Here is a 144,179-nt window from a genome sequence, read left to right as displayed (position 1 = left end):
GCAAAATGGGATTTATTGTCGTCCCAATGTACCATTCACTTGACCGAAGTTTGAAAACTTTTGGAATTATTGTGAATTGAATGTCTAGACTGACTGGAGTATATATATTATAACCGTTTACTAATAATTTTGGTTGTTATTAGCGCCCAGAAAGCGGGTAACGACTGTTAAAAGTGTAGCTGATTTACGCGGAAACAACACAAGTGCTTAAAACGATATGTTCTTCGATATATTGAAATGGATAAAATATTTTCCCATAATTTCCGTGTAAATGAAATGAAAAAACAATTTGTTTCAATTATCAGCGTCTAATTCGTTCACGTATGACTCCACGGGGGTTGCTATAATACCAACCACCAACGAGTTAGATAGATCAGTTGTATAATAGTTTATTTACTGTAATAAATTACAATTTTACTCATCTAAGTATTAAAACTTTAAAAAATTTATATTATTATCTATTAAAAACTCTTTGAAGTCTCATGTGCTAAAAGTTAAAAAGGGCTGAAAGACATACTGGCCGATATAAGCAGTAACTATATGCTTGCAGTTGTATAAAATCTTTAAAAATCGGGGCTGACATTGACAAAATCATTTTAAATCGAATGCCAATAAGAACTGAAAAGGGAAATCGCAGCACGGCACACATACGAACTTGCTCGGGCGTTGTGCCCAAATCCGCGCAAGAAAGTTGCCAAATTCACCAGCAAGGGAGTGTCCGGGGTGCGGCGAGGCTTGCAGGGGGGAGGGGGGCACTAATTAACTCATCGGGCGCGCCGCACTCCATTACGGCCAGTTTATTGTGACAATTATTCGTTTCACCCCGCGAAACCCCGCGACACCAGGCGGCACCCTCGCCACCCGGCCGCACCTTTACACCAAACTCGAATCGCTCCTACACTTCGATTTCACAAAACTATTTGTAACCTACGGGCTTATAGTTCCTTTATGGGGACCGGGGACGGAGTCGTTATGTTTCTCAATCGATGTGCTGCGCTTTTGTTTTTCCAAACGCAAAGATATACGAATAACGACGTAGGTATAAGAAGAAGACATAGGTAAGCGACCTCTTACACGTTCAGGTCAATAAAAAATAGTGAGATGGTAATTATTTTTCGCTCTCATATACAATCATATAATATAATCTCATATATCTCGATCTGGTGTGTTTGAAAAAGAGTTATGATATGTGACTACTCTATCTAGGTATATTTTTGATCGCCTCTAATTTAGTAGCTTGTTTGTCACTTTTGTTTGTCACACCAATTAAGGAACTCTTCTGAATAAATTATCTTCCACTCGCTAAAACACAAAGCCAAGCTTCCAAACATCAAGTATTTTTGATGAAGAATTCTAAAAATACGCGCAAGGATGTGATGTGCCAGGCGTTGAACTTATCGATGTTTGTGGCCGCAATTATCGACAATTTGCTCGTGATTAGCGCCTCGCGATCCGGATACAACACTACACAACACAACACGTGCGTACCGCTGTGGAGATACAGTTATGTCATGTCCAAAATTGATTATCATTTAGTTAAATTGTTTTACTAATCATGTATATTATTTATCTTAATTATTTACAAGTTATAACACCCTCTTTTAACGTACACCCACGGTATTCTACCTTGTTTCGTATAGAAAAATACTTCGAAACATTAACCAGCGCTAGTTTCTTTTTTAATTTCCTCTTATGTTAAATCATCGTATTTTATGAGTCTGATGTTTTGTTGACTTTTCCATGACCCGGCATCAATTTGAGATAATGGTTTGATATATTAACTTTTATTGTTATTTTTATATATAATTACTTTTAACATACTTATTTGTCTCGTTAAATTTATCCTCTTCATTATTTATCATTATTTACAAACATTTATTAGATCTTCATGATTTACATAGAACGGTCATAATCTAAGAAAGAAGGAAGACTAAAAACCAAAATATAAATCAGTTGGAAAGGATCTTTTGCAGGATGCTAAGCTAGTTTTTCAGCTTATCCAATGAATTTACTTCAAGATAATGTTTTACTGTAGTGTAGTTAAGAAGTGAGAGCTTTCCGAATCATTAAAAAAAATCTACATTTATGTAGAGTTCATCTACACATAATTAATTGGTCAATTTATTAGTAGTCCATAATAATATTATGCATGATGTATAAATGCATCGATCATTGATTATAAAGTCAACTGTAAGTAAAATATAGACAGAGTGTTTGTTCAAACTCTACGAAGGAAATCTTGTGTGCCTTATAGATAATTGTAGAGTTTCAAACGCCAAATACATATAGTGAATTGAAGTTAAAATTTGCGATTCATTCATAAAATGTCTAACCTAACACATTAAAGTTCCGAATTCCCTCTCCACGTGGCGCGAGGCGCGAGGCGCGAGCACTGTATGTGTAAAGTGACATGTTTGTCGCTAGTGTACCACATGCTATCGCTATAAATACCACGATGTGCACTTAACCGCTAATACAATACGACTCAAATATAACTCTAGCAAATTAAAATAGGACTCCGTTTCGATTGGAACTCTAAGTGTTTTCGAGTCTTCGACCTCGGCAGGGTTATCGCGCGACCTCTTATCAGACGCACACACGCACACGGGCGTGGTACAGGCGAACAATAGGGCTATCAGCCCGCCTCGACCAGAACCGTATTGTGAGAAATACGCAGGAAAACGTGGAATGGTCAATATATCACTCGTTAAACACTCAACTTTAATGTTTATTTTCAATAATGTTCAATCTGACTGTATCTATGTGTTTATAATTTCTATTGCACCTTTCATGAATAAGTATTGTTATGTATAGTCTTTCAATATATACATATCTAAATAATATTCATAAATATACTTTATTTTATCACGTAGCAGCCCTGAAGCAATGTGTGCACACTTGTATCCGCATTGTCACAAGTATGGATCGCTGGAACTACAAAAATTCAGTTATTGCTTTTGTTTTATAATTACATCGCATGGAATAATGTACTGCATTTATGTCCATTCATGTGACATTTCAAATGGCAAAGATTCTTCGAAATTATATCTATCATTAATAATATAATAATATCTTGCATTTAGTAATTAAAATCTATTTTCAAGTATTAATAACAATTGAACATAAAATCATCAAAGATATGTTTATTTATATGTGATAGGAAAACTACACAATCTCGTCTAAATAGAATTGTAGGTATATAAATTAGTAAGTACCTTATTTCAGTATAGACAATCAAAGGTTTACTTTGGGAATAATAGTTACTTCTTTTCACGAATATGAAAAAAAGTATAAAACTGATGAAATGAAATCAATTGAAAACCGGCTTATTGCAGAATAATCCATAATATAATCACATTATTAACAGTGAATATAAACATGCATGTTTTGTAAAGTCAATCACGAGGGGACAGCATTGCAGCGCCTTGTGATAACAAATTATAGCCGATGGGTTGTGATAAGAGATGACCCGGTAAGTCCGGGTCGCTGTGATTTGCGTAATTCATCACATGACTCCTACTTTGTTGTGCAATAACAGCCCTTCTTGGTATCATTGAGTAAAGTCCATTTTCCTAACCCCTGAAACATTAAATATTTTGATTGTTACAGTTTTAAGTATGTGTGGTGAAATATCTTGTCAAAATTTTTGTGATATTTTATAATACTAGCAGATTACGTGTCTAAACTTTTATGTGAAAAAAGGTTACGGTATATTATAAGAGCAAAACACAAAATACAATGGTTGAAATTATTAAACTAGCTTAATTACAATAGTTTGCTGTAGAGCAGTTTTTTGGATAAGTTTGAGTGTTTGTGACACAAAATATTAAAATACAACAAATATTTTCTTCTCGCTCTCAATCCTAGAGACACACAGATAACAGCTAAAGGAATACGGAGGAAAAGTACAAGTTATGAATCAGAAACGATTTATTAATTAATTAAATCAATATCAATAAAGTTGATGGTACATTCTAAATAAACTCGTTTTACACGCGAATATGACATTCTTAAGATATACTATCTATATATTATCTATAATACAATCTTAATATAAAATCAACGGAATATGAAATGCAAAAGAAATGAACACACAAAATATTAGGATTTCGTATCAGAGCGGTCGAACGGTGACGGTGAACGGCCGAGACTCAGATTAACTTGCAAATTAGGTGCCGCTACGAAAATCATAAAAAAGAAAGCCATAGCAATAATCGTCAATCAGATGCGAGCTCTGGGAATGGGGATAGATCGCTGGTTCCGTATTAAATATGCATTAGCCCAAAACATGGCTATAAAACACAATATATTGCCCGTGTATCAGTTTTCCTCACGATGCATTCTAAAGAAAATTTGTAATGAAATCATTTTGAAATTAAAATGTTTATAATGTCAAAGTCTTAGAACTTAATTGCTGTTGCAACGGTTCAGAGAACTTCCGTAAAGATTTTCTGTAACTTGGCTTAAACTCATAGGACAAGATGGTTCAATTTTTATTTTTAATTAGACAACAACAGGAAGTTTCCAATATTTCAAACAATGAGAGTTATTTGTTATTTCATGGTGTAATTGTTAAGTTTGGATAATGCCTAATTAAAATGAAAATATTTTTATAATAATTGAACAAGTGATAGCGTGTGGAGTGGCGTGAGGTCGCGTGAGGCTTCAGGCGTCTAATTAAGCACCACTTTAGCGAATTAGCCGCACAATGCCTCCACAGTCCACCGCAGCCTAAACCACTGGTGTTACTATTTCGGGTAACGTATATGAAGGAAACACGACACTTTCTAATAATTTAAATCTTACTTAGACTAAATTATGTTCAATTGTTTACTGTTTTGAGCAAAATAATAAAGTTTATTTGTACATTGTCCGATGAAAATGAAAACCAATGCTTTACCATCTACTGATTTCTGAAATTTTGGTGTATAAAGAAAGGATAGAGAGTTCTCATGTCTTCTAATATCAAATGTTGTTATTTAGGAGACACCTTACTTTGGTTAGATTAGTAGATTGCTTACTTGTCTTATCTTATGACGAGTTAATGAATGTCTTACATTCCTTAAATGATTTTAATCTGTGCTGATGTTATATTTATCAAACACGTTTGGAATATCCCGTGGCTTTTATGTGCTCAGAACATTGACATATTAACGAGAATGTTTTTCACATGGCCATTTAATTTAATAGTTATTAACTGACTAACATATCTCTCGGTGGTCAAAGAAATATTATAGATGTAGATATGAAATATTTTTGTTCTAGAAATAAAATACATATTTGTAGAGTTCTTTCATCTCTATTTTTTAGGAGAAAAAGTTTTCGTAAACAAGTTCAATCGATAAGAACAGAAAACACACACACACACACACACACTGCTTGGAGATGTATGCTACCATAGACATTTTTTAAATGTTATAATACTTAGAAAATTTACTTAATGATCTAAGTTATAACTTATAATAATACTAATTTTAGAATCTATCAACACTGAAGATATTTCTTTTTAACTGATGATAAATTTTCCTAACAGATGATAGTAACTGTAGATCAGTTTGGAAAATTGCATTGAACACGGCAATAGAGCCACTGATTAAATTGTATTTTCTATTAGTTCTATTGCCTTTTGTAGTTATAATATAGGGGGCTACTAATTGCCCCATGTAAATCTGACAGCTGATATATCCCTCGGGATGTTCAATCATTCACACCAGACACAATACAGTATGAAAAATTTGGCATCAATGCAGACAGGGTCATAAAACAGATAAATAGGGCAATCCCCAACAGTTAAATTATAATTAGTGGGGTATCGTTTGTTAACCTCGGGGTGCGATGATGAATGCGCGGGGCGCGGCGGGGCGGGGCGCAGGGGCGCGGGGGCGAAGGGGCCAGTTAATGTCCCATTACTGGCTAGGCCTCCGCGGACCGCCGGCACGGCAGCCGCACCCTTAGCAGTTTAGCTTTATTTAAATATTACTAAGGTTATTAGTTAATTATGTTTGTAGAGCTAGTCAGCTAGCTTGTAAAACGTACTGTCCGTCTGTTTATTTTAGTTGCGTTTTATTGACTATTATTTAAATTTACGAGTTGTGAGATCATTGTATTGTAATTTATACATGTATTATCGAGTTAACGATTCTATTACCAACATGTATTGTAAAAAACTCTATCTGATTCTAGTTTTAAGAAATTATAATGTCAAGCAGATATACATTTAAGAGTCTCTGTATATGCCGCGTAGCACTCAACAAGTTTCATCCAACATATTGCTACATCACTAAAAAGAAACTGAAGTAATTTTGATACCTATGGAAATATATGACAAAGGTTTAAGAAAAACTTTTTATTATAAATTATTGTGGAAATAAAAAATAATAACTTATGACTCAACAAATAGTTGAAAGTATATATATTCTCATGATTATAGAAACAATAAAAATACATATATGTATATATATTATGTACAGCTGCAATTTACTTATTTACAAATAAGTCGATGTTGTCGAAAACTTTACTGTTATAGAGTCAGTTAAAAAATGTTAAATTAGAAAGAAAGAAAAGAAAGAAAAGACATTTACCTAATTCAGCACACACATAAAGACTAAAAATAAAAATAAAACAGAAATTAAATAGAATAGAAAAACACAATGAAATTTTTAGGTTTAAATTAATTAGGTGTGGTTAATTATCATAATTGCGTTTTCTATATGCATATCTTTTATTTACCTTCTAGTTTTTTGCTCTACATTTCACATATCGACAACATGTTGACCTATTGCAGTTGTTGCAGTTGATATTGACTTTAAACAAGAGAAACAAATGAGAGTGTTGACTTGACGGTGACTGAGAGTCGCGTAAAGGTAAGTTCACACTACAGCAATTTCCCAAGCATTATTACGAATAGGTTTGCGAATGCTCGACGCTCTGTTCGGTGTAATGTTCACAGTGGATTTAGGTACATGTAAAATTTCGTTGTGTTGTGATCGCTCTTGGATGTAAAGTTGGATCGACAATATGTTGCGCTTAGTTTATCTTGGTGAATTATATTAAAATTTAAAAGTAAAAAGAAACAGAAATGGAATGGCATACGATCATTCACAATAGAAGATAACATCGTAACGACTCGCGTAGCTCAGTAGAATATTAAACAAATACACTTGTTGGTTTTCAAAATCTGTAGCATTTCGATCAAATGAAAACGGCAAATTCTTCGACCTCTCTATTACAAATAAATTCTTTGGTATATTGTCACCTCGAACAACCGAAATTTTATTATTTCTTTTGTATATCGGCGTAGTAACAGGCGGCTCCTACAAGGTTTGTATAAACGATAAGCTTGAGGAAAATAGTGTCATGTTATGTTAAATATATTACATTATTATGTGTTTTGTGAATTGTTTTCCTACTACATTATCGTATCTATTTATAGGAAGAAGGAAATGAATAGTTTTGAAGACGAAGCTTTTTATGGATATGCGCTGGCATTATTGGCTTAAATTGTTGCCAAATGTGTAGTATAAAAAGAGTAAGTATAAATATGGAATTAATTATCCTGTCGTGAAATTAATATTTTCATTAGATAATTAAGAACAAAGTTAACCGAAAACAAGCAGCGACGAAGCTGGCATAGAGTGTAGAGCCAAAAGTACTAGTATTAAGGCGCCATTTGATCTGGGCATTCTTATCATATTCATTAAACAGTAGGAAGCATTTATCATAGTCTATTTTTGCTATATACCAACGAGTTGAATGCATCTTTTTCAATCTAACGACTAGGTGTTAAGTTTAGTAGGTGTTATCTTTTGCGTTATGCATTTTTCACCCGCTCTACGCGGTACCCCAGGGCTGGCACTGGAAAAAAGGAAAAATTATATAGTTAAAAAATGAATGAAACAATTCTGAAACGTACAGCTACTATTTATTAATTAATACATATTGTTTCTACATCGTTGATTTTCAGTAACTGCCCGATTGTTTTCTCTATTTCGACCTATTGTGATGCGGTCACAATAGGTCGACATTAGTGGTATACAGGTTATCTTTAAAACCTCTAAAATCCATCTAATATGTAGACAATTCAATAAAAATGTTTATTTTTTTACAGAATAAAGAAGTGTACATGCGGGCTACATGTTAACCACGTTGCAATGTCATCTTTAAATTGCAAAAGCATTAAAACCGTAGCAGGTGATTTAGGATCATAAGTCTAACTCTTTTTTAAAGCCTCTGTTATAAATACAAAGCAGATTAAATACAGGATCCTTGAAGAAATTTCGAGATGATTTGAAAACACGTTTTATTAGCTCTCCGTGGCTCTACTTAATTAGAACTCGCGTTTATTTTCACAATCAGTTAGAGCAGCCCTTAACGTGTGACAGTAATACAATGTCGAGGCGTGCCACAGGTCGCGCTACAGGTGGCGAGGACGCGCCCTCCAGTCAGTCCCTCCCGCTCCCCCCGCGACCCTCACCCGGCCGTCACCGCACCCCCTACTAACACATTTGACTATTATTAACATTAATTGCTTGATAATATGAGAAGCAATGGACACTTATTCCGGATTTAAGTTCAAATTAATTAGAAGCCTTTAAACCTATCTAATATGTAATTGTAATCACACGTAATATTAAAGTAAGGATCATGTAAATCAGCTCTTAACATCTCTTTTTCATATTATAAATTTATAATCTTTTTTTCAGCACCAAAACCGAATTTCGTAGACTCTTCACACTTCACTTCACACACTATTTGATGTAGAGTCGGAATATTTTTTTTGCACACCTGTAATATAATCAAAATCATTATGTAAAGCATATCGACAAAATTTTCAGTAAAATCTCGGAAAACTTTGCAACCGTTTAAAATTCCCGTTCAATCATACAAACACAAGGAAAGCAACGAATTCTTTTAGCGATTGTTTCAGTGTTGGCTTGCACCCAGCGGCGAATTTTATGCATCTCGCAAGATGGACAGTAGAAATATTTGTTTACCGACCGAAATAGAGTGATTGATGCGTCTTGTTTATTGCTCTCGTTGTAGGCACTCGCATTCGCATTGTTTACGCCGCTCGTTTCACATGCATTCGCACCAGCAGTTTGGTAAACAGCATGAATGAGCACATATTGTGGTACTTCCTGATATGCAGGATTTTTCAAGATCGAATCATTGATACCTTTCGGCCCTTTTTCATATTCAGTGATATAGATGATAGACTGATGGAGAGAGGAAATATAGGTATAGATATTGATTCTTCTAGTGTTAGGTATTTTGATAACTCGCATAGGTAATTACACAGAGAACCAAATCAATTCCATGTGTTGGTTAATGGTTCATAACTCACCGAGGTGCCTTACAACAAAATACATAGTTTGTTTATCGTGACACAAGAATTCAAAATAAATTAACATTATTTCAGTGGGGTACCGACTGTGCAGCAGAATTACATTCTCACCTTTATTTCTGGTTGCTACACTTACTGTAAGAAAGTTGAATTTCTATTTCATTTAAGGATGGCATTTCTACATAAGTAATTAATGAAGACTGAAATGTAGATATTTTCAGAAACTGTTTTAAAATAGACAAAAAATATTATATAAATTTAAGGAATTTTACAAAAAATGGCAAATCGTTTAGCAGGAGAGTTTATGGTCAGAGGTCTAGCAAGAGGATAGGTTTATAGAGATGCATCAGAATCAATGCAACAGGTAAATGAGAATAATTTTGAAGGAATTGACGACATTAAGCGACAATCTTCTGAATAAGTTTTAGTAGAAGTGGTTGCTGGATGCTATGAGAATGTCCGCGTCTGTTAATACTTATGATGATCAATGAATTATAAGTCCCGCGTTGCGTGCACGTGGCCGTACTACAATCCGTAGGGTTGACAGCGATACGAGATAATTGTATTTGTTATACGTTGATTGTAATTATTGTAAACCAGGATTAACATAGTTGTGGAATATTGTATTTCTTCGATGGTCTTGTAAGATGTACTGTATGTCACCTATAGAGTATAGACATATACGACCAGGAATGCAATTTTATCTTAATAGTTAGTCTTATAAATATTTTAGTACTATTCTATAGTACTAATACTCAGTTAGCCCCGAGACAAAAGACATAATGAAATCAGAAATGCTTTGCATTGAAAGTGAAGAGACACTAACATAATTGGATATTTAAAGTTCTTGCTTGTTACAAATTTCTGTTAAATATCAGCTGAAGCATCGCTGTCACAATACAGACACGACATTTTTTAATGATTAAGGATTCGGCGAATGTTCTATTTACACGCATTGTTTAAGCGATTAAACATTTTAATGATAATATACCTACGTAAATTTGGTTCTTTTGACTCAGGTTAATGACATGCGTTTATCGAAGCCCATCGACAAGGCAATTCAAAATCTAAAAACTTGAAATTAGGGCCCTTCTTCGCTCATCACGGTGTCTATCATTTTGAAGCAGTCAGCCCTAATTACATGTAACACATAGCTGTGGAAAAATATGTTTCCTCACCGACGCAATGACAAGAAATGTGTACGATTATAAACCTTATTGCTTCAAGTTAAGGGCACGGGTAAGCAGCTGCCGTGAATTATCGGAACATTAATTCTAGACATTATAATATCTTGGTGTAATATATTCAAAATACGAAACGAATAAAAGTGAAGGAGCCTAGGAAAGAAATATAATCTGTGATTTTTTGTAAATACGACTGGTTGTTGAGTTTTTGTAAGTAAATTACGCGTTTATTATAATTAGCCGAGTTCACAGGTACACCCAAGTTGCGCTGCGCTCGGAGCGAGCCGCGAACACGTCCGCCGAACATGTGTGGTGACATGTACGATTAACATAACGTGAAGGTCGCTGGCGAGCCTCTGTTTTAAATAAACGTTGGGATCGTCTTTTATTTTATTGAAATTTAAACTGATCAGAATGTGAAATTATGGGATGTGATATCATTCTTTTATTATTACTTTCCGAACGAAATAAAAGTGAACCATATAAGATTTTATTTATTTATATGAAAACATGAAATGTAGCGCTCTTCTACACTAGTTAAATGATATTATAAAAAGATACTATGATATTCTTCTTCTACTGCAAAATATAATTACAAGTGACTAATAATTACTAGACTCCAATTACTAGTGACAGTTGGTAGGTTCTGTTTCTGGTCTGGTGTATTTTTAAAGTTTGAGCTACTTGAAGGTAGAGCTGGCAAACCGTCTTGCTCTATGTTTTTAATTTCTGGATCTGTGACAGGCCATACGAGGCAAAAAGCGTTGTTCATGTTAATTTAAAAACGCTTTTTAACTTTTTTTCGATTGCTGACAATATTGCTGTGTTCAAGACTCAATTAGTGACCGATAATAATAAGTGGTCAGGTATTGGAATTAGATGAACACACTTGCATCTTACAGACCTTAACAGGAAACACACTCATAAATTATGTCTGAGTATTATTGTTTTAAAACAAATAAATAATTTATCACCTCAACTGTGTCGGGAAGAAAAATGGTGCCTTACCGCTTCTTATTTTAAATTCAAGCGACTTATTTCGCCAGCCATATGGCAGCCTGGATTCAACACGAAATAAATTTAAATAATTCGACAATATCTTTGGTTATACCAAAACTGTATTGAATAACTCGGTGGCTAGCAACGAACGAATTTCCGAAACATTCGGCTTTGAACTTGAATGGTAAGCGAGCGATTTGTAAGTCAATGTGGATTGATATTCAGCTGGCTGGCTCAGGGCACGGGGCAGGCCAGTGACGGCCAGTGACGTCATCAGCGACTTCAATTATTTTAACAAATCGGTACAGAGCACGATCACGATTTTGCACTTAGTCCCTCAATGATAGATCTTTCGGTGTTTGTGTACCTGCGATAATAATGGCACATTTAATTTTAATGGGATATTTTAGAGTTGAGCAAATTGAATTCGCTATAATAATATTACTAGGAAATTTTTAGAATGTATGAAAAAATAATTTTTTTGTTCAATATTAGGCTACGTTAAGGGATCCTCGTTAAAGTTTATGTAAGAGTCAAATTGATATCTCTATATAAAGTTACTTGTGGTGAAAGGTTTGCTTTACATTTTATATCTATCGATATTCGGATCTAAACCATAATCGTATGTTCCAAAATTACTAAAGCATTGAAATATAATCAAACCCCGAAGTAAAAATGCTAAAGTAGGTAAACAGCTAGTGAATAAATTGGATTAGTCCTTTTGTTAAAAATAAAATTGTTTACATAGGTTATTTTTCTTGTTGTTTAACTTTCTGTGCTTCTTAAATTGAACGAAGATCCTTTGTTTCGCAATGACTGGTTCTTTTATAACATAACTCATAGCTTTGCTCATTACTTGTTCATAGAATATTAGTTAAGCCTTTATCTGAGTTATTGAGTCAGGCGCAAATAAAGTAGATAGGTAACATTATTTATTGAGTTAACTACAATTATTATCCGAATTGCATAGGTTTAAAAACATTAACCGTTTAACCATTTCAATAAAACACACATTATTATGTTGTAAATGTACATTTTCCGTTCCGTTCCAGCCTTTTAAGACGTCCACTGCAGGACATAGGCCTCAAATGTACATTTTAACACCCGCAAATTCTAATTAAATGAAACGTCAATGAAAGTAAAATAATCAATTAATATTGCCATAAATTTAAATATCTATTGATGCTAAAAAGCCTTGACGAAATGTCGAAGTATTGTGAACAAAGGTGATCAATTACTGTGCCGTCGAGGTTGTGTAGTGTGTGCGGAGTGTACCACATTGCGTAGATGGGTGCCCGGTGCTGCGGGGCGCACTTGAGCAAATATGCTTTAGACCGTTAGACGTGGGTCACAATGTGGTACTCATGTCGCACTAGTTGTAGCACGTGGATTCGTATAAAGGTTATTTGATTTCAGTCTTTAATTTTCTTATCATTCTCTATATTTAAGATGTTCAAATGGCGCTTCACTGGATGGCAAATCTGCTTTTTGGTAGGTAGTTAGGATCTTATGTTACTTAGCCCAATTGGATAATGCTAGACTGTATTATACTGAATTAGAAAGAGATAATAAGTTTAAATTTTATTTGAGCGTTAATTGTGACGGGTTTTGTCAGAGTAGTGACTTATAAATGTGCTTGTGAAACAATTTTTCTTGAAAATTCTTGTATACAAATTAACTAAGCGTAAATAGGCATGACGAAAGATTTTGAAATCCTCTTCCATAATGTGTTTATACGTTTACTATACAAGAAAAACCCTATATTTCGGTAATATACTTAAATCTCTTCTTCTTTTCCTTTGCCTTGTCCCTTTATTTGGGGTCGGCTCTCCTCGTTCTCATGCGCCAGGATGGCCTATCCTGGGTTGTCTGGTTGTTCAATTGGGCTCGCTCCAAGTCGTTCGATATGGTGGACCACCAAGTGGCTGGCGGACGCCCCAGACCCCTTCTTTTATTTGGCAAGTTAAGAGCCCTCTTAACTACATGGTCCTCCCCTCGTCTCATTACATGTCCATACCATCTCAAGCGCTGTTCGGTGAGTTTCTCTGTGATGGGAGCAACCTTGAAACTTCCTCTGATGTGTTCATTGCGCACTTTATCGAGTCTAGTTACACCGGCCGCCCATCTGAGCATTTTCATTTCGTTGACATGTAATCTTTGTTCTTGACCTTTTTTGATTGCCCAGCACTCGGAGCCGTACATTAGAGCGGGTCTAACTGCGGTCTTGTACACTTTGCCCTTGGTCTTTATCGGCATCTTTGGATCACATAGTACTGCAGTCAGATTCCTCCATCTCTGCCAAGTCACATTGATTCGATGTGTAACATCAGCATCGATATTGGCATCCGATGATAGCATAGATCCCAGATATTTAAATTGTGACACCTTAGGAAGTGGTTCTCCTTGTAGACTAATAACGTTACGTTGCCGCGTCTCAGGGTTATAAATACACTCCATATACTCAGTTTTCTTTCTGCTTACGCGCAATCCATTAGTCTCTAGGGCGTGCCTCCATGCTTCCAGCGTTGATTGTAGGGTCTGTGCACAGGTATCGAGCAGTACGATATCATCCGCATACATTAGGCACCAAGGCAGAGCTGGTTGAATGTCTCTCGTTATGTAGTCCATTACGAGATTAAAAAGAAGTGGGCTTAAAGCCGATCCCTGATGGACTCCAACATTTACCTTAAATGGTTTACTGAACCCAGCAGCACTTTTTATTGTTGTACTTACACCATCATACATATCCTGAATAATTTTGACGAATATCTCTGGTACTCCTTGGGCTCTCATGGCTTGCCATACTAATTTTCTAGGCACACGATCAAACGCTTTTTCTAAATCGATAAAGATAAGGTGTAGATCTTCTCGGTTTGATCGGTGCTTTTCCATAAGGATTCGAACAGTTTGAATGGGATCATTTGTTGATTTTGCTGCAGTAAAACCAAACTGATTCTCGGATATATTAACCATTGTTAACAGGCGGTTGTTTAAAATTCTTTCAAAGATTTTTAGGGTATGTGAAGTGAGTTTAATAGCCCTGTAGTTATCACATATGCTGATGTCACCTTTATTTTTATAAATAGGTACTAGGAAACTATGTCGCCATGCTTCAGGGATACTTAGGGTGTACAGTATGGTGTTAAAAAGACGCGCAAGCCACTCATACCCAAGGGGACCCGTTTTCTTCCAGATGTCAGCGGGTATCTCGTCAGGGCCAACCGCTTTGTGATTCTTCATTTTAATAACAACCTGTTTGATCTCCTCTTGCGTTACTTCTTGGATAGGTCCGACTGTTGGAATGATTTCTTGTAAGGGTTCACTAGGGAATTCTTCGTTTAAGAGGTCTCCAAAGTATTGCTTCCATCTATTACAAATATCTTCATTTGATGTTAACAGCTGTCCATCTTTGTTTCGGATGTATTTATTAACTTTTATGTCTAGCGTAGCTTTGTATCGTTGTTTCGCTATTTTGAAAACCTCTACATCTGTACTTGCGTCTTCCAGTCTTTGGTAGAGCATCTCATTAGCAATTGTCCTTGACTGAGCAACTATCTGTTTGGTAGCTTTTTTTGCTTTTTTGTATTCTATGTGGTCTTCTTCAAGCTTTGTTAGTTGCCACAGCTTAAAGAGTTCTCTTTTAGTTTTTATAGCCTCCTTCACATTGTCATTCCACCACGTAGGATCTTTATTAGTACTTATTCCACCTTTCGATATTCCCAAATGATTCGCAGCTTCATTTTTACAAAACTTTTCAAAGTTTGACCACATTAGGTTTGTATTATTGTTGTGATTTAAAGTTAAATCGTTTTCTAAATATTTAATAGTAGATGCAATGAACTGTTTACCTTTTTCTGAGTATAATTGGCGCCATTTTATTCTAGGGGTTCTATCTTTATTGACCTGAATGCTTTTCGGTAATATTAATTTTGATACCAATAGGCGATGTTGTGAGGTGAGAGCCTCACCCGGAATTACTTTACAATCTTTAAAACTTTTTAAGGAAGATCTTTGGCATAGTATGTAATCAATTTGAGTGTTATTTCCAGAACTTTTGTACGTTGTTAGATGTTCATTTTTCTTTTGGAACCAACTGTTAACAATAGCTAAACCATGCCTAGAACAGAAATCCAGTATCGATATTCCCTCCCTATTCACAGTGCCATATCCATAGCCACCATGGACGTCTCGATAATTGATGGCTGTCTCACCAATGTGTCCATTTAGATCTCCACCTATGTATTTTGATTCATGTTCTGGTATTACACTCATGAGGTCATCCAAATCTTCCCAGAAAATAGATTTTTCAAGTTCTGTACATCCGGATTGAGGAGCATAGGCGGAGATGATATTTAAAGGTTTTTGATCGTCCATAGCGAGTTTAATTGCAATTAATCGGTCACTCTTTCTATCCACGTTTATTATACGATGCTTCAGATTGCAGTCCAGCACTATACCCACACCATTCTGGGAGTTCTTAACGCCATGATATATTAGTTGGTAACCTAGTCCAATATCTCTGGATTTGGAGCCTTTCCATTTTGTCTCTTGTATACAGCATGCATTTATATCTCTTCTTTGCAAAACCTTAGCCAGTTCTTGGCATCTTCCAGTAAGGGAACCTAGATTCCAACTAGCCAATCTTAACTTATATTGAGGTGTTGGCACAGGTTTATTGTCTGTTGCTATTTCTGATTGCTTGTCGCTTCCGGGGGACCCCCTAGTATATTCTTCTTTATTCGCATCCATATCGCATAAACTCGCTCTTCCGTCGCTTCTGGGGAACGCCCTAGCAGTAGTGCCCTTTCTTGAATGTTTACCTTTCATGTTTCGAGGAGAAAAATAATTGGCTTTGAGTTTTACGGCCGGTTGCCACCTGACGCCAAGGTTGTCATCTTATTCCAAGATGTGAGCGCCGCCGTTGGCCCATTGTAGGGCTCTTCCGCCGCCATCTCTACTGTGTACTCCAACCCAAGCACACAGCACTACTACGACCTGACCTTCGATTATGTCGAAGAAGCTCGCAATAGGGATTTGGTCACGAAGTGTTCATCTCCGGCCTCTTGGTCCGCGGGAGTAATGTTATTACTCCTACCCTTCAAATGCTAGTAGCACCGGAAGGGCATTCCCCTATCCGCCACCTGGGGACGCGTTCTCTAGGGGTTGAGGCTCCCCCGAGAAGGTAATATACTTAAATCTAACGAAGATAAAAGCCATTTTCCAAAAAATATTTATTAACTGTGCCAAAACAGCTCGCAGGTGTCATGGCGTAGGCGTGACGTCACATTTTGGTAAATACGTAATTATTTGTACGCATTGCGAAGAAAATTAAAAAAATATTTATTTAATATGTGTTATAGAAACGAATTTCAAAGTTTATAAGTGGTGTGCAGTATTGCAGTTGGAATCCACATAAAAATAATGCTCAAAAATGTGTTAGTAATTATTTTAAGCGATAAAATAATAAGAAATGATTGTATAAAGTTGGCGCGGAGAACCCCGAACCATATATTCGTGAATTCGCAATTATATTTCTGTTCTGAGTCGATAAATCATACGTGAAACAATAGAAAATAAATAAAAATGCGTATTCTCAACATATTCATAACAACAAAAAGCATCTGATTTGAGTTGTTTACTTAAGCGTGACGTCACGCGTGTTTTAGTCAAAATGGCGAACTGCAGTATTTCAATGTTTTATTTTATTGATAATCTCATTAATCTTAATGTTTTTAAGATTTCTAAGTCACTAAATGTAATTTATCTATTATATATTTTCCCTTAAAAACACTAATACGATCATTTATGGATACTGTCGTCATGCCTATTGTACCTACATAAGTTTTAATTGTGAAAGTTCAAAAAAGATCAAACTAGATCCGTAGATAGATTAAAACATCCACATAATGTATGGTTTTCCAGTGTTTATGAGGAATCAATTACGAGCGCACGTCGACGTCACACGCCTACCCTTTATTTCACTTTGCCCAACAAACGTGACGCGTGTCGGCTCGCCCTGCGCCCTTTGACCTTCGAGGTACAAAGTTTAATCTACTAATATATTGGTACATCACATCACATACGTATGCAAGCTATAATGTGGTAGATTCTATACTTTTTAAACATGAAAAGGGTGGTAATGTTTATTAAAAATTTAAAAGTTAGTTTTCAAAGTGTAGTTACACATTTTTGCACTAAACATAGCCTTGAAAAGTTGTTATTCATTTAATTTTATTGGGCTGACGTTGGGTGCAAATTAGCATAAGATATTACTTTAAAACAGCGCTTATATATTGTGCGCGTAGCGCATCCTCATGCGAGTGAGATATATTTCTGCTCACTTTACCTTAAATTAATATTTCTACTTCTAGGAAAATTATCTTACTAATTGTTAATTATGCTTAGCATTTCTGTAAATCATTGATTTAATAATCGTACAAAGTAGTCGAAATTTATGCAAATAATCTGTTTTGAGGGCAAATCAATTGCGACACGATTGAGACGTGACTCTTCACGATAGGACGCACGTATCTCAGCCGGGCCAAGGGGCAGCTCCTATCAACCCGGCCCAGCGCACGTGATATCGAACCCTCTGGGTTAGTTATAGGGTTGAATTTGCGTTGAGCCACCGATAAGGTCAGTATGTTATCGCTTGGTGTTCGTTATTTTCCGATCAGTGATTGTGTATAAATATTGGATGCTCTATTTCTGTCACACCGATAGCGCGGACTTATGGCAGGACGATAAGCGACAGATAAGGGCCATTAAATTTGAAAAATATTCAGGATAATGTCATCTCCGACAAATATAGACTACAGGCCCATGTTGAAAAAATTATGGGTCATTTGACCCACCAGGTGACCTATCTAGAACGATATAAGAGCATAAAATAATAATATTCAGCACTATGACGTCACTTGTAAGCTGTCCACCTGAGTGCAGGTGAGAATTCGAAGGTTCAGGTAGAGATTTTCTCCCCTTGTCTCCATGATTTTTGTACGGCGTTGCGGAATAATTGATTAAAAGTAGTATAGAAATACATAGTATGACACAGATGCCGTACAAAATCAAATGACCAAATTTACCCCGGCAACTGTCGAAAAATAAAAATAAATTCCGACTTTGTGGACCACCATTTTTGTACGGCATCTGTGTCATACTATTTCTATACTGCTTTTAAGCCATTATTCCGCAACGCCGTACAAAAATCATGGAGACAAGGGGAGAAAATCTCTACCTGAACTTTCGAATTCTCATCTGCACTCAGGTGGACAGCTTACGAGTGACGTCATAGTACTGAATCTTATTATTTTATGCTCTTATATCATTCTAGATAGGTCAGGTGGTGGGTCAAATGACCCATAATTTTTTCAACATGGGCCTGTAGTCTAATATGTTTGCATTTTTATATTTTAATGGTATGAGAGATGTTTATGTCAAGTCGGTATTATTGCTTCATCAAATTGTCGATTTTGATTCAGATTTTACGATCTTTGGTTTATCTAGACTGAATGCAGATAAACTTAAGTCAACCTGTTGTAAGCTATTGAAAAAGTTGTAATTCCGATTTATGTGACGGACGCGGCTATAAAAATTTTATTCCTCGCTCGAGCTAACAATTTGTTCAATATTATTGGATAATTTATAACTCATTGAACAAGTTCTGTGTCAACTGAACGAAACTGCTTGTAATCTAACAAATTATTACTAGATTAAGGCTGTTTATAGATGTCCTATTCATGGTAGAGCCTTTTAAATTCCTTTAAAAATAGTTACACAGTAACAGGATAAAGATTTACAAATTATAAACGGACATATTTCACAATGAGACAGACATAAAATAACGTTAGAAACAAACAACTACGAGTTAAATAAAATTGATAAACTGATGAGCAACAAGTGCTGGTGGTAGCATATAGGAGTTGTTTTTTGTAACACTAGACCTATGTTTATTATAACAACTTATCGTGGTCTTGATTTTAGTAAACTATCTATTTAAATATGATTTAAGTAATGTAATTAACAAGTAGGGAAGAGAACGGTAGAATTAAAACAAAAGTTGTGATAATAAAAAAAGAAAGCGGTTGGAATTGTAAAGTTGCTTTCTATTTTTCTAACTCTTAATCTATATTTATACGAGTCTTATAAAAACGCATTTAGTATTAACAGTATCTCATTATAATGCGTTGACGTAACGTTACACGGTCCGCGCGTGTGTGCGTGTTGCGGTGCAACAGCGGCTATCAGGAACTCATGGAAGTAAACCTACTTCTTCTATATTCGATATGGCTGTCAATACAATATTCCATTTAAAATATGGTTAAAAAAAACTAAAACAGATACTTCATTGTGGTCAATTTATGAAATTAATAACATTTGTCACCGATCCTTGATAATGGCACAAAGTTTGAATTGCATATTTTCGTTAAAATTAGATTAAAATCGACTCTACAGTCTACAGCAATCGGTTACATACAAATGTAGATAAGCTTATAAAACCGTGCCAAAAAATCGGCTCTCTGTTTTAAAATGACACAATATAGGCATTGAGATCTACTTTATCATAACTATGAAGACGTATAAACATTTACATTTATAACAGCTGATTTCATTCAAGTTCATATAACAATAAATATTTCAAAAAATTTATTCACCCATGAAGAAGATATGACATAACAGAATAATCATGAATCCATTATTCGTAACACGTTTAAAAAACTCTACATTTATAAAAGCTGTCGAAGACATTTAAGTTTAATACAAAACAAAAGTGCAATCAATTAAACATTTTAAATTTGTAGAAATTATTCCAATTGACCGGTTTCACTGCCACCCTGTAACGCCGCACACTCACGCGGGGCTATAAGCCGCGCGTGAGTGTGCGGCACTATCAAATTTTATCGAGCCGGTTAGCACACACACATTCGGTGCCGGGGTCATGGCCGGCGGGACTTCGCCCTTGCTCCTCCACATCACATGCTCCTCGGCATATAGCACCTTGCACTGGTGACTAGACCAAAGGGTAAGATGACGTATCCGCCTGGAGTCTAGCTGTCAAAGATAAGGAATAAAAATATTTTTATTTGGTTAAGTCCGTTAAGATCCCGGTATGCGTCAGAATCTAGCGGAACTCTATGAGCTCTAGAAGAACCTGGTGATGAGAAAGTGGGTTCAATTTGGTAAGGAACGTTGATCATCTTCTTGTTCGTGAAAACCAAGGAACCATCGCACACATCTCGGGACGTTAGGTTGTCCTTTGACAAACAAGCATGAAATTCCGATATCGCCTGTTGCATAGTTTAAGTATTTTTATGCCTAGGGCAAATACAAGGCATATACATATATGCATTTTTTATCCGTCTAAGTATAACGTTAAGGCGCGCACCGACTAGAGCAAGCGCGTTAATACATATATTATATTAATTAACAGGAAGTTACACAGTCTAGTAATAGTTAAATTAATTTAATTAAGGAAATGAATTCCACCTCATCGTCTTCATCAAGTACGAGCGTGGTTTTCTGTCCGCGTTATGGCGTCATAATCTTGCAGTTGCTTGCTCGGTTAATGTCGTAATTAATTAATTATTAAGTCCATGGAAACTGGGTAAATTAGTGAGAGTTAAACAACGAGGCAACTGTGAGCCGGCTTAAACGCGCCTGGCGTTCCGTATTTTTATTATCACAGAGATTCAGATAAGTTACAAATGAGAGAAAGTTGTAAAGATTATTGCACAACTTTATTACCTTTTGTTTTTGTAATGGGCTGACTTTTGATCGCTCAATTCACACACAAAAAACTCACAATAGTAGAGTATATAATTTTAATTGCAATATTTAAGAACTGTAAAGTTTTGTAATACGTATAAATATAGCGTAGTGTATATTATTTGCAATTTTATTTCAGACCCAAAACCCAATAATTCATAGTTCTAACATTAAAAAAACGCCTTATGTCTTATACAGTAAATATTTGACTAATTTCAGCACAATCGAACCTTGTGGCTTATCACAAAATAAAACCAGCGTTGGATTATGCACAGGACAAACGGAATCCCGAAATAAAATTTGAAACAATTAAACTTATCATTTGTTCTAGAAAAGTGTACAATTGAAGATGATAAACAATGTCATGGTGTTGCAAGTGCGATACGCTATCAGAGTGACCTCTCACCCGCGCCCTCGGAGATAACTCCGCTCCTCCTCATCACTGAAGCCCCTCCCTCTGTCTTAAGTTTTATAATTACTAGCTTTATGCCCGCGGCTTCGTCCGCAGTTAAAGGAAATTCTCATGCGAATAGGATGTAGTCACAATGTATTATAAAATACTTTTTATAAGCTTATAAAAGTTTACACGAATAAAAAACATAAGTAGTGTGTTTTAGTTTGAATAATTGATTCGCGGTAAAAAGTAGCTCATCAACTATCTCAAGACACTAATAACGTAGCATAATATCACTCCATTGCGGCGTGAGAGGAAGACAAACAAACAAACAAATTTTCGTATTTATAGTATTATTATTGCTAGTAATTATTTCAACGATTGCGTACTGAAGGTCAAACACATTGTACCTATATAATATTAAAATTTCTTGATTGTTTTATAAATTAAAATCATGTCATGAGTCATCAGATTTTGATAGTAGGTAGGGGTTGAGTGGGCAAGATAATGGATTACCTATCGTCCACGGGAGGGGTATGGTAAACGTAGTAATTATTATACTTTTAATTTATAGCATACAAAATACATCAAAGCATTTATGTCGGATTTGTCGATTGCAAATTCACGTAGTTACTATATTTTGTTTTAAATTTCGTTTTGTTTTTTTTGCAGTTGATAATTAATAATTATAGGTACCTAGGTTCTTAATCTTCTTCTTCTTATTCTTCTTATCAGCCGTGGGACGTCCACTGCTGGACAAAGGCCTCTCTAGTCCCTCATGGATTTCCAGTACGACCGGTCACCGGCGGCCTGCATCCAGCGGCTCCCTGCCACTCGGACCAGGTCGTCTGTCCATCTTGTGGGAGGTCGTCCCACGCTTCGTCTTCCCGTTCGTGGTTCGAGGTTCTTAATCGTTTAGAAAATATTGTTTTAAGTAATCAGGTATTTTGTAAGTGATAAATTAATATAAGATTTATTTTTATAATAAAGTTTCAAGAGATATCAAAATTTAAGCACATAATAATTGTAATTAATTGTATCTACATTTATTAACAAACAGTCATACAACATTCTTAGCCGTAATTAATATTTCAAGAATTTAAGTACACTTTAATTTGCCAAATAACTCATGTTCAAAAACATCTCGAATCATAATAATTATCTTTGCAAATGATATAAAAATTAAAAACATTGAAAATGAAGTATTTTGCAATTTGGCAATAGCGCCATCTAGTGAACATTGTTGAAACAAAAATCTTGAACGATATTAAAATCTCATTGGTGTATGTAGTAAACAACATTAATAACAGATGTCGCTAATAAAAGTTGTTTTTACTTATTGTTACTTTTCGTAAGTATGTACTTATATATTATTATTTTTATCGAAGACATTCTTTTTTATAGTTTGAAAGGAATCATGGTAAAGCTATTCATAAAGAGAATATCTTGATAAAGATGAGAATTAATTTATTATTTTTTGCGACTGTGCTAGAAGTCTGATTTTATATAAATGCCTTAAAATCATAATATATTAGATATCATCCGTCAAAATAGGTCCAGTCGTTCCTGAGATTAATAGCTGGAACAAACCGACAGACAGACGGACCAAAATTGAAAAATTATTATTTTGGTATAGATTAATCATATTACATAGCTTTTAGCACATTTGAAAAAGAATCAAACAAAACCGCGCTCTTTAGCTAACAGTTAGTTGGACAGAGTTCTCAAGTGAGTATTAATTTAAAGAGTCTAGAATGCATTTGCTTCTCGGATAGAATAGAATAACAACCGTGAGTAGCTTGATACTTTGCAGTTGGAGTGTACGGCGCAATAACACGATATTATTGTGGAATCTTTGCTACAGCGACGAACTTACAAAGCTTGGGGCCCGTTTTCAAGAAAATAACCTGCTGACTTCCGTGCTGGAGCTAATAGTACTATCAACTATAAACTAATTACTGAATAATATATTCCAAACGATTCGAGCGCTTCTTCATAATATTATATAAAGTTGGAGAGCACTATATTATAATAATATGTAGTAGTAATAAATTATTATTGATTCAATATTTCATACTATGTAAGTATTACACTATTATTTTATGATATACCTACTTGATCTTGATTGTAGAGCTGCTTATAAATTACGAGTAATGATTAATAATAATTATTATTGTTCGAAAATAATTTTCCTCATATACATATAATACGAGCGCTAAAGTAGAATCTTCTCTAAATTAAATAATACTGTTAAATGATACATAAAATTCGTGGAAGCATTTTTCATTTCATTTCATCTATCACATTTTTGTCTGCTTCATCGATGTTGATGAAATTTCGTCGAGACAAAGCCTCAAAGGCCAGTTTATTAAAGAGCGCGTCCGATCACGTTGTTCTGATATTAAATGAATATGTATATTTTAGCGTTCAAATACTGATGTAAATTCAATTCTACTTTAATCAAACGAACAAAACAAATGATAGTTAACATGCTATGCTATCTAGGTACTGAATTAAAATTTAAATAACATCATATGCCAGAATTTAGATGAATGTTATTTCATAAGATTCTTGTTAACATAATAATATTATTAAGCGGTGGGGCTTCGACATCCACTTTGGGGCCTTTAACTCGGCCCGGCATTTCCCCTGGCAAGCACGTCTAACTTTTGTTCTAATACATTTTCATTGTCATCACTTTCAATGCAAAATACATGACTTTCAAGAATATCTTTAACAGGTGGAGAGTTGAGTGCTGTTCTTGAATTTATATTTGTTGTATTTACCCGTTTTCTGTCCCGTATTTTTCTTGTGTATTGCTGTTGATGTTATAAAGTTTGGCAATTTACTATTCATTCCACTTAGCTAGAATTACGATTTTTATTTTATATTAGTTTTATTATTTACATGTTAAGCCAGCGATTTCGTCTGTGATGAAGAATTTTTTTTGCGGGCAATCCTAGTACATTTTCTCAAACATTTTCTTTTCATGCTATTTGTTCTGGCTGCGGCTTCGCTCGCATCAAGATTTTTTCTTGGTCCTATTAAGTTGCTCTACATATATGTATTTTCTTTACAAAGCCCTAATGAAAGACAGACAATCTCAATTACATACAAATTTTTAATATTTCTTGGTATTGGTAAAAAGTATATTACTTTATTCACTATTCTAGAAAATTATTAATTTATCTCATTTTTACGTGTAAGTAGTTAACTTTTAAAGCATAATATAAATACAAGAAAATCTCTTGTTAAATCTGAGACATTACTAATTAAAGAAACCCTAGATATTATCAATGAAAGGTGAACAAAACTGTTTCTTATATATTAAGAGATCTGACCCCTGAGCAAGCTTCAGACGAAACAATTGCTTTCTGAGAGAGTCTTATTACTTCCAGATGAAGAAATACAAGGCATCCACGTTTCACGAGGAGCTCTGCGGAATAGAGCCGGAGCCGTAAACAGACGACAAAAACTTATTTTGAATGTAAATAACTATTCATCCAATACTATTTAAGCCACTCTGATATCTCAAAGTTCGACTCAGTTTTAGTACATCATAAATTATGTATCTAACAAGGAACAATGCTCAGATAAAATATGAAAATGGTTAAAGTAAATCGAGTGATAATAGAAACATTAAGCTTTCTCAAAGGGCCGGCAATGAATTTTAATTCCTTGTTAATATTGAAGTTCGCTCGTTGAATTTTTATAAAGTTCGAATAAATAAGCGAGACAATTCGAACGTTCGGCAAATGTTTGGAAAGTTCCACAAGGATGGAAATCAAGAAAGGTTAAGGTCAAATATTTACTGAGCGTTTCGGTCGTTAATTTCAATACAAGTACTAGTAACGAGCGGTTAAACGGTGGAGCCTTTAGGGCCAGAATAACATTTTAAGTGGTCCTTAATTGTGAGTGAGTGTCGTGAATTCCCATAACATCTTCATGTTATAGGCCACTACCCTTCGGTAGTGGTGAGTTCGGCGCTGACGACTAAGTTTCTGGGGTCTCGGGGGGTTGGTGCGAAAGGGGGGAGAGGGGGGAGAGGGGGGACAGGGAGGGGGGGGGTACAGCGAGTGTTCGCGACACACTAATTGATTTACAGCGGGAACAACGGTGAGGAAGTTGTTTTTTCTGAAATCAATTACTCGTTCTTACTTAGTTCGATCACGCCGCTCGAATCAAAAGCTCTCTGGAGAATTTTATGATTTTAAGTACTAAAAGTTTAATTTGAAAGATTTTGAATTCAGGAAAGTGGGATCAAGTTATAAAATTCATTAGGTACATTATTATTCTCGCATCATAAAAATATATCAAGAAAACTTTTCATGTAATGAATGAATGAAAACATGAATGTATGAAACATTTATTTTCTTCGTAATATTTTAATTTTTTTATGGAATTATGTTTTGAGTAAAAAACTAAAACTCATATTTGTAAGTTTTTAATAAAATTTCCTAGTTTTACAAGATCCCATGATATTGAATGGCTAATAATTTCCTTCCATACAACATAAAAGCCTCCTCTGACCCTTACACGTCAGTTTACAAAGAAATGCTTACATAAGGATGAAAATACCCGGTTTCCATATTCATAATGTTTTGTGATCCACCGGGAAGGATTGGGCAAAAGGTTCTATAAAGAAAACGTTCATCGAGGTATAATAATAGCAAAGAGAGCATTTCTCTACCATAATAAGCATAATATTATGATTACTTTTTTGTACCTATATCAGATAATATGCTCCGCAATTAACTCTGACTTTAGAATGAAGTGAATGTTTTAAGTAGGTATTTTAATTAAATATTGTCAAGACAAATGTTTTTTTACTAGTAATTTAAACATTTTGTTCAACATCATATTTCAACATAATTATTTAGGTCGATAATGGCGAGGACGAGCGCGACTAGATTCTTATAAAAACATATTTAGTTTTTACTATCAATAGCTTATTTACTTGTCTAGATTATGGATTGGTTTAAATTTTATTTTATTGTTTCATAGTTATATTATTTAAGCACACACAATAATTTGTAAACAATATTATTTATTGTTTGTCGAGTGACAAATTGAAATGCCCTTAGAAGGGACGAAGGGTCAAGGGATATTTCGGCTTTGTATGTACAAACACACAGCAATGACTTGCGTTGCGGCCTGCGAGACATTGACGAGGATACAAATTATTAAACTTTAATTGGCACTTCTTGTTTCAATTCAGCCTCCACAATAGTTCCTGAAACTTGTGAACATTATGTTACCTATGTCAAGTGTATCGTGTATCATATGTACTTGTGTTATATGTGATACATATTGTTATGATGAGTTACGTTCAAATTATGGTTATGATGTTTAATTTTTAGTCTGTAGGCACTAGGTAGTACATTAAAAACATTATTATCGTAATAATGACATTATATACACATATTATATATAGACATAATATATAATCATCATCATCAAGCAAAACATACCTAATAAACGAAAATAAAATCTAGTTCAGGATATGAACGAGTTATTTACATATAGCCGAAACCGCAAATTTATCACAGGGGTGTTTAGAAAATATTATTAAAAACCAAAATAAGCTGCAGTTTCATAATGTCTGGGAATGTATTTTAACAAGAAATATTAAGGTTAATATAAATTAACCTTAATATTTCTTGTTAAAATACATATTTTGTTGGTGGGTTTATAAAAACCCACCAACAAAATAATTTCAGTTAACCTACTTAATTAATAATTAATTTATAAGTGAATCCATTCGAGAAAACAAATGAGTGTAACATTTTGTAAGTTTCATATAAAATTTTCCTCAGATGAATAGATCAAAAGGAAATTTCTTCGTTCTAATAATTTTAGACGTCTACTAAAGAAGTGAATAATAAAATTATATTTCGGCTTTTAGACGCTCTGTATGTAGGTAGGTATTTGAGAGTTAAAGAAATATGAGCAGATAAGTTTTGGAATCTAAATAAATTTAACGAGTGTAGGCTGTAGCAATATTTGTGATGTGTGTAATATCAGTTTCAAACACTTGATAGAATACATTTTCATAAAGATTTTTTATGAATTTATTCAGTAAGTTTACAGAGTCACAGCCGAAACTATTGAACGTAGAACGTTGAAATTTGGTTTCTATAAAGGTTCCTATCGGACCGCTAAGGGAGGAAAAGTAAAAAATAAAAATATTTTGGAAACTTTTATTGTTGTAAATAATTTTGCAAAAATATCAAGTACGATGGAAAACATGAATATTTGCCATCGGCGCCATCGTAATAGCAGTATATTGAAAGCAAGAAATAACTCGAAGGTTGTCGAATCCGATGTTTGTTTGTGAGCGTCGCAATCGGGGCGGTGACGCGTCGCAAACACGCCGTGACGCGCGACACGCGACACTCGACACCTGATTGAATTGATTTCTGAAAGTACATATAAGTAGTAAATCCATACTAATGTTATAAATACGAAAGTAACTCTGTCTGTCTGTCTGTTACTCAATCACATGAAATTTGGTATAGAGATATTTTGATACCCGAGAAAGGACATAGGCTACCTTTTATTGCGAAATATGTACCACGGGCGAAGCCGGGGCGGACAACTCGTAAGTATAATAAGTGTCATGTCTGAGGTTGCGGTTTCGGCGATTAAAATGGGATTAAGGTTTGCTAGAACGGTAATTTGGCATGGTTGGTAGGCTGTTGTATCTATTTATCAGAGTCATTGGAAAGGGCAGCCTTGCAGCAGCAGTTAATACATTAGTGTAGTTAAACGTTTGTTTATGTGATCAATTTTCTTAATTCAAAACAATGTTAATAAAATTTTTGCAAAAACGATGCATTTTATTTTGTTTTACGTAAGCACATCCTTTTTTCTAAATAATAGCTTTATGAAAGCTATATAATAATGAAAGAGACGAGATTAATGTTTTACTCAAATTGTAATATCCCACACAAACACACATGCCATAAAGGCCAATATTTCATAACTCATAGGCTTGAAAACAAGTGTAACTACAACTTAATACTAATTAGAAACCATCTGAACTAGAATTACATATAATTGGTACTTAATTTGAAGTTCAATTAACTTAATTCCTGCACAAGTTTAAATTTAGATTAGCATTACAATTGCATGAATTTCGCTGATGATGAAATTAAGAGCATCTTTGGAAATATTTTTAAATATGAAGCGGGACGCTGCCCGGGCTCATACATCACGGCGATTCTGATAGATTTACGATCTCAAAGAATGTAGCCCAGCAGTCCGCACAGTGGGCCGGGTTTACACGCTGATCGATCATACTAATTGTTATATAAACAGTTTGCGCAAATGGTTTGACGGAATGGTGGGAAGTGACGCCATTCGGCTCTGGTATTTATGGATGCTCTATTTAGAATAATACACCATTAACTAGCTGTGTACAAAAAAGTTGTTGTATCCTTGATTTATAATATGCAACTAGTTAGCTATTCATCTATCTCTAATATATATAAATCTCGTGTCACAATGTTTGTCCTCAATGGACTCCTAAACCACTTAACCGATTATAATAAAATTCGCACACCATGTGCAGTTGAATCCAACTTGAGAGATAGGATAGTTTAAACATGTAGGTACCACGGGCGAAGCCGGGGCGGATCGCTAGTCTCTGTATAATTTTATTTTATTAAGCCCATCGCAACTAAAGTTGTATACTGTGTCTTTATCATTTTACGTTTTCCGTCATCTAACTCAGAGAAGGCAACGCAAATATTTCTTCAGCAACCCTTCCAAACGAAACAAAGAAGATTGCGTAATTAAACCCTATTATAAAGGATCGCGTTGTACGCGCTTATGAATTATTAACAAATACAAGAAAATGCTTAATTGTTAATTACGTAGCCGTTCTGCATTAAGCCAGTTAAGAGGCTGTCAAATATAATGAAGAGTTTGTTAACAATATAAGTGAATGAAAGTAAATTGGAGCTGAGTGTCTCGCGCAAACAATGCCGCGTGACGCGACGCGCCGACATCCGATTAATGAGGCTTTGGCAAGGGACTGCACATATACTTACTGATTAAGACTGTAGCAAAAAGTAAATGTCATAAATTATGCTGTTTAAGGTTATTTTTAAGAATGTATCTAGTAATTTAATTATGCAAAAAGTTAAAAATAGAGAAGAGATAGTTACATATTTTGAAACCGTATTAAACGTTAAACACGAAAACAAAATTAGTCATTGAATTTTCTATACGCTATTTCAGCCTTTTCAAGTTATGTTTTTGAGATAAAAGCAACCTTCAACGTGCCATTTATGAAAATTCAAACCAATTCAGTCGTACGTACGAGCACGTGCGGATAAATGTGTTGAGACTTTAATTGTATCTGTAGTGGATGAATATTCCTCTCGTCGATGACGGCTGGCCCGTGATTGATATTGTGAGATCTCCATCAGATTTCCTATCGCAACTATTGTATCTTATTTGATTTATAGCCTACATACATTGTGTGGATTTGTAAGCTGTAGTTTTCGTATAAAACGTGAAAATATATAGAAATATAGGAAATGTGAATTTGTGCGTGATGTTTGATAAGTTATAAAAGCTTTGTCCCTCTGTCTACTTAATTGTTAGCAAAAGATAACGTATATACGAAGCAAGCCGTGTCTCTGAAACAAACAAAACTTCTAAATTATAATCCTTTATAACGGCGTATTTCTATTATATCTCAAAACTTTGGTATAATATCAATTAATTGGGTATTATAATATTATAATGAGAGATATAAAGCTTAAATAAAGGTATTAATACAGCCAATGTTAGGATTTAAGGGTGATCACTGATCACACGAAGGTGAGGGTTCGTCGACCTGAGAATGGCCCCGATGAGGTAAATGTCAATACACCGCAGATACATCGATATTTACTTCTAATATTATCTGTATCTTTATTAGGATTACTTACAAGGAGTAAAAGAGATTGAGTGACTCGCGTAACCACAATAATAATAGATTTAATAGTACTTTTCGTCAAGCTAGGTTAGACTGTCTCATGAAATGATAATTAATTCTGTAACTCAATTAAATGGTTGCCGAGTTTAAATTCATAATAACCGATTCATGTATTGAAATTAGTTTTATTAAATATCATTTTTTTACTCACTAGTTGTTCCAATAAATAACACAATTTTTTACTTTATTTCCTATACAAAGCAAGTACCGAGACAGTATTCGCAAGAGTACTCAATATAGAGCAGTTTGTTTTGTGAACCACCAAAATAACAGAGATTGCTTAAAAATATGAAAATATTCGAATGATTGAAACAAACTTTGTGAATTAACACGAGTGGATGCTACAACGAGTAAAAAGTGGCGGGAAATGTTTGTTAAAACTTTGCTGTATTGACTTTCTATATCGCTAACAGAAATGTTGCTTTGTGGGATTCATATTCTAATAAATGATTTTTTTTCTTTTTTGTTTATATTTTTATCTTTCATATTTGTCCGTGGTTTAATTAGAGTTGTTGTTAAGTTGAATAATTGGTATATTTTCTGTTACGTTGTTGTATATTTTAATAATACGAAAATAACATAAATACATTATTCATTTTCACACCCACGTAAGCAGCTTATGATATAAATAACTGCAAGATAACTTACCTGATAGAACTTGTAAAACTGTTGTTGATACTTGGTAAAACTATTGTTTATAGAGCAAGTACTCTTGTCTAAAATAATCCTTAAGCCATATTCGACTTGCAAAATAATTATATTTTTCGTTATGTTGAATTCTAAGTTCAAATATCAAATCGTGAATAAATACAGGAGTATATAAAAAAATGAACTTTCAACTTCTGTAAAGTATTCATTGTGAATATCAATTATGATGTAACACATAAAATTATGATTAAAGTTCGTACCTAAACTATTTTCAGAGCAAGTCTATAGTTTATACTACTTTCTTTCAAAACTGTTTATGAATGCAGTTCATTTTAAAGTAAGTATATTGATAAAAAATTTGGCAAACATTCGCATATCCTGAAAATTTCAATGTTCTTGCGCTTTACTTCCGCTCTAGGTATTGGGAAATTTAGGGCGGGCGGCGCGGCGCGGCGCTTTCTGTATATTCTGACAATTTTTCCTGGTTTCTGCAATTGATAAAATTAAAGATATGAGTAATCACAGATATAGATAGTGTATTAGCACACGTTTCTCGTATCTCACACAAAAGGTCGGCCGTGTGGCGGTGGTATTGTAGCCGCGTCTAATTGCGAATTCCTGCTCCCGCGCGCAGCTTGCGGAACTCCCAGCATTCACTCGATACAACTATGCAAATACTTCATAATGATCCTCTGAAGACCTTTATCTCATTAACATTTGGTAACTGATTTATATGTGTTTATTGTTTATTATTCATATGCTTAGTTTTCTTTTACGGTGAATTGAAGTTGTCGTAAGTTAGTAACTTTTTAATGTTAAAATGTCAACAAATTTTGTCTAAAAAGTAAGTCAGCTTTATTTTTACGGTTTTATTGTTGACTAAACATAAATTCAAGATATAGAGAGTTGCTAGAATGCGAAAATTAAATACAATAATAATTCCTATCAACCAAAACTGGGGCTTAATAATTTATTTTCCTATTATTCATAAAATTCATGCTGTCTTCATAATTCATATAAGACAAAAGGTTGTAACAGAACAATAACTTGTCCATCGGTAATGGAAATCGCGAAGATTACAAACAACTTAGTGAATTAATCAACTAGTTAGTATAAGTGGAAACAGGCAGTTAACTAAATTCACAGCCAAGTGGGAACTATGCTCAAGTGATCCGTATTGAAATTTGTTAATAAATTCTTATTGATGGATGGTGAGTCGATGAACTTGGAACTCATGCCGGCGCGTCTAGTTTAGTAGTGCAGAATATTAATAAGGTTATGCACTTTATGGATATTAATCGTATCGATTATTTTGTAATTAATGCTTGAGATACGTGTGATGCACAAGGAGTTATTTCTAATGCCATACAACCTATCTACAAGGCATACATAATGACTTTCAAGTTATTGAATTTCCCATCTTATAGGTATCTTATTGAAACCTAAATTGTATTCCAAATAGCAATGCCAATTTCATAGTTCCTATAATATTTCTGTACTGCGGGTTGCAGAACACCGAGCAGCTCCGACTGTGAAGTAATTCACTCACACAAAAACACATGAAACTTTAGAATCTACCAGAAATAACATCACATTTGCATTGTAAAGATAAAATGTTTAAGAACAAAAGATTTTATAAAACTGAATGAAAGGCTTAGACAGATACAGTCTGTTGGAATTCCGTGGAAATTAGTACGAAATGATTCATATTGTTAATTAGCTGGCATCCATTAATGAAACGGGAATAACCAAGAGGGATTAACTGTTCAAAGGACATATTTCACTGGAACTCTGAATGTACTAAAATAGATGCCGAGTAGTTTTATATTATGCTGTATAGTTTGGTTGGCGAATATGTAACGTGGGTTTTAATCGCACCTTTATCTAACATTTTGTTAATGTTGTTTCAAAAATAGTTTTTGATTTCGTATAGTGTTGTAAAGAGATTTCATATTTGTTTGCATAAGGCTGTTTGTTATTCCTTACCAGGAGGCGGTAATAGTCTTTCATTGACCAAATATAACATTTTAAGCTATTCTTTATTTTAAGAGTCAGGATAAGTTTAAATTTCTATCATATTATGATTGTTTATTCATAATACGTTAGTGCGAATGGAATACGAAGGAAATAAAAATGATAAGTAGGCATGTAGCCTGTAGGTAATTATAATCTCTTGCTAGCTTTAATTTCCAAATACTAATTTATTATCGTAACAAAAGTCTGAAAATTAAGGTATTCTAATTCATCGTTGGGCTTGATTCATCAACTTTTCTTATTTCTTTTTTCTTATTTACAGTCATTTGTTACTAAGTAGCGACTTGCTCTACAAGATTTGAATGGAAACATTATAGACAAAGAATAAATAACATTACAAATATCTTATGTTTCATTATCATAAATTCTTTTTCATTTGATCGTTTAGTTTTTAAATTAAAAATTACTCTGAAAATAAATGACACCTCTTGAAGGTCTTGCAAGACGGTCAAAGCGGTTCAAAATAACGAATTAAATTAACCTCTATATTTAAAGATTACATAAATATACCCAATTGAAATCTGTAATTCTGCTTCACAAATACGCAATTGTAAATTCCGTTTATGCCTATTTCCACATTTCCTTGTGGACAGAAGGCACACCGCTGCACCACGTAGGCGGCGCGTGGGCGCTCGCAGGGCTAAGCTCTATTGAAGAGACCACGTGAGCGAATCCATGTACGTGTTACCCTATTGCTGCATAATAAACTATTAATAGTTGTAATGTGTAACAAGGCTCTATTTCAAACTTAAACATATGTTTGCTATTAGACTACGTGTAGAGCTTTTGCATCGCAAAAATACGTGAATACTTACCGCTGGGGAAAGCTGTTTCTATAGAGAAAGCCGACAAGAAAGCGTAGTTTTCGGTCCGTATTGATTATAATTGCTACAGCTTTTAGTAAATCTTATGTTTAAATCTTAGTTTAAATAAATTACTAACTAGCCTAATTTAGATGTAAATGTTTATTTGAAATTGTTTCCGGTGTACAGAGACTTGTTCGTTTGGATAAGAAGTTTCTATGAGAGCTTATTTCAGTAAAGTTATCATTTCAAAGCTATCTCCTCAACACCCCTAGTTACAGGAAATTAGAAGTTTCCAATTCGACGAAGCAATTGTGAGTTATGGTGTAAGTTGCTGTTTGTTATATTATGTTGTATTATTGTGTTACTATTTATATAATTTGTTTAAAGAAATAAGTCGTATAGAAAATTGTATTATATATATTGTTTCTTTAAGGGATAGCTTTCTTTTTACTAAGAAAACATTGCAGTTAGAAAATAGCGTTCTTGTGTCTATTTCTATTTTAAGTCTATTTCATGCGCGCAAATGAAATAGACTTCATTTGCAATAGATCTAGCTACGTAGAGGTAGAAATAAAAAAAAAATTGTACATAATTTAACAGTTTTACATTCAATTTAATAATGGAGTTATACTCAACTCGTAAGGATTTTTGTATACAATTATTAAATAGCTGGTATAATATTTTCAGATGATTACAAGAAACGTACTTTTTGTCAAAGAGATATTACTCATTAAACTCAGCTACGGAGTCCGGTACTGACATCTTTTCAAATGCAAAAAATACTTTTTAATTTCAGCGAAATAATAATTTCCTGCTCGATTTAATGCTTTCAAAATATGTAAAGCGTGTAATTAATGGATTTCTTAAATATTCACTCGAATACAATTTTTCTTTTGTCATTAGATACATTAATTAAATAAAAAATAATATTCTGGAGTCAGACAGTCTGAAATGATAAGCGAGGAATTGATTATTGAATTCTAGGTATTTTTCGTAATGAGATAGAATAAGATCTTGTTACTGAATTCTAGTAAAACATAATTATAATTAGCTTTGATGTGAAACTTTATCGTGAATCTTTGCAATTGTGCCTGTAGTTACATGATATTCTATCATTTAGTTTCGTTCTGTATAATAAATAATTGTTAGCAAAAATTCAAGAATAGTGTAGGTCTTTGCTTGTTAAAGTAGTGTAGACAAACAGAGAGTTTTATAGGACGACTCAATCTTTTCGTATAACTTTATGGCCGAATGTCTTGATCTGATAAAATATTTACTTCTCGAAAAAGGCAATCAAAACTATATTATGTAAAATGAACAGTTTTTTTTTTGTAATATGTTGTTCAAAAATGAAAAATTGAGAATTATATATCTCATAATCACTCATAATACAATAGTGAATATCTGTTAATTTTATCAGCAGTTTTACTTAGACTATGACCTTTTAAGCCGAGCCTTTAACCGTTCAGCGAGGCTTACATTGTAAGCGGTTATAAAATTACACTACTAAATTGTTTTGTCAATATATTTTGGGTTTTATTATTTTTTTAGTATAGGGACACACATATGCAATTCGCTGATCGAGCTTTTTGTATATGTGTGCGTCCACATTGTTTCCCCGACGCTTTCTACATTTATTATAGAATTATTAGCAGTAGTGTATAACGGCTAGCTTAAACAAAACATATTGTAAAAAAGGATTAAAAGTGATTTAAGTAAAGGCTTTATTATTTGGGCAACCTTGGGGGCAGCAGCACTCAGCACTACTCTACAATTAGTTTACATGATATTAAATAATGAAATATGTGAAATACTCTTTTTAATGTTCCATTAAAAGAGTTTGATGCTTGTAAGCATAGGGCAATTTATTTTGAGAAGTTCAGATGTTTTTCTTTAAAAAACGTTCTAAACTTTAAAATGAATAGTTTTTTAATCTAGATAAAATTGTTCAATGTTTTAAAACACGAATAAGTTTACCAACAAACAGTTCCATAGAAAAGTATTTGAATACGATTTTATATGTAAATGTGCGCAATTATTTTCGCTTCGCTCGTAAAAACTAACGATCCACTTAATTTATCTGAAACAAAGAACTAAAAACCAATCCAAAGTTTCCAAACTAATTTTTATTAACGATCTCATAAAAGATGCAAATCGCGACTGGAATTAAGTTTGTATTGCACTTAGTGTGGGTTTCATAAAGCCACTACGTTCATTGTTTTAGCACAAAGTCGCGAAACTTTCTCTGTATATTGTGTTATTTAACTGCGTATATTATATTAAAGTGGCGCACAGAACATCGGTAACACGGAGCTAATAATATGACTGAAAATGTTTACTTGGCTTCTTTCTAAAGCTCTATTGAATCATCAAATTAAACCGGTACTGTAGTGTGTATTTCTTTCTTAATTCTTATAATCTGCTTAACTGATGCCAGACCGAGAGTTTGCCTTCAATACAATAATGTTACGTAGTTAGGAACTAAAAACCCTGTGTGGGATTGTTTTTAACCGACTTCAAAAAAAAGAAGGAGGTTATCAATTCGGCTGGTATGTTTTACTATTATATGCTGGATATTAATAGCATTCTATAGGTTTATACTCAGAACAGTACATAAGGTTTGAGTTCTATCAACATGTACGATTTTCTGAAAATGTGTATTGACTGTCGCCACAAGTAAATTTATATAACACTCCACATTATAGGTGCATATGAGTCACTTATTACTCGTCTTTGATTAACGTATTAGTGTAATGTAATAAATACTTAAACTTTTATCATGTACCAAAATATGTAGAATGAAAAAAAAATTATAACTTTTTAATGTTTAAATCATTTGTTATTATGTTAAGAAAAATCTTATTTGTTATTTTAATGTATTATCACTTTTCATAGTTCAGTAGTAGTAAATATTCATCTTTTAACATCTTATTAGCTCGGAACAGACAGGAGTTACAGCAGCTTGCACAAAGTCAATACGGAAGCTGGCTCAGTGCAGATGAGATGTAATCAATCATCAACAACTGTACGTTGTAGATACATGTGCCTTGTGCAGTAATACCGCCTGTGCGAACCAACCGCGCTTAAAAAAAAATGTTTTAAATTGTGAAATGTACTAAATGTTATTGTTAACGAAACAAATTGTGTTGACCAGTCGTACAAAACTATCGTTAATACTTATATAATATGTGTAATAAGCTACAGCAAATTCTTATATTATTTGTATTGCTATTGTGCTTTTTGCTGAAATAAATATATTTTCTTTTTCAAAACTTGTGAAAACTCAAGAAAACAAAAAGACACGAAATTTTTATGTGAAACTGGTTTTGCTAGATTAGTCTAGCAAAACCAGTTTCACATAAAAATTATTTAGTAATAAGAAAAATTGTCGTAAGACGGGATTGAAAGCTTAAGTTTTCCACAGTAATGTAAGGGCGCCTAATGTCAAAAGAATGAAATAGGTACTATCTCTATCATAGCGTGATGGAGAAAATTTTATTGATACAAAATATATCTATAGTAATACTATATCTATCAACATAATAATTGAGGAGCTTATATTTGATGCAGAAAGACGAGCGGCTTGTGACACAGTGGGTTGAGGTAATTAACAATTAATTAATGAAATTGTTTCCAACACAAGTTTGTAACACGGCGGGAAGTCAATCAGATATCCGAGTACATGAAGCCTGTGTACTCGACACTAACAGCTAATGTTCTAAGCTGAACTTACTGTAGGATTTGCAGAAAGTTTGTAAATTACAACGGTATTATTTGCGATTTCCTTCGTGTTTCGTGGCTTACATAGTGGATATTGTAACGATACGATAGGCCTTTGGGTTTTGTTGATCAACTGTCGTCACTGTAATAATATACTTGTAAAAAAACTACATAGGATTGTGAAAGAAAGGAGAGTCCTTTGCCAATCGCTGGAAAATTTACGCTTACTTAAACTTTTATTAAAAAGTTTTTAATGTCTTGTTTTTCCCAACTTAACAAGTTTTCGAACAAAAATATCATTAATGAAGATGACTTGAAATTTAATTTAAAATATCACAACTTGTATTAATTTAAATCGAGCTTATAATATTCTTCATTTTTCCATTAATCAGTTTAGGCCACTTCATTTGGATTCAAAGCAGTCTGTAACTCGGTTACAGCCTAATCAAGTAATCACTGTTACTTGTTCTTGCCCTGGCTCAAATTGGATTATGCGATATGCATACATTGCTACCAAGTGCCAACACAATGCCTACAGCCTTCGGAGAGTGTAACGACGTGCTTATGCTTAACTGCCAGAAATACCAGTCCATTCATATTTGCTATATATACTGAAGAAAGTAAGTAAATAGCCTTCATTTGTTGATGCCTTATATAGATAGTAGTCAGAAAGGGTTGGTAGAGATATTTCATATTCACGATTATAATTATTAGTTGGTATTTTTGTATGTAACTTGTAACGAAACAATATAATAATGCTAGATAATATCAAGGATAATAACTTAACAATATGATATAATATATAATCAGTTTTTTAAGAAGTAATTATTAACTTTTCTCTGAACCTTTCTAGTTTATACCTTCAAATAATCTTTCACATAAATACTTAATTATCTATATGTATAAAAATATTTATAGATTATCCTGCAAGCACACGGCACAGCCGCTACGAGTGTTCGAGGAGGCATCGTTATTGCAATCCTTTTTATTGGTTTTATTTACTGGCTTGATTTTACCGATAATGACATCGTTAGTTTTGCCACGAATACACGAGCTATGCAGGATTTTTATGAATTCACGATATAACGAAATCATTAAAAGTACATAGTATCTAACAATTTTAAATATTCTCAATTTCATAATTTTCGCTGAATTCTAACATTCAAGCATACTATAGAAAGAAATTCTTGGAAGTAGAATCGATCATGATAACAAATGTAGCTTCTGTCCCATACACCTCAAGGGGACGTGGCGCTTACAAATATTTTATTATACGTAACAAAATATTGAATCTCCAGTGTAATCCTTAACATTTGGCTCACGTACACCATATTCAGTAATCGCCATTTGATTTCCCATAGAGTCTCGCGAAAGTCGAAATATAATAAACATGTTTATTCTCAGAAATGTCAGACATCAAACAAACTGTTTAAGGACGATCTATGAAGAATACGTGATAATGAACCTCAGCTTCGGGCCACTTGTGAAGCGCTTGTGATAAACTGCGAGATAACAGACATTCAATCAATCAGCTGGAGAGGGGAAAGCGGATTGCAGACACAATGTTGTTCCCGATCTGATATCAAGTGCTTTTATACCGTGCTTTACGAGATTTGTGATTAGGGCAGATTCAACGTAGATATGAATAATTTTAATCGCTAAAAATATATTTAAAACGGAGCGCTTTCATAATTTGCTTGATGTCTTAAGTAAAATAATTATCAAAAAGTTTCAGTTAATATCATTATGAATGGAATATTTCTTTAATTGCCTGCTCAAAATACTGAAATTGAAATACTCTTTTAATATCATTAGGTCTTTACGTTGAAGTAAAACGAAATGTCTAGATACTTTATTTTCTAAGTTTTACGTAGGTTGTTAAAGGTCGAAGTTAATCTTTTAAATACAAGTTATTTCATCTCAGCATCTAAAACATATACGATAAGACAGGCGTAAATAATTCGCAAATCTTTTCAAACATTACCAATTCAATGTGTAACGTTAAAATTTCAACATTTTCGAGAGATCAAGTTTTGCGAAGAAAAGATTTAATAAAAGCAGTCGAGATGAATATACGTCGCTGTTTCACGTTAAAAGGACTTTTGTCTGTTGCAGACAATGCTATCGAAAATAGTAATATAATAATGGAACTTGTATTCCCTTAAATTTTTGTCTGCATTTTAATATATTGTGATATTAACAAATATATTGGAGACGTTTGAGAGATTCCAAATTGTTTTATTCAAATGCCACCTCGATATTATACTATTTCTGAAGAAATTGTTGATTTTATTTATTTTGAGAATTGTCATATTAATTTATCTTATTGTACAATACATTTTCGTTCCATAACATAAGATACTTCTCAAAGAAAGACAAGCGACATTTGCTGTAATAAATTGATGTTATATTATATTATGTCTGGGTAATGTGGGACATTCTATATTATCTATATTCACATAAGTATATATATATTTTGCATTGCTTCTAGGGATCCTAGGTAATAGTAAAATCTAATTGAGATGTATGTCGTTAATTCGTTTTTTTTCATTGCTATGTCGTTACAATTCTAAGGTCCGTAATTATTATACGTATTTAACGTTCTATTAGGTACTACATACCATTTTTGAAGACAAAATATTTGCGGTGACCTCATTTTTCAAGGCTATAAAAACCTGAAGCAAATTAATTTATTTCTGAGTTATTTATAACTCTTCTGGTCTACTAAATAAATTACACGCCATTAAACCGGCCAAATTTAATTTTTAATAAACCTCCAAATTATATTTTTCCCCATTATATGAGATTATAAAATCCCTCTGGATAATAATTGTACCGCTGGATATAAAGAACCTTGGGTTGTCGCGAATTGCTATTATAATGTGACGTCACTCAAATATTCCTAATGGATACTTCTTCGTGTTCTTTGATAGACTTTTATTTATTTACTTTGATGTTTATATGATTCTTTATGAATGATATTCATTTTTATATCGACATTGAGTTAAGAGATCATGTAATTATGTCAATATATTTTAAAAGCACAGATAATAAATCAAATATGTTTACTTAATTTTTAGTTATAGAAGAGCCTTTTATGAAAAAAAATTCTCTTGGCCCTATTATTAGGTCTTGGTTATGTTTGTCTTGCTTTTTTGTTAAATAATATGAATATGCTTAGAAACTAGACTTTAATGCAATTTATTCAATATATTATTTAACTCGACAACACTTTATAGTTTTTTTTTTCTGCGTGACCACGCTCGTTCTAAAATAGCTTTAATTTCTAAATGTAAAGGTAATACTCGCACAAATAAAACATACCTATACTAAGATGGATATAGTTTACGAAGTTTACAATTGTCCTATCTTCATATTATACACAAATGCAAAAGTTTAAATGTAATTTCCACGCATGAACAGCGCAAGAGACTTGTAAGAATTTGGGCGCACCTGCGAAACAGTTTCGAACTAACATCGGGGAAGTTCAGTTTTGTATAAATGCACTGTGCAACTAAAAGCAGACATCGTACGTCTGTTACTTGCGGGGTAGTGGAAATGCAATGAATGGTGATTCTCGGAAATTACAATGTTTGTGGAAAATTCAATCTGACCCCAATTAGCATTCATATTCTATAGTTCATAGAACTGGTATTTCGTGTAGACTACAAAGCTCTTTGATTTGGTTGATTCATTAACAAAGGTAATAGTTAGCTTTTAAGTGAATGCAATTGAATTTTTTTACCAAAATGCTTGTGTTTACAGTGTTTTATTATATAACAGGATTTGAGGAAGGTATACAAGAAAGAAATAGACTATACTCGTAAATTGCTAAGTGCAGGTGACAAGGGATTCAAATGTTTGTGATCGTGATAGATAGGAGGAGAAGGGGATCCACCCCTTTTTTCCTGTCATCAACATGCATGTGAAAAATAATAAAAAATATTTTATACAAACTTTGTACGCTTCTTCCTTGATGTGGTAAGGTTTGAGCGTTTGTTTGGCTTGGTTTTAGAATCGAATATTGCAAATATTCATTGAAGGAAAACAAAAGCTTTTTATTTTAGCAATACACTTTGGTACTGAAGCGAGAACAAAATATTAAATTACATCTTGATTTTAATACAGAGTGAGAGGAATGTCTGCAAAATATGTAATAATCCACATTTTAGCCCTTTAAGTAATTAGATGTAATCTTCAGTGCTCATGTAATGAAATAGCGTTTAATTCCGACCGCAGCTTGACGAGCGCGTGATATAATATCCATTGTTGTCACGTCTGTCTGCGACTCACAAGGATTTTATAACGTTTATATATTAATCAATGTGATTGTTATAGATGTATGTATGTACGGCATCTGTGTCTACTATTTCTATACTGCTTTTAATCCATTATTCCGCAACGCCGTACAAAAATCATGGAGACAAGGGGAAAAAATCTCTACCTGAACTTTCGAATTCCCATCTGCACTCAGTTGGACAGCTTACAAGTGACGTCATAGTGCTGAATCTTATTATTATATGCTCTTATATCGTTCTAGATAGGTCACCTGGTGGTTCAAATGACCCATAACTTTTCAACATGGGCCTGTAGTCTATGAAACTTTAATAATTGTTTTTAAAATAGCACCTATGCTCTTTTAATTATTTTACTTTATTACAATTTAATTATTAAAACAATAATTGCTCTCCGAAGAGCCGCAAGGGTATTAAAACAAAAGTGAAATACTTAAAGCTAATGCCACTCTTGAATGACGCAGCAAAACAAGATTGGTTAGTTTTGGAATATAATCCCGCAAAAATAATTATTCTTATTAATTTATTTTACTACGTATGTCGTAATAAATAGGCTTAAAGTAGTAGTACGTTCTTTTGATTGACTTTTCCTAATTCTAAATAATTTTTCAGCGGAATTTTTCTTTGATTCTAAATGTAGAGTTGATTCAATATTATTTCTCAAATAGTCTCTAAACATAAGAAATTATAAAAGAGTTTTAACAGAAAGTCTATTTATATTATATTTGCGCTTAAGAGCTGTTGTTCAAGACAGGCCTACGCTCAAGCGGTAGTTAGTTTAGGCTTCAAGGCGGACGTGCGCCGAATATTGGCCGTGTTTTTCTATGATGGAAGGAAACGGGTTCTGAATAGACAACGTTGTAAGTTAGAGACCACTGTATATAATTTGATATAGATGTGATGGTTGAATTTTCTTATAATTGAATAATTGAATTCTTTATAGGAATATAGAGTACCTTAATAAAATAGGCATTAACTGACATAAAAATTTACTTAATTTTTAGATATATAATCTTATTTTGCTAACGTTCCTGCCTAAAATGCTTGATTTTTAGCTCTGCAGTTTTTGTTAAAATAAATCGTCCGTAAAATTTGTTGTTATTACAGTGTATCGCAGTGCCGGCAGCGCTGATTTTTCACAAAATATTTGAAGGTATCTGTCATTTGCACTTTGCGTAGTGCCGCTATTTCAATGCGATCATTCACTTTGAAAATATTTGAGTTGCGGAAATAGTGGCTTTGTACATAAATCTCTGGAATTACGCGTGTTTTGCGAAACTATTTTTATCGCGCGCTATATTGAAATAGTTTAATGTGCTTGCATTTACACTGGATTGTTAGTTTATTGTTGTATTGTAGTGATAACTTTTTTTTTATGTTGTTTAATGTTATAATTTTTGTTAATCCAATTGTATAATATATGAATTAGCAGTAATATTAATAATTCAAGATGAAGGTTACTGTAAACTTAGACCAAATTTGAAATTAATTTTTAGAAATACTCTATCATAATATTTTAAATATTATATTACTTTAACTACAATAAAAAATACAGAAATAAATCAAGGTTTTATTTTAAATCCAATTTACAGGATTCAAGCAGTAACCGTTTTTCTTAAAAATATCTAATAATAAATTTCTATCGTGAATCGAACGACATCGATACGAAGTGGGTCGGCTTTAAATCATTAAAACTGTAAAAGGCGTTAAATAAATTTTTCTTCTTTGTACAGAGTAATACTGCAGTATTTTTCACGACAATATTACCTATATGTAAGCAAAGAAATCGTTGAATTATATAGTATATTATGAAGGATTTTTAATTTTATGAAATAAATACGATATTAAGTCTTTGGAACGCGTTTTGTTCCAAAATATAAATCGTAATTAAGTTTTAATGAATGTACAACAAGGTGAGTACTGACATTTTCACTGGTTTTCTCTCATACATATTATGTTGAAATGTCGTGTCGTAGGCGTTGCTACGGAGGATCTACGGTACGGGTCTACATGCTACGGTGCTACGAGTGTACGCTAGTCCGTTTCAGTTCGCGCTGAGCGCTCGTAGAGAGTGGACGGGTGTTTAGTTGGCGACTAGCGAAACTTTATACGATAACTCGTGTGAAGGAATATATTATAAACTTAACACATTATCATTCGAATTTCAGTGTGTTAGAACTGTTTTTAATTTGTGTTTATTGACTGTTTGTGTACTTATTTCTGATTGCTGTAGAAGTTAGGAGGTAAGTTTTAGATTTTTTTTAGATTACTGTCTGTTTGATAAATATATTTTTGGTATTGTGAACAGCACAAAAGCAGTTGTATTCAGAACTTCTATTTCATTATTAATTTGTGTTATTTCATGCGTTTAATTATTCAGTTATATTACTTTAAATTCTTACAAAGCAGCAAAGCAAAGCATTTTAACCTTAATTTTAAAAGTATTTGATATCACTATTATGGTTCTTAAAGTAAAAAAGAAATTTAAAAAACTCGGATCAATTAGTTCATTTAATTATTAAAACAAATAAAATGAAAATAGCATATATTGTATTTTTTAATTTCAAATTATACCAAATTTTATGTGTATTTACTACTAAATACATTTTCAAGTTTTAATTGAGTACTATTAGTTATATTTCAGCCAAACAACGTGTTCAATTTCGCATTGATTCGTTTTAAAAGAGCGTTCATATAAAAATGTAGAGACCAAGTAGAGAGCGAATCATTTCAACTTATAAGAAAAATGCTGAAAAGTAAAATTCCTTTATCTCGTAACTTAGTATTAGCACAATCATTTGATTGATTGTCGGTCGCGTCGGCGCTGAATAAATTATGTTCAAATTATTGTACCGTTTATTTTACTGTTAAACTCGTATTTGCGATTATATTGAGAGTATTGGAATTTTAAATATTCAATATCAATTATACCTAGACAAGTTCTTAAGTTGTATTTGGAGATAAACATTTCTAATATATTGTTGATGTCACGGTTAAAATAATACTGGAAGAAAATGATTTTAAAAATGCTGTTCCGTAGAAATAACGAGTTATTTTGCTTACTTTTAAAATAATTTCCTTGTTATCTTAGGGAGATTATATATCCATAATAATATTATAAATGCGAAAGTAACTCTGTCTGTCTGTCTGTTACTCAATCACGCCTAAACTACAAAACCAATTTGCATGAAATTTGGTATGGAGATATTTTGAAACCCGAGAAAGGATATAGGCTACCTTTTATTGCGAAATATGTACCACGGGCGAAGGCGGGGCGGACCTCTAGTAAAATATAAAATCTAACCCAAACCAATTATTATGAACTAACTCATTATTTCTAGTTATTATTATCTACTCATACCTTATATTATAATATCATAATAAGTGGTTATACGATAATTTTATAAGCTTGTCGTTAATTTTTATATACTTGAATAAGAATGTAGAGTTGTGGATTAAATGATAGTTATCTTACGTTATTATGTAGCTTGTAGAGTCTCTTAAAATTCAGAGTTGTAAGATATATGATAGTATTATATTAACGTAGAGTCTTTTTATAAATACTGGATTATTTTTTATTATAACTTGACAATGCATCAAGGCAATATCTACATCCGTTCTAGCAACAGTTACGTAGGCACATGTCGCTGTCAGCTGCAGCTTATCTGGCGAAACTTGTGCATACGTGTCTGACGTGCTGCCGACATGCTCGTGTTACACTCATTACTATGGAAATCTGTAACGTTTCATGTAAAAAAAGTATGGAAAAGAGTCAAGTGTTCTTAGAAATGCAGTTCTCACTTTGATCCTCGATGGGAAATTTTCGAGTGATTAGGCTACTCACTTTACGTGACTTGGGGTCAGTCTTCTCTTAGTATTTAAAATGTAATCATGAAAATAGAAAGATATTAACCAATAGCAATATAATATAACCTTTAAGTTAGTTTTAGCCCTCTATAAATAACTAATTTAACAAAATACCCTAAATATGTCTTTTATTAAGTTCTCACGGTTGAATAAACGGATATTTTTTAAATATTTAGGACTTGTAAAGTTTATGACAGGTAATATTTAGATAACAGTCTAGACAAGGGATAAAGTGTGCTTCTTTATTGGGAGGGAAATGGTCGGTAATATCTGATATTTTACGCAAGTGCGGGTGAAAACACGATAAGCTTAATTTATCGATAGCCCCTTCCATTGACATTTATTTTAACAATTGCATTTTTGTTCTATCTGTCTCAAATAATCGATCACCAATTAAAAATTTAATTGCGTAAAAATATTGATGAAAATGCGAATGCCTTTTTTACTGAAAAAATAATGCTACGAACTGAGTTTCCGCTTCCGTCGGGAAATCGTTAAAAATTCCAATTAAGAATCCATTAAGGTATAATATTAAAAAGGCTTTTTTCAAAATTTGTTAAGCTGTTCTTTAAAAATAAGGAAGAAGAATACTTAAAATCTTTTTAAAGAATCTTTAATGCGATTTCATTAAAAAGCATGTATTTTGATAAATTTAATCTCGAACGCTATACTGTTACCGTGATATCTACACCAAATACTTATAGTAAGAGAAGAAGAAAGAAGAAATACGTCTCAAGACACAAACGCATCTAATTGTAATTCGGATCAGTGAATTGAGAACACGTGTAAAGTCCAACATTACGCCGCATTGTGAAGTTTGAAGGGAAGTGGGAATGAACCGGAGCTGCGGAGCCCTCAAGTCCCGGCTTCAGAAACTTGGCGTATAATTAGACCTAGTTGTTACATGTGCTAATAGAAACTGCCTAGATTTATATTACTTTTATGAGTGGAGTATGTCGCAAATATCTTAATATCGAACACCATTGTTTAAGTGTAGAGCAGCCGAAATCTGTGTATTATATTAATTTTTTTTTATAACAAATATAATTATTTAAGACGACTTTTTAACATATTATGCATAGAGTAGCACGAATATATATTCGGTTGAACGGAAAAAGTAGATAAGAATTAAAAAACGCAGTTTTTGTAGTACGTGGTAGACATTATTTCAGATATATGTATAAATAAAGTTATCAATACGACTGTCGAAAATAGTGTGTGGGATGCTAATTTAACAGATTTGAAACGTTACGCGTGGCGCCGATTACTCGTAAATGTATCATATTTGTTAGTTCCAATCCCACTTTAATGTATGCCCTAAAATCTAATATGGAATCCAGTATGTTAGGAATTTCATAAGGCACAAAGAGTTATATTTGAGTAACATACTTTTGTTTTCATCTCGTTGTTTTGCTTTTTGCTTCGAATATGAATTTGATATACATTGCGCGTCGAGTTTTATTTTCAGAAACAGGTATAGCAGGCGCGCATGGTAACGCATGGACAATAGACTAGCTAGGTGCAAGTGAAACGGGGTAAAAAACAGGGAATTTATTGAATTTTAGCTGCAGTTCATATTACTAGCACAAAAAATATCCATATTGTTAGCTAAGAACAATTATTATAAATATTATATTGAGCTCAATATTTTAACGAAATAACGAAATTGGACGTTCTGTCAATCTGTCTAAATTTATTTTGTATTTTTTACGCAACGCACGATGGATTGAGATTGATGGATGAAACATTAGAGGATTGACTTTAGCTACAAAAACAAAATTTTTACGGTTTGAAATAGGTGATATCAGGAACAGTGATTTAAAAACATCCTTCTGCCAGCTTTTTTCTGTAAAGACTGAGTTCCAAACCGGTAGTAAAACTATATTAGGACGATCAAAAAATGCATTTTTGAAGCGAAGAAGTCTAATTTATTAAATAAATGTGAGTGTGTAGTAACGAGATAATTTGACGAACAAACAAGCAAATCCGCGGGCACAATATATTTACATTTAAAGATAAACTAAAATAAATACCGATGAATTTTTCCGGGCCGTGACTGCGCACTGATTGATCGAACACAAACATTGCCGGTGCAGTATACAATGGGTCTGTGTGTTTGTTTATAACTTAACCGATATTCATATTCAACATCTATTTTGCGCATTTGCATATTGTTATAATAAATGCAGGTATGTATTAGTATGATTTCTATTACAAACATTTGTATTCGTAAATTATTTTGCTCTATTATATGTATGTAAATTGTAGAGCATATTTGTTAAACTACAATGAACTATTTCTATTAATTTAATTACTTAGATTCTAGGATATTTGTAGGATTATAACATGTTTTCGGACACATAAATGCCTATTTAGTTATATGCTAGCTAAGATTTTAGATTTAAAATGTTCATCGTTATTATAATTGAATATAAATACATAAATAATAATATCCCCATAGTTTTTAATGTAATGTACTGTAGATAACTATTAAACACATTTGTTAATCGTTCAAATATACCTAAATTAGGTTAACCGAACATTTAGGCGTCTTTACACTAATGCGAAATGATCACGTGAAAAGGCAGTTGTAAATGATAAGAGCTATCTGCGCAAGGTTTGCGAGCTCAAGGTCACGGCCTTGCACCGGCGATGCAAATTGGAGCAAAGCATTGTCTTCGGTGGTGACGCAGTGTGGTACTACACTCATTTGAATGCATTGTACTGTAAAGGTAGGATTGTTAGGTAGGAATGGAATATGTAGTTGCTTCTGTTCAAGAAAAAATGTTAGTTAAATATAAGATTCCTACTATAGCTATCTGCACACGGCTTCATTAAATCCCGCTTTCTGTAAATCTTACCCACTTTATAAAAAAACCTTCCTTGCGTACCTCGCATTATACACATGGATAGGCAGCGAGAAGCAATTTTCATTTTAACAACGTACTTATGTAGTGAATCATGTGATAAAAGTTTAGAAGACATACATAAGTTAGTCCAAGTTAATTAAAGTCTTACCAGTAGAGCGATAGCCGCACGAATACTTGCCAATTTATAACTATAAACCAATTTGATGTAAATAATTCAGTCACTCAGCAACGAAATCACTTATATAAAAATACATCTTCCCGAGTATTAAGAGATAAACAAGATGATCGTCTGAAGGAGCGAAGTCACGTGAGCGACGCCACGTGGCGGGGCGGAAGCGATTGAAACGGGATCTTTGTAATTAAGGGCACTCGGACCCGCAGGGCCTTCGCAACAGATAGATTTATATACAATAAGATGTATTTATGAAGGCTTTAAATGGAAAAGACTGAAATAGACAATTCTTGTTAGGAATTCGATTCAATCTCATCTCAAAAGTTTATATCAAACATTTATTTATTTCACTCAAACTCGAATCCCGAACATTTTATGCAGTTATATACATTTTGAAACACACATGAGCAACCTAGTGTAAGTATTGCAATATAAATGGAAGCACTTTTGAATCATTTTACTACATAATATACATTTATTGACTAGACAGAATTGTAGAGCAAAACATATTGAATATTATCGAAAAATTAATAATAATTAGGAACCTATTCCCACAAAAAATAACAGCATTATACAGCAATACATTTTACCCAAAAACAGTTATAAGCACACAGCAACTTATTTCTACAAAAAATAAGTTGAACAAAAATGTGTTTGCGCTAACAACTTCCCGTTGAAACGTTCCCGTCTTCCCGGAAGGCTGACATCTCATGTGATATTGACAGCTTGGCAGCCCTGCGAACCTTTCTTTTCTCTATTACCACGTGATGTTAACACGTTCTAGCGTAAACTTATACTCTAATAATTGCAATAGAAATTAAACCTTGTTTCTGGAGAGTAACTTTGATATTTGTCTTTTGATAAAAGCTTTCCTGACCAAAATTATTTTGTCTTAATCTAGTATTTGTCCATTATTTTCGCAACTTTTATTTTCCGTAATAAAAATATCAAGTAGCATTAACATTCAATTGCATTTAGATTAAAATAATGAATATTCCCAGCGGTTGTTTTTGTAGATTTTGTGTTACATAGTTCATATTTTCATAGCATTCACTCTAGATTTAAAATAGAAGAAAAATGTTGACAATGCCTTGACGTAACACTAAGAATACGCTTCACATTTGACCTTTGACCTTTTCGTCTTATTTTTTATTGTTTTTAGCTCCGGGATATAGTTATTTTATGTAATACTAGCTGCTCCGCGCAGTTTCACCCATGTGGCTCCACTCCTGTTGGTCGTAGCGTGATGATAATATATAGCCTATAGCCTCCCTCGATAAATGAGCTATCTAACACCGAAAGAAGTTCCCGAGATAAGCGCGTTCAAACAAACAAACAAACTCTTCAGCTTTATAATACATATAAGTATAGATTTAGTATGATTGATCAGAATTTGTCATAATTTCCTTGTACATAGGTACATGACAAAGTTTGTTAAATCAATCAAAGTAATAGATAAACTTTTTCCTAGTGTAACATGGCTGAAAAAATATAAAGGAAAGAATGTATAAAAGTGCAATTTATAAGTAACATTCTTCTAGAATTCTTTTAGAAACGCTATTGAATCGTTACATAATAATTAGGTTAGGTAACTTTCTACGGAGACTCTTTTCAAATCAGATAAAACTGTGTAATTAACATTTCTTCTTTGTGTATCTGACCCGGAAAACAGTTTTAAATTCTGCGACTTGGCCAGAGTCATAATTAAACTTTTATAAACTCATCCGTATAGACTGCAACAAAAATCTATTACATAAATTAGTTAATTGTCGCGTTGCGGTGATTGTAATGAAATTTTGTATGCATATCGGGTCTGAGAAACGCCCAACATCTATTTTTTCTATCCTAAATGATAAGGTAAGGTAAAGCTTGGTTAGTTAGTTATTTTATGTAAAAAAAATGGATAGTACGAATAATAAAAACTCATTAGGTACACGACATAAATCTACAATAGCTCTTATTAAACCAGCTGAAAGCAAATCTCCTTCAGCCGAGGGCCGTCGATATCAATCAAAGCAGTAGCAATTAGACATCCCGGCAACACGTGTCCCTGACATGCAATACATGTAGCTACGTGTGTGTGTCTATATAGATGGTGTGTGCATTTGCTTTCATTAAATTGAATGAAAGAAAAGCAGCAAATACACCCGTGTATGGAATTAATCTATTTAACTAATATGGTAAAGGTTGTTTAATTTTTTGTGTGAATTAATTCACAAAGGACTTTTTGGGTTCCAGTTAAAAAAAAATATCTGTGTTATTTACCGATGACGGCTTAGGATATATTATATACCGCTACTACCAATAGCAGTGGATCAATTAACAATATTGCAAAACTACAAGCAAATGTGCCTTTTTCAGAGAAGAAGTAAAGTAGCGTGGGTCAGCTAGAATATAATATAATAGCTAGAATAGTCATGAAATTTGATAAAAGTATATAGACCGCGGTTGAAACGGTCTACGTACGCAAAACAAATTATTGTGAAAATCGTTTTGGCGGGTTTGATATTCCCCGTAAGAGGGTTTGTTAGTAATTTGATGTGGTTTCAGGATATATCTCGGGGACGAGCAAATATAATAAACGTTTGGGCTTCTGTATACAGAGTAATATGTTTCAAATAATACCTTGTAAAATATTATTTGTATTTTTTGATGATGGAGAAAATTCTAAAAGAGAAATAGGCTACTTTCATAAATATAAAATGGGTTCCTATTATTTTCTGCTTATTTGTTTCATATATATTCAGCTGACGTAATGCACTTTAATAAAATATGACAATTTTAGCGATACATAATATGTATACATAATTTATCCATCTGTCGCACAAAACCTCGTTCAAAATATATACATATAGGTACAGTTAAAAAAGGCGGTGTACATAAAACAAAACCTTTAATAAGTTTTAATCATTTTAACAATGCAGGGCGGACACTGGGCGGCCGGCACACGATATCGAGTGTACCGTGACAGAGGCTTACTTTTAATAACAATAAAACTCTGATCGATAGCAGAGATACTGAAACTTATCGACAATGTTATCTTGACGAGCGTATTTATAACGCTGCGACATTTAATCCCGTTGTTTAAAATAACAAAACTAATTATAATATCGTTTACTTTAGTTAAGTAATAAATGTATCGTTTTGCTAGAATTTGGAAATTTAAGATAGGCATGCAGAGTTTGACTGAGACATGACTTTCGTGTGTCAATGTCAGACCTATTAACAATATTAAAGCCTTAAAACTATTAAGTACTGAATTCAATACAGTTTCAAGACATACAGCGCGTCCTTTCGTATTTAATTTTAGCAATCTCAAAAATGGCTTTGCGAAACACTTGCAATAATAACTTTAATTGAACCTTGCCATTTTGTTGGAGAAATAACCAATCTTTGATTTAGATATTACTAATAAAAACATTACAGTTTGGTAAAAGTAAGAAGAAGTACAAGAGCTTGATCATAATAATTGTAAGACAACGGCCTCCTATGAGTCTGGCAATACGTAATCCAGACAATAATAATAATGATCATATAGCTTCATATATTAGAAGTTCAGTTATTAATACTACACAGCATCTACAAATACACAATTCTCCTCGATATTAAATAACGAAGCAAACTGAGATATACTAAAATACACTAATATATCTGAAGATTCAGTATAACTGTAATGAATACGTTTCGCAAAGCCTCCGGCGAACACGGCGTATAATTGCTACACTAGTTCCACTTCATGTTCTTAATTGAATACAGACAAATTGAATTCATGTAAAAAGCTTCATATTTAAAGCATAAATGGATTCATTTTTCACAATTTCTAAATACCAGGAAATTGCTGAATAGCTCATTTCCATTGAAATGCTATTAAAACTAAATACGCCTTACATATTTTGCCGTTTCTAAAAATAGTTGGTATTTTATTTATCTACACGTTTAAAATAAGCTGAATGCTTTGTTTGATCGGATGGGCTAATTTCAGGAACTGGAATAATTATAAATTATGTGTTATTTGACTCAATTAATGAACCATATCTTAATATATATAAATCTCGTGTCACAATGTTTGTCCTCAATGGACTCCTAAACCACTTAACCGATTATAATAAAATTCGCACACCATGTGCAGTTCGATCCAACTTGAGAGATAGGATAGTTTAAACATGTAGGTACCACGGGCGAAGCCAGGGCGGACCACTAGTTAATGTATATTTTTTGGATAGATATAGAGTCTAGCGTTCTATAATATGAATTTAGTTAAGCAATTATAGAGCTGTGGTCCGATTCTTTTGGGTCTAGGTTGGCATTAGCTTCATGGCACATTAGCATACTAAGTGTTATTAAACCGAAGTGACGCGTCACCTACTTCCACTATAATACACTTAAATTTAATTTTGTATTCACATGCATGTTTTGCATGCAAATGTCGGCTGGGACATTCGTATGTTAATCGAAGCTGAGCTGCTAATTGGATAAGTATTTAATCTTATGCAAATTGTTATTAAGTGATCCCGTTTCGTATGTGCTGGAGTTTTGTAATTACCCTCAAATTCGCCAGTTTGGTTTTCGCCATTTGTACCTTAATTTCAACGGAGCTGTTGACTTTTTCGGTTGAGTATAATTTTAAGCATGCTGGTGTTAGATAAGTGAGTATTAAGGCAGTTTGTTATAGAATTTATTCGTTTTATTGTATAATCTTAACTTTATAGTTGTTTGTGGAGATAGCATAAAATTGGAATCGTGGCAGCGGAAAACGGAAAATTTGCGATAAACTTAAGTTTTTCAATAGACTTCAACAACAGATAAGACGATGATGTTCAACTTTATAGGCAAAAATGATACAATATGCTTTTACAAATATATCGAACGAGTGCACACCGGAGTCAAACAAATCGAATCGTACTCTTGTTTCGTACGATGTTAATATGTACTGAATATCATGAATATATCATTACGTATCGGAAATCTGAGATTTCAATTCATAGAATATAAACGAGGAATTCTCTTATCTCCGTATGATCTCGATATATTACGCAATTCCACATGAATACGAGCAGATTGAATGTTGAATTTCTTACACACGAAAACTCTAAAAATAGTACGTTTGATGTAGGTACTTTTCATGTCCACTTAATTCATTTATAAGACGACAAAGAGACAGGTTGTAGGCGGGAATCCGTCGGCTATTTTGTATCTATAAAGTCTGTCTCCTAAGATCAATGGACGAAAAGAAGTGTCAGTAACATCCTCAGATCTATGCGAAAGTGTCTGTCAAACACAAGGGATATATTTTATTTGTTATTCGTTGATTTGTAAAAATAGGTTAGTGTTTCAAAGTTTATGTAGGTTCCTAAAACGGTTGCATATGTATATCGTTAGCTTCTTATGTAGTTATTAAAGTTATGTAATATTATAGTATGTTATTGAATCTTTTAGTGATTACGGATTGACGAAAAAATGTTGCTTTCACATTTAATTAAATTAATTATTATTAAAATCGTTCTACTTAAACTCTTTAAGGTCAATTACAAAACGATCATGCAATATTGCTCTGATAACGCATAATAAAATCCAATATTTTATTATTAAGCAAGCTCATTTATTACGATTTTTTTATCGTAAACTCAAAAAGGTAAGGAAACATTATCTCAACACATCAAGGTAAAATAATGCAAAAAATTTAATTAAAACGGCAACAAATTGAATACAGAAAACATTGCTTCATTCGGTGTTTAAACAAGCTGAACGTGTTTAAATATTTAATAGCGCGTGCAAACGACAATAATTTCCATAAAGTCCTCGCGCTAAACCCACTGTATCCCATTTGATAAGGCCGGCGTGTGACCGCGCGCGGTGCGTCATGCTTGCGAGTCGCGATATCTGCTTCTTATTTTAGTATTAAACATTTATTTTAACACATGGATAGTGGAGATAACTAAATTATGTTTAAATAATTTACGCGCATTTGATTTGATTTGACAATGCACCATATACATGTGTGTGTTATTTATAGTTGTAGTCAGTTGGACTTCAAAATTGTGATTTATAGGTTTAACCCGCAAGTGAACTGTTTGTAACGCCAAAATAAATATTAATTAGAAATAATCAATTACGCAAACATTTATAAAGAATCAAAAAACGCGTAACCATAAACGATCGAAACGCGGCGTTTGTACCGCACGTGAATACACCGCTTAAAGCTGACGTTGAGTAATGTATTTCGGACCTCTGAGATCTTGAGTTGAGTGCCAGTGTCGGCCGGAGTGTGGGTCTTTTGTTGGACCCGTGTATTTGTGGCTGAGAGTCATTATTATTTTGAACAAAAACTTATTTAGACAAGAAAGTAACTTTTCCATTTGTCCCTTTTTAACGAAGTGTAAGTGATTGTTAGGAAATGTCTTACAAGAGGGATGTATTATTTTTGTTAATGGGTTCATGTGCCGAACTTGAGAATTGGTAAAAATATGTATCGAGTTTCGATCGTAACTTGATATAATTAAATAAAAAGACAGACAGTATTTCCATGTATTTCATATCGTCACAATTACAATGTAAAGCAGAATTTGAAGTAAAAGTAAAAGAAGATAATAATATTAAAGACAGGCCGCGATTAAAATTTTGTACTTGTTTAGATTTTGGAAGAACTTAATTTCCTGTTGAATAAACTGATGAGTTTATCCGTCAACTAAAAATTAAATTGGACGAAAAAACAAAATTCAATATTAAACAGGAAATTGAAAGTAAAATCTTAAAAATTTCTAATTCCTTGTACACTATAATTTCTTTTGCACAACATTGCTAAAAATTTGAGTATTTTTTGGTTAATTTTCTTTACAACATATAATTGAAATCTAACTTCGCATATTATGTCTAAGAAAATGTAGAGATAATGTGTATGTGACTTGAGTTGCTCCTAAAGTCGGCCCTTAGAACCGTCTGTACTCGACATTTTATGGTTTGCTTCGATCGAAGTGGATAAAATTTTATCGTCGCGAAAGGTTACTCGTATGATATGTGCCAGTATTTTGTAGCGATATCAAACGCATTCCGTGTCAGTGAATTTTGATTCAAAATTATATGAATAAAAGTTAATGTGTTTGTTTGATAGTATACTTTTGTACAGATAAAGAAATAAGAGGTTATGTAGATATTATTTATATTTTAAAATATTAAAAAAAATTTCAGTGTGCATGGAAAAGCATTAAAAACTTATGGAGTGTATTGTTATGGATTTTTACTACCTACTGTTAAATGTACGTTTTCCGAACAAGACACGAATACGGAATTATAAAAATAATTTTAAATTATTATTTTTCGTAATTATAGATTACTAGCGACCCGCCCCGGCTTCGCACGGGTGCATTGGCGGCCGGCCGGTACCGCCGCAAACGCTACGTCCCGCAATTTTTAAAACTGTAATATCTTCGAAAATATTCACTTAAATCATGCGGTGTAATGGGCCATATAGATCTATATTAAATGAACAATGTATTCAAGGTATTTAATTGGTTAAGGATTAATGCTGTATTGGTTAAAATCGCTTCGAAAATTAACCATTATTTGTCGTAAAAAGTAAATGACAAAAAAAAGTTATTGTGGGTTATCCATAAGAGATAGACATATACCATCGCGGACTTTTCTGTAGACCTTTTCAATGTGTACAATACTTAGTACATTATTTTGATAAAACTCGTAGGGTTCAGCCTGCGTTTGCAATGTAAGCGGAAAAAATGTAATTATTTACGACATCACATTAGAAACCTCAAAAATAACAGTACTTCTCCACTATTTACTGGATGTTATTATACATATAAACCTTCCTCTTGAATCACTCTATCCTTTAAAAAAATTGCATCGAAATCCGTTGCGTAGTTTCAAAGATTTAAGCATACAAAGGGACATAGGGAAATAGGGACATAGGGACAGAAAAAGCGACTTTGTTTTATACTATGTACTATGTATGACTTAAACAATAGTAAAAGTAAATTTATATTTCTTATTTATTCACAAGCTGTAGAAAGAACAAATTAAAGCGAGAGGTCTATTTTCAACATATTTATGAAGTTTCCACTTTAATTTTCATAGAACAAAAAGTTGTGTATTTGCTAGGGGCTTCACGTTACTGCGGCTAAGTAGGTTAGCGACTGAATACAATGAAAGTCTGTTGTTTTAGAAAACCGGGGCAAATGTATCTGTGTAATTTAGATTTGTAAACTTACGCAAAGTTGGACTTGAATGAAATGTTTTGTTTGCCATCTGTTTTTGTTAAGCTGCAAAGAGTCATTAAAAATTAATATAGTTTAGAATAAGTGTTAAGATTTTCTACATCATATTATAATATACTAGCTGTGCCCCGCGGTTTTACTCGCAGTGCTCTGCTCCTGTTGGTCGTAGCGTGATTTATCGAGGAAGGCTATAATAGGCATATCCAATTAATAGCCTTCCTCGATAAATGGGCTATCTAACACCTAAATTTTTCAAATCGGATAGTTCCTGAGATGAGCGCGTTCAAACAAAGAAACAAACTCTTCAGATTTATAATATTAAAATTAGTATAAACATAGAGTATAGATTATTGCATGACGTGTTAACAATATGCTGATTCTTGTCGTTCAGATTTTTTTGTAGATACTTAGCAAACATAAATATAGTGAATGATGCATTTATAGTTAGTATTAATTTTGTGTTTTAATAAAGCAGAATAATTAATTTTAGATCAGCCCGACATTTAATTTGATCAGAATAATTTTCCAATGTTCTTAATTAATTAATAAATTTAAATTCAGCATACCTTACCTATACTTTACCTACTTTGACGTCAACTATATCGTCTCTTCAGTCAAGTTTTTCACTGGAAATTATTTATTTGCACCTGTTTTATGATTATTCAAAGATGGAATAAATACGTGCGTTTTATTTATATTCTAGGTGTAGGTTCAATTCATACATTCTTTAAGGAAAAACCATTTAGTCTAAATTCTACTGCAAAATGCTATTGGAATAACATTTCTTTTTCAAAAGCTAACTCCATAATATACTATGTTACCCTATAGAGAATTTAAAATGTTGACTTTCCAGTGATCCGTGAAGCTTAACCAAATACATTATGCATGGAATAAACTGAACAAATAGGAACATGGATTATCTATTTTGCATCGAGTTATGTGCGAGTAACATAAGCGGTATATTTAATGCATAGTTCGTGAAAGCTCTTATGTAATAGCTTTTGCGGTCACCGAGTTTTGTGCGATGTCTATTTTGGGATCACTAAAATACGTTTTAGAGTGATGACAACATTTTTGTGATAGATGTAGAGGTAATATCGATTGACATTATCAAAAAAAAATCGATATTACCTCTATATCCATGATAGATGTATTAAATCGCTGTAGCTAAACAAATCGCGCTTTCACAAAAATATATGTTCAGTCCTTATATTAAATACTATAAATAATCTTTCAGCAATTACTAATCCATACTAATATTATAAATGCGAAAGTAACTCTGTCTGTCTGTCTGTTACTCAATCACGCCTTAACTACTGAACCAATTTGCATGAAATTTGGTATAGAGATATTTTGATATCCGAGAAAGGACATAGGCTACTTTTATCACGGGAAATAGAGAAATTAAAATGGTTTTATCCCGGAATGGTTTTATCCCGGAAATCCCACGGGAACGGGAACTATGCGGGTTTTTCTTTGACTGCGCGGGTGAAGCTGCGGGTGGAAAGCTAGTCCTTACTATAACAGCGCACCGCTACTTAAGAGCATAATAAAAGCAATTATGCAGTAACGCCTGCACACCGCGCCGCTATCTGCTGACCGACAATATTTACCTGATAACCTGTTCCAATACGGAAACACGGGAAAAACATTGCACCTTTACGTAATAGAGAACATAGGTAATACATAGGTTTGTAAATATACACGTTCATAGGTTCAAAAACTTAATTATCTCTTTAGTAATTACTAGATAATAAACATTAATTGAATAAAATAATATTATAGAATGGAATTTCACTGCTTTGACTATGCTATTCTTAACTTTACTTTGTGTCCTTTAATTTATTGTATTTAATCTTATAAAACTCCTTCCTGCTCTTGTTGACGAAGGTCCGGCCACAAAATCCTATGTCACGCTGAAAACCCACACTTTTAATGAACAAGCGGAGAAGCTTCCTTAAACTGAAATTAAATTTAAAATATTCTAGATACAGACTCGGAAATAAAACGCATCCAATAATTGTTCGTTAAGAATTACGGGCAAAAGACCATAGAACAGCAATAATAAACGAGATATCTCTTTCTTTTATATAAAAGGGAAAGTAAAACTTCAAAAGCCCAAACGAAATAGGAATCTCCAACGAAACAATTCAGTTTTTCCGCAAAGAATCGAAAACGGAGCAGAATAATACCAGAAGTGGATGCGTTATCTTATCGCAACCATTTACCCGATTACAACTCATTACTTATCCCCCCCTCCCTCCCCCTCCGGCGGCCGTCTCACCCCTGCGTCGCCCGGAACACGCGCAAAGCGATGAAAAATATCTCCTGTGAAGTATAGTCCACAGAAAGCAGCAAATGCAATGCTAATGGGGTGCTTTTAATGGCTCGCCGATGTAGTTTTTAATTTTAACGACGATATAACGTGCTTTTGCAACACTAATAAACGTTTCAACGTAATTTGTTTGCATTGTGAAATAAATTGCTATTAAAGGTCCAATTAGGTCAAAATGTGAATCGAAAGTAATTCCTGCATGGGCTGTAATATTTCGGTCAATTTGCCTTAATTTTTGCAATTCCTTTGAATTGTGAACAAACAGGCTCAAGCGCTCGCCGAGTAATAAGTCAATTGATCTGAGCTACGTAAGGTTTCTTTTCAATTTGCCCAATTAATAGCGATTTCAAAATACCCTCGGATTTCAATGGATTCCGACAGCTTTTATCGAGAGTCGTTTTATTACAGTATCTGCAGTCCAACTAGTGTTGTGCCATGTCGATATTTGTGTTATTTCTGTTTTATAAAATATTGTTTATATGATATGAAATAGTTAGTATATACAATGTAACATGTATCGCATAGATAATTTCGGAATAGCAAGTTATCTGATATTCATGGATGAGTATTATCACGGTGGTCTATGATTAAAAGTACGTGTCAAACATTATGAAATGTATTAAACCTGTAAGCCTATCAAAGCAAACAGATAATGTATAGTAACTTTTACTTATATTAAAAAGAATAGCACTTAAATGCACACATTTAAAAGCACTTATTATTGAAATTCCAATGTTATGTTACTAACATAACATTTAGAAGGCTCGAAAGATAAAGAAATAATGAAAAAGCCTACCTTACACAATGGTTAACTTTCGGATGTAAAATAATTTCAAAAATTTATAGAGTCGTATCCAAGTTAATCCCTTTATTCATTGCTTGTAACTCTTTCAACGTTTCCTCTTTATAGCATGACTGTAGAAAACAAAGAAATCTAATAAATCTATCGTATGCGTCCCATCCCTATATCCCGACTCGTGGCAGTAGCATGATGGAACATGTGTTGGCGGGTGCGGCGCACCCGGCGTCAGACCTATATACGGTATACCTACATACCTAGCTATGTACAAATGCAACTGGCAATCATTTCTTCGTTTATATTTCTTGTTACTGTTTACAGTTTTTTTGTAAAGTGAAGTGGGATATGGTTTTGTATCTTATCGTGTAATTAATTTTCTTCTGGTGCTAACTTTATTGGAACAGTAATAATCCCAACTCAAATATGTGGTGATTTTTCACTTCGCAAGGAACCAGGACAGACCAGATCGACGAGATTTTTTACATAGTGGAACCGAACCGAAAATAATTAAGCCTATTTATTTATCACGAAATAATGTAACTGAAGGCTTAGACGAAAGCTTGTTTCATATACCTATACTAGCTGCGCTTCGCGGTTTCACCCGGTTTCAGCTTATAGCCTTCTTCGATAAATTGGCTATCTAACAACGAAAGAATTTTTCAAATCGGACCAGTAGATCCTGAGATTAGCGCGTTCAAACAAACAAACTCTTCAGCTTTATAATATAAGTATAGATTATTCAAGGTGAAACTTCCAACCAACCAACCTCGTGGACTAGAAAACTATCCTTGTATATTATTTATTAGAACATTTCAACTTACTCAGTGTGCTAAGCTATTCTAGTATGAATGTACGTATATGTCGTTTGGCCGGGGTTTGTTCGTTGCCACAGTGTAGATTCAAGTGAGATCCAATTTGTGTTGCAACGAGCTTAAATCTTACTAGAGATCTGTGTTGTTCGTTATTATGTTCTATATTTTACATATCGTAGTACTAATAAAATGTTTGTATCAAGCTAATGATTCTAATTTAGTAGTATGTATATTGTAAAAAAATGTTATGTCTATTATCGGAAAAATATTATTGCCAATATAACATAGTGTTTTTGTGTATATTTGTTTGTAAGCATGTCTGATAATCACATAGGTACCTATCGTGGTGCTTGCTATATTTATAGCCAATAAATTATATTGTGTGTTCATCACGGTATGTAGAGTACTTATACTTGAAAAGCATGCATTCGATGCATTCCGATTGCTCTTTCATTCAATCAGATAAATCTATATAGAATGAAAGAGCAATCAGAATATAGATCTATATGTATTCCAGTTACTATGTATACACATGCAAACATGTACAAATATTTCGTGACAAGAATGATTTGTGACTCGGAGAGAATGATGAAGCATAAAATTGTTTTATTTTAATGCAGATAAAAAATGTCGTGACAAAAAATTGCTTTTTAGTGGATTTTTTATAATCTTAAAAAAACTGTATTGTCTAGCATTAATGCGATGCCTAATTAATAACTTCGAATAAATCAGCGAACTAGCTAGTAGGTACATCGATAGCTCACATTTTGCGCGATCTTTGCTGATGATTTCGCAATGTTGATAGGCATTACATTACTGTCTGCATATCACGATTGGCGACCTTCCAAGAGCAGTTGAGCCGACTTCAAACACCGACTTATTACCAGATAAATGTACCAATTCATCATAATATTGACATGTCTCGGCTAGCAGCGGCCTACTAGAGTAATTATAGTGCAAGTGTGTTTCAACGATAGTCATATTGCACTCTGTGTATTTATTACCGTTTCATTTTTCTCTTGCAGGATTATAGAAGTGAAGGAAAATGTAGGTTGTATGTATTGATATCAAATTTGAAATCTTATTATTCTTTTATACTTTTTTTACAGTTGTTATGAATAGTTATTTTATTCCCTATCTATTTTAACGAGATATTATAATTATAATTTGATGTTAAATTTAGAAAATAACGAGAACTTATTTCTGGCTATTTATGCTAAAATTAAAGAATAACTTGGTGGTTATCGTAATAATTTAATTTATTGTAAATAATTTAGATGAAAATAGGTCAGTATTTGTTAATTGGATTTATATTGTGGACTGTGAATTGTGTATTTTCACTATTAATTCAAACAGTACCTAGGTACTTCTTTTACATCTTAACGTACAACATCTTTATTTATTTATTTATTTCATAACAAGTAATTAACAGGTTTTACCCCAAAGCATTACTTACATGTTTAGTTTTACACAAAATATTAAAAATAGGATTTAGTTTTCATCTTTAACGTACTGCTTTTACATCTACTACCTATCACTGAGTCGTAATAACATTAAGCTGAGTGCCGATCTTGATACATATTTCAAGCTTTGCAGGAAAACCCAGAAAATTATTTTTAAAAGTCAAACGTGACTGACTAGCTCCGTCGTGCTGAAACCGTATCGAAGTGGAAAGATTGACATTTTTCATAAAAGGTTTTAGAATGAGGTCATGTTGAGGATGGTATTTTTGGACATTCGTCCCATGAAGAAGGGTCGCTGATGCATGTATATTTATCGCTTACTGTATACAATTAGTCTAAATCTCTGTTGGAGTGTATTCCACAGTGACAACACTGTATTGTACTATTGTTATGCTTCATTGTCAATCCTTCATAACCACTCGACGTTGAAACCAAATAATGGGCCGTGTCAAATGTGTCAAAAACATATATTTTGAATACAAGAACATAAAGGTGTTTTTAACCACAATAGCGTAAGGAATCTGAGTGAAAAGATACGGGGATGGTTGGCGAGCCCCAATCGTGTGACGTAACAAGTTATGAACACTGAGATTTATTTATGTAAAATCTGACACTACAAGAGCGAAAAAACAAATTTATCTCTCTTAAAATTGTTGTGCACTGGTACTGTAGTATTATGTTTTTGTTTTATTAAGAAAAAATATTTCAGGCACTTGCGTATACAGGGTGTAATCGTATTTTTCCGTAAGTATTACAGATAACAAAAAACTTTAAACTGATATAGAAAGTACTTAAGCTAATGAGTAAAATGGCGGCTTAGAATGGCGGTAATAAAGGAGACTATTTTTTGTGGGCCCACCAAGACTCGGTAACGTATAGTAATAAAAAAAAACGTGTAAAGATATAAAATTATATTATGAATTTTGAAGCTTCGTTGTTTAACAAACGAAACCGGAATCATAAAATCGAATTAAAAAGCTTTATTTTGATATCATCCCTGCTGTAGTGCTGTCTAGAAACCAAGAACAATGGCCAACATTAAAAATAACTGGAACGAAACGTTTTTATCGATAGAATGAAAATAAAACCAAAAAAGCGAAAAAACTGCCTTCAACAAATCACTTTAGAAACTGTTTTTATTTCTATTTATATGGAAGAATGTGATTGATAGCGATTTTAAATCCTGTATTAATCAAATAAAACAATTTGTTTCTACTAAGCTAAAAAAATCCGTGTAACGAAACGTTACATCTATTGGCTGCTTTGATAGACGTCAGATTCTTCCTGTCGTAGTTGTAATGTTTTTATTTCCTATTTTAAAATGTAATTGCTACAACTTATGAGCGTTTATTATAAAAATAGAACATGAATAATAGCATACCTAGCTGTGCAAATGGCTACCTATCCTAATATTATGTACCTACTCCTAGTCATAAATCACGTACCTACCTACCTACTTAACTAATAATTTCTTATTTAATCAGTTTTCCCATTCGCTAAAATCGCATAAGGTCCAGAAACCTGAGGTACACACACTTATATCACTTATTTTCTATACTATTTATAACCAAATCGGGTCTCTGTGTTTGTGGTAACTTCGCTGTTTCCGATTTCCGAGCTTGGAATCGTGACAATGTATGTGATGTTTTCTAATATTTATTTATTCATTCAATTAAATATATTGTACCCAATGATTCGGATGGGTCACACAAGACAAATCGCTCATTATCAGTTAGTTTTTATGTAGGAATGAGGTGAATGTTTGCACATCGTGTTTCTAATGATTCCGGTTAAAACATGTAAAAGTAATGTCACCAATGTAATCTGGGGTCTTCAAGGAACAAATTAACACACATTTCATTAATATACGCTAAGAAATTGAGGTGAGCCTATTCTCCAAACAAAAAAAATCGTCTCCTTTTTAAAAATAAACGAGAAATATAAAAAAAAATATCTTTAAACCCTCTCATACATTAAGTATGAAATATGAATATCCCATATACATTTAATATGAAAGATTTTAGCTTTCTTTTTCTTTTTTTGGTTTTCTGCTTTAATTACTTCGCATATTTGAAGTGACATTTTCCACGTTTTTCCGGACATTTTCACGCATTTTCCGGACATTTCCCAGGCATTTTCCGGGGATTTTTCAGGCATTTCCATGCATTTTCCGGACAATGTCTGGAAAACATCCGGAAAATCCCCGGGAAATGCTCGAAAAATCCCCGGAAAATGCCTGGGAAATTCCCGGAAAATACCCGGACAATGCCTGGGAAATGCTCGGGAAATGTCTGGAAAATATCCGGAAAATGCGTGGAAAATATACGGAAAATGCGTGAAAATGTCTGGAAAACACCCGGAAAATCCCCGGGAAATGCTCAGAAAATCCCCGGAAAATTGCCTGGGAAATTCCCGGAAAATAACCGGAAAATGCCTGGGAAGTTTCCGGAAAATGTCCGGATAATGCGTGGAAATTTCCGGAAAAACCGTGGAAAATCCCTGGAAAATGCCTGTAAAATATCCGGAAAATGCGTGAAAATGTCCGGAAAATATCCGGTAAATGACTGTAAAATCCCCGGAAAATGCCTGAGAAATGTCCGGAAAATGTCTGGGAAATGCGTGGAAAATGCCTGGAAAATCCCCGGAAAATGCCAGGGAAATGTCCGGAAAATGTCTGGAAAACATCCAGAAAATCCTCGGGAAATGCCTGGGAAATTCCCGGAAAATGTCTGGGAAATTCCCGGAAAATAACCGGAAAATGCCAGGGAAATGTCTGGAAAATATTCGGAAAATGCGTGGAAATGTCCGGAAAAAGCGTGGAAAATGCCACTTCAAATTTGCGAAGTAATTAAAGCAGAAAACCAAAAAAGAAAAAGAAAGCTAAAATCTTTCATATTAAATGTATATGGGATATTCATATTTCATACTTAATGTATGGGAGGGTTTAAAGATAATTTTTTTGATATTTCTCGATTTATTTTTAAAAATTTATTACGGTCATTTTACTCATTAGCACACTTAAGGATTACACCCTGTATACGCATACGCATTGAATAAATTATGTTTTTTAAAACTAGTTTTTACGATTCACTGTAGTAACAAAAATATCTGCGAATGTTTAAGAAATAAGTTTATTTAATGTTATAATAGCAAAACGTACCAACCTACCCCCAATACATCAAGATAATTTCCCTTTAAAGGATCCGCCAAAGACCTTGTAATGTACAAGCGCAATGTTTATCAAAGTCGCGAACCGAAACATTACTCATTTGCAGTTGCTCATAAATAAAATGTTTTATTTAAGAAAGAGCTGATGGATTTGTTTATTGTTCCTTTGGAACGCTGCGCTCTGTACATCGACGAGCGATATTTTAGCGAGCCGAAATACATTAGGAAAGGAATAAATGGGAAACGAAACAGGTATTATTTGTGTGATGTTTTGTAGAAAAGATAACATTAACATGATTAATTCTATTAAAGCTTCAGCTTGTAAGGCTGTGGTTAGGGCACAGTTAGGCTTTCGATTGATACCTTGATCATTAAATCGGGTTCGAGGGATCTTATTTTTATTGCATAAAATACATACAACTTATTGTTGTATCACAATTTAATTAATAAAAGTATCTTATCAAAAAGTCCATCAATATGGCCCTAACTTTTCGCCCTAAATAATATCCCCAGACGCGAACAATTTAAAACCGTTATTAAAAATTTAATAAATCCTTATATCATTATGTGGAAACAAAAAGGTTGATACCGTTGCATAAATTAATGATACAAAGTAATTTGTTTTAAGCTTTATTGAGTTTATAAATTCAATTTATACTTGAGTCATCCATTACCTATACCTACCCACTTCACATTATCTGTAGAAATTTTGTTCCTCAACGTTTATGCTACGTTGAGACGAGTAAAATCAATTAATTTTTTCTTTTAATTGGTTCAATGGGATTATCTATTTATCTGGTATATTACTGATTTCTGTTGTTTATATTTCACCTGTATAAACCCTTTATTTTCATTATAAATTATGTCATATTAGCCGACAGTAAGCTAAAAAGATTCCCTTATTATCTGCTTTTTTAATAAAGAAAATGGAAAACTTAATAGGCAGGTCCTCCCGTCCATCGACGAACGTAGTGAATTACTGCACAAACTTCTTAGCAAATAAACTTACTTATAAAGCTTTTTAATTTAAATTTTTAACTTCTAATTTATATTTATTAATTTTCATGGTCATAATAACCCATGTTAAGTCATATTATTACTAAAAACATGTTGATATCATTGTTATATAATTATTGAAATGATATGATTATGATTTCAAATATGATATAACACATTATATTGACGCAAATGTTTGCGATGAAATCACCAACTTAAATCCAATTTAACTTTCCAAATATTATGATATTCAGGCTTTGGGGGTCTACAAGCAAAACAAGCTTTTCACAAGTTACCGGTAAAATATATCACGAGGTTTGGCAGTTTGATTGCAGTCTGTCCTACTTCAAGTTAAAACAGTGCTTCATCAAAAACTATATCATATTAATAAATCTGCTTTTAAAAATAGATGGGAGTTTAATGGACTTTGGGATTGTGTATATTTTGCTATGTTAAATTGAAAAAATAAACTTTGAAACTTCTCAAATAAGTATGTAGTGTGAAATATTAATAAGTTATTTCGTAAGGTTTATCTAAGGGTTTATCAAAGTAAATGTTTCTTAAAAGGTGTGTCATTTAATAACTGTTATAATAATAGACATAAACACAATAATTTTTTATTTCTTAAAGTTTTATTTTTGTTTTCTTAAAGTAAATTGTAAAGTAGTGTTAATTAAAAGTGCAATTCAAGAAAGCTTTGAGTTCTTTGCAACAACTCCTCTATATATTTTTATGTTTATTTGTCATTGTCTTATTAAAATGGCTAAAGGACCAAGTAAAAATAATATAATTCTAGATTTAAGATATGTTAATGAGGAAAATAGTTTCCGATTATTAGTTATTTATTATTATCAGAATATTAGTCTGTACTGACTGTATACGGTTGTGTTAATTATAATTTGCTAGCGTGAAATAAATTTATAAAACCAGGAAAGAAATTGGATACATTAAATACGTTTATAATGTACTATTTAATTTAAACATTGATATTAAACACAGAATTGCGTATACTTTCTGCGGTCGTGTTCATTTCATCGTTCGCGTTCTGATTAAATTTTAAATTTTAAAAAGCTATTTTTTATTTAAATTTCATAATTTTATACGTTAAAAGTTACCGAATAAGCTTCTTATGTTCTGAAGGTTAGTAATTAATGCATATAAATAGGTAATATTTAAAATGATATTATGTTTATCACATGTGAAATAAGTAATTGTAAGTCACAAATGATTTATTATAAAGTACTAGGTTTCCGCCCGCGGCTTCGCCCGCGCAGTCAAAGAAAAACCCGCATAGTTCCCGTTCCCGTGGGATTTCCGGTATTGCGTCATTTTCCCGGGATAAAAAGTAGCCTATGTCCTTTCTCGGGTATCAAAATATCTCCATACCAAATTTCATGAAAATTGGTTCAGTAGTTTAGGCGTGATTGAGTAACAGACAGACAGACAGAGTTATACTTTCGCATTTATAATATTAGTATGGATTTAGTAAGTCTCCATACTCCACGATAGGACATGAAACTTCACACATGCACGACACTCTACTCGAGAATATAAGAGTCGAGAGCTATAGAAATTGTCCATCCACTCACCACATCCAATAAATAATTTGATCACGTGGTATTGGCAGTTTAATAGACTCCTGACCTCAGTACCCTGGAATTGGCACACTTTAAAGTTGAAATGCTCTCAATCATACTTCAAGTTCGAGGAATGGAGCTTGCCCAGTCTACAACTACTCGGAAAGTCTATGCATTTCATTCGGAATATAATGTGAATTTTATTGAAACCGAAGAACTGTAAATAATATTAAATTTCAACTGAGATTCGCTATATTTTCCCGCAGAGTTTCCGCTGATCGCTTTGCAGCTAACTAAATAAAAGTCTAGTACCGACTTGTAAAATAGTATTCCACAAAACAACGAAACTTACGATGAAATAACGAACTCTATATTCGATGAAATAACATTCAGTATTAACGTTAAGTATACATCGCTGATAAATTCAACTAAATCTGTTTGTTTATAAACAATCGTATATTTTGTTAAACAAACAAATAATTGTTGTCGCTATGTAAACAAATTATACAAACTGAATCCAATTCAAATAAATACATTATCAAACAAACACATCAATTTATTTAAACAATAATAATTTATAAATAAAATAGGTAATACTTGTTTATGTAGTACATATATTATTATTAGTCTGGTAATACTAATAAAAACATAGTAAATAGTTGACTAGTAAAATACACGCGTGAGTATTCGTAGTTCGTAGTAAATTCGGATTTCAAAAGCGCCGACGAGAGGAAGAATTTTATTGCATAGCTTCTATCGCGGGCATTGAGCGCGGGGACTGAATCCAGAAATTCCGTAACGAAAAACCCTCACGCTCCCCACTCCGATGGGCGCGGCGGTGTGGCTTGAAGGCATATAAAATTTTAGCATGCAATAGCTTTACCGCGGCAGTCCCCGAGTGCCACACGTCTTTTTATATTTTTTTATTTGATTTTAATGAATGCGTGCACTGTATAGGTAAGTTCTTCTATTTTATTATTGTGCTCTTGGAAGTGGTTTTATTTTTGAATACCAAGCTATTGTATATTGCACGCCTCATAAGCGAAGCGTTGAGGTGGGTACTACTGTCACTTCGCGCAAAACATCTGATTTTTCAAACTTAAAATGTCTTTATGTATCATACATTGCACTTGTAAGATAATACATACACACACATATTAAGAAAAAACACTATTTTTAACGTTCATGATATTTTTGATGTCATTTTTGTTATTTAAACTAGTTAAAAAACAGTTTAAAAAAGTTCTGTCTTGGACGTCCGTGTGTCTGTATGTGCGGATCCTTTTTCTTGTTAACACGATAGCGACCGAAATACTTCACTAATCGAGTCTTTTTTTTTCTCTTACGCTTGAGTATGCTCAGGAATAGAACCCTTTCATTTTTCAGGGTCTGATTCGATGTGGTTTAATTGTTATTAAATAAACAAAAATAATAATTAATAAATATTTATTAAAAAAAAATTATGAGGCGTGCACTTTTGGATTTTCCAAATTTTTTTTCTATATGCGTTTATTTACATGTCTTAATTGTTATCGGTATCCTGTAATTCTAAATCGTATCGCAATTATACTATTCAACTTGTTAAATGGTAACTCTTAATGGTTACGTTATGAATCGAAAGCCATCGATTTTAACCTATTACATATTCTGTGATTTTATGCATGTACCTCAACATAGACTCAATCATATTATATTTTGAAGGCGGATTATTCGCTCCAGCAAGAATAGTAAAACGAGAGAGGTTAATTGTTTAAATTGCAAAAAATACAATTGTAGATTACCTAACATCATATAATTCAGTGCTTGTAAATTAGAAACTCCTCGTGAAGGTCGGTCAGTCTGAGCGACGTATGAAAGGTTTAAATCCTAATGTTTCAGTGGCATACGGGCTGCGGGTACTACGCATGAACATAAAGATAGTATCATACTAACAAGCAATTATTTTACTTTATTTTTCTATTTTCAGCAAATTTGTAGTAAGAAGCTCATAGGTATTTCTTTTTTATGATAAAAACATTTAAGGCACAGATGCAACAGCGACCTATTTCAAATTGAATGACATGTCAAGTAGACAAATATATATTTCAGTATCGACGTTTGAAACATGAATCTTATCTTATATATAAAATTCTCGTGTCACAATGTTAGTCTGCATACTCCTCCGAAACGGGTGGACCGATTCTCATGAAATTTTCTGTGCATATCGGGTAAGTCTGAGAATCGGCCAACATCTATTTTTCATATGTACCACGGGCGAAGCCGGGGCGGGCCGCTAGTAAGTATATAAAATTCTCGTGTCACAATGTTAGTCTGCATACTCCTCCGAAACGGGTGGACCGATTCTCATGAAATTTTCTGTGCATATCGGGTAAGTCTGAGAATCGGCCAACATCTATTTTTCATATGTACCACGGGCGAAGCCGGGGCGGACCGCTAGTATAAATATAGAAACATGTTTATTGAGAGGATGCAATACCTTATAATATTAAACAATAACTTCTTTCAAGAGAAATTATTAATTCCCTGATGACTTCCCATCAAAATAATTTGCATAGCAGTTAAATAATCCGACATTATTTCTTAATGAAAAGTAATTTGGGTGAAATTAGCGAACGAATCGAAACAATCCAGCATTTGTCTACAGCGATGAGTCGCTTGTTTGCGCCGGGACGAGCTTTTAATTGTTTCCATTTCAATCTGTTTTCACAATTATATTTATACTAGCTTCCGCCCGCGACTCCGTCCGCGCGGATGTCGGTCTTCGCGTGGATGTCGGTCTTCGCGTTTATTTCTCCATTTTGAGTAACTCTGACAATAACATCTTATAAATATCTATTGGACCCAAATACGGCTAGGCCTATAATAATACCCAACGTGTGTTCGCGGTTCTACAGAACAACGTCTATGGATAAAACTGAAAAATTAAGATTATTTTTTTTCTACGTATTTTTTCAGGGTAAAAAGTATCCTATTTTACGCCCAGGATAATAAGGTATGTATAATTATACCAAGTTTCATCGAAATCGAACCGTTAGTTTTCACGTGATGTCTTCACATACAGACAGACAGACAGACAGACAAAAATTTTTTTTATCACATATTTGGGTTTGGTATCGATCCAGTAACACCCCCTGCTATTTATTTTTTCAATATTTTCAATGTACAGAATTGACCCTTCTACAGATTTATTATATGTATAGATATAGATTATTGGAATATATTATAAAGGGAAAGATTTATAATTTAACTTATGTTCTGTGGAATTAATAAGAAATCCTCGCATTTGTTAGTTATTACTATTTATGGTTATAGTCATAGGTTATAGTCGAATACAAATATTAAGTAATTTAAAATCGAACACTTTCGAATAGTGATACCCTTATTAAGATAAATAATCCTGTTTCTTGTTTAAATATACCTACAATACCGAGATATACGACATAAAATTTTAAAATTTATAGGGTAAATAATTAACTATATTTTAAACCCATTGTCTCGTTTTTGTTATAAAAGCGTTTAGCTGTGGCGGGATAGATAGAGTGTAATTCAATTGAAGAAAGTTCACCGCAGCTCCTGATTTATGTCCGCGCGTTTATTGTTTTGTGAACTAAACTTATTACAGAAACAAATAAATCAAACATTTAGTCGCGTCTGATGCGTGTTTAATGGTCGAGTGTCTCGTCGCAGTTCATCTACACACTACACTTGCACAGATTTTATTTTTTTATTTCAAACTACTCTCACACTCTATAACCGTTCTGTTTCTATGAAAAAGCCAATTGCCCCTTGGAGGGACAGAAAAAAAAATATTATCTTTTATTGATTGGTTTTCTTACGGAGCAAGTAGAAAAAGTGAAAGTACCTTCTGTACAATACTAGAATTAAACTAAATGTCCATCTGAAATCAAAAACTATCATATTCAGCGATAAAATATTCATCGTATATCAAAGTGAATCAAAATAAAATGCTGATGATTGAAACGTGAATAGAATTAATAAATCTTCAAACTAAGCTATAGTTTTCAGAACACAAAGAGCGACGCCCAACAAGGAATGTAATATTTACTTCATAACATCGCCTGTTTTTGCGAACATTCCTATCGAAAACCTATTAATTTAACTTCTGTTCTATCGGCAAAACTATGAAAGAGCATTCATATCGTAGTTGGCACATCAAATAAAACTTTGTTATAAATTGCCCATTGAGTCTTAAAAGTCACTTACGGATATCGCAGTGCTTAATCAAAAGCTACTTTGGTTTATACTCGCACAGCTCTTCGTAAGTCTAGATTCTGGTTTAAGCTAGATTTATTAGACCTCTGGGAAATAAAATAAAAAACGCAGACGGTCAGCGGACGATAGTCCCGATTATGGATGATATTCGGATTGTTTCGAGCGAGTTCTATATTTATTTATTTGTATTTTGGTCAGTTTGAAACGAGGTTCTAAATTAAACAAAGTTAGATTAATCGTTCCTCCGTAAGTTATTTTGGATGGTTTAAACAACATTTATAACTACCGTTCATTCATATTTTATGAAATATTGTGCTATCATTTGTTTCATTCTAAATTTTGGTATACAATTGTGTTGCCACTCTAGTGAAAAAGGATTGATTTGAATCGAATATGATAGGTAAAGGTTATTGATGAATATTTTGTCAATATTTTTTTACAAATTTCATGAAATATAAATTTTCAAATGAATATGAAATAAAAGAAATTCAATTAATAAAATGGAATCGCAGACTGGAACCTCTAGAGTACGAAACATACTATTAACCTGAATACTAGATGTTTTTGCCTGTTTTATGTGTATGCTAATTAAGTTACCGCCTTTTATTCAGATTTTAGTGCCTATATATTTTAGGTTTTAGTAGTGAGAAGCCTAATTTACGATTGGTCTAGACAGCAAGAAAACTCAAATATTTGTCTCATTGTTCTTCTATATCATAATAATTTATGCAAAAAGCTCTTTTAAGAAAACGTTAAATGATATTTTTTATGCGACTGGAACAATTGAAATTCATAAATACTTTTTCAGCGACTTACGAAAGTTACTAAGTTTATAGAAAACTACAATTATACTAACATAATATAGAAAATAATTTGGAAAATCCAAAAGTGCACGCCTCATAATTTTTTTTTAATAAATATTTATTAATTATTATTTTTGTTTATTTAATAACAATTAAACCACATCGAATCAGACCCTGAAAAATGAAAGGGTTCTATTCCTGAGCATACTCAAGCGTAAGAGAAAAAAAAAGACTCGATTAGTAAAGTATTTCGGTCGCTATCGTGTTAACAAGAAAAAGGATCCGCACATACAGACACACGGACGTCCAAGACAGAACTTTTTTAAACTGTTTTTTAACTAGTTTAAATAACAAAAATGACATCAAAAATATCATGAACGTTAAAAATAGTGTTTTTTCTTAATATGTGTGTGTATGTATTATCTTACAAGTGCAATGTATGATACATAAAGACATTTTAAGTTTGAAAAATCAGATGTTTTGCGCGAAGTGACAGTAGTACCCACCTCAACGCTTCGCTTATGAGGCGTGCAAAAGTAGATACGTGTTAGATACTGTAATCGTAGAGCTTCAGATGTTTATTTATTGCTGGTGGTGAAACTTTTTGAACATTATGTAGGTATACTTTTCATCAGATCATTCCAACGAATAGTCTGATGATTAACATCCATGTTTACACCGTTGTTTTTTCAGAGTTTATTCAGAAAACAGTAAACAAAAGGGACGATAAATTTTACAAAAAATCCAATAAATTAGGGTGATTTTCACACGGGCGGTTTTGCCGCGGCGTCGAATTGAATTTGGTCGCACCGCACACCGCCCCCTATCAGCGCGTAAATTTAAATCCTGGAGAAAACCACCAAAGACAATTAATTGTAAACAAAGCGAGGTTTCGTATAGATTACTTTGTTTATTTTGTTACCTTGGGCATTGTTTGTTAAAACATTTTGTTATAAATAAGCGTAATTTAAAGAAGGATTAAAAGGAATCCTTCACGGTTCTAAATCGACACTACTAATCTATTTATTTAAAAGGCTAGTATTCTACGAAGTATGTGATAATTAATTTTCTGTCTCTTTATTTAGCGTAAACTAAGTAAGATGGAAGTTTCTTTTTCAGTAATTCCTACACTAGATCGGTTGATCAAAGCAAGATTTTTAATTACCACTAAAGGCTAACCGCCTACAAGATAACTCTACCTTCCGTTAGCTTTATCGATACATACAAGTAGATTATATTGAGTCTCAACATTCATTAACGCTAAGTCCCGCAAATGATGTGTTAACTAAACACGTACACACGGTCCCGCGTGCCGGCGCGTCTGTCACGCGGCCGCCCGTTCGGGACACGTGACACGATCTAGCCTTAAATAGTTATGTTTTCATACGCTTAATTATTAATAGTATTAGCAAAATGTTGGTAATTAGCGATTTTAATTTGTGAGCTGTAAATTGGGAAGCGGGAGTGGGAGTATTTTAAGTCTTACAAAAATATCCATATAACAAAATTTTCTGTTTTCTTTTTAATGTTGTTTAATTTAAACACCACCTATCTCATTATATTTCATAAAACTAATCCTAACCAAATGTTGCAGAGATCGCTTGAGAGCGATAAGGCCGCCTATTCAGCATGTTTATCTTACATGTTTTTCTCTTTTTCTTTTCTTCTGTATGTGTGTGTTAAATAAAGAATTTTGTATTGTATATATTTTACTAGATTTCCGCCCGCGGCTTCGCCCGCGTTTTCAAAGGAAAACCCGCATAGTTCCCGTTCCCGTGGGATTTCCGGGATAAAACCTATCCTATGTGTTAATCCAAGTTACCCTCTATATGTGTGCTAAATTTCATTGTAATCGGTTCAGTAGTTTTTACGTGAAAGAGTAACAAACATCCATACATCCATACATCCATACATCCATACAAACTTTCGCCTTTATAATAGTATTAAGATTAAGATTGTATTGTGTTTTGCTACTTAAAACGAGCGTAAGCATGACTTGTGGGTAGCATGAAATTATTGCATAGTAACAAATATTTTAGGATCCTTATTTTCTCCGAATACCGCTGATAATCTTTGATCATTCTATATCCACATGGAAAAGATTAGACAAGCATGAAAAGGAAATATAACAGTTTGCTCGCTTTTCTCAGGGATTTTCGTGGTTAAATAAACGATGTGACATCGATTGGTCGTGTCAAAAGAGTTACAAGGATAAAGCAAAAAGGATAAAAAAGGTAGCCGCAGTTTTTAGATGTATAACTTGTAAGGGATAATCTCCTTCTGCCTTTCCACGTGGAACCGCCTTTTTGCGGATCGTTTTTATTTGTACATTAACTTTGAAAAAGTTTAGTTTCAGTGGAATAGTTACTTGTCTGGTAAAATTAGGACGTTGATAAAATTGTAAGACGATAAAGGGATAAAGGAATATTTAATTGGTAAATTCCTTTGTCTTGCGTAAAGAAGATGAAGAATTTATATTTAGTATTAAAATATTTTGTCTTTAATCATGCTTAGAAAATTTTCGAATCGACTAGCAATTTTGCTCATTAGTCACTATGGTTTTTCCAAGATATTTAATAAATATACTTAATAAAAGCAATAAAAATTTCGAAGAAAGTAAGTAGATACCTACTAGTAGATTAATAATTCGACTAAACAAAAATTTGAATATACCTACACAAAGGCGTTGTATAACTTCGTTTCACACCAACAAACCGTAATGAAGTTGAATAGTTTTATCACTTATAAAAAGAGCACCACAAGAGCTTCAAAATTATCGGGTATTTTCCGATAGGTTCGTTGCAAACAAATGAAGGAGTCAAGTTTTTAGTCAAGGTTAAAAAATCACGAGCGCGAAGCGCGAGTGATTTTTCCTGAAAATCTTGACGACTTTATTTGTTTGCAGGGAACCTTGAGGGAAATGCCAGATAATTTTGAAGCTCGGGTGGTATTCGGGAGATTATTTTTCCGTCCCAAATGTCGGCCAATAATTTCACAATTGAATTGAACCTGTCAGTTTGACGTCAACGACCAGAGAAAATTTTCAAAAAATTATCAGTATAATACCATGTAGGTTGTACCACGTGACGTCGAATGGTGCAATTCTATTGGTCGATATTTGGGTCGGAAAAATAATCATATAATATCTACTTTATGGACGGAACATTTTTTTTTGTTTAATATGCTACTGTATAATATATTAGGCGCGGGACATATACAAGCGGCGCGGCGCGCATCGGGCGCACCGCGGGCGCGCCAGCCGGCGCGCCTCGGGCGCGCTGCCGGTGCGCCTCGGGCGCGCTGCCGGCGCGCATCGGGCGCGCTGTTGGCGTCCGAAAATGATATTTATATAGAGTGGTTAAATGCATTTTCTTCATGCATAATTTAGTAAAATTATGTTTTTTGTGCTAAAAGAGATTTGAAAGTAACGTTAATTTGAAAGTAACGATTTTGTTTTGATAATTCCTTGTAAGTAAATAGCGAGGATAACCCCACGATTGCAAATATATCTTTGTTGGAAATGTTGGAATTTACTTGGAAAATTTTATAGTACTTTTAAAGTAATTTTAAAGTAGTACTGGTGTAATGATGGAAGAAAAGAAGGTTAAAATAACACAAAATTTATATTGTACTAGCGGTCCGCCCCGGCTTCGCCCGTGGTACATATTTCGCAATAAAAGGTAGCCTATGTTCTTTCTCAGGGTCTAAAGATTATCTGTGCCAAATTTCATCAAAATCGGTCCAGTACCTAGTTTATGCGTGAAAACCATACATACATACATACATACATACAAACCTTTCCTCTTTATAATATTAGTATAGATAAAATATGGTTTTCAAACACAGGTTTACATTTAAACCATATAAATCTTATCATTAAAATCTCAGTTCAAAAGTATTTACAGTACTGATCATTCCACAATATTATTACAATTACAAATAAATAAAAAACACAATCAAAATCAGGATTATCTTTATTTCTGACATTGTAAATACATGGGAACTTTCATTATGCTCTTCTTCATTTTCACTTTCCCTACTGCCATCACCTGTGTAAATCATTTCATCGATTAATTCAATTCACCTTTAAAAACAAAACGAAGAAGGGTATGTAATAGCAGCTCTATATAATTCCACACAGAGAGAACACATTTTTGACTGACAGGCTACCGTCTCCTACCACCCGATTTGTTTTTGATTGTGTATGACCGTGAATTGACCTCTATTTGGATGCGATGGGGGAAGCGCGCCTGCGGTACGCCTGCGGTACGCCCGCGGCGCAACCGTGGCGTGCCGCCTCGTCGCCTTTCCAAAATTCTTTCATACAAAATGTATAAGAAGGACGTGATGCAAAACAGATTCAAGAGGTGCGCTTATGGCACGCCCGCGCCCGCGCCGCTTGTGTTTGACCCGCGCCTTAGGTAAACAATTGTTTGAGTCCACGGGTTATTTTTAAACATCCGCCCTAAACGTTGTTTAGCAGCGGCCGGTCCTTTGTCAATATTTTGGGAGATGAGGTGAAATTAGATTAGCGCTCTAGTTTTAGAAGCTAGAGTTTCGGCCAATGTTATCGTCTATTGGAAGTATTTTCACGTTAACTGATTATTATTCTGTGTCGTATACTTTAGTATTGTCCTTCTATAACTAGGCTACTAGGAGTAATTTTATTCTGTTTGTAATTATTGGTCTATGAACTATAATAATTTATGATGTATGAGCAATGGCTTTGCATTTTATTGTTAAAATTAAAGTCACGTGGTCTGTGTAAAACATAATACTTTAACTTATTATTATTAATTTATTTCTTATACCTATTTCGAGGCATGGCACTACAGAGCATATTACATACCCACAGTGTCTTTGAACTTGGAAACAAATCCACCTTCGACACGCGCGCCGCAAGCAAGATATAAAGATTAGTGAGGAGCTTATATCAATGCTATGTAAAGTTACTATAGACTAGCAGAATAGTATCGGGTTGCGATCTAGGTGGAAGGTAATTTTAAAATGCATTTTTATTTGAATGCAATATCAAATATCGGCAATATTGGCATTTGGTTATGCTGTTTAAACTTAAAATAACTATACGAGTGTTATGAAAGTATGAACCGTGAGCGATTAGATTTTTTAGTAAAATATTACCCTGTACAGTATTTTCACTCGCGATATTAAACTCAATTCGCTAAGTATATTATGTAATAATACATATCATATTTAATTCAGTACATGTCTTTCAAAAGCAATTTAGATTCATCATATTATCTAAGCATTATGAAGCTTTCAGTAATCAGCAAAATCCATAACAATATTATAATTCAATGTTGCTACAGTAAATCTGAATCGCTTTATATGTTTACCGCTAAATTATACAAACACGTCAAAATTACGACTGTTCGAGCTTAAAGTACTCAGCGGTTGAAATAATGAGATTATTATCATTTATCACACGTGCGCGACAGCCTCTCTTCTGTCTCTATCTATAGCTTTTGTCTCGCTCCATCCTTCACAATTGTAATTCAAAACTTAGTATGTAGAAACCACAGTAGAAACTTTCATGGATTCAGATCAATGGCGGTCTAGACATGATTGACAAAATACTGACTGTTTGTTGTGATATTAAAAGGTTATTTTAACGTTTTTTTTTTTGTAAAGGCACCCGTCAATGTTATTTATTAGGTTCGTAGTTCCATTCAAATCTTAATACAAATTAAGATAAAGGCCTAACTACAAAAAAAGTTAAAAAATGGTTGGCAAAAAGCTTAGAAATAAAAATCACGACACGACATTAACAACATTTGTTTTTAAATAGGTTTTATGTCATCTTACATACAAGAATTTATTAAGATCATTTTTCTTGAAAAGCAAAGTCATACAAATTCCGATTCAAATTACAATCGAAGAATGCTCTACACAGCACGTACACGTAACAAAATCAATCTCAACAAAGCTTGTAAATATACGATCGTGCAGATTTACCTGTTGCACCAAGGCACAAGGTACACTAAGCTTGCTATCGGTGAGGATTACCGGGCTGCGAGCTGCAGGCTGCAGGCACGTACCTCATCATACATTATTGGGCCTGCACGTCAATCTTTCTTGTTTGTTTATTTAGTAAAGTGTGTATGGAAGTTGTGTAGGAGGTGGTGATAACGTACTTATTAACTCAGGCCCCGGAATCACAGACACAATAGAAAATCTATTGTGTCGTGGACCGATCTGGCTGTTCGGAGCTCAATGGGTTATAAGGGTTTCTTGTATACAGAATTACAGAAAATGAAGGTTTTGAAAAAATGATATTTGAGAAAATAATAATTTATCGATATAAAAGGCAAAAAGTTTTTAAATCGTAACTCTATTTGATGTTATTTAACTTAATTGCAAGAGAACAAATTATGGTTATAAATATAATTATAGTGTAAAATATTTTATTTTGTTTGCCATTAGATTCTTAATAAGTCTGGGTTACAGATCGAGTTATATAAAAAATTAACTTAATTTGTGACTAAGTTTCCACAAACCATAATTATGTATCCTCCTTAACACACATAACTTAATAACAGTATGTAAGTAGTCCGTGTATTTAGGTCAGATTTGGTCCTTTGTAATTAAACAATTAAGTAATAACATCAACAGACTGGTAATTCAATCTAGAAACTTCATCTATATAATAAATGTTTTATTGGTCTCATTATTTTGTTCTGAATTATTTTCAAATTGAGCATTGTTTACTCTTTAAACTCAAAGTTTATAGCTGATAATTCTATAAAATATACAAGTTTATTTCTTCATGGTTATGATCAAAAACATCATTAAGGAGAGTCCTATCCAATTAGTTCCCCTCCTCTTTAATGCCGACAATTATTAAATAATCTCCAATCCTTAAAAGACTACGCGAAAGTTTCGTAGCTGCAAGAAATTATATAATGTTATTTACTTTTTATTTCACAGAGTATAATATATAAACACACGGCCATAGGGCTTTTTTATTAAACAGGTAAACATGTTATTACTACCCTAAAATTTTGGACATTATTTATTAAGTAAAACACGCGCAATGCCGGGGCGAACAGCAAGTATAAAATTACTGTGTGAAAATATTTACTTATTCGACCTTTTTGCATTTAAAGGTACAACCGCATTGTTAACGGTTAGGCAGAGCCTAAACAAATTAACCACGTGAACCCAATGGAACGTAAAATTATATAAAATTAAATATTCTATAATGAAGATGTCGGATAAGTTGATTATTTTTGCAATAACGATGGAGTAATCACAAAATGAGGTAAGCCATCACTCAAAGTGATTAAGTATCTCGATGTGACGCCGCCATAAATCACAGATCAGAGTTTGCGAAAATACTGCTTCAAATTCGCGGAAAAATCACAAAAACTGACGGCTCATGGTGTATACGATTTCCATTGCTGAGTACATTGCTATTCCGTTTCGGTTTATGTTAATGAGCTAGCGAATTAATGCAGCAATGTATATAACTATTTTTTTTTTCAGGTAGTTTTTTGGTGGATGCCGTATGATCAAGGTATTTATATTCTCTAAAAGTACATCTTTTTTTGAAATTAAAGACATTAACTGATTTAAAGCGCAATTTAATCAACGTTAAAATATCTTCAAACACATGAAAATACCACCCACTCTACATAAACTCTACGTTATAAGTAGGTATGTGATAATGTCTGATTTATAAAGGCTTATCACTGAAATAAACACACACACTCATATTCAGTTCAAAGGCGTATGGTATAAAGGAAAACAGAACTTAAATAAAAACCCCGTTATATTTTGTTCAGGCACTTTATAGGCTTTGAAAACATTTTTTCAATCATTTTAATATAGTTTCAAGAAGGGCTTTTATAATAAAACGGCCTCTTATACAAGATTTGCAAACTAGTTTAACAGGCAATCGATGATAACATTTCCAATGTTTGCAAATACATATTATGTAACGTTACATAACTTAACCCTTCGTACAGAATTGTGAAAATACAAATATTGCTTACGTATACTACACATAAATTGAATAAAAATCGCAGTTCACAATTGTGTACATAGTATAATTTATTTATACCGTACCTACTCAAAGCATACACTTACACACCTCAAGTGCTTAACAATAAGAACCTTAACAAATATAAGTCACTCGTATCAGCTTCAAGTGAGATTAGTCACCTGTCGAGAGTTACAACAGTTCAACGACCTTCACCTTTAGACGTGTAATAAATTGCCAATTTCCTGTGATCAGCTACTGCATGCCGTAACATCTTTTTATAAGGGACTTTAACTGCTTCCGTTATCTTTTAAGTATATTTTCAGATGATCTTTTCATCGTTTATGGCGTATTGTATGGGATACTTGTATTGTTCTTTTTGGATATGAAATTTAATATTCTTTTGGGAAACAGGCTGTTAGTTATTTTTATGCTACTAATATCTATTATAAATGGGAAAGTTTGTATGTTAGTTTGTTACTCCTTCACGCAATAACTACTGAACCGATTTTTATGGTATTTGGCTCACCCATAGAAGGTAACTTGGATTATCATAAAGGATTATTTTAATCCCGAAAATCCAACGAGACCGAGTACTATGCGGGTTTTTCTTTGAAAAGCCAATGGGAAATGTGAAAAATAAAACTAATAATAACTACATGCTAACGGCTCTACCCTATTCTTTAAATATTGAGTTCATATTTCATCACTCGAGTGTGAATGTGATAAACATAAACCTAATAATGATATCAAACATTAGTTAATGCAAAACAAACTTTATACATCGCAACTGCGTAATGTTTTCGTGTGTTACCTTCCTACATTACGTAGTTAAACTAAAAGCTCACCTTAATTAGAAATCCCGCTTTATTACGGCAATATACCATGCTCTGGTAACATATAGAGAAGAGCTAATAAACGCGAGTGAACACTCCAAATATATTTTCCGTAAAAAATGCAGAAAGCTGTAAATCTGGGGATGAATGGAGACGAAGTATGTAACTATAGTACAGTGAAAGAAAAAATGGTTGAGGCTTTCAGTTGAAGAGATCTTTTCAGAGCTGAAATTTGGGATAAGCGAATTGAAATGGCGAGTTATTTTTGGGCTTGTAGAGTAATAATGAATTCAATGCAGCTAGTTAGCTGGTTGTGGGTGATTTGCGGATTAAATATTATGTTGTTTTATGAAAATCTTTTCATATTCATTCGTAGAATTAAATGTTTTAACTTGGTTTTAACAATGGGTATGTAATTATATGGAACAAAGAGGTACAATTATATCAGTCTGTGCAGAATATACGTCAAAGTAACTTTTTAAAATGGATTCAAAATGATATGAATGCATGTTAAACCTTTGACATGCTGACTACAAAAGATTACACAATAAAGAGTTATTGAACGCAAAAAATGGCTAATTGGAAATGAAATCCGGGTTTAAAAAGTTATTTACAATATTATTTAATATGCTTAGTTACTTTTCTTCGAGCGTATTCATTGTTATTTTATCGGTACATTTTTATTTGTAAAGCTTATCCTACTTATGTTTTATTCGTGAATGTTTGTAATGGGTGGATGTTTGTTAAATTTTCGAGCAAAATACGACTGATTGTATTTGAAAAAAAAACTTGGTAAGAAAATAGACAATTTTCTGGATCTACCTTGTAATCGGACATAGGTTACTTTTAATCTCTCCTATACAACAAGAGTAAATTCACGGGTTTCGGCTAGTCGTAGGTATATTTATGTCAGATCTCTCAAATGAGTCCAATAAACCTTTGCTAAATTCGAACATAATTTGTGTATCAACGGACGAATGGACGGACATGAGCTCTCTGTAATCATATTGATCGCACTCAAACTTTGAACCACAGAGCATTGTATGCTGGATGGATCAAGATTAAGTATTTATTATCCATACTAGCATATAAATTGAAGTTGAGGCACATAATAAAAATGTGCTATGTTAATACTTAATTGTAATTTATATAACACAGTTTGTTAGGTATGTAGTTATGTACGGATGGATTTTTGTAAACATCTTAATAAGTTAAACATCCCTACATCTTTCCATTCTCATTAATATATATATATATTTTGATATTTTACTTAAGAAGTAGAAATTAATAATTTAAGATACAAACCTTATCCAGTCCAATCTTGATCTGTGGTTTGAACTTTGATAGTACTGAACTTGATGTTTAGGCGTCGCATTGTCATTGTGATATCAGCTGAGCACAATGGGCATTTCTGAATAAAATGTTTGTGTGAACGATCCTTAACAATAATCTAGCCTTCCAAATATTTTTTTTTTAATAGCAATTTTTTCGCTTCTCGTATTTTTCTACTCGTCACGTTTATACCAAAACATTAGTTGTAAATATTTATTCATTAGAAGGTATACGATAATACTAGTAATTCATTACTAGGCTAATGTGGCCTTGATTTGAAATCACATGATACCCAAACACAAAACGATCAGTTGCAAATACCAACGTTTTCATTTTCGTTTATTTTGTTTATACAAACGTAAAGCGAATTCTACGAACTCGGAACAGCAGAGGAATAGTTTACTTTCTGAGCTCTATCTCTTTACCATGCATTTTCATATTTGTTATGATTTTCCTATCATTTAATACTTATTTTTCAGTTCACAGCGTAAAAATTACACCAATTAATCCAGCCACTAATTAAAAACCAATGTATTATTTAATTATTTACATAGCTTGTTCCGCGTGCTACATAGCGGCTGTGAGGCGCCAGGGAGAGTGGGCAAGGTGAGGGGAGAGGCGGGGGGGGGGAGTGCACAAATCGGTGGTTATCAATGTCACGATAGTAAACACCCACTTGACGAGCGCTAATTAAAAGCCGATATCTTATCGAACGGGATCGCTTGTAATGCTTGCTGTGCTATGTACCCTGGAAGTGAACGGTTGGTATAATATAAAAATTAAAAAAAAAGTAAATGAAAAACCGAACCGAATGAAGTTTTCTTTTACATACCTAAACTTTTTAACGTCACGTCAAATATAATATGTATTATTAAATCCGATATGCCCATAAATTTATCCTCAACAAGTAGGTTTTTGAGCTTACACGGGGTAATAAATAGGATTATTTGCGGGAAAGAATAATTAATCCATGAGATAAAGTGCTTATTTCGGAGAGAAGCTGTGGATTGACAACGTGTGAACAGTTGTTGTTTGCGATGGCTCAATCTTATGGGATGAATTTGATCGAATAGTGCTTTGTTGTTTATGTTCATATATGTAGATCTATTTAGAAATTAACATTTTACAAAACTTAACTCAAAAAATACATCCATAATGTAACGAAACTTTAATTATTAGAAACAATTAAACGCCCTCCAATTATTAATTCAAAAACATTTATTGAGAGTGAAATTATATCCGCATTAAAATTGCAAAGCCCCAATTATATAAAAAAAATCTTTCCCTGAATCTTTCACTTCTTACATCACTGTATGAAGACCTTATGACATGTATGGAATGTGACAAACATCACATATCAAATTAACCTTATGTGGCATGAAGGGTGCTTCATGCCACATAAATGTAAATCTCAGGCAAGTACAGATTTTTACGAAATATTTCAACAAATTCTTGCTAAAACGTGCTAAAAGCAAAATCATTTATTTTGAATACACGAGATTTCTATAGGAAATCAATGTAAATACGACGTGACTTAACCAAGAGATCATATTGTAACGAACACGGTATTTTTGAATGTAGCGCTGATTTTAGACAGTCATTGTTTATTTTTTATAAATAAACAAAAATTTTACTTAAATATGTAGTTACGGACAATATGTAATATTGCTCCTTAAGCTAAGAAGCAATATTCATGACAGTAAAAATACAATTTAACCATCAATCTCATAGTGAACAATATATGCAATTGAAAATATCAGTTTAGTTCGAATCGATTCGATACCATTGCAAAACATAATCAAAAGATAACATGAAGCAATGAATTCATATGCGAATAAACATAATTTTGCAAACAATATCGGTGTTAAAAGATAATAATCAGCTAATTGTGAGCAAATATTCCTCATGAATGTATAATCACAGTATTACAATATTATTTCCTACAGTAAGGAATCGCCTTTGATGTCGCGCGATGCCGCCGCCAGCGTAGTTACTTACGCTGCCACACGAAAATACGCTAGGGTTGCAACAAATGGGAAATAAAACAATTTTGATTATTAATATTATGATGAAATCATTTATTCATATGTACATTCAAAATAATTGCGATTATTAAATCTGATGTAATTATTTGTTCATAAATATATAATTACAGATATTTCATATTGCACTGCTAAATATTATTTACGTGGACACTTTATTTTTGGATGTTCTTAATTGTATATTATACCATTTAACTAAGTAATGCATTCGCATTGGGATGTACAATCTGATTAGAAAATAATGAGGACAACATTTTTGCTTTGATTTTAATTCAACAGATACAATTAATACAATCTTTCTGAAATATTGTTTCCTTCTGGGATTTCAATGTAGATTTACATCCGTAAACGGAACAGTTTTTGCGCGTCGTAATAGAATATGTAAGTACCTATGTATAATAAAATTATTACACAAAAAATACGACTGCGTCATCCTTTCGCGATAGTTAATGCAAACTCAGCGTGATTGCATTAAGCGGCCCGCGTCGCCCGACCCCCCGCCAGTTCCCCTCCGTTTCTCTGCACAAGTACATTCGTCGCCGTACTGTAGGATGGTAATACTGTGGTATAATTATGCGCATTACTGCTTGTGTTTGATAAGAGCTTATGTGTCGTGTTATACGAATTTCTACTCTAACTGAATCGATTTAAAGTTCAATTATATATTTGTGACCGCTATAGCTCTGCTATGGAGTGTTTGCATAATTTTGAGTCGAATCCTGCTTTGCATAAAGTCGTTAATGCTTTGGCATGTTTATGATATTATAACGTTCGAGCAATGACCTTCCTAATTGTTCATACTTCTCTACAAAATAAGTTACGTATTAACTTCTTTATAGTATTCTTTATTAAAATCTTTGATTTTATTGTGTTGTATTGTTTTGAGTTTATTAGCCCATTGGGCAATTGCCAATGCTGGGCAAAAGACTTCCCAAGGCGCTTCTGGGAATCGAAAACTTGTGTTATTAAATTTCAATCATTTGTGATTTGGTCTACTTAATTAAAACTTTTAATGGGGGAAAATATTATTAATTAATTTGTACCAGTTACAATATTTCAATATATTATTACGAAGTCTTACAACAGTCTTTAATAAGCGAAGATTTTGTGAAATAAATCCGCAAATTAATTGCGGATTTATTTCACAAAATCTTCGCTTCGGACGATTTCATTGTGACGTTTTAATAAAGGTATTTCCCCAATTCTATTAATAGCCTCATTTACCTGAAGCTACCTGTATCTCAGCTGTATCTCAATCACTGTCTATATAAATGTCAGTTGCCATGACAACCCGATATTGCAATCTTATCTACAAATAGTCATATAACGTCCTTTTCAGTGGAGATTCTCAAACTTTTGCGGACTATGAAATTTAAATAGATTCTACCACCACATTCAAGTTAAATATTTATATTTAACTTATCACTAATAAAGGTGTTTTAAGATGAATTTTTACTTGCATACAGAAAGACAAAGGTTGCTTAATGTCACGAAAGTAAAACTTGAAAAGGGTAAATTAGGGGGTGGAATTTGTACCTATGCAATGGAAAACCGCTGTCATGCGATATCGTGAAATGCAAGGCAAGTAGTTCTTTTCGTTCTTTTTTGTGTCTTTATTGTTATTCACCTTAAGTTTGATAGCTTACATTAACTTACATTGTTCTTAATAATTAGAAAATTGTTCGACCTTAAAATATGTCGATATTTTTTTTGTCGGCAAAAAATGATTAAGATCATTAGTAACTACTTTTCTTTGTAGACAAACCACGGAATTCACTTAATATAATTATAGTTTGAGAAGCTTACGGGTGTTGTTTGGGCGAGGGAGGGGAGTGGGAGGGACGGGGGGTGTCGATGTCTAATTACATTTCCGATATTGCGATATTCCTGACTTGCTGTTACAATGGTTTTACAGTTTCAACCTGCTCTATTGTTCTCTGGCTTGTTATCTCTTTTGCGATTAGGGGATGCTTCTCTATTATCTGATAAAATTATCTATGTATTTTAGTCAAAGTTCTTATGAAGATGATTATAATAATTTCTTGAAATTGTCAAGTTTTTATACTAGTAAAATGTTACCGTGTACGCTAGTAAATCTATTGAATGAAATAGAACCATTCATAACTTTGCACAAAATCCAATCCAACTTTTATTTAGCCATGGCATTTTCAAGATATATTATTTTGAAAAGATTAACTTTAGCAAGTTAAGTAATGATTTAAAAGTGATTAAAGTGATATAAATGATAATGAGAGTAACAAGTGAATCGCTTCGTACACAATGGAATTAATCGCCTTTACAACTTTTAATTGGCTTTTTGTAACCGCTTCCCTAACTGGCGGGGAAAGGTCAGCCATGGTTGGAATAAATTATTTATTTTTTAAAGAAATATCCCTAAAACATACAAAAAAGGGAAACATTGGGTCATACAAGTATTGTTTCATATAGTGGACGTATTTCTAAGTCTATGTGATATTAGTTCATTTAATTAGCTAACTGATTTCCGAAGAAACAATATACAGCTTCAGTAAGAAACTATGTTTTATTGAACTTCAACAAAATCTATGCAAAATCTGATGTATTTATTCTGTTCGAGTATTGAAGGTAGTATCATATTATCATCAGAACTGCTGCGTCCGATAAAATAAAAAACAAAGATAAACATTTATTGAATGTTATTGATTAACTGACATTTCACTCATAAACAAATCAAAACATAACGGATATAAAATACATTCAAAGGAAATGTTATGATATTCAAAACAGAATAAAGTTACCGAATCACGCATTTGACATTTAAATAAATTGGGATTCATGTGCATTTGGACGGGCGATGTGTAAATATTCAAACAGCTCAATGCAATAATATCGTATTTGCTGAAACATTATATAAACGGGAGTGTAATAAATATTAATGTTTTGTGAATTCAGTCGTGAATTTGTAACAAATAGCGGTAATGATTGCTTCGATATTTTCATATAATTTGATTTGTCTGTATAAATTATTGTAAGTGTTGTTTACATTTATTTTATAGAAGAGTAACGAGAGAAATAGTAGGTGCCATTGATGCTACGAATTTTAGCCAAAAAGCTCTACATTCTCGATATATCTCTAAAGTTCTAGCTAATAATGTTTAGCTCTACGCACTTAAGTATATTTAAGTCGAAATTATAACATGATCAGCCCTTCATACATATTCTAAAGTCGAAATTATAACACGATCATTTCAAACAGGGTAAGTTTAGTCCAGCAAAGTCAGATTGGGTCATTATTTTTAAATAATTTAATAACTAGCGGTCAAATTACTTAAAAGTTCCCTATCCCTTAACCCTGAGCCGTGACAGGACAGAAGGGCACTTGCAGAGCAAACTCAGCTAAACTCAATTACGGGACTGTTGATTTTGTTAATTAATACTTGATTTAGTATCGTGCTATCTATTGTTCTAAATTGTAGAACAAAACTCGTTTATAAGAATACTAGCTTACCGCCTGCGGCTTCGCCCGCTTTGTCTAAAACCTAATAAATTATGTACTAAAACCTTCCTCTTGAATCACTCTATCTATTAAAAAAAAACACATCAAAATCCGTTGGGTAGTTTTAAAGATTTAAGCATATTTAGGGACATAGGGACAGAGAAAGCTACTTTGTTTTATACTACGTAGCAAAGTAGTAAGCTTATAAATAAATTAAATTCATATAAAGTATATTCAGATTATGAAAAATAATCTTAATTTTATGTAAATAAAGATTTATACTAATATTTGAATGCTAAATTAATAATATCTCTCTATTAATTATTGTTTGCATGTCTGAACCACTGCACAGTTTAGTTTGATTTATTCAATTTGCCAACCGAGACTAGACAACTTGTAACGAAAATTATAAACAGGGTGAAATAGGGTTCAACTTTTTATAACTTGGCTTCAGTAACAAATCAAATAAACTGTCACATAATATCTTCTATAATATTGAAATACGAATAGTTTTGTAAATATGAAACGCAAGTCCGTGAAAAGTTTCGTTGCATCGCGACAGGAAGCGTTGGCTGCCAAACGGTTTCAGAGCATGGAGATGTTGACTATTGCCGCTGTAAAATTGCATGAAATCTCATGTAGAGCCAAAATATATTAGTTTTTTATTCATTCTAAAATTATGTTAGGTATATTACATACTAGCTTTCCGCCCGCGGCTTCGCCCGCGTTTTCAAAGAAAAACCCGTTTCCGTAGGATTTCCGGGATAAAACCTATCCTATGTCCTTTCTCGGGTATCAAAATATCTCTATACCAAATTTCATGCAAATTGGTTCAGTAGTTAATGCGTGATTGAGTAACAGACAGACAGACAGAGTTACTTTCGCATTTATAATACTAGTATGGATTATAAGGTTTCATGTGGTATAAAATAGGTAGCGTCTTACTCAGGTTTTAGTTTTCTCATAGAATATAAGTTATTATACTTCTAGTCTATGAGAGTACTAGGCAATGTGAACAATTAAATTAATTATGTCCTTTGTTCCTTTCAATTGTATTTTATTCGTATCTTCAATTAATTAATTATTTTAATGAAAATTAAACCACCTACAGCGATATAGAATCCATCTATCTATTTTTTAATCATTCGTCTCGTAATCTAACTATTGTTTCAAATCAAATCATCTAGTCAACACTTTTAGACGACGTATCTACTTAATATAGTGCCACGTCTATTGTTTAGACATTGAAAAGTAAAAATAAAACATTGCAGACTCACACTTGGCCAATATAATTAACATACGCCCATAAAGCAGCTATAAACCGTCTCATTTTCGTTTGGGACATAAACAAAACAATGTCACCTGCTTTTGTTTTACGATCCGATCCATGTTTGTATGAAAAATTTTTTTTGCTATTTTATTGATATTTGTATTGGACTAATATGCAGTAAATAAACTGAATGCTGTCATAAAACTGTTTTGTAAACTTCGTTGAAGACCAATCAAAAATATTGCATTGAATGAAATATAGTTTTATGTTCTTCGAGATAGGTATTATTACATGGTAACTACATCGAATGCTGTTTTTCACCCTCATTTTCATTATTTTATTTAATCATAATAATTAATACTATACGTAAACAATTAAGGTGTCGTTAATTGTCATTGTTTTTGATTTTAGTAACGGTATAAATGGCTTGTAATTTTAATGGCAAGGAATTATCTATTTAGAAAGGTCACAGACCTCTCCAATCTCTAAGCCTTATTTTCTTACAATGTTTAGCTCTTGAGGCCTTTACATGAAACTCTCTCATAGTGATATATTGTGAGCTTTTGATCAAATGCCAATGTATTGAAATCTGACGGCGACATCAATCACTGACAGAACTCAAAGTGTCATCCCTTGATACTGAGTGATTGATTGACTTTTAAAACTACTAAACAAATGTGTCGATACGTTACTTTTTGGTCGTTAGTTTGATTTGTTTTGCTAAAAAGTTGGATGATAGTAAACTATAAATAGTGTAAGACTCTTTTTGTTTGATTTTGAAATGAAATCGTAATATACATGAAAACTTACTGAACCCTCTTTTTTATACAGGGTTACATGTAAACCACCAGCAACCTCGCAGGACAAGATAGATAACATCATAAGTAACAATATTTGTTCTACGAACATTCTACATTTGTTCAACATCTGAAGAGAGAAGCCACTGGAAAGTTATGAAAATTATATTTTTATTCATTCTAAACGGTCGTGAGGTTTTGAATTATTCAACATGTCTCTAAAAGTTAAACAATGACACGAAATCATTATTCAATGTTTATTCTTATTCTAACAATAATTTCCATTAGGAGAGTGAACGCGACTGTCTATTTTCAATAACAATATATATTTCTCAAGGCAAGATGTTTATGTTGAGTTTGGGAATATAGAAGTTATATTGTTATGTTAAAGTTAACAATATCGCGGGAAAGTATTCGAGCTTATCTTCAGTTACAATAACATTCTATTTTCCTTCTTATTCTTGAGTTATATTATTGTATACATAACTGAGAATCGCATATTTTATTGTACGGGTTATTGGTGTTATTGTTTTAAGTGTTTTTCTTCGAAAGCATGTGTGTATAATATATGCGTGCGATACGTAGTAAAGATAAGATACGATAAGTAGTTTTGCAAACACTTATCACGTAAAAAATACTTAAGCAACAGAATTACGTCAAAATTTTTTTTCTAAATTTTTCATTAAAATCCATGTTTTCTTCTCTAGCTTCGCGCAGCCGGCATATACCGCTTTGCTAATGTGAGCATTTTGTTTATGAAAAAATAATTCACGTGCTCTTATGGCAAAGTTCACAAAATTCAAGAAGACAAAAATAATATTTTTGACAGTAAGTTTGGTCCTCATTTAAAATTTTATATGAGTTTCGTAGAGCCTGAGCTAAACACAACTAAAAACGAATTTTAGTTGTAGCACGTCGTTCATTATACAATGCACGGTACATTACATTACTCGTACTAAATGTTCTATGACGAGATTTGGAGCCCGTAATTAAATGATATCATTAACTTAACATGGCGTTTCAGCGGAATTTCCAACATTTGAGACGTAGCACTGTGCTACGTCTCAAATGTATGAGAGGGTAAAATTTTTAAGAGCATAACAACAAATTTTAAATAATTATATCGGTCAGTAAAATAACCCAGATATAACTACCTGAAAGGAAAAAAAATGAAGGGTAATAATATAAGGGTAAAATAATAAAGGTAGAGTGAAGCTTTTGTAGATTAAAAAATAAATAGTACGTAATATTTGTAACGAGATTATTGATAGATTCAAAAAATCCATTCTAATTCTAATATTCTAATATAATATATAATATATAATCACTACATAGTATAAAACAAAGTCGCTTTCCCTGTCCCTATGTCCCTATGTCCCTTTGTACGCTTAAATCTTTGAAACTACGCAACGGAATTTGATGCGGTTTTTTTTAATAGATAGAGTGATTCAAGAGGAAGGTTTATATGTATAATAACATCCATTAAATAGTGGAGAAGTACTGTTATTTTTGAGGTTTCTAATGTGATGTCGTAAAAAATTAGATTGTTTCCGCTTATATTATTGCAAACGCAGTCTGAACCCTACGAGTTTTATCAAAATAATGTACTAAGTATTATACACATTGAAAAGGTCTACAGAAAAGTCCGCGATGGTATATATGTCTATCTCTTATGGATAACCCACAATAACATTTTTTTGTCATTTACTTTTTATGACAAATAATAGCTAATTTTCGAAGCGATTTTCACCAATACAGCATTAATCCTTAACCAATTAAATACCTTGAATACATTGTTCATTTAATATAGATCTATATGGCACTTTACACCGTATGATTTAAGTGAATATTTTCGAAGATATTACAGATTTAAAAATTGCGGGATGTAGCGTTTGCGGCGGTACCGGCCGGCCGGGCCGCTATGTTTTTAATTATATAATACGTTCACAGTTTTTCTGTAGTGTATTTAGTATCAGCATTGCACCCGTGCGAAGCCGGGGCGGGTCGCTAGTAATATTATAAATGCGATAGTAACTCTGTCTTTCTGTCTGTTACTCAATCACGCCTAAACTACTGAACTAATTTTTATGAAATTTGGTATGGAGATATACCCGAGAAAGGACATAGGCTACTTTTTATCCCGGGAAAATGACGCAATCCCGGAAATCGCACGGGAACGGGAACTATGCGGGGTTTCGTTCGACTGCACGGGCGAAGCTGCGAGAGAAAAGCTAATAGTCTTAATCAATTAGTTATAATAATATTTGAATTCAGTCTAAGATTGTTTCCAATTAATAGCTCACAATAATATCACGCTGCAAATAGACTTACATAAATACACGTATATAGTATCAACACTTAATTACCGATACGACCTACATTTCCCTATACAATATTAGTTTCAGCAATCTGGCTAGGATATCCTTTGATGACGATATTCAGCCATTTTAATCGTAGCAATATGATACTTATAGACGGGGTTTCCTTCATGTATTAATTGATACGTAGACACGGCACGTTGATGTTATGTAATGAGGTATAATTATAACTTGAATATTGTGGTTGTTATGTATTGTAAAAATGTTTTGAGTTCCAAACACTTTTGAGTTTTTTGAAAGAAAAAAAATAAAAAGTTAAAGTATCGTAACTACCCTAATAAAATTCAATTCCCCGTAAACGCCTCCGTGGTGGAATCTAGTATTTTTATCAATAATAGACTTAATTATGAGCAATCTATCTGTACCGGTCACAAGTTGCACTTTTGAGTTTTTTGGAAGAAAAAAATAAAAAGATCAAGTTCAGTAACTCAAACTGCCCTAATATAATATTTTGACAATCGATTCCTCCTAAAGGCTTCCATGGAGGAATGTGTTTATTTTATCAATTATAGACCTAATTAAGAGCAATCTATCAGTACCGGTCACAAGTTACACATTTGAGTTTTTTGGAAGAAATAAATATTTTTTGATCGATTGATGTGTAGTATGGGGAAATTGTTTGAGCCAAAATCATTTTTTACTGCCTATAACTCAGAAACGGTAGGATATAGGAAAAAATGATTTAGGTACAACTTGTAGATAACTTTATGGCCTTTCAACTTTTCCTTGAAAGTTTTTCTCTAACATGTACCGTTTTTGAGATTTAAGCGAAAAATGAAAAAATGGACTCATTTCCCCCCTCCCCCCACTCCGGGGCTCCTCCTAGTGTCCCGGGGTTTTAGTATGTTTATTACCTAGGGACTCTTGACATGTTTCCGAAGAAACATCTTACGTTACTAACTCACGCACTCTAGACCCCCCTTGGAGGGACTCATTCAATGGACTACGAAACAAAAATTGAAGGTGCAACAGTGGACACGAATTTGTATGTAGTTCAGATGCCATATAAAGGAAGATAATTTTTGCCGCGACAACTCGTGTTATATCAAAAAAAAGCTCATGTTCTTGCTTACTCCACAAAGAAGATAATATTAATGTTTCGCTAGAGTTTATTTGTTCTGTTATTAAAACTTTTCAACTCGAACTACGCTGTGTTCTTGTTGTGAGCAATTTAATTTAGAAAAGCGTTGATTTTTCAGCTATTTATTATCTCCTTACCACCCAGTGCGACTCGTGTAGAAGTGTAATCGTTTTATTTATTTGACAGAATTGTACTTTACACGCTTCCAGTCATAAATTATTGAATGTGACAATCACAAATTACAAATGTAAAGTAAACGATAGCGTATTTGACACAGTTGAATATATTTCTACTACATTCCATTCGTATACAAAACAATATTTATAATTGTTTATGTAAACAATACGAAAATAGAAAAGATGTTTATTTAAATTATGATTGTATTCATCGTTATCATCTATTTATAATTATTGTAAATAATTCATCTCGTATAAGTACAAAAACTATTGACAAAATACGTAATTTTACAAGTGCGTAATCCACCTGAACATCTTTATAAAAACACAAAAAACTAAGAGCCAAGTAAAAGCTTTTTCAGTCTTTATTAAAAGCAGAACTTTCACGCGGTAAAAAGTTTTGTTAATTCCGCTCTTAAAATACATTCTGTTTCATTATATTTGCTACTAGCGGTCGGCCCCGGTTTCGCCCGTGGTACCTACATGTTTACGTTTTTTTTTTCATAAGAACCACCCTCGTACTTCAAGGAATAGATTCCGCAGCGCACGCGATTACAGAATTTTTATTAAGGAATTTTTTACACCTTGGGTTACATTATTGCATTTTAGGTAAGGATCTAAATTTTGTAAATGATCTAATTTTTGAAAATGCAATATAGCTTATGTTGCTTAGTGAAGATGCAGCTTTCTAATGGTGAAAGAATTTTTGAAATCGGTCCAGAAGTTTATGCGTGAAAGCCATACATACATACAAACCTTTCCTCTTTATAATATTAGTATAGAAGTATAGATTAGGATTTTGTGTAGAGTCTATTTATATTTTTATTGAAAATAGTTTTTGTAGCGGTCGTGTAGAATTGTAGAGATATAGAGATCTTCAATTTAATAGCACTATTGATATAAAAATTTCGTCTCACATAGTAATATTATATTATATTATGTACTAGGTACTTCCAAATTATATCCATTGGGCCGGCAAGTCAAATAGACCGATTCCCTTCGCAATTAAGAAACAATATTACAATCGTCCTACTTCCACATATTCTTTTATTTATGTCTGATTCAGACCAATTATTTATTATTGATGCGGATAAACTTTATTTTACTGTGTTTTGGTTAAAATACTATACTAAACCAAACGATAATAATTGCACTACCAATAAAAATAATTTAGCTTGAATTTGATACTTTTGGTTTAATGGCATTCAAATTCGACCACTAGTCGATTCGATCGAGTATCGTGAACGAATGTTTTATATTCTTTATAAATTTATAATTTAGCTTTATCAATGCGTACAGTGAAATTAGAAATTATAAATAGAATAAGCCAATAATAAACATAAAACATTTTACTTTTATCTTAGAATCCAACTTTGTTCGCGTTATTTGTTAGACTTCTCAATGTTACGCAATATTTTGAATTTTTGCCATCCATTTATTATCTGACTAGTGGTCCGCCCCGGCTTCGCCCTTGGTGCCTACATGTTTAAACTATCCTATCTCTCAAGTTGGATCGAACTGCACATGGTGTGCGAATCTTAATCTAATACATATTATAAAGGCGAAAGTTTGTAAGGATGTATGGATGTATGGATGTTTGTTACTCTTTCACGTAAAAACTACTGAACCGATTACAATGAAATTTAGCACACATATAGAGGGTAACTTGGATTAACACATAGGATAGTTTTTATCCCGGAAATCCCACGGGAACGGGAACTATGCGGGTTTTCCTTTGCAAACGCGGGCGAAGCCGCGGGCGGAAATCTAGTCTAGTATATTATAAAGGCGAAAGTTTGTAAGGATGTATGGATGTATGGATGTTTGTTACTCTTTCACGTAAAAACTACTGAACCGATTACAATGAAATTTAGCACACATATAGAGGGTAACTTGGATTAACACATAGGATAGTTTTTATCCCGGAAATCCCACGGGAACGGGAACTATGCGGGTTTTCCTTTGCAAACGCGGGCGAAGCTGCGGGCGGAAATCTAGTACTATTATAAAGGCGAAAGTTTGTATGGATGTATGGATGTATGGATGTTTGTTACTCTTTCACGTAAAAACTACTGAACCGATTACAATGAAATTTAGCACACATATAGAGGGTAACTTGGATTAACCCATAGGATAAGTTTTATCCCGGAAATCCGACGGGAACGGGAACTATGCGGGTTTTCCTTTGAAAACGCGGGCGAAGCCGCGGGCGGAAATCTAGTTTTATTATAATCGGTTAAGTGGTTTAGGATTCCATTGAGGACAAACATTGTGACACGAGATTTATATATATATATATATATATATATATATATATATATTTACATCATACAATCTTTTTGGCGTCATGCACGTCGTGCATCATTACGACGTCCCCCAGTTCCCCTTGCTTTTTTTAACATGTGTTAATGAATATTGCTTAGTTTTTCGATAGCCAGCTCCGTGGGGTACGTCATTTTCGAATAATTTAATTTTTCGCGATATTCTTCTTGCGTTCGTGCCGCAACATTTTTGAACCCCGAACCATGCTCATAAATTATAGGCGTCCTGGATATATTGATCGTGATTTATCTATCGCATCGACTATCTAGCGTCCTCATAGCATGAACGGCATATTTTGTGAGTGCGACGTTGCCAGATTTCGGTTTCTTTTATTAACGCTTGTCTTTTCATTTATACTAATTTCGTAAGATCTATACATATACGGATGCACATTATTTTTATATCATTTATTATTATCTATCTACACAACTAAGTAACAATGGATTTTGATAAAGTTTAGTACACAAATAGTTTATAATAAGAGAAAGAAAATTAAGCTCATGTCTGTAATTTTTACATGAAAAATCGCAGGTAGTTGCTAAAATAACAAGCATATAATTATGTACATGTTTATCTAGTCTATTTTTTTATAAGAAAATTAGGTAGGTAATAACTTTATTTGTGAACCAACATTATATATGGACGTCAAATATTATATACGGACGTCCAATATCTATATACGGACGCCTAATAGCTATATACGGACGTTAAATAACCTGGCTACTTTAATTGTAAAAATGTGGAACTATTTTTTTTGAAGTGAAACTTCTTTATCGGGGTGGGAAAAAAATTTAGTGTAACATTTTCTCGTTACGCGCCATCTTCTTATGCCTACCACGCGTGATTCGACGTATTTCTGTAAAGTTGCATATAGTAAATTATTTTTTGAAAAATAAGGTCATAAAGAAGTTTCACTTCTTACGTGTGTACACTAGTACACGCACACATTTTTTTTTTTATAATCGATAGGCCATCGTTTGACCACAATCCCACCTGAGTAAAAGCGACGATGTGGTCTACTTGGGTACACGTCTGCCTAGGAGAAGCCTATTCACCCTAGCTTTGAAGAGGTCCAGGTTGTATTGCTCAGGAAAAATAGTGGTAGGGAGTGAATTCCATTGTTTGGCTGTTTTAATTATGAAAGAAGACTCGAAGCGACGAGTTCGAATGTTAGGGATATCCACAATGAAAGGATGAAACCCCTCGACACGCTTCGAACTACGATTGAGGGATAATTTACTATTTAAGGCAGTACTGTTTGGCTACAAGCTACTGTATGATGGAAATACTGTTACCAATCGTGTTGCATCACTTGCACCATATTGGATTATTCTCATTTGTCCCCACAGATTTTCCCGGGATCAATGGGAATTATTGGCATTTAGTAGGAAGATATATTTTTAGAGAGAAGAAGAGAGATTTTGAGAATATCCCACTAGATTTGAATTGAACATTCGTATATAGCAATTGGACGTCCGTATATATAGCTATTGGCCGTCCGTATAAAGCTATTGTACGTCCGTTCAATATAAACATATTTACTACTATAGTAGCCTATGTCCTTTCTCGGGTATCAAAATATCTCCATACCAAATTTCATGAAAATTGGTTCAGTAGTTTAGGCGTGATTGAGTAACAGACAGACAGACAGAGTTACCTTTGCATTTATAATATTAATAATATAGTATGGATGTTGTTATTTTAACTGAAAGTTACGATCGTGGTCTTTTCGCTTTAAATCTTATGGCTTATAAAGAATTTCACCCACTACCGTCGCTTAAATTTCCTCCAATTTGGTAACATTTTTCATAACTGCTCCACTCCTATTAGCTTTAGCGTGAAATTATATAGCTATGACTATATATGACTTCCTCAATAAATGAGCTATCCAACACTGAAAGAATCAAATCAATCAAATCGTACTAGTAGTTCCTGAGATTAGCGCGTTCAACCAAACAAACGAACTCTTCTGCCCCGTAGGTGATAGCTTGATAATATGTAGCCTATAGCCTGACCCGACCTCTTAGTAATATTCATGCATAATTTCAAGTAAATCCATGCATGAGTTTATCCCGGACGTACATACAGACAAACAGACAAAAATTCTAAAAACTATATTTTTGGCTTCTATATCGATTGTAGATCACGCCTCAAGTATTCTTTTAAAAAAATCCAGTAATGCACGTATTTTTTTTTGAAACTTTCACTGACTTTTTAAAAGTTTTTAAATAAACTCGGGCTCCTAATGATACGCAACGCGTACACCTCCTACGGCGAATATATTGTTATAATTGCAGTCAGTGGTAAATATTATGATTGTGATCTATTGTTGCGAACGAGCTGGCAACGTCGCAGTTGTGGACGCCAAATACGCGGAGTCGGAGTCAGGAAATCTCCAAGTTATACGACTGTAAATATACGCGCGACAGCAGCGCCTCATCTGCGCTAAGATTTTTTCTGGAACTTTTTAATATATTATTGCAGCCATTTAAGCGATATTTTGGCATCTATCGATATTTGTCCTACGGTTTGTCAGGACCAATAGGACGTAAATGCCACTGGCTATCAAAGTGGCGTCCAGTATTCGGACGCCAAAAGCAGGTGGACGCCAGTTTAAATGCATTTTTGTCTTCAGAGGACGGCTGTTTGTTTGAGGGATAAATATATATATATATATATATATATATATATATATATATATATATATATATTAAGATTTATAGATTTTTGTATATAAAAGAAAATTTCAACATTCAATTGCTCTTAACTGTTGTAAATGACTTGTAAAGTGTTTACTTCATTAATTGTTAGACGTCTTCAATTGAATAAGATGTAGGTACTTGAAAATCTATTTAAGTGAACAAATAATACATCCACAAATGATAAATATTTATTTCATGTAATATTATGTTACTTTACAATTAAATCTTCTTATGCTGAAAAACAATATATAGAAAATAATTGCATAATTTACCAACGATAGCCCTTCAGCCTGTTCTTCATAGTTTATACATATAAATACAAACGCCATTAAAATCACACTTAAACATTAAAATAGTAAGGAGAATATAGAAATCTTATTGACTAGCACGTACATGGTTTTGTTTGCAATCCACGAACACAAATAAGTGCATTGTGCATCGTCTGGAAAATTGGATACAAATAAACAACTGCTGGTGTGACCGCGTGATGGATCTGGTGTTATTGGATATATAGGTTCGCTAGAAAGTGATCAAGTTAGAAGTATAGTAAGGACAATCTATCAACTGCTGTGATGGGTTTTGAAAGGTTAGAATAATCACGAGAGTATATTTTAAATGTTACTTATGGGCTTAACTTCTGCTAACAAGTAATAAAATATTTCAGTGTTTGATAGCTCATTTGTCAAGGTAGGCTATATGCTATCTGTATATATTGTGATCAAGCTAAGATCAATAGGAAAGGAGCAATGCGGAGGAGATACAAGGAGAAGGAACTTATAAAAAAAAGTGTCATTTATATCGCTTATTAAAAAAGCTCGCTTGGAGCAAGATTTAAGACATATTTAAGGATATTAAAAATTACTAAAGATGTGAAAGATAAAATAATAAGTATGCGTGGAATGTACTTTATTATCATTAGAATTTCTCCGTAAAATTATGTTTTTTTAATATTAATATTTAACATTCCTTAAATAGTATCTATCTTGCGTGAATATCTGTCTTGATAAATAAATATTTTTCATGGAAGATGAGAACATTGAACTATATTCAGTTCATTTTTGTTTTCTATATTAACGAATAATGTGTCCTGAAATAACTTAGAGTGGAACAATGTGCAAAATTCCCAATCCTATTATGAGGTCATTATCACGATTTTCATGGATGGTGAATCTTTGTTACTGCACAGAAATGATCAGTGTAGCGTAGATTGGTTTTCGGAAATCAGTTTATAGTGTGAGCAAGAATATAGTGATGATCTGTGTTTACATAATTATGTATAAGTAGTCGTAAATACATATTTCAATCCCGTTCTTTATGCGCAGAAGTATTGTTTGCGTGAGATGTATCTGTAATACTATTATTTTCGAATCGTTTTGGCACAACATAATATAGATAAGGGGATATGTTTAGAAACTATAATATCTCGTCACTTATATTATACTAGCTTTCCGCCCGCGGCTTCGCCCGCGTTTTCAAAGAAAAACCCGTTCCCGTAGGATTTCCGGGATAAAACCTATCCTATGTCCTTTCTCGAGTGTCAAAATATATCTATACCAAATTTCATGCAAGTTGGTTCAGTAGTTAAGGCGTGATTGAGTAACAGACAGACAGACAGAGTTACTTTCGCATTTATAATATTATATATAGTATGGATTCAGTAATAATACACCTACTTTATATTTGCATTAGAGTAAAGCAGCTGTCTATTCATCTATTACATTTTCATGGTCTTATTTTAAAATAATAATAATACTTCAACTAATGTATGTAAAATAATAATTTAGATCTAAATATTACATCATGGAAAACCCAATTTATGAATAGAGACGGGAAAAAAATAATCATCTCCCACATTATTTGCTTCCGCGTAAATAAATTGACCAAATGACGGAAATATTTTTGATATAAAATATTTAAATCTTAAATACGTAGTAAATTGGCTTACAAATTATCTATGAGTATTTCTGCTTATATTATGTCTTCTGTCGTTTTAGATTCATAGAATAGAAAGTACGCTTGTAAGATAAATGCCATAACCATAATCTCTGAGTAGGCCATGTTGGAAACTCGTTTAGTAGGATCTTCGTTAGTATAATTTTATAAGTGTTTGATTGTATTTTTTGTTACAGATTTGAAGATCAAACGAAAAATCAGAGATCAACAGCAGCAGAAAACTAATGGTATGTATGTTTGTTATTGATTACTTGATTAGCATAGTGAACTTTTCTTTCGACTTTTTACACTTCAGATTTGACTTGATCTTTAGGAGGTTTCATCAGTAGGAACAATCTAGATTCAGTAAATACATAAATAGTTCAATATACTAATTGATACTTACCTTACTAAGATATATGAAAATTAATATAGGAAATCTGTATTTTCGGTATTGAGAAATTATTTCCTATACATTCATGTACGTACTTTTGCATGTTATTAATTACACGTCAGAAGCATTTAGCCATCCTCCACCATAAAAAGGTGCAACTCAACTCAATGACTAAGCAGTTTAAATCTAATTTTGTTTGTGATCCAAAAACTCTATAAACAGCGGCAAGTAAACCGACTTCATTTATAATTTATCGCTGTCTTTAAATAAAATTAAGTGAATAATTGGATGTTATTCTTTAAAATTTCCAAACAAATAGCTGCGGCGCGAATTAGGCGTATCTTTCGCAAGAGCTGGCTCCGCGCCAACTTCTCAAATGTTTTCTTATTCATACGAATGAATAGAAAGTAATGGGGTTATATTTATTTAATGAAGTAGATTTTATTGCTTGTTCCCGCGGTATTTGTATTTGCATTCGATATTTTTTGTGACATTGTATAATTTTGTACGATTCTGAATTTCATATACAGCCGTTAACTTTTAAGCTATTGCATAGCTTCTATCGCGGGCCTTGAGCGCGGGGACCGAATCCAGAAATTGCGTAACGAAAAACCTCACGCTCCCCACTCCGACGGGCGCGGAGGTGTGGCTTGAAGGCATAGCATGCAATAGCTTTACCGCGGCAGTCCCCGAGTGCCAAACGTCTTTTTTTTCTGAATCAATGCTTATAATATGAACAGTATCAAATTTTTGCCAAAGCTCTTGATTATTTTATAAGAGTGACTTTAAAATTTTAACATTGATCCATAAAGTTCTTATCTAAAGTAGTTATCACTACTTCCCTATAGCTGATAAAACTAGCTAGCTTTTTCTTATTTCCTGTTTGTTTGTCACGCGTAAATTGAAACACAAGATACCCATAGCATCTGTGCATGAGTTAAATCTGTTCAACGAAGTAATTTAACTGAGTGATTACATTTGCTCGGATCGGATTCAGTTATCCCGGAGTATCAGCAACATAACTGGATTGTGCTGATTGAGAGGAAACTCGAACAAACGGTCCGATCGAGTGCGTGTTGAGTTTGCATCGAGTTGCGGTAGTAATGACTCAAATTGTAATTATTGCGTGATTGCAAGCTGATGGGTCATGAAACTGATGAAATGACTGTTACATATTGATGGATGTATTACAAAGGTACTTAATAATACGAATTGTATGTTGCGTTAAAGTATGGGACATAACAAGTCATTATTTTTGATCTTAATAATATAGTTTAATTAAAATCGTCGGTTAATTGGAGGGAGTTTAACGAATAGATTAATAAAATGACTATTATGCTTGTGATTAATTTATTTGTCTGTGAAATCGTGTTTCGTTTAGTTCTTATATGAAATAATAAATATAAAATTGAATAAAATATCTTTTGTACATTAAAATGTCGAATTAAATGATTATATAATCATCCAACGGAAACATATGAATAGATAATTGAGCCGTGGATTAAATTTAAATATGAGATAAAATCACGTTTCCTGTCTGACCGCGACCGCGCGGACAGAAAATTATAATTTTATAATCCAAATGAGATAGGAAATTTTATGAATTTTTAGATGAATAAATTTGGAACTTCTTCAGTGCTTTAAAACTTGAATCATTAATATTTTAGTGTAAAGAAATCTCAACCAACACATCAAGTAGGTATAAAATCAGTATTGTAAAGTGTGAGTTATTTATGTGTATTCTGGACGGTATCCTTTTCCTTACCTTAACTATTTCTTTCCTTTTTTCCCCCAACTGAATTCTATTCTTACAAAGTCGGCAATCCATTTGCAGAGAAGTGAGGCCTCAAAATGTGCCTTTACAATATACATACAATTAAAACGCTACAAATGATAATTTTGGGGTTTAAAAATAATTCAGCAAACAGTGTTACCGCACTTTTAACAGCCTGGTGGTTGTATATAGGTTACAGGAAAATTAGCGCTACCGCAATTAAACATATTAATTTCTCTAAACCTTTAACCCAATTCTCGTCACCCCCACGAAAAAACCTTAAACTACTTACAGCGTATGTTAAATCCATCAGATATATGGGCACCATAAAATTGTGTTTTGTTTGACCGTTTTACGATAAGCAAAGCGACATTAATGGTTTAGTGGGCGCTTAAAGACGTATCAGGGCTTTATTGCCCTTTCATTGCCCCTTGCCCCGTCTGCCCCTCTGCCCTAGCTCCCGTAACCTATATACGATTCTTTGTGACCGCTACATTCGCAATTTATGAGTTATAATTTTGATTCATATTGCGATGGAAATAGGAATTCTATTTTTGTTTTATGGCCACTTTATTTGGGTTTTGGTAGTAACCGACTTGTCTGAAGAGGTTGAGTGAGGTACCATTAAACACGTTACTTGAAAACTCTACCTCTTTAGACATAGGAGATTTATTTTAATTTCTTGTGCAACTTTTTTTATGTAAGTGTAACGTAAAACCCTCAAAATATAGCATTCGGAACTATATCTTTAAACTTATTTTCAATTTATTGTTTTGATAACATGCACATTGCACAGGTACACTTCCATAAACTGTTTAAACACCATACATTTTCACCATTTATTTGCAAACAAAACAAAAAATATTAATATTTATAAAGACAGGTGTCATATAAATCTTTGAAACATTCGCTTCAAGTAGAGACTTGACCTACATGTTGTGCTGAATTTCTTATATTTGGGAAAGCACCTCGTGTTCGCGCATATAACGTCTCTTTATAGCTTTCGTATAAACGAAGGGGAATTTTTCATATATTCGGCTAGATAACGATCTATTTGTACCAACAACTTAGTTATATTTCGGGGAAGTTATGAAAATTTTGCTGTTTCATTTATGTTTTTATAATGCAAAACCATTCTTATTTGGTCTAAAACTTAATAGTTTCCCCTGAAAAGTACGTTATAATGTTTTATTAAAACTTAATAGAGATTTGGAGCAAGATTTTTTTTTTCAAAAAAGTTGATTACCAAATGCTCCAGCATTGAGGACAGCTACAGATTTCTTTATTATATTTTATGATCTTTCATCTTGACATAAAAGGAATTCGCGTTAAAAATAATGAATAACGAAATCAATATCGAAGCGGCCATGACAGAGGGATTTAAAAGCACCGGTATTAAATTATCAGTATGTTTGATGTCGTAAAGAGATTCTTGATGCGTAAAATCTGCTTCTAAAGACTACAAAATGGGTTACATTTGGGTCATTGACGCAATTCACGTGAACGGTAATAGATTCAAAACATTCGCACGTCAAAAATAATCGGCTTTCAATATTTCTTAGTCAAAACCCGCGGCTGGAGTCGGGAAGGTCAGAGATTGTATCGCACGTACGGCGGTAATCTTTGACGACAATGCTGAGATCAGACCTGGCTTCTTGGCAATCATACATAATGTAACGCGATTATTTCAATGTATTGTTGGGACGGATTCGTTGGAATAATTTACGGTTGTTCTGAAGCGCAGATACAGTTAGCATGAATATCAAGCGTTTGTTTATCTCGCTCCTTATTTGCCAGTGTCACCGATTGAGTTTACATTGCCAACTTGTACCAGAATATCATTATTTATGAGCTCGTACTGTCTGTGCAAATAAAAATAAATCGATAGTGCTATTAAGAGGACAATCTTTGAGTTTCTAGTTGATTGAGTCGAATATTGAAAGACTGGGTGAATACAATTTGTGAACGTTTAAAGCAAATACACATTGAGTAAATAATTTGAAATGAATTGCTGTTTCGTAATGAAGTCTAAATTATTTGCTCTGAACCTGAACAATGGACAGTCTTAGATTTTAATATAATTCAGACAAGCTACATTGTAAGCGTTACATCTTTATAAGAATGCAATGAAAAAGCAAATAAAAAAGTTGAACGTCCAAAAGATCAAATACGGGAACTTATTAAAAAGAAAAAGCAAATGTTTCAAGTACAAATTAAATATGCGGAGCGGCGAGAACGGGCGCGTCTCAATATTGTTCTTTATAGTTGCTATGAAATGAAGTATTTATGCACTTGGAAACAAATAGCTGTATCCTCTTGGAAAATGCAATATAATTTTTAATAAACGAGATGAAAGATCATAACTGAAGGGATATTGGATGACGATAGCTAAGTTTATTCAATTTTTAATGGTCTCTACGAAATCTTGATACTTTTTTTATGTGATTTCTCTTTAATAACTCTACATTGTACTTTATTTTTCAATTGGTTCAAAGGGTTTATATAAATTTGGTTATAAATCTATTAATTTGTAGAATATTCTCGCAATGCTAAGGGGCGGCGGATATTACTTTCCAACAGGTGATCTGTCAGCTCATTTACTTGGCAATAAAAAAAAAAGATTTGTTAGGTAATTTTTCGGGCTACTACTATTACGTACGTAATATTTTTTTCCACATTTACGTATAAACGTGGTATTTTACCAATTAGTGTAATAATGAATACCTAGATATATGTTATGTATTAGTTTAATTGGCATTAAAACACTGCAAACGGTCGATGGCAGCCTGTTGGTCGCGTCGGCACGCCCGTGCAATCGCTTCGCTACAAATCACTGTCTGGCCCAACCCTCTCCAGAATGAGGTTATGTGTTCAAATGCAAAGCAATTAACTTTATATCCCAGATTTGCCCGTTGTTTGTGCCAAAATTGGTTTTAAGCATTTAACATATTTTAAGATTGATGTACTAGTTAATGAATATACCTAAATAGTGAAAAAAATTAGACTTATGTACCTATATTTGAAAATTTCCAAGTTTGATAAGCGCCACATACCAACCTAGTTCGTGGTTGATCACGTAATTACTGCTTCTAAAACAATTATTTTAATAAGTCAAGGACACAATGTAGCAAATATTATATTTTATTAGGTTCTATTGAACTAAAAAAAATATGAGAAATCAATTCAGAGCATCAATTGCAAATAGTAAACAAACACATTGGCTTTTGCGGTGTTTATATTATAAATTAGATTATGTGTTTATGTGTTAGCATAATTTCGGTTTAACTCAAATCTCAATTTACCACCAATCGATAATGGATCTACATAAAATACATATGACTATTTAGAAGTTATTAACCTTTAGTGTAATATTACGTAGGTACTATGTACTACTACCACTTGGCCCCACTTCGCCCGGTATATTAAAATATCCTATCTCACTCTTGAAAAGTGTACTTTTTTATCAATGGTAGAATAATATTATGATCGGATCAGTACTTCCGAAGATTAACCCTAGAACATGCAAGTTAAAAACTTAAGGTACTTATTTATAAAATTAGTAGTCGATCACTCATGTTTTTAATTAACTTATGTAGTAAGATTAATAGAAAAAGAGCAATAACTATATCTACATTTCCTAACTAATTCAGCATTCTATTCTCTACGGTTTACATAAAAAATGCATACAAAAGCAAATGTTTTCTTGCATTCTTTGTGTACAATATGTTGGTGTTACAAAGCACACATAACGAATAAAACACGACGTAGCAATACTTTATGGTTTAATGTAGCATACTGCGACACTGTAGAGTCTGTTACCTCATTTACTTTGCACTAAATCTTTGTATTGTAATAACTTTGTTTCTTTTGTATCGTAAAGCCTTAATAGCAAAGATTCAGTCTATTTAAAAGCCTTGAATCTTTTGGCTATCTAGATTTAGTTGATTGCTATGTCGTATATTTGCTTTAACCCCGTCAACTTCAGTACTTTATAATAGTAAACACTTTATTAGGGATAAATGTTAAAAAAAATGTTAGCAAATCTTAATACTATACTATACTATTATACTATACTATACTATAATAATATAAAGGCGAAAGTTTGTAAGGATTTATGGATGTATGGATGTATGGATGTATGGATGTATGGATGTTTGTTACTCTTTCACGTAAAAACTACTGAACCGATTACAATGAAATTTAGCACACATATAGAGGGTAACTTGGATTAACACATAGGATAGGTTTTATCCCGGAAATCCCACGGGAACGGGAACTATGCGGGTTTTCCTTTGAAAACGCGGGCGAAGCCGCGGGCGGAAATCTAGTATATTATAATAATAACTTACTTACAAGAAGAAGATCACCAAGTCCCGAATACAGTTTATAAAAATATAATAAACACACACACATTGAAATAATTTGATATACGTATTACAAACTCATAGAAGTAATAAAAAATACAGCCACATATAAGGCTATTCGCTCCACGAATTTTTTCCATCATAAATAAGAAAAACTATCATTCACAGTTCAGTCTCCCCAAATATTGCCACCCTGTCTAGGGCTCGTAGGGCTGCCTCTCATTTATTTTTACTTTACATATTTATTAAACAATTTCATGAAGATATTACTGTAGTACCTACATTTTGGGTTATCTTGATCCGAGAAAATTGAAATCCGGCTTGTAAGAGAATTTGGTTGTGTATGAATACATTTATTTTGGTGTATGTATTGTAATGTCATTCCGGTGAGAAGGTACAACACGTAAACATTAATATGTATTAGTTCCAAGTAACGGTGTTGCAAGAAAAAGAGTATTGAATATCAAAATAATTAATTTGCCTAATTTCAAAACAAACAAATAGAAAATGATTGAAATATCCTTTAGTGTCCTGTTGAACTATAGTGTATCCATCTGTTTTGCATGCTTAAACCACAATAAGAATAGCGGCAGCCCTAGGTCCCCGCCATCAATCTCAGATAGCAAACATTCGTCAACAGAGTGTATAAAAAGTGCATTCGGGTTGATACCGCAATCCGGAAAGTCATAACAACTTCAGACGAAAAGCAATTTTTACTTCATTTAGTCGGTTTCACTGAATTATTGCTCGAATATTTTACAAACTTTCGGATCCAGTTTATGGAAGTTTTTTACTGCATATTTCACTCGTAAAACAAATAACGTGAAATATAGCGCTCCATGATGTTGCGATGCTTTCCAATTTGTTGGACCTTTTTGGCGTGTTTGTCTACCATTTATGGCTGGATTAAATTAAAGTTACTAGTTGGGGTATTCATGTACTTTATTCTGAAGTTATTTTATGATGATATGATTTATTAGACATTTTTGAGCTCGGTTTATCAGGCATTGGACGGTGTAAGGTCATCTGTAGCAATATTGTTCAGGAATAAATTATGTATGTTAGTTCGCACGCACCAATGCATTCATATTGAAAATTATTTATTTCTCTTTGAATAATCACAATTATTTTACCCAAAAGCATTCATGCGTTTTGTATTTCATCGAAAATATTGAATAGATAACATAATAATTGTCACGGTTTTATTGTACTGGGATTATATTCAGTCCAAATTAGCGAAGTTTCAAATGCTCTTCTCAAATACACTTTGGTGAATCAGAAACAATATTTCAGTCCTTTTTAAAACTTATCCGACCAATTAAGTTTAAGACGTGCATTTTGAATATATTTTTCGAAATAGCTGTTGAATACACTATTTTAGTAATTAATTTTAACCAAGGATTGAAAAATCAACCACATAAATGTTTAGGTTTTCATTTCAAATGATAACCTAATATATCTTCCTCATTCTAGAGAAAACGTCTTCTCCTATTTCCGATGTTGATGATGTCGATGTTCTAACTAAAATTAACCACAAACAAAACCACAGGGTAAAGCTAGCAAAAAATAGCTTGGAAAACAAATGATGAATGTTAAATAAGATTTTTATGTATATTGATGCATGAATATTTAAAACTCCTCTGTATCGTATAAACTGGTTACTCGTGAACAGCTGAACAATTACCAAACATTTCAACATCGCTTGAAATCAAACTGAAATTGTGTTTTCTATGAGATTCCACGAAAAATTTAACTCGGTACACGGCAAAAGGCCAGAACTTTATGCTAAACTAGTTTTGATTACACTACATAAATAAATAACGATAACAAAACTTTAGTTGTAGAGTCTGAAAATCTTGTTGCTCTCATTTTGTCTTTAGTAGGATGTATGTACAATGTACATTGTATTAATCTAAATCTACTAATGCTTTAAATTCTAGTTTAAGAATATCGAAATTTACAGAAACAAACTACGCATCTACATATAAATATAATTATTAGATGCTGATGAGACAGGTTCAGCTTTTCTAGTGCCAAATTATTTTTTTCCGATTATCTTTATAACCTATACCTATAGCAATAACTAACGAAATATTAAGGCGTGTAGTGCCGCTCACGAATAGCACTACTCCATCTCTTCCCGTGGATGTCGTAAAAGCCGACTAAGGGATCTATACCGAGAGGCGGGCAGCAGCGCCTCTTGAGAATCATACCACCATACTGCGATCACCAACACGCCTGCCAAGCGTGGTGATTATGGCAATTTCCCCCCAAAATGTGAATCATAATAAAAACCATGACAAGTACAACTCTAAAGCCCCGGCCCCCAGTACCCGGCAGCCCCGCTATTCCTGGCTACGATAGCGGCCATGGTCACGGCGGGGTAGGGGGTGCTAAGAATCTCCGGAAGACATACGGCTATCAACGACGACGACTTGACCTGGCAACGTATAACACACGTACAAAAGTATACAACCAGTGTGTGTTGCCAGTTATAACATATGGCGCAGAGACCTGGTCGTTTACAAAGGGCCTGATAAATAAATTAAAAGTGACCCAACGAGCTATGGAGAGAGCAATGCTCGGAATTTCTCTGCGCGACAAGATCCGCAATACGGAAGTTCGCAGACGAACGAAGGTAACTGACATTGCTCTCAGAATCTCCAAACTAAAATGGCAGTGGGCAGGCTACATAGCCCGCAGGACCGATGCTCGTTGGGGAATACAGGTCCTTGAATGGCGACCAAGAACCGGACGGCGCACTGTTGGACGCCCTCCCACTAGATGGTCGGATGATATAGATAAGACAGCTGGGCGCAGATGGTTAAGCAAAGCCAAAGATCGGCAACTATGACACAGTATGGGGGAGGCCTACGTCCAACAGTGGACTTATCCGGGCTGAATGGATGGATGAATGAACGAAATATTAAACTGTAAATAATTATCAATCAATATTCCCAAACTATAGTTTTCAATTCGGAGCTTAATTGCATTGAAAAATTCGAAACTATAGAACTCTAATTAATACTACCTTCTCCTTCGTCCGAAGCTATTACGCAGTGTAGCGTTCCATGTTTCATTTCCTTCACATACCACAATAATTATTAAAGCCTAAGCTTAGACAAACATACAAGCGTACACAGAACTAGTTATTTTTACTGCTCTAATTTCTTTTGTACAATGCGTACTACAGTTATAGCTTGCCTTCATATTTTAGTCCAGTTTTTCCATTATGTTTTACAACATTTTTAATTCCCTACTTTTACGACGTTGAATTTTCAGTTCGTTAAACTTGATTCACTAGATTGTGGTTTTAAAACGACAAAAAAAAGTTTCAGAATTATTTTTTATTCAGCTAGAGATGAGACACAAGTGATTTTACGTTACTTAAATGAGATAACATTTCATCTATCAAATAAATCATGTACTTATTATCTTGTGAAAAAATCATAAAAAACAATTAAAGCTGGTCTTAGATTTTTAAACAAAACATTGCAAACATTTTTATAGTTTGTATTGTGTGCTATAGCGGTGTTTCTTCCTAATATAATATATGTAAAGCCTATGTTTCTTTTATATGTGACCCGTATGCAAGTTTGCTTGCTCCGCTACAACAGAGAACACTACACTTTAGAGCGAGCTTACGTTGATAATAATTATGAGACAACAAAACTGCATCTTGCTGGAAATGTTGCTACTTATTTGGTTTAAAGTCTCTATAGAATACTATTTAAGTAGGTAGGTATTATTATAGTTAATAGAACGCAGTGTACGTTAAAGTGGTAAAAAATTGCATTACATTGTAGAAATTAAAGGTAATTTTGCACACGTAAAATTCAACATATTTTGAATTGCAATAAATATTAAATTTACGTGCTGTTAATTGCATATAAATATTATAATAGTGCAGAATGTGTAATAAACGGCCATCGTGCCGCGGAAAATGGCGGAAAGACGATCAAAATGCTAATGGTCGTCAATATGGCAGGCGACAGTGATTGATCGCCTCCGTGTGTGCTCTGCCCAACTGCCTCGCTCGCAATCCGACTATTCTGGATTCCATTCCACATCATTCTTGCATAGTTTTGGAATAGATACAAAAACGAGCGTGTGTGCCGTGCACACGTGCCAGAAGTGAAACTTCATCTTCATTCAAAATCGTCTCAGGCCATGACGTGACGGTATTTCCATGACGCGACTTTGAAATTTTACTTTCAACGCATGTAAAGAAGTTTCACTTCAATTAGTCTCAAATTATTTTAGTGTATTACATAGTTGTTGCGTTGTTTTAAAAAACGGTATTTAAGAGAGATCTTGCAAAAAGTACAACGACCCAGGTTGGTAAAGTGAAAAACTTTTCCCGTTACATAGAACAAAATGTTTTATAAATTCTAATCTTATGTATGAATTCTATAAAACTGCTAAATATTCACGAATGATAATCTAATACAAGTTTCAAATAACATCTTGTTACATCGACTTATTATAAAATGGGGAATAATAAAACGAGCGACTGAAAATAAAGTGAGCGACTGATTATGAGATACTGATTTAAAAAATGTTGTGTGGTTTTATGAAACCACGGTAAAAGTGAAACTGTTCGAACGGTTCCGAACACTGCTTTGTGTGGCGCATGTCGCGTGTATCGCGGCTGCCGAGTAGGTATACCTACTCGGCAGCCGCGATACACGCGACATGCGCTACACAGACCAAAAAGTTTGAGACGATGTAATAAAAGTTTCACTTTAATAACTTGAGTGGTATGAATTTGAATAATCGACGAATAAACTAAACAAGAATAATAAAATACAGATTGAGCGTACTAAAGGAGGATTGTGATTAATCCATTTGATATATTAGAATTCTATAAAAATTGATGGAAATAATGTAATAGTTGCTTATATTCAAGACATGGACATGACCTTTAAAAAAATACTTACAAAATTTAATTAATGGTTATTTAAACATATCACGGAATGAACTACGAAAAATGCAAAATATTATATTATAAAATATTATACAGTTATAAAAATATTATACAGTATTTGATATGATATTATAAACGCGATAGTTTGTGAGGATGGATGGATGCGCCATGCAAACAGCTGCGAACAGCACTTATCTAAGAGATAGATTATAGCCTGGATTAATATATTGGCTTTTCAACTAGATACGACGTTACCTCTTGGACTAAATGTAGTCTATACGATTGAGATATTTCATAAAGTTAAAACGAAGTGGAATAAAAACATTTATGTAAACTAATAAATCACTATATATTTATTTATTTATTATAATACATAATATATCAATAGTGTGCTTTGGAAATAAATGTTTCTTTCTTTCAAATAGATAATATGTAATTGAAGTTATATGGTTTAGTATTCTCTTTTTATTTAATTTTGAACGAGTATTGTAATGTTTATTTTAGTAACTTCTTCGTTATGAATGGCAACGTACTTGTCTTTATATCTTTTAACATTTTCAACCTTATCTGCTTAACTGATTTTGTAATTAGTCGATATAATAATTCTAAAATTAGGTCTTACAATGAAAAGTTACGTGGATTAGAAGAAGGATAAAGACTACATTAGATTTAGAATTAGACGAAGATAAAATTGAAATTCTTGATATAGAATAGTTGAAAGTGAAATCGCTGGCAAAAAGCTATTTCCAAATATTCAGCAATTTATCAAATCTAATTAGTATTCAATGATATAATTTAAGAATCATTTAAATAAATTATCTGCTATTTATACCAACGGGTATATAATAAAAGAATACAAAAAATGCTGAATATTACGAAAATCTTTTTAGTATTAATATTATGAGCATTTACAATTTATTGGCTTTTATTTTCTTTAAACTTTTATACCTATAATGAAGTCTGTTATCTATTACTAGCTGTGCCCCGCGATTTCATCCGCATGGCTCCGCTCCTGTTGGTCTTAGGGTGATAATATGTAGCTTATAACCTTCCTCGATAAATGGGCTATCTAACACCGAAATAATTTTTCAAATCGGACCAGTTGTTCCTAAGATTAGCGCGTTCAAACAAATAAACAAACTCTTCAGCTTTATAATATTATAGTACCTATAGATTATACTTAGTATTATCAATAGGTCCTATGCATTATACATAGGTCTCATTTTATATTTCAAATTGAATATGTGTTCAGTGTATCCATCCACGTATGACTGAATTAGCAAAACAAATATGTAATGTAACATCTAACGCCGCGTCCACACAACCCCGCTTCGCTAACTCTACACGTAATTAGTGTACACCCGGTTTTTCCCGCATATCCTATGCACAATAAACTGACCTACATTGCTTATACTATTTTCACTCGCTGGAGCGGCCATTTTGTTTTTTAACAATTGAAGTTCAAAACAATTAGGTCAGTGACATACTGTCAAAGAGGTAAATAATTTCTTTAATGGCAGAAGCGACTCGCTTTCGCTTCGCTTTGCTATGAATCAAACTGATTAAATGTAACGAGATTTCTTTTTCATTTTTATTTGTTATATTAATTTCTATCCGGCCGTCTATTACTCTCGTAAATAAATATATTCCATATTCTGTAAATACAATTTTATTATATAAAAAACACAAAGTGAAACCAATGAGGCATGAACTGAAAAATACTGGTTTTATTTCAATTCCAGTAAATAAAAGTTAAATTGCGTGATCAAACAACAATTTGCAATCCTCCAAATAGACTACGATACTTTGTAATGTTTAAGTTTTGTGAAAGTTTTCTAAAATTTCGCAACAACCTGGTTCGCCATTATCATACCTACCTGAGAGTGAAGTTCTCAAAACTTTACAAAAACGACTAACTCGTATCTTGGCTCCGAAACACGAGTCTATAACTAGCATTTACATTTAGATTACTTTTGCATTTTTCGTAGTTCATTCCGTGATATGTTTAAATAACCATTAATTAAATTTTGTAAGTATTTTTTTAAAGGTCATGTCCATGTCTTGAATATAAGCAACTATTACATTATTTCCATCAATTTTTATAGAATTCTAATATATCAAATGGATTAATCACAATCCTCCTTTAGTACGCTCAATCTGCCGAGTAGGTATACCTACTCGGCAGCCGCGATACACGCGACATGCGCTACACAGACCAAAAAGTTTGAGACGATGTAATAAAAGTTTCACTTTAATAACTTGAGTGGTATGAATTTGAATAATCGACGAATAAACTAAACAAGAATAATAAAATACAGATTGAGCGTACTAAAGGAGGATTGTGATTAATCCATTTGATATATTAGAATTCTATAAAAATTGATGGAAATAATGTAATAGTTGCTTATATTCAAGACATGGACATGACCTTTAAAAAAATACTTACAAAATTTAATTAATGGTTATTTAAACATATCACGGAATGAACTACGAAAAATGCAAAAGTAATCTAAATGTAAATGCTAGTTATAGACTCGTGTTTCGGAGCCAAGATACGAGTTAGTCGTTTTTGTAAAGTTTTGAGAACTTCACTCTCAGGTAGGTATGATAATGGCGAACCAGGTTGTTGCGAAATTTTAGAAAACTTTCACAAAACTTAAACATTACAAAGTATCGTAGTCTATTTGGAGGATTGCAAATTGTTGTTTGATCACGCAATTTAACTTTTATTTACTGGAATTGAAATAAAACCAGTATTTTTCAGTTCATGCCTCATTGGTTTCACTTTGTGTTTTTTATATAATAAAATTGTATTTACAGAATATGGAATATATTTATTTACGAGAGTAATAGACGGCCGGATAGAAATTAATATAACAAATAAAAATGAAAAAGAAATCTCGTTACATTTAATCAGTTTGATTCATAGCAAAGCGAAGCGAAAGCGAGTCGCTTCTGCCATTAAAGAAATTATTTACCTCTTTGACAGTATGTCACTGACCTAATTGTTTTGAACTTCAATTGTTAAAAAACAAAATGGCCGCTCCAGCGAGTGAAAATAGTATAAGCAATGTAGGTCAGTTTATTGTGCATAGGATATGCGGGAAAAACCGGGTGTACACTAATTACGTGTAGAGTTAGCGAAGCGGGGTTGTGTGGACGCGGCGTTAGATGTTACATTACATATTTGTTTTGCTAATTCAGTCATACGTGGATGGATACACTGAACACATATTCAATTTGAAATATAAAATGAGACCTATGTATAATGCATAGGACCTATTGATAATACTAAGTATAATCTATAGGTACTATAATATTATAAAGCTGAAGAGTTTGTTTATTTGTTTGAACGCGCTAATCTTAGGAACAACTGGTCCGATTTGAAAAATTATTTCGGTGTTAGATAGCCCATTTATCGAGGAAGGTTATAAGCTACATATTATCACCCTAAGACCAACAGGAGCGGAGCCATGCGGATGAAATCGCGGGGCACAGCTAGTAATAGATAACAGACTTCATTATAGGTATAAAAGTTTAAAGAAAATAAAAGCCAATAAATTGTAAATGCTCATAATATTAATACTAAAAAGATTTTCGTAATATTCAGCATTTTTTGTATTCTTTTATTATATACCCGTTGGTATAAATAGCAGATAATTTATTTAAATGATTCTTAAATTATATCATTGAATACTAATTAGATTTGATAAATTGCTGAATATTTGGAAATAGCTTTTTGCCAGCGATTTCACTTTCAACTATTCTATATCAAGAATTTCAATTTTATCTTCGTCTAATTCTAAATCTAATGTAGTCTTTATCCTTCTTCTAATCCACGTAACTTTTCATTGTAAGACCTAATTTTAGAATTATTATATCGACTAATTACAAAATCAGTTAAGCAGATAAGGTTGAAAATGTTAAAAGATATAAAGACAAGTACGTTGCCATTCATAACGAAGAAGTTACTAAAATAAACATTACAATACTCGTTCAAAATTAAATAAAAAGAGAATACTAAACCATATAACTTCAATTACATATTATCTATTTGAAAGAAAGAAACATTTATTTCCAAAGCACACTATTGATATATTATGTATTATAATAAATAAATAAATATATAGTGATTTATTAGTTTACATAAATGTTTTTATTCCACTTCGTTTTAACTTTATGAAATATCTCAATCGTATAGACTACATTTAGTCCAAGAGGTAACGTCGTATCTAGTTGAAAAGCCAATATATTAATCCAGGCTATAATCTATCTCTTAGATAAGTGCTGTTCGCAGCTGTTTGCATGGCGCATCCATCCATCCTCACAAACTATCGCGTTTATAATATCATATCAAATACTGTATAATATTTTTATAACCAACTAGCTTTCCGCCCGCGGCTTCGCCTGCGTTTTCTAAGAAAAACCCGCATAGTTCCCGTTCCCGTGTGATTTCCGGTATAAAACCTATCCTATGTGTTAATCCAAGTTACCTTCTATGTGTGTGCTAAATTTCATTGTAATCGGTTCAGTAGTATTTGCGTGAAAGAGTAACAAACACACCCCTACACATCCTCACAAACTTTCGCATTTATAATATTAGTAGGATGTCAAATACTGCATATTTTTATTACCAACTAACTAGATATTCAAGAACTAGTATTAACTCGAATCAATCATAGAACAATGAACTATAGTCATGATTAATGTAACATCAGGTAAGATTGCTAGCTTTATTTGCGAAGGCTTGATTGATAGAGCTCACAGCCAGGTATAGACTACAGACTAGACTAAAGGTAATGAATTAGGTTCTGAACAGACGACAGAGATAATTTTATTGGATGAGTAAAACGTATCAAAGGGAATGTGGATCAATTTCTCTTTGTGAGCTTTATAACATAAAATGGGTTTATTGTTTCAGGTGCGTACAATTTTTAATGATAAAATTTTTTTAAATTGAATACCAGTCTGTATAAAATGCTGCTAAAACTAAATACATTTGGAACACCACAAAATGTCTTTCGTTTCAATTTAGTTTCAAGAATGCTGCTTATGGCGACTGTGTTTCATCAAACGTAGCTTTGACTACAGACATCGTTTAAAAATAAACGCATTTAAACGGTTCATCTGTTTCGAATGAAAACACAAAAATACACGTGTGATAAGTTAGTTTTCGAGGTTGTCGTGACATAACGCCGCGGGGGAAATGTGTGCTGAAAAACTAATAACAAAGAAACGAAAAGATTTGCCGTTTATTTATTAAGGAAAGACTGTTATGTTAGTGAACTTAGCAGATCATTTTTAGCAGATCAAAAAAAAATGTGAGTTCTTATCGCGTGCAGTTGAGTTCTACAGTTCCTGATACTTTTTAGAAATAGTCGTGTAAAATGAAACACTAGAAAATTTATTTATGTCATATTTCATCACGCCGTAGCACCATGCCGTAGCACCATGCCGTAGCATCATGCCGTAGCATCACGCCGTAGCATTACGCCGTAGCATCACGCCGTAGCATCACGCCGTAGCATCACGCCGTAGCATCATGCCGTAACATCATGCCGTAGCATCACGCCGTAGCATCATGCCGTAGCATCACGCCGTAGCATCATGCCGTAGCATCATGCCGTAGCATCACACCGTAGCAACACACCGTAGCATCACGCCGTAGCATCACAGCGTAGCATCACGCCGTAACACATGCCGTAGCATCACGCCGTAGCATCACAGCGTAGCATCACGCCGTAGCATCACGTCGTAGCATCGTCGTATCAGGAACTGTAGAACTCAACTGCACGCGATAAGAACTCACATTTTTTTTGATCTGCTAAAAATGATCTGCTACGGGAAGTTGGCAGATTATTTTTTCAAATGTCGTTTTTTAAGGTAAAAACGCCAGAACTATTTCTAAAAAGTATCAGGAACTGTAGAACTCAACTGCACGCGATAAGAACTCACATTTTTTTTTGATCTGCTAAAAATGATCTGCTAAGTTCACTAAAAGTCTGTTATGGTTATTAAGCTTTTTTTATATTGAATATTATATGGGTAGAAGTCAAATTTGTAATAATTTCAGTACTGTTTTTGAGCGAAGTTTTCTTACCACCTTTAGATAATTGAGAAAAACAAATTATTGTGTTTATATTCGAATTCGAATAAGTGTTTTTATTGTAACATTCACTTCAAAATTACTCGGATAAACAACATTGAAAACTAAATAATAGAGATACAGCCGTAGCAAAATAATTAATTTTATTTTGTTTTGAAGCAAACACTACTAAGTCATACATTTACTTCATTAGTATAATATAATATAGTATCGTACATATAATAATTATGTTCGGCTTGAAAGGACAAAGCCTGTAACGTCAGCAGGATATCCTTGTGCACAATCTAACGCCATCTATCAATGTCCGGTCTGCACCGATTAGTTACATCACTAACGCTTTAGCAAATACAAGAGTTACACTAAAGAGATTGTGGTGCAAATAAATTTCGAATTGTGTTGGTTGGATTAAAAAAGTAGTCTAGTTTTCGGAAACTTTGCGATTATATTCCATGACGTAAGTTCACTTTATTAATGAAATGTTTGAAGGGCGATTTATATATGTAGTTAAAAATAAACGTCAAAATTTGTTCTATGTTTGAGTGAGTATTATTTGATAAAGCTATTATAAACTTAATCTATTACAACTTCTCTTTATTTGATTGATTTATTAAACATTATATTTATTAGTGAGCTTTGTGTTCTGATATTTATTATTAAATATAACGAATTGGTACGAGCACATTATAGTGAAAGTAAATATTTGTGTAATGAAAACATATTTGTTTCAATTCGTTTATGAAATATGTTTTGAAGATTAACGAGCCTTTACTACGTATGAACACTAAAATATTATAGTTAACGTGATATTTACATTTATTTTATTTACTATTGATTATAAATTATAATTATCTTCAAACTGTACTTTTAAATTAATTGTTACTGAATAGAAACTTTCCAATAACAATGAAGACGTGATCAATTATACGGCGTAACTTAATTCAAAGCTTTCTTCGAAATTCCTTTACAAAATCAAACCAAGATAATCAAGTCACAAAATATAGGATTGGTAATAGATACGCAAAGGAGAACTAGCAATAACAATGATGTTGGTCCATCCATCTCTGGCTGGCGTCACGTTGAACTATAATTTTTCACTGAGCCACGTGACGAAGCGCACCTGCGTCTTGCGCGTGATCGGATTTGTTTAGAAAGGTATTAATGGCAAATAGAAATAGAGTTTAATTTTGGATTTTTATTGTGTTATTATTATTTATATATTATGTATATTAGTTAGTGCTGACGTTGACGTTAAAAGTAGGTATTTTATGGTATTTTTCGAAAATACTTAAAACTCTGTCGGCCTAGCTCCGACATGAAAATAAGCGCCAAAATCGGTCGGCACGGTTTGCTGAAACAAAAAAAAGCATTATTTTTTTTATTTTGATATTATCGTTTATGTACTTGTTTTAAATTTGTGTAGATCTAGGTAATTGAAAGTGAATTTTAATAATTTTAAACCAGACGGGTGAGAGATTTATAGTAATCTCGTGATACATAATTAATAAAGTTGCTTAAATTAAAAGGTTTAAGGTCTTCTAATCCTTTAATAATGATAATTGGAAGGTTCACGGCCAAAGTGATTAAATATAAAATAACTTTTACCACAAATTTAAGAAATTTAGAACGATTTTAGTGTAAAGGTTAATGATGAATATGGATTTGAATAATAAAATATTCCTTATAATTATTATAGGTACTTGCTTCCCTTAGTAATTATAAACAATGTTTTTGGAAAAAGTTTTCAACGTCGACATTTTTATCTTTTTTACACGATTATCGCAAAATGTGTTGGTAAGCGCTGTTTAAATAATCGATTTATTTTTAAATTCCTCTTCCTATATGACTAAAGTTGTTTTCGTAATTTAAAACGGCCACAGGAGACTTACATATGTGGATTTTCCAACTGACTACAATGTCGGAATGTTGTTTGTTACGTGACACCGCGTGACATGACATGTTTAGATAAGGGACGTCCGGTGGGAGAGGATTGTGTTCAATCTTTACAGAAAAATCTTAGCTTAATCTTGTATAATATCTTTTTGCAGGTAGCGGTTATATATTATTACGTAGTAGGTAGATAAACTTCGAAAAGTATAGAAAGGTTCCCACTTAGAGAGTTACCCATTGTTGTTATTCAATAATATCGATGGATAAAGGATCAATATCAGTGGATGAAGAAGAATGATGCATGCTTATAGCATAAGGATGCATGTGTTTACAGTACCTATTTTTAATGTACTAGCGATTCGATAAAAGTGATGGTTGAATTTCTTATTCAGTAGAGTACCTAAAATTAAAAAAGCACCTGGCATTTTCCATTATTTTAATTACGTGATTCGTCAGTTCGTTTTTATTTCAGTACATTAGAACTAGCGTTCACAAATAAATGGAACCTAAAATAGAATTTTTAATTAACACAACATTAATTAATAGGTACCTAAATAAATGACACACGGTCACAGGCTTCGCTAAATAAATGCTTTTAGCGAAATGAATTTTACATTTTTAATCATGCCAAATATTTGTAAAGCTTTGCCTCGAATTTGTTCCGAGTTTGGAAGTTTTCTTGTTTACTCTATATTCAATATCAATTTGTATCAAAGTATCCCCGGGCTTGTTTGCGATGGTTATTAGGGAAACAGTTTTTATATAAATAGCTTTGTTTGCAAAACGAGGTAATATTTAAGTATGTTTAATGTTTATGTTACTAGTGGAAATATGTTTTACGCTTGTGGTGTCAACGTAATGTAATGTATTGGATTTAATTTGATATGAATAATTGTTAAATTCCAATGCATTTTAACTAAAATAATTGTATTCAATATATATCACAAATAACTCTGTCAATTCTTTCACGTTTCTATAAAATAAATTCAATAGTCATTCATTCAACTTACCTAATTTATTTCATTCCAAAACACTTTCCGAAGTTTAGTTTTTGGACAATGTTAATAGCCAACTTTTGAAGTTTGGACTTTCACTGTTTTGGTACAAAATCCTAATATTATTATGACAACACATAAATATTATTGCCAAGCCCTAAAACAAGCTCTGTTACAATAATTGAAGTTAGAAAAATAATATGTATCGATTCGTGGTATCGTGAAGTGTACACGAGCGAAGCCGCGGGCGGAAAACTAATAATACATTATTAAACAGATAACGAAACCGTATCATTAAAGAATTCTCAGAATTAACGCTACAGGCTAAATACAAGAGGTTTACCTCATATATTTCGTTCAAAGGTAAGAAACGAAATGTCAACAAAATATAAGTAATTTGAATATAAATGAGGTGACCCGAAATACGCGACGGGAAAAATAATTTGTGTCGAAATATCGAATATTTCTCTTCGATTCCAATCAACAGGATTTGTGAGGATGACACTGAATACGTTGGATACGTAAGTGTCGTATTACGGATTATTTTTAGCGATCTGTATTAGAAGTATCGAATTCTAATAAAGATGGGTAATTGAATGATGATCTATTAGATTTCCGCCGGCGGCTTCGCCTGCGTTTTCAAAGAAAAACCCGCATAGTTCCCGTTAATTAGCTTTCCACTATTATAAATATTATGTACTTATGTTTGAAAATTATTATAATAAAACCTACTCGATTTTATAAAGAGCATCATATCTAAAATCTAAATAGGATTATTCCTTATTATAATCCTTATTATAAATTGTTTACATGCCTTATTTCTGAGCAAATACTCAGGTGTTATATTTAGAATAACCATCAGTGACAAATTTCCAATAATGCAGTCAACCAAATATTGAATGTCCAACCAACAAATAGTCTGAGCTATTTAATCGTATTATTGAATAACATGATTCCTAAAGGGGTCGTGTCTGACCACAGATGAGGGTCACGAGGGGTCACAGTATTTGTGTCTGATTCTCTGAGGCTGATACTGTTTCTTTACTCCACTTGCTTTGACGGACACATCCTTTGATACATTGAGATGTTTCAGGGTTTTTTCGGCCGCATTCCGTTAAATGGGCCCGGATTATCCGACCATTTTTGGGTGATTATGTACTTTATTCGTGTATGGCATGTTTACTTATCTATGAATGTAAATCGGTCACTGAAGTCTGTCTGATGTTTAACAAATAAGGCTTTGTATTGATTATTTTGTTCGTTTCGCTTTTCAATTTTATAAAATTAAGTTAAAATAAGGAACTTCGCCACATAATTATTACAATAATATAATGATACTTTAAAATGTTCTTTAGGGAGATTATGAACAACATTCAAATATTGAAAAACTTTATCCACTCTACGCGATTACAGAGTACTTTCCTGCAGTACATTACTCCAATTAAAGAAAGTATAAAATAATAAAAAATGTATTTCGATGAGTACTGACGCCTTCTCAATAGAATACAGGTACATTATTGAAATATAATTTCATCAGAGAGTCTCCTTTGACATCAAAATTGGCTGTGGCCTTTCAATATTCAATTTTGTTGACGCTTTTTCATTATGAGCGATGGATTGACGTATGACGTTGAGTGACATTATATTGTAATGATTGTAATCAAATTGTAATACAAAATATTATGAAAATACAATGAAATATGTATTAAATAATATGTTCTTTATGACACATTCTCTGAATCTTATTTCAGAAGTACGATATTTCTCATGCAAAAAGACGCACGCTAACATTAACAAGACCAAAACACAAATTATTTACTCAATTATAATATTAGCTCAATGCTCATTAATTATATCTCAATTTTCGTAAAAAATTATACGTAAATTCAAATCATTATGTCGCTTTTTTCCGCATATTTTGGCGATCTCGCGAGTTCAATTAAAAATAACAAATTTCATAACCTACCTGATTTCCAGCACGTTTTAATCAATCTGCGTGAAATCGTTTTTATGAACAAACCAATTTAATGGTTACCAAAATTGTTTAGATAGTAAATTTCCCTTGCGTTCTTTATTATTTTTTTATATTTTGCCTCAAGAAACCAAATAATAAATAAAGTTTAGGCACCTGATTTAACGTTATAATCACATGTTCTATATATGTAATCCAACATATATACATATTATTATACCTATACTTCAACATTCTTCATTCATATTATGTCTACGAGAATAATTGAAGTACCTATAGTCATCCACTATCATCCATATTTCTATAAGAATTCAGGTACCTATAGGTGTTTACGTATTTCAAAGTCTACGTGTGTATTTGCCTTAACATGAAAAATGTGTGTACAATTAACACACGCCACACTATCAGGTGTAAGCCGAAGTTAATGTGTTCATTCACCTCACACATTCCCCTGCCATAAACAAACGATACCAACATTGTATTCAAATATTTACTTAAGTACCTAAGTGATTACTTTTTGCTTGTCGTATCAATTTATTGTTTTTTTTAAGTTACTATTTTCCCGGCCGTGGCTCCGCCGGCGTTTTCGAAGAAAAACTCAGATAAAGAGTCAATGTCTTATTCTGGGTCTTCAGCTACCTACATACCAAATTTCATTGTAATCAGTTCAGTAGTATTTGCGTTAAAGAGTAACAAACATCCATCCATCCTCACAAACTTCCGCGGCATTTATCATATAAGTATAGGATTAAGATGTTATAAAAGGATAAAAAGTTACCTAAACAAGTATCCGAACGAGACGCTTAAATATTTTCGTAACACATTGAGAATTCTGAAAACTCTACATTCTACAGCACTCGTTTGAAATAACATATTGCTTCTAAAAATATTATGTTTGGTTTCAAGTAAAAAGTCGTTCTTCAACAAGAAAACGGTCCTTGAGAGATAATTTAAAAACGTCCCAACAAAAGGATCGGGATTTCTTTTTACGTAATGTGAAAAGTAATAAAGAATTATGTACTTTTTTTAACATCGTCTTTTATCGTTTTTTATTTTTAACTTTTGAATTGAAGGGAGATTTCTTCTAACTTTAAGCAAATGAATGATTTATCTTCTTTATCTTGTAAGTTTGCAACTTGTAATAGACTCGTAAGAAAAAAAAAATAAATGTAAAAATATTTAAATCCAATGTTTTTTTATAAGGGATTTATCAAGCTGTAAAAGCAGGATTATAAGCACTTTGAGATTAAACTTAAGGAGATGTGACGGACGTGCACAACAATGTGTAAACAATTGGAAGGTAAATATTATAATGTTGAGGTAAAAAGAAATATGAGATATATAATTATATTCCTAGACTAGAAGATCATTCGTTTAATTTATTATAGTACTTTACTAGACACCTTAACATTTATTCAAAGAAAACAAAAACCATGCTCACCCCTTGTCTGTGAAAGTACTCGGATAACTTTTTTACAGTCATCTATCACAGGAAAAGGTATAAGAAGTCTAGCTCGTATTTGTTTGGGTTTTTGTAAATTTAAAACTATTGGAATAGCTTTTGTAAAACAACTTTACTGCAACTATTTTCTGAAGTCCATAAAAGACTTATTTATATTGTTCAATATTATTATAAATTAAGACAATAGTTCGTATAAAATTCCTTTATTTCATTAAAATTAAATTGGAGCAATTAATCATACTAGAGCCGTTTATTTCGTATGCAATGTATGCAGAGGCAATAAATAAAACGAATTTTAATTTGATATCGCGAAACGTAACACATTCAGTTCTTTAGCGCAAATATTTTCAGTGCGCCACTTCCGGGGTAATTATTTACATTTGAATTATACGATACTTGTACTTTGAAGAACTATAATATTATGTACATTTATATCTACGGCATTTTTGTGAATGTTCTTTTAATATTGGGAAAAATGAAAGTCTTTCTTCGTGCATGAACTTTTAAAATTGTTAATGGTACTTAATATTTTTTTACTTTCTTATATCTGAATCACAAGATTAGTACTATTGAAATAAAATTAATTTCATAAAAAGCGTCACTAGATGCCATAAATTGAATGCATGAATGCTAATTAATCCGCATTTCTTCAAATTATTTTTTTTAATGTAGAATAAATGATAAAAGAACGCACGCATCGCTCTGTATCCATTACAAAAAAAATCTCTGCCACATGCACATGTCCTGCCATGAAAGTATCCAGTAAGCGCTATTATATCCGTGACTGAACCCATTCCGGCCATAGCTACCAGACAAGTGAGCACGTTAAATCTAGCAGAATGTACGGAACCGTAATAAACGACCAGCGGCCGAGGACCTTTGTCCTTAGGTTTAATCACTCGAAAGCGATGTCTTGCACATTCTATTGTTTGGAAAATGCGTTGTTGTTGTTTAAATTTGTGGAAAGTTCTCACGTACCGAAGTATGTGTTGTTTCTATAGTATGATTGTAACGTATGTATAAGATTTACCGAATAAAATTGTAATGTTTTGTTTGCTGTTTGTTTGTAATTGATAAAGACAAAAACTGGACAGACTTTGAAAATTATTTTACTAGTAAAAAGCAACGCTTTGCTGAGTGTTTTTGACCAGGCCAACCGAGGTAGAGCCGGCTCTAGTATTTATACGGACTCTTTATAAATTGCTTACTTTCCTATCTTCATATCGATACAAATATATTTCATGTAGATATATCTTCAGTTAACCGTTTCTTACATTGCAGAACGGTGTAGGAAATTTGCTTTACATATTTTAAAATGCATGAAACTTGGTGTCATTGAAAATGCTATTTTCACATCCACTACCAAAGCGTTTCTCACAACTACAATATTACATTACGTAAACATTATTTATTTTTCTCTGTGTGCAATATTTTGTGTGAACGAATACGAATTTTCATGCTTCGAAAGCTTATATAGAGCTTGTATTTTGCTATCGATAAAAAGATACTTACACTCTTTATAAAGCAAAAAGTCAAATTGGGGCAATGTGACTAAACTACGAACACCTTAAAATTAATTTTATCACAATATATCATATTTATCTTATACTACATACTCATCGTAATGCTTAGAATACTAAAATTAGACACTTTATAATAGACCATTACTAAATATAATAAATTATGGATCCATCAGCTTTTTATCGTCATTCCCTTCATTACGTCTTTATACTTTATACCCTATAAACATAATGAAGGTAATTTTGTAACTTTGTTTTTATGCTATCTTATTACAATTTTATAGTTAATCAATACTTAAGTACAAAGAAATAATATAATTAATTTAATCAGTGGTTTATAAGTACACAAAATTTGTCAGGTTGTTTAGTCTATGCAAGTATGCCTTAAAATTTATATATTTGCCAAAAGGATGAAAAACTGAAAGAAAACCATGGTATTTAACTAAAGTTACAATATAGAAAGATAGACATAGAAAAAGATAACTTGTTTTGAATAATGGGTACATAAAAAGACATCGTGAGCTAACTTTCAGGAAATTTCCTTCAGTTTATTCTCAAATTGACAGCCACTTAAATCTGTAACGTTGGAACACTTCAGCGAGTCGTAAAAAATATGCTGATCTATTTAATAAAAGCAAATCATTGTCGCGCATGCAGTTTTATTGCTTCTCAGAGATCCTTCCCGACTCATACCTCTCGCTAACAAACTACGGACATAAAAATCACTTCGAGCCACATTACACTTTACACTCGCAGCTTTAAAGTCGAAACTCGCGTACAAAGTGATTTGAAGCGAGACAGATTAGGGCAACTACCCTAGATACGGGAAAATTTGAGATTGAGCGTTGCACATCGCCGCTGCAGTGAGTACGTCGTGTCATGTTGCTCTGACGTAACAAGCAATGTAATTTAAACGAGTTGGAAAGATGTTTTCGTGTGCCAAAGGTATTACGGAGTTGGCCGTCTGTCCGGAACGCGGGTCGCCGACCGACACAGAGTGCTTCTAACTTTAATACTTTGTGTAAATAAAACTCCACGAAAATGTAGTTCGTAGTTTGTGAGTTAAAAGCTCTTTAATCAAAATGTAGTTTGTTCAGCCACCTAATAATTATTGAGATTAAAGGAAAACTTTTCATAGTTTTATAGTTAAGTTCGACCGGACGAAGCCTGAATTACTGAATATATAAAGAATTTTTGACACGTCATACTGTATATATACAATTGAGTATTTGAATTAAATTTTTTTTTGTGATAAATGGAAAGATTATATATTAGTTTTATAACAAAACTGTTTTTATTTTTATTTTTTTGCAATAATTCAAAAGTTATTTCAAAATAAAAATTAGTCTTTGAATCCAGTACCGTAGACACGCCGGCAACTCCCGAAGCGTCACCCAAGCGCGTGTGACGTCATAATGTTAGTTTTCACTCATTGCAGTTGATAGAACAATAAATATAGTTTGAAATACTTAACAGGATAATAAGGTAAATTTATGAAATTATTTTATTGTTACCGGGTTTTTATAAGTATACAAAATTTAAATTAAATCCGTCGGTTTATAGTGGGTCTAAATCGAATCGAAAGGAGAATTGGTTACATACAAACATATGTTTTAAGCTGATCCTGGCGATCCTTATCAGGATAAATTTATGATATTATTGTATTGTCATCGGACCTTGATAAGTGTTCAAAATTTGAACAAAATCCATCGGTTTTAAGTGGGTCAAAATCGAGTCGAAACTTCGAAAGGATTCTGTTACATACAAACATACAGGTGAAGCTAATAAAAGCGTGTTAATACAGTGTTTTGATCTATTTAATTTTGTTGTCATTATTAAATTACATATTAAATATATTAATTGTTAATTATATTACTTAAATTTATATTAAAAATGGCGAACCTCAAAAGTTATCGTTTTGTACCATTATGTACGAATACTACAAAGGCAACTCCTGACAAAAATCGGTGATCATAAATATATCAACATCTATTCTTGATGATTCTTATTTTTTTCGTAACTAACTAACTAATTCGGAACCAACTAACAAATCGTATTTTAGCAATAAACTTTCAATATTATTGTCTAGTCACGTGTAATAGCCGTAATCGCTATGTACTGCAGTTAATACATAGCTATAACATTATGACGTCACAACTGTGGTGACCAGTCATGGCGCGTTTGTAGTCACGTGATTCTAATTTAAATTTCATCAATTTTGAATTGCTTATAATTAACGGAAAAAAATTTTTTTTGAAGTTATTTGTATTAAATATCAATATTATTAATAATAAAGTTTCAAAATACATAAAAAAAATCAATATTTTTTTTTTATTCAAATACTCAATTAACATAGTTTTAACAATATATACTTATATAACATAAGGGTATTGTTTAAGGCCGGCCTTAAACAAGCGTTTACACATGTATCATGTTTATGGAATATTGTTACATGATGTTTGCTTTAGTTCGTTCGGTTGTTTTGTTTATAAACAATTAATGTTTCTTAATAATTTGTTTTTATTGAAAATTGTTATTTGATAGATTATATAGAGTTACTCTATATTTTCAAAGTCCCTGAGTGAATAAGAAAAAAAATACAGAACTGAATCCATATTAAGGTACAATAAGAACTAAATTTAAATATATTTCTAGTTACAGGGAAAAATATAATAAACCTGTATATTTACAATCGTCTAATTAATTAAGAGATTAAAATTTTATACCTACATTTTCGTCAACCCAGATTTTCATTAGTGTCCCCAGAGCTCTTAAATTTCAATTTACTCGTAATGAAATCTGATGAAGAGCGCATGGACCGTTTAATACCAATATGATTGTGTCACGCTCGTCACGCCGTCACGCCCGTCACGCTTGTCACGCCTGTCACGCTTGTCGCGCCTGTCACGCGCCGTCACGCTGACAGAATGTGACGGCGTTGATTTTACGCGCCCAAAATTGACCTTATTGATATACAATTCATTATTTATACAATTCTTATTTTGTATCTGTATTTTCAAAGGATATTATCTAATATTAACATAAATGGAAATTCTGTTATTGAAAGAAATGTGAAGGGCATTTATTTTATTTTATTGTTGACAGTCTGCTTTATGAATTATGGATTATTTCGATATTTATATTATTTCGTAAGTTAATAAAGTATTAATTATGAACGTAGGATATATTTTACGAACGAATGTAGGTGTACTGGGCGTATGCTATGGAGGATGCATATTTATTGCGTCCTCCATAGTTGTTATTAATAATGTTTATTAACAAATTAAACTGACTATGCACTTAATAAATACACATAAATATAGAAGTATAACTAATGCATTATATAATAACAGTACATAATATTTTCTCCTTATTGCTGAAGAGGTAAGGGAACAAAGGGATTCTGCGGATAAGCAAGGGGCCTTCACGAATATCTTGTTATCCTTTCCAAGTATTTTTCTGGTGTAGTGGTAATAAACCATAATATGGTCTCAGTTGAAGCACTTTTTCAGCAAATACGCATTCACATTGTTCCCAAAATGCTACTGGGATGAGAGACTCTGGGAGATACAATATGTATATTCCTCTGAATTTACATTTTTTCGGAATCTGTCCTTTTGTAAGAACTACATAATTATATTTGTTTACAAACTTCAGTGCAATCAAGTTCTTTAATTGGATTTATATACATGGACAAAGCGAGCTTGAGCGAATTGGCATATTTTTATTATTCATTTATTTTCATGAATCGCAAGTATTTATTATTGCAATGGTAAAATAATAAGTAAAATATGAGAACATTCGAGTTGAATTCCTTTTTGTTTCAGCTTATATTAATTTATATTGTATTGAACTGCGGTGCACGACCCACTTTCATAGAAATGTCTTCATTTTTCATTGTTTGATTAATTAAAAGGCTGCTACAGAAAAACACGAAGCAACAGCCTTTGAAAACACTCCGTTTAATTGAATCAATATTTCAACACTAAAGAAAACGTCCACCTTCATTGTATGTAGATGTATTGATACAACTTTATATCTTTGTATATTTTAATGTTTTCGCCCGTTCTAATATTCATCTTCATTATATGTATATTATAGTTTCATGGAAGATAGAGCGCTAGAGCTCAATGTTACTAACGAAAAGGGTTCATTTAAATATTTAGACCTGACGAGAAGAAGGTAGATATAACCTTTGAAATACACCCGCTAATTCTGTATACAAATATAAAGTAACATATTTTACTATTAATAAAATAAAATACTATTATGTCATCATTTGTATTAGACTCAGAAATATCATCTCAATGTCCATACAATAACGGTAAGCTCCTGTAAACAGGCTCCGAAGTTGTAAAGCTTTAATATAAAGATGAGATTATTCAATGTTTTCCGATTTATGTTTAATAGTTGTTTCATAAAAACAATCTTTTATCTATACCAAATACTATTTAAAAATTGGCGATTCGATATTATTTTCTCACACCTTCAAATCATAATCTTGTTTCATGTAATTAAAGTTCATCCAAGTTCGGGGTAGACATTATTTTTAACAAATATATCCACCGTGTTCTCTTTTTATGGATAGTTATATTATTATGATTTTTTTTATTTCGATTGAGTCATATTGGAACACTGAAAATTCCTCACTTATTTGAATTTTTCCCACACCAAAGCCACTACTAGAGCTTCTTACCGCCTTTCACATAACTCAAGACCGGTAGCAATAAGGCAGGTTCTCTTTGATTCTAAGCCATGTTTACGTTAGGCATTGTTTACACAATCAAAATAAATCATGAAACAAACAGGCGATTTAAATATCGAGTCAATGACCCCGTTCGGAGCCATTACCTCTGTAATCTTGTTTACCAAACAAAGGCAATACTCCAACGGTATCGGATCGGAATAACTCGCCAAAGTAGTGTTTATGTCTGTCCGTCCGTAAATAATGAAGATTTAACTCGTTTTACGATCGCTCCGGGAACCATCATCGACGCTACATAAACTTTGTACTATTCGACATTGTGCCAATAGTTAATATGCAAAGAAGATATTAATTCTGTTAACATAAATGCAGAATAGGAGAGTGATAAGATTCTACTATTCTGTCTGGATATATCACAATGTCTAGTTCCTAATATAATATGGAAATTGTTGACAATCGACGGATCTTGAAGTGCTTTTACTTTTACAAAATGCTTATGTTATCGTGAAGGTTCTCTCATTGAATCTTATATCAGTTTATAGTTGCTTATAACCTTTCGATAATAAACTATATTTCTATGTATGTTATAACTATTTTCTGAGTATATCCATTAAACCCTACTCACATATTTCATAGACAATTATTAAGTGGTAATGTTTTATTAAATAGAGTATAATTAATCGTAATCTTTCCAAAAGGTTACATTGGGTAGCTTTGAATAATCTTAATTAAAAGTTAATTTGAACTTAAATATAATATTACTGAGCTTTAATATTAAATAATAACGTATGCTGAGAAATAATTATCTGAATAAAAATATTATGAAAATAATAAACTGAGGTCGAAATCAAGAGGGCCACTACAAAAATGTTTAATCAAAATCCAATTAATATGATCAAACGTAATTGAGTTTATGCGTCTTTATTTTATTAAATTTATCAAAAAGGGCAATTTTATTGGCTTATAAAACAGCAGCTACCAGTAGTTATTTAGCGAAAGATTTTTAGGTATTTAAAATAGCTTCTCATGTTATTAGCTTTATTTCCAAGTGCACTTTTTAAAATTATTATAAACTAGATTTCCGCCCGCGGCTTGCTTCGCCCGCGTTTTCAAAGGAAAACCCGCATAGTTCCTGTTCCCGTGGGATTTCCGGGATAAAACCTATCCTATGTGTTAATCCAAGTTACCCTCTATATGTGTGCTAAATTTCATTGTAATCGGTTCAGTAGTTTTAACGTGAAAGAGTAACAAACATCCATACATCCATACATCCATACAAACTTTCGCCTTTATAATAGTATTAAGATTAAGATGTACTAGCATACCGGTGAACTCCGTTTCGCCACCAGAGACACCTAGTCTTTGCTATAAACCTCACGGAGCCCGAGACCTTTCCAACGAATGCAAAACCGTCGAAATAAGTTCATGTGTTCTGGAGTTATAGCGTCAGGAAGGAAAACCCGACTTATTTTTATATAGTAGATTTCCCCTGTACAAATTTCGAGTAAAAAATAACCTTATGTTACACATTATACAAGCTTCCAGCTAAATCATTGTTTTCACTCGCAAATTGTCATTTTAGACAGGATAATGTTACGTCTATTATAGTCATATTTGCTGTGACGTCACGGGTTTAGAAATACTTGACATAAAGTGAGATTCCAGGTATCGTGTCCTTTGTTTTAATTTAACAAGAGAATACAATTTCCGGGAGCTGTTGAGATAATACTGAAATAACATGGGGATGACATAATTTGTTAGCTTTTTACGCGAAGGGATTTTGATATTTTGCTAATAATAATTGTTGAAATAATTGTATATTGAAACACAACTTGTGGATGCTGATAAATTAACTTTATTTTTACAATACTTTATTACAATCTACACTGTGCGCACAGCGCAACCGACATTACACCACGAACCAAAAAGACAGGAGGAGGGCAAAAACAATTGCAATTTACTGTGATACCATACAGACTATACACAATGACCAAAATACAGATTATAATATTTGTCTATTACATCAATAATTATAGCTTGTCAAAAGTGATAAATAAAGCATAAATTCTTTATTCTTTTCTATAAATAAGCTAGCTATACATTTGCAGTGGGTTGATCTCTTACCATGAACCGACCAGCTCAAAATACATAGAATAAAATGTCTCTTTACAATTATTTATAGAAAAGACTTGAATACAGTTACAGAAACGCGTAATAAGATATTGATGTTTAAAACCGATAATCCATACTAATATTATAAATGCGAAAGTAACTCTGTCTGTCTGTCTGTTACTCAATCACGCCTAAACTACTGAACCAATTTGCATGAAATTTGGTATAGAGATATTTTGATACCCAAGAAAGGACATAGGCCACTTTTTATTGCGAAATATGTACCACGGGCGAAGCCGGGGCGGACCGCTAGTAATTATATAACTTTTGCAAACAATTAAGCTGTCAGCTGTATTTACGCGTTTGAAGTTAAATATAATAACGTCTGGTATTTATGAATTCCCTATGGATATTGACGTCAACGGCTCCATTATGGTTCATTGAATTAAAATTAAATTCCAAGTATTTAAATGCAAATATACATATTCACCTTCGTATTATGTGAGAAATTTAAATTCTAATATGACCTGGGCTTAATATACTTTTATAAATTCCTATACTCTTTATGACCGAGGTCTAAGTTAGTGGGATATCAATTCGAAAACTCTTTTCTGATTTTATTAAATAGCTTAATTGAATGTACAGATTGCATTTTTATGCACTTATTCTCTTCAATATTTTATGTCATCCTATATATAATACCTATATTAATAGAAAGTGAAAAAATACTAAACAAATACCTGGAATTGCATGGAAGGTGCTCGATTAAATATTTAAAGGATTTTATAAATCTCCACCCTAAAGGGGGTGAAATCGGGATCGGAATGTGAGAGGAAAAATTTAAAATTTTATACAAACAACGCTATTCCATATTGTGATATTTAAAATTATTTAGCGTTTGTTTTCCCAACTAGATCTTAAGAAATATGTTATTTATTACTGTTGTATGACGTCACAAGAAACTAATGTGTTTGTATTGGAAGAAGGGCGAACGGAAAGACGGATAATTTATTTTATTTTTATTTTATTCATATTATATAAATCAATTTAACAAAAAATTTTGGATAAAGAAAACAACATGAAAAGTTTCCAATTAAGTCTATTGACTTATTTATAATATATGTATAATAATATTATATTTGTTGTGATATTAATGGCTTGGATATCAAAGAGTTGGCTTCGTAAAGAGTAAGCCTAGCTGTTTACCTATGTTTGATTTTATGCGAATATTTGTATATTAATTCATAATAAGGAGCATGTCTCATCAGTCTACCAGCGAACACGACCAATATTTAAAATAATTTAGAATATGAAAGGAATTTTGAACATCGAATTGTTGTTAAATATACATATATTCAACATTACTTTCATTCCATCGACGAAAAACCTTTTAACCTCAAATACAAGTATTTCTTTTTCTCTTAAAAAGCATGCTATTGGTAATTAGTTTCAATATTACCTATATTAAATGCCCTTCAATATTAAGGTTTACGCCCACAGTATAACGCATTTTCAACGTACACCAATCATTTTGTTTTTCCGAACTATGTATAATTTACGGCGCTTGTGACGTTACTGTGCTATGTTTATTGCTCTAGGGAATTACGGAACGGCACGAACATCAACAGTCGTTACTTATCCTACTATTAGTCTTATTTTAGAACAGTCTGTGACTTGTTTGAAAAATTCATCATTTGTTACGTAAATCTTTAGATATATCAATACCTCAATATCTTCATACATTATAGGTACCTATTATTGCGTGTAATTGGCTATGACGATAGAGTTGTTACATACTTCTTTGTTAAACTTAGTTCTGTAAGTAGTTTTTCCTCATTGTATTTGTTGGTAAAACATATTTTATTTATAACGATCATAGTGAATGCGGAAGTTGGAGGAATGATGCTTTCTGATGTATTTGCTCTTCAATTTAACCAATTTAACGATGTCGTAGGAAGTACATTAGTGGATACTTCTATTTCTTGTATTAAAGTGTTGTTCTATGTATACTTTTATCTTTATTATTACAATACATGGTACATGACCATCAATCTCAGTTTAAATATAAATGCTTTGACACCGTTCGATTTTATTGGCTATAAAGTGAAATATTCTTTTCATCAACTCACAATATAAAGACAAATTATTTATGGCTTGAAACAGTAGTATTGAGTCTTATATAAAAGGGTGGATTTTTTCATCGACAGCCCTTTTTATCCCGATAAATTTCGATGTCAATTTGTTTACAAAGAGTTTTTCAGTTGGATAGCTTTTTCGGTAGGCAATGCGCTCAATTTCATTTGATAAATTCGACTCAGAAACAAAGCAAAAAACCTGTTCATTCCGGTGTAGGTATTTAACATTATTTAAAACACTCAATTCAAGGTTTTTATTTCTATTTGAGTGAATCTCTATGATTTTATTTTTGTGTTTAAAATATTGAAGGTTGAATCTTGTTAGTGACAAAATCTGTAGACGTTCAATTATATATTGTATATGTTTAGCTAATAAATATGTTATCAATGCTTACTTATTTTTTTTTAAACTAGCGGATAACCTTCAAATACCTACCTTATCTAAATACACACCTATAACTTATTAACTATAAATTTCGTTTAATAATAATTTTAGCATGATCAATCGAACGAATGAACTAAATTTAATTCCAATTTCCAATTAATTAATTTCAAGAGGCTTGCAATAACATTACTAAGAAAAGAAGCATGTTTTTATGTCTCGAGGAAAGTCAGTTATTTTTTATTCTATTTAAAATATAAATCAGAATAACACTAATAATTTTATGTAAATTTTAATGAAACGCGACTTCGTCGAACTTCATTAATTTTTAAAAAATTAAGAAAACTTTCTAGAGAAATAGAATAAATTTCATAAGAATGTGTTGTAGAAAAATACATAAAAATAAAATAAATAAAATAAAATAAGCCTTTATTACTGTTAAATATTTTACAATAGTTACAACTTTCGTATCTTTTACAATAATATTTACAATTTTCTTAAACAATTACTTTTTTCCTATTAATAGGTTTCAATGATTAACAGTTTGTCTTTCGACAAAGGCCTCCTCTAAAGACTTCCATCTTTCTCTGTCTCTCGCTGTTCGCATCCACTCTGAGCCTGCCAGTTTTTTCAGATCGTCCTCCCAACGTTTCATCCTCGAAAAATACATATTTTTATTTAAATATCACAATTACTCAAACAATAAACAAAAGTCAATGAATTCAATACAAATAACCTATTTATACATCTTAGATTAGCACAATACGAAATTGACCTATTTCCTTCTCCATCAAGTGGAATTCCCTCAAATGATATTTCATACTTGACAGCAATTTATTTTTATTGTTTCAGATGCGACACGGCGTCTAGAATCAATTTTATTACATCGCCACTTACGCTGTTACTTTCAAGGTAATAATATCTCTTATATTATATTTTATTTTATTATAATGTATATAGCTTTCCGCGCACGGCCTAACCTGTATAAATCTTACCAAATTATGCACTAAAATCTTCTTCCAGAACCACTATACCTATTAAAAGAAATCGCATCAAAATGTGTTGCGTAGTTTTAAAGAATTAAACAAACATAAAGACTAACAGTGGGAAGCGACTTTGCGTTGCTAATTAAAAGCACTAACTACTAAGTATTAAGAACGTTTCAAATATAAATTTTCTACTTCAAGTCAAAATATTAGTAAACTAAATATATTATCTATTATTTATCTATTATTTATTCCCACAACTCAAAATAGTGTTAAATGACTTATAATTACGGTTTGTAAAATGATGCATGAAATCTTCTCGCCAAGAACAATAAGCTGAGTATTTATAGTGTGTAATAACAATGGCTCTTCGTGTCTAAAATTAAATAAATGTAAATATAAATACAGCATTAGATCCGTGTAGTGGAACGCAAATATTATTGATAAACATGAATGAAACCGCATGGTTCGATTCATAAGTTCATAATAAAAGTTCTATTTCGTTAGCCAATTGTATTTGAAAACTTTACAAATATTATTAATTTCATTAAAATGTTTTTCTCTTTAGTGATTGAGATACGAGATAATGGTTTATTATGGAAAATTTAAACATGCCTCTTGCCTCTATAAGTTTTGATAATACACTGTGAAGAGTTTCTTACTAGTTGAGAAATCACAGATACGAATTAAGAAATCTATCTATAATAACTAAATAAAAGTCACCTGCAACTACGGAACTGTACAGTAGCACACATAAACAAATAAACAAAAAAAAATACATATTAAAAAATTCTTTCCAAAAGAAGAATAACTCGCTCAAATGCTCCTACGATTCATAAATAAGACGATGGATTGTACCACGATATGGATTTACGGACAAAGAAAGGCGATAAAAAGAAAGTATACCGTATTAAAGTTAAAGAATAGACGTATTATGGTTGTTTTTGCTAAGCCAAACTAGCCAACACTTGATAGACAATGTTGGTAGACAAAAGCCTTTGTCCAGTAGATTGGATCGTAGATACTACATCTTGTGTGTGCATACAATGTAGCCACACCATGTTCTTCAAAGTTCAAGTTCCTATCTCAATATATGAACATCATCTTAATTACACTACTCATAAAGCGAAGCATTAGAGAATGATTTACAATATAATATCTATCTATCTATCTAAGTAGGATTAAGATTTCTGCAACAGGCTCTATTAATAGAGAAAATAACTAAGCAAAAAGTATTGTATTGAGGATCAAATGTAACTATTTGGTAGATATTCATTAAAATTCAATGGTGTATTTCATTATATCAAAATATAAGGCTGTATAAAAGTAGCGTTTTGTTATTTGTAAAGCTTTAAGCTATTACAAATAGATACAAATTAACACGGAATTCAATAAATGTTCAACATTCCGCCAAATCGATTCTCATTTGCTATTTGACAGCACCATGTCTCACCCCACGCGTGCAGACAATATTTAACAAACAATTCGTTTTTAATAATACGTCTTTATTTATCCGCCATCAAACGTACGGACTCACCCATTGTTCTATTTTAGCGGAACGCCTTGTAAACACCGAGGCTTGACTGCCAAATATCCAGTCTACAACCACAAATAGGTATTTAACTAATCTTGGAGAACATTACATAATTTGCTTCCAGAATGTTCGGGAAAATAAATATATAGGTTAAGTTTGTTTGTGGGGATCAAATTTGGTCTATTTGTTGTATCTGCGTTTAGTTCACTAGTTTATGTAAACCAAAATAGCTGAACTATTCGCTCTGTGTATCTTAATACTTTATTGTACTTTATACATATTTAGTTATTGTTCAACAAAGTAAAATTTAATTTATTAATAAGACAGTAAAAGTGTCATAGATTAACTTTCAAACTTTGAACCTGAGAAATATCAATTTTATTACAGCGATTGATATATTTTATTTCATAGCGAAGAAATGTTACATAATGCAAGCACTGAAAAATGATACATTTCTAAAACGCAATTCAAAAGATGCAAATTCTAACTGAATCTTATTTTGTTCCAGATCCATTGCGCGTCCAGCAGCATTATTATCATAAGCAACAGAAACAAAATGTAAGTGAACAGCGTCCAATAAGAAATGATATTATTTAAGAGCTACTTAGTAAAAGTTGAAATGGTCCTATGGAAATTCTTTGGACATTTTCGAGGGTAATCTAATAATCTTGACGTATAATCAGGGTAGAAGGCCAAAGAAAACAATCGCTATTTTAAAGTGATTTTGTGAGAAGCAGGAATTCAGGTCACTCGTATTATGTCATAAATTTAGACATGTTTTGAAATGATATGCATATTTTCAAATTGATTTTATGCATACTTTATATTTTTCATCTGCCAAGTAAGATAGTCACTATGCATATTGAAACACTAAGTTACGCACTGCTTCGAAGTATGCAGTTATTATACGAGCATATTATAGCAATTATTATCAGGTGATATTGAAATGAGAATTGATGGGTTCTATACGTCCCCTTATATCGTGTACTTCATGCGATATCTACAGAAAGTCTTAAAATAACTTGTACACATGGAAAGTAATTAAAAACCTTCTCTTCTAATCTTCTTATATATAAAAATGAATCGCAAAATGTGTTGGTAAGCGCATAACTCGAGAACGGCTGAACCGATTTCGATAATTCTTTTTTTATTATATTCCTTGAAGTACGAGGATGGTTCTTATGTAGAGAAAACGTAAATATGTACCACGGGCGAAGCCGGGGCGGACCGCTAGTTTTATAATAAAAACAGGTTATCATATTTATAGGTTACAAATATAATAATTAATGTTAATTTCCTTTCTTTACAGGTAAAGACCTTGAAGTAGACAACATTTTACGTTAAACGGACAGACAAACGCTGCAACAATGGAGATAGAAGAAGTAGAAATGTATGGCAACGGCAACTACGCTTACGACGAAAATGGCACCTTCAATAGCACTTTCGAGAACTGCCCCAACATTAACCTTCCTGTGGTGTACGTGGTCACGCAAATCCTGTACGCTATAGTGTGTGTCGTCGGCCTTCTGGGTAACACTCTAGTCATATACGTCGTCCTGCGCTACTCCAAAATGCAAACAGTAACCAACATGTACATCGTCAATCTAGCCATCGCAGATGAATGCTTCCTGATCGGAATACCCTTCCTCATCATAACTATGTCGCGTGGAGCGTGGCCGTTCGGCAGGTTCATGTGCAAAGCCTACATGATATCCACCGGAATCAACCAATTCACGAGCAGTATTTTCCATTGCATCATGAGCGCCGATAGATACATAGCGGTGTGTCATCCGATCGCCGCGCCGCGGTTTCGGACGCCATTCGTGTCTCGTATCGTGGCGGCAACCGCCTGGACCGCGTCCGCTCTCGTCATGACGCCGATATTTATGTACACAACCTTGATACCCACCGAGAGCGGGGTATCTTGCAACATCGTGTGGCCGGAACGTGACTTCAACAAAGGATCGAGGACTTTCACGTTATACTCATTTGCATTGGGCTTTGCCGCGCCGTTAACACTCATTTTCATCTTCTACTGCCTCGTTATTCGCAAGCTGAAAACTGTGGGGCCGAAAAATAAATCCAAAGAAAAGAAACGGTCGCACAGAAAGGTGACGCGGCTGGTGTTAACGGTTATAGCGGTATACGTATTGTGTTGGCTTCCTTATTGGACGTTTCAAGTAGCCCTAATTTATTCCCCTCCCACGGAGTGTGCGAGCCGCATAACAATTACCGTTTTCCTAGTCGCCGCCTGCTTCAGCTACAGTAACTCGGCTATGAATCCTATTCTTTACGCTTTCTTGTCGGATAATTTCAAGAAGAGCTTCCTGAAGGCGTGTACGTGCGCTGCCGGGAAGGATGTGAATGCGGCTTTGCATGTGGAAAATAGTGTGATACCACGGAAGAAAGGTGCCGGGGCAGCCCGGGCGCAAGCTAGAGCCGCCAACGAGAAAAGAAAGGCTGCTCCGGGGATTGGCGGGTCTAGATCCGAGGCATCCACTGCGATGACGTCCCAGTCGATGGCGGTGAACGAGCCGCTGCACCTGGACAGCCGGCCGTCGACGCTGACCCCGCTCATAACGCCAAACGGCCTCACGCACACGAGGCTCTGAGTGCGGGCCTCTCGCCGCCAGCGCGAGCCCTCCCAATCGCTCCTCGAGGAAGACACTCTGATTGTATCTATAGATTAGTTCCGTGTAAGCGCATACGTGTATAATCTCTGACAGCTGAGTGACATGAGCCCTGTCATTCTAGCTGTCGAATATCTTATCAAATCTCGATGTTATTTAAATGTCAAATTGATGTGTTGCGCGGGCACTGGGCACGTATACGAGGTTCCTTGGAGTCGCGGCGAGTGAACATTAGGTGTGAGGTTATGTGTAAAGTTATGTGGACGGACGTGTTTCGACCTGGGGTTGTAACGATGAATTTATTAAGTTTAGGTAGTTTTCTCGCAAGGCGAATAAGTTTAACATTTGTATACCAGTTAGTGTAAAAATGTACATATCGTGTAAATATTCATAAATTGTCATATTGTCAGAATTGGATTAAATTACATATTGAATATTGGAATTGTGTTTTTTCTTCTACTTTCCTATAACATAATATCAGCCTATCAGAAAATATTGATGTCCCGAGGGTTCGGGTGAAAGCGACAAATCTATACCTGCTTATACTACAGTCATTTCCTGATCGATTTTCTTTTAGGGCAAGGACAACTTCTTCACTGTCCCACTGAACTAAAATCAATTCAGCTACATAATATTTGTCCTTGAACATCAGGCAAAGCGATATTATTTATCTTACTAAATAAATAGAGATTACTGTAAAGAGTGTATCTTACGCTATAAATACTGTACCGATTTATTAATGCTAAACTATTAACTACCTCTCTATAAGAATGAACAAGAGGCTTAGTCATTCTTTAAATAACAACTATTACTTTTACGCATATACGGTGCAGATGCATGTACATGTACAATATACACATATAACAAAATATAATTAAGTTTTTATACTGTATGTCAACGAAATAGCTCTACCGATTCTGATAAGTTAATCTATTGTAATAACGAGTATTCTAGAGTGTAGACTTATATGATTCTTAAAAATAAATTTAAAGTTTGGGCTCAAAAAATGCAGTTACATAATATTAATTTTAACTAAGCTACACTTTTTACAGTAAGGGCGCATTCCCACTATGTCGTAACGACTAATTTATCGTTCGACGACTGTCATCTCTACCTGTTCCCATTATAACGATTGTTTGTCGTCAACATTTTTTATCGTTTAGCAACTGTTGTATCTAGCTGTTCCCATTGGATCGCGACGACATTTTATCGTTTCCTGGCAGTCGCTTTGTCGTTTACACATCATCAGCAAGCTACAAATCTAGTCGCCTCTGCGTTCGCTTGGTGATTACTAGTGCGTTTACTCTCCTGAGTTCAATGGACGTCATAGAGTTGCCGTCCACGATTTTTTTATCGTTTTACGACTGTCGTGCTTGCCGTTCCCACTGTCACGACAAAGTGTCGTCACTGCAAAAACTGTCGTAGACGACAGTAAATTGTATCGTTCTAAATGTGAACACCTCCATTTAAACATATAAGCCACGACACTTAAAACTACACGATTATCTGTCGTCACGACACGGTGGGAACGCGCCCTTAGGGTATAATTGATATTATAGTAAAGAGCTGGGCATTTAAAACACAAATACAAACATTTATTTTTAATTGCAACCAAATATTTTAATCACTGATGACTGTAGTTATCTTAATCCTATATTATCAACATTGCAGAGCTGAAACCAAAATAATACATAAAAGAGAGTATCTAAAATTTTCTTGGCACGATCTTGTTTACTCTAGTGGAAATTACTCTTTATGTACTGAACCTAAACCCACGACCTTTTATACAAGTAATAATAATTTAGTAAAGAAGCTCAGCACAATTTCACAGACGAATTTACTTGAGAGAACATAAACTATCAACCAAATTAAATGTCAACGATGCTGATATTTACATTGCAATAGCAAAGAAGACTTTAAAGTGATTATAGCTTTACAAGGAATCGAGTTCACAACAAACGTTTCAGTCTGATTAACTCAAGTTTTTAAAGGGCATCGTTGACTTTTAATATTAAAGCAAATCAACTCAAGAAAACGGAGTTTAAACGCAATCCTACTAATATTATAAATGCGAAAGTTTGTGAGGGTGTGTGTGTGTGTGTGTGTTTGTAACTTTTTCACGCAAAAACTACTGAACCGATTACAATGAAATTAAGTACACATATATAGGGTAACTTGGATTAACACATATGATAGGTTTTATCCCGGAAATCCGACGGAAACGGGAACTATGCGGGTTTTTCTTAGAAAACGCGGGCGAAGCCGCGGGCGGAAAGCTAGTCTCTTTATAAGTTTAACTTTTAAAGGATTCAAATGATTATATTGTTAACTCAACTCCGAGAATGTCATATATTATGAAAAGTTGTCAACATATTCCAAGCATGTTACATTTTTAAGGCTTCTTGTATGCTAAGAGAAAATTAAATAAGGCATTGAAGTTAGGAATTTAATA

General features: G+C 33.0%; 1 protein-coding gene across 3 annotated transcripts; it reads left to right on the top strand.

The window, feature by feature from the left end:
* The first annotated feature begins 44,244 nt into the window (after nt 1–44,244).
* On the top strand, nt 44,245–142,169 carry LOC149906189 (somatostatin receptor type 2-like). 3 transcript variants are annotated; one of them, XM_090105503.1, is made up of 5 exons: nt 44,245–44,420; nt 102,040–102,090; nt 137,430–137,489; nt 139,606–139,655; nt 140,407–142,169. In XM_090105503.1, the coding sequence occupies exon 5, from the start codon at nt 140,465–140,467 to the stop codon at nt 141,707–141,709; it is 1,245 nt and encodes a 414-aa protein (XP_089961629.1). In that variant the 5' UTR covers nt 44,245–44,420; nt 102,040–102,090; nt 137,430–137,489; nt 139,606–139,655; nt 140,407–140,464; the 3' UTR covers nt 141,710–142,169. The 3 variants fall into 3 exon arrangements, with proteins under 3 accessions (XP_089961629.1, XP_089961630.1, XP_089961632.1); XM_090105504.1 differs by lacking the exon at nt 137,430–137,489; XM_090105506.1 differs by lacking the exons at nt 44,245–44,420; nt 102,040–102,090; nt 137,430–137,489 and adding an exon at nt 139,090–139,178.
* The last annotated feature ends 2,010 nt before the right edge of the window (nt 142,170–144,179 follow it).

Source organism: Colias eurytheme, chromosome 9 (genome assembly GCF_061535395.1).
Source record: "Colias eurytheme isolate Ceu_HAF_F1 chromosome 9, ilColEury1 Martin Lab GWU primary, whole genome shotgun sequence".
Taxonomy (NCBI): domain Eukaryota; kingdom Metazoa; phylum Arthropoda; class Insecta; order Lepidoptera; family Pieridae; genus Colias; species Colias eurytheme.
This window is presented reverse-complemented; position numbering and strand designations above follow the sequence as displayed.

Coding starts and splice junctions, on each gene's coding strand:
- LOC149906189 (XM_090105504.1), top strand. CDS start 140,465: ATGGAGATAGAAGAAGTAGAAATGTATGGCAACGGCAACTACGCTTAC.